Here is a 118562-nt window from a genome sequence, read left to right as displayed (position 1 = left end):
AAAATTTATACCTAATTTCATTCTTGGAAAACTTTTAGCTTGTTTAGCTTGTTACAAAAGTATACTTTTTCAGTTGTAAATTTTATGAAACTAAATATTGATCAAATATTTCCAACAAAAATTTAGCACATGTTCAATACAAATCGAGATAATGCTGTAATTGTAAACTATGTACCAGAGTTCAAATACTTTATGAAAAAATAATGTAAAGTATGTCATTAATATTTTTATATTCATTACATGGGTAAATTATAATATTCTGGGCATACTAGGGTATACAAAATATAGAAACACTGATTTCACCTGTTCCTTTTTACATTTTTTGCATGTATGATTATTAGAAAACACAGAATCAAATATATGGCTTTCCTTTTATTTCTGTTGGACACCATGAATCCATACATTGGTGTGAGTGTCACTCAGCAGGTAGATGGGGTGCTGAAGACACAGGTTACTTCTGAATACTGGAGCCTCTAAGCCTACAGACCTAGGCCAATGCTTCCTGCTTATTCCTCTGCCAGCTCTAAACCCCACACAAAGAAGTTTAGGAGGGCTCTACAACATATGTGAGAGCTGAAGTCCCAAGTTTAGTGTTTTAGGAACCAGGCAGGTGGCCTACCAGGAAAAGGGCCAAAGGTAAAGTTACTTCATCCAAGAATGAAGAGTTTGGAGCCAGGAGGTGAGAGCTGTGTTAATTAGCACTAGAGACAGGGCTGAGTGCTAAGTCTCCTAACACCACCCCCCCAACACTCCAGCCCTTGACTTTGGGTGCTGGCAAATACATGCCAAGCAGGTGTGATTTAAGAAAAGAAGGATCCATCCTCCAGAGATGGGGCAGCCTGCCACCTATCTATGAGACTTCCAAGCATCGATTTCCAGGCACTGGGAGCCCATTCTAAGGAATTCGAGTGGGGGCCAGAAGGCATTCCGTCCCAGCATAGAAACCCCTGTGACTTCAATGCACAATTCCAGAAGACCTGAAACTCCTAAAATAATTCATTCCAGGGTAGGGAGGAACAGGAAATAAAGATGCCTTGGGCTGGTATGAAGAGCAAGGAAGAGACTTGGACTCCAGGAGAGGAAGATGCTCTCAGCAGCCCTATCCTGAGCCAAGGAAGCAAGGAAAGCCAAGGCACCAACCAGGAGGGTGGGACACAATGGAAGAGGGAGGAGGTAGAAGGCCCCACTCTGAAGGCTCACTCCTAACAGAATGGGAAGTGAACCTCCCTAATTTACCACTCTGAACCCAGACAGTTTTCATTCTGGAAGCACAATCTACAAAACGCTTCCTTCCAACCAGCCCCCGTCACTATAATTTGACCAAATAAAACCATTCATGCCCATATCCAAATTTATCAATTTGAGCAAAATACAGTTAATAACGAAGAAAGGTAATTTTCATATTTTATTATACAATATTGTTTACAATAGAAAAAGCTTTCATATCTTTTAATTAAATACAAAAGCAAAGCATTAGTGTTGCCAAAGAGATTGTTTGCCTGCCCTTAAAAAAATTAACAACACCTGCTTGCAAACAAAAGTATTACTAGCACTGAGTCAAATCCTTTATTCTCTTCCCAGGCCCCAGCCCACTAATCTCTTTCTTATACAGAGTCTAACACGTAGTAGGGGGTAAATAAATATTCACTGACTGAATGGTGTATTCTTTAATCCCCATTGTTTATTTCCTGACCCTAAACTGGATCTTGATTCATGGGGTAAAATCCTCTCCCCTTATTCATAGGGTAGCCCAGGGTCTTTTCATTGCTTTTGATACATAACACTGGTTTAAAGCTGCCTGAGGGGAAGGACGGGGGTGTTCACGGAGTAAAGGAAACCCTCAAAGGCAGGCACAGTGACTCTGCAGGGTCGGGAAGATGCTAAGACGGAGAGTAACAGGGAGACAGATTCAGGGATGCAGAGGCTGCACGAAATGGTGGCAGCAAAATGAAGACAGAGAGACTGAAAACTCACACAGTTCCAGTTAAAAATATTGGGCACGAGCGTTCATCTTGAAGTTTCTTTTCCATTTTGATGTTTTATGATGGAAATAATAGCAGAGAGAGAGGAAGACGAGGCAAGGGTGGGAAGGCAGAGTCAAAGGAAGACAAAGGAGAGGGGTGGACAGCCAGGCACGGCTGACCTTGAACCCTGGTCCTCCCCTCCCATCACACCCACTAGGCAGCTCCTTAATACCTCAGCACCCATGCTCACTTCTGGCTTCTACTGTAAGTCCAGCCACCATCCCCTTCTGGCCTCACCCAAAGATGGCTGAACCACCCCTTACTGTCCCTACTGTCTCTCCAGCATCCTCCATGAAGCCTTCTCACTGCTCCAGCCCACACTATGCTGCCTCCCCTCTCAGCTCCTAAAACACGTCTGTTCATCCCATGCCCACATGTCCTAACCACAGGGCACTGCCCTTTTGGCGTTGACCCTCAGCCCGTGGGTGCATCTTGACTCCCAAAAGAGACTGCATGTTTGTCAAGCTCCAAGCCCCATCTCCTCTACCCCAGGATTCCCCGTGATACCCACTCCGATGCTGGGTGTCACGAAGCGCTCAGTGAATCCCAGTGGACTGGCCAGTCCGCAAGGCGTGCCAACAGAGCAGTCTCCCAGTCCACTGGTCAAGGAGTTTCCCGGAGGCCAGGCAAGCCTGACCATCCGCTGGGCTCCTGCGCCCCCTGCCGGCCAGGATGGGACCTGTTCGCAGGACCAAGCGGGTCGCAATTGTGGAGGAGGCGGGCAAGGAACAGCACCCGGGCTTCGCGGTGGCCCCAGGCACTGTCGCAGGGTTCTGATGAGATGGAAGGGCAGGACCAGGAGCACCTGCTGCATTCTTCCTCAATGTCAGCCCCCTCCCCCCGGGGCCCAGAGTGCTGCAGACTGCGGCCCGCCCCGCCGCCTGGGAGCGCTCAGAGCTTCTCGTCCAGCTCCAGGCCCTGGTTCTCCTGGGCGCCCCCGCGGACGGGCGCCGGGCTACCGCTGTGCGTCCCGCTCAGGTAGTTCTGGATGGCCGAGGCGCAGTCCAGCCGCTCCATGACGGTCATGAGGTAGTGCAGCTCCTGCAGGCTGCCGTTCTGTTCCTCGAATAGCTCCAGGATGGCTGCGGCGGGGCTGCGCTGGCAGGACAGGAATCTGGCCGGGATACAGGCTTGGTGGGCACGCTGTGGCCGGATCTACCCCATCCCCCTGCTCCGGCCCTTGTCCTGCTCTTAACCTGCCTTCAGGGGACTGGGGTGGTGGATGGGGCCGGGGCATGGAGACCTGAGATTATGCTGGCTCAAAGCCTACTTCTCTCTCTAGACCCCGGTTTCTTCCTCCTTCACCCAGTGCTTGGGCAAGAGGGCCTCTAGGGTTGCTTCCATCTCCCATGATCTTAACTGCTTTCTCCACGTCCCCCACCCCAGACACACTCTCGCCTCCTCCTTCTCCCCCAGGCCACCACATCATGCCCACCCGTGAGGAAACAGTTGTTCTAAACCATGGCTTCGCCAGGACCCTTCCCTCTTCAAAAACATTCCAGAGTCTCTTTCCAGTACTAGCCAAGCCCATATTCCAGACCCTCAACTTATCTACAACTTGGTGTTGCTGTTTTTTCCTGACCTTTTCTCCCAATCCCAATCCCAATCCCAAACCTTCCTGCTCTGAGCCTATTCCTTTCCCACTTTGCACACCACACCCACAACCGGGTGTGCTACTCCCTCCCAGCTCCCCCCTTCCCTACCACCTCCTCCCTAAAGCCCTAATTCCCACCTCCTAGGTGGAGACCACCTGCACCCTCCAGTTCAGACTTTTGGTCTGAGTGGGGTCGCTCAGACCCCACATCTTCGTGCTTCTTGCTTTAGCTGTTGTGTCTCTGTTCTCAACTTGCTATGCAGCAGTGGATATATACAATACACAAATATGTACAAGAAACCCTGCCTTTATTGTTTAGGCTCTCTGTACCTCTTACTAAGGTGTGAGTTCCTGGATGCTGGAACCAGGTCTCATTCACCTTGTATTCCAATGCTGAGCATAGTTTTCTAGGACACTTGATAAATGTGGGTACTTGATAAATGTTTAGCAAACAGGTGATTTTTAAATCCACTCTGCTTTCAGCTGGGTCCAGCTTTAGTCCCATCTCCTGGGTGAAGTCCTTCCTGACCACTGCACTCATAGTCTGGGTTCCGGAGCTTAGTTCAGAATTGTTCTCCTACTGATTGCTGTTGACAGAGACCATGGTTCTACTGCCTGCATTATTACTAACATTTACTGAATTAACATAGGCCAGGCACTCAACTACATGCTTTGTATACATTATCTTATAGTCTGCGTTCTACCCTTCAGGGCACAGCATGCCAAGCACTTAGTATGTACCCAATGACTTATAAGTTAATTGATTCATTTTTTAAATATTTATTGAGCACCTACTCATGAGCCAGGCATCATTCTAGATACTGAGAAAATGGTAATAAACAAAAAGAGCTGCTCTATTGTGGGAAACAAGATAGGGAATAGCCATTCTCTGACTGACTGTGCTGCAGTCCTCAAGGTGTCCCGGGAGCCCACCACCCCAGTCCACCCCCTCTCCCAACTGCAGACCTCGTCCCTCTTACCGGATTTTCATGCCACAGAGCCCCAGGTGGGAGGCCAGCCGACGCCAGTCATTGCCCGTGATGCTGTTCGGTTCCAACAACATCTGCAGTTGCTCAAAGAGTTCTGGGGGCAGCCTGGGGTGGGAAAAGTTGGGTTCTCAGAGGATCAGAGAAACCCAGTCTGTTCCACACAAATCCCAAATGGTGTACATGCCCTGCAGGAGCCGGGGATAGGGGAGAGAATCCCAAACATCCTGCCACCAGTAGCCCAAGCAACCCCACCTCACCTGTTGCACGGGGGTGGTTGAGAGACAGGGGGTGGAGCCGCCCAGGACTCTTCCTCTGATGCCTGGAATCTGAGGATTTCCATGTACTTGGTCTCCAAGCCCTAAGCCAGCAGAGGATCAGGAACACACTTAGGGATCGTGAGACTTCCCCTGAGCAAGAAACTGGGGAACCTGCCTCCATTCCTCAGATCCTCAGCCTGTCACCCAGAGCTACTCTACCAAGAGCTACTCTACCAGAAGATACAACTGCCCCACCTAGCGTCGCTTCCCCTCTGCTCCTCTGACCCCAGAACTTCCAGCTTTAAGTTTGTCTATTGAGCTCTTTGAGATATGAAGCCAAAGAGGGCACAGCCTAAGAGATCAGAAGTCTTGGTGAGGTCACAGGGCAGGGAAAAGTCAATCAAAGGTCGGGACACTGAACTCAGGCATGTGCCTCCTTCCCTCCATCCCTTGGTCCCCCCTTGCAGGTGACAACCTGAACGGTACTGGCCTACTCTCCACTGAGGCGCCACCACGGCTCCCCAAAGACTCTCAACACTGATGTCTTCAACTCTTCCCCCTCGGGAGAGTGGGGGGGGACTCTCATCCCACCTACTCAAGCTCCCCCCTCCCCAGTCGCTCTCCACACTGAAGATACACAATATCATCTCTCAGGTGCAGACAGTCAGCCTAGAAAGAAACCACTTTTCTCTGATGCTCAAGTTCCTCTGGGCTAAGAAGTGGGCTTAATCGAGGGTTTGGTTCTTTTACCCTCCTACTGGATTCATCCGTGGATAGACAAGAGAGAGTCAGGGATGGAGGGCAACTTGGAGGCCAGGTGGTCTCAGCCCCTAAAAGAATGCCATCCACCTGCTTGATTATGTGATTAAGGCCAGACTTACTGGGCACCAGACTCCTCAACCACTTTGCCCAGGGCTCCCCCAAACCTTGCCCTTGCTTTGCCCCTCAGCTCCAACTCACATCCTGGAAAGTGTGCATGGTGACGATGATCTCACTGGTAAGTGTGGAGCAGTCATCATTCTCATTGGCTACAGAGGAGAGGACATGGCAGGTCAGCAAGGGCAAAGCCTGACATAGGGAGCAGGAGAAGTGAAAGGGACTCCACAGACAGGCTTTCAAAATCTGAAGGCACTGAGCAAGATGCTCTGTCTTGCTCTCTACAAAGATCAGTTCTGGCTCCTCGCCTTTTAGAGAAGGTGTGCATGCATGGCTGACCAAATGAGGAGCTACAGGGGGTGGGGGGGAGGTGGAGGCTTGGGAAGAAGGAGAGGGGAGGAGGTGGACCGGGTCTTCTGGACTACCTGCTTTTCTCCGGAAGCAGAAGGAACGGAAGGGGCACTTTCCATGCCAGATGTGGAGATGGGGAACCAGCTGGCAACTGCTCTCATCCACATTCTCCCAACCTGGAGAGGAGGCAGAGTGGAGGGCCTCAGAAAGTGGGGTCTTCCACGAGTGTTTGAGGACATCTACTCTGCGGCAGGTGCCATGCAGGGGTAGTGGGGAGGCATGAGGTGGGAGCAAAAGCACGAAGGTGTCTCGAGTGGATTTGAATCCTCGGGGCCTGGACAGGGACTCTGTGAGCAGCCTTCTCTTACTACCACACATCTCCCACACACACAGCACACAGGCCTCCCACCTCCCATGCACAACCCGCAGAAGCAGCCATGCATCTGAGCTCTGTCCGTGAACCACACAGATGTCCTCGGACCTGTGCGCAAGTGCAGCAGCCTGTGCCACAAAGGAAGGGGGGAGCAGAGAAGACTGGGAGCCCTCCTCAGAACTAGCCCCAGCCAGGGGAGGCAATAAAAGCCTCCCCTCCCCTTGCCCCTGCATCATCCTGTCCTCCCACGGAGGGGCCAGGACCAAATGGACCACAGAGGAAGGAAGTGGACAGAGCCTGGGGCTCCCGCAGGCAGCCACAGAAGCCAGAGATCCCCTTGGAACCCCTTCTTTTGGAAGCCAAAAGAAACTTGAGGTTCCCAGATTTCTACCCAGGGGAAGCCCAGACCCCCTCCCTCTAGTGGGGCCCCTGCAACCCAGGCCCCCATCTCACTCACCCTCAGAGATGTACGTGAGCTTCAGGCACTGGTCCCCGCGGGCCCCTGTGAAGTCGAAGAGCTGGCAGGGCCCACGCAGGCGCCCCCCATGGGGCTGCTCATTGGTCACGGCCCACTGCAGGGCGCAGGGTGTGTTGTTGAGAAAGTAGATGCGCAGCTGCAGGTGGGACTGCCCTGGTGCCAGCGGTGAGCAGAAGATAGCCAGCTGCAGCCATTTGCGGGCGTCCCGGCCCGCAGGCACCTCCAGCACACAGGTGTAGAGACTGCAGGGAAAGATGGGGACCGGGGAGCTGGGAGCCCCATGCACCTGCCAGCTGGCTCCTAAAGCACTAGGAGCCAAGGAGCGCAGTCAAGGGGGGAAGTGAGGGGCAGTCAGGCAGGTAGGGGGACGAAATGTGAGTCACGTTGAAGTGACCATCACAGAGTGGAGGAAGGGCCAGCAAGACTCCTCCATTGTGGGAGGGAGGAAAGGTGGGCTCAGGGCCACTGTGATTCAGCGGGGTCCTACACACGGCTGGCCCTGTTGTGCTCAGGGGGAAAGAGAGACAGAAGTACCTAAGATCCTGGAAAGACAGAGCTAAGGGCAGACATGAGATGGGAGGGGGTCTTTGAGAACTGGAGGGGACAGTCTGCCCTAGCCCTAGACGGTCCTGAACAGGGGCACAGGGTAGACACAGACAAGTTTAGAGAGACAAAGGTAGGGATGGGACAGACCCTTCTAGATGGAGGACTGGGGTGGTAGGTGTAGACGGGCAGAGAGCCTGGCACAGGGGACACAGTCCTAGACAGGGCTGGAGTGGGACAAGCTGTCCTACACACTAGGACAGAGGGAACAGGAAGGGCCACGGAGAGTGAAGGGATTTGCAGGCCGTCTGGGAGAGATCAAGGGGCAGTTCCATACAGAAAGTGGAGGATGAGGCCAACCGAGACAACGGGCAGGAAGACTGGGCCGATGGGCCTACCTGAAGTGGGAGAGCTGGATACGACACTCGTCCCTGGAGGTGTGGGCCCCAGGCCGCCCCAGGGGTCTCCAGGCCTTGGCATCGAGCAGAGTTGTGTTGCTGCTGTAGGTACGAGCATGGCTGGGCTCCTGGGCACAGTGCTTGAATGTGAGGGTGCAGGGCTTCAGGAAGGAGGCCCCATGGGGGCCACACGCCACCACAGGGCTCACCAGCCCCTGGGCTCGGGACAGTGATGGGGCATCCAGCAAGTCCCACACCAGGATCAGGGACACCCTCTCCTGGCGGCCCACAGCCACAGCTCCTGGGGAGAACAAGAGTTGAGATGGGCCAGACGGGCAGGCTCACCCAACCCCACAGAGGCCAGGCCACAGTGGGAGGGGAGGTGGGACAGGAGCCCAGAAGAGAGATTGCCTAGCAGGGCACATGGGGAGGCAGTGTGCAGGGAGAGAAAGACTGAGCTGGCTTGTGGCGTAATCCTGAGCAGGTCACCCCCCCTTCACTCCTGGGCCACCACTAGCCCTTATGGGACTAGTGGGAATTTGCAAGAGGTGCTCTTGCTCCAGACACTTTCCATAACTGAGAATTGTCATAACACACTGTTCATTTCCACCTGGCACTTGATTTCCTGTCAGGGAGTTGTCATAAAAATATGCAATCTATCCATCTTTGGAGTCAATGAAGTCATAAAAATATACATACTTTTCAAGATTATGGAGGTGTCTACAAATGATGCTCCCTGAGGCACGACACCCTTGTACAACACACAAGGAACAACTCCAGGCTGAGAAGGGAGAAGGTGCTGTTACCTGGTGGGATGAGCAGAGAGATGCCCATATCCTGGAGCATCAGGCAGCCACCACGGTGATCCACCTCTCGAGCTGAGAACACCAACAACTTGTGCATCAGCTGACGGATGATGGTCTGGCCTTGAGTGGGTGTGTGCAGTTCCTGGTAGAAGGCGGCCATCTCCGGCAGTGTGGCCGGTGCACACTGCCTTGAGGACTCATTTTCCGGTAGGGGAGTGGGATGGGCTACTGGCTCCTCTTGGCTATCCAGCTTCCAGCAGGCCCCCAGCAGCCAGCGAGGACAGTGCCATCGAAGGCACTGGACCAGAAGGAGGGCACTCGCCACCGGGACACCCACCAGCAGTAGGAAGTGGGCCGGTTGGAAGGCACTCTCATCAGAGCACATCCGCGTGGTCCCTTGATGCTGCCAGTTCCCCTGCACCCCTGGGCCAGCCAAGGCCAAGGACCTGGAGGAGGAAAGAGGCCGTGCCAGGTAAGCCTTTTCAATGTCCTGGAGGCCAAGACTTAGCTTCCAGCCGGCTGCACTGAAGGAGCCAATTGTCTTCATTCCAGTGCATCCTCGATTAATACCTTTAACAAAACTTCCCCTATCTTTGTCTGACTCAAGAACCTGCCATGGCTCCCCATGGCCTAGTATATCACATTTAACTCCCGTGAGGAGGATGTAAATTCAAGTGCCACCTTGGCCACTGGCTGAGAAAATGTGTCCTATTGCTTACTGTCCCTCAGTTTCTGCATCTGTCGGAATACCACTCTTGATCTTCACAGAAAAATCTTTAAGTGGAATAGCAAGTTACAGAGAACTAGACATCCTCCAACCCCATTAATGTAAATAGCAGAACTGTAGACAAGTATAGATACATATTTACAGGTGTATACATGCCAACCACAGAGAAAGTTCTGGAACAGTACTATGCCGTAAAAATATAATGTAAGTTGGGGTGCCCAGGTGGCTCAATCAGTTAAGCATCCAGCTTATGATTTTGGATCAGGTCATGATCTCATGGGCCACAAAATCGAGCCCTGGGTTGGCTCCATGCTCAATAGAGAGTCTGCTTGGGATTCTCTGCCTCTCTCTCTGCTCCTTCCCCCATCACTCTTTCTCTAAAATAAATAAAACATTTACATATATATATGTATACAGACACATATATATATATATAACCTTCCATATATAAATCTTTAAATATATATGTTTATATGTAATATATATTTTATACATATGTAAATATATATTTATTATATATAACATATATAAAATGTAAGCCACAAATGCAATTTTAAAATTCTAGTGGCCATAATAAAAAGGTCAAAAGAAATAGGAGGAATTAATTTTAATAATATATTTTATGTACCTAACCCAATATATTCAAAATTTCACTTGGGAGGAAATCAATGTAAAATTACTGAGATATTTTACATTCTGTTTTCCCACTAAGCCTTTGAAGTCCGTGTGTATTTTACACTCACAGCGCATGGCAGTTGGGACCTACTAGTGATTCCTGTCTGGAGCAATGCAGGTCTGAGAGGACTCACCCCATGCTATTCCCACCAGTCACTACTGAAACAGACAGGAAATTGAGAGGGTGGAAGGTGTGAACTAGGACTTTCAATTTTCTTAAACTCTTTTTCCTGAATTTGAATTTTTTCAGCCCAGGCACGTATTTTATATTAACTTTGTAATTCTTTTAAAACGCTACCAAAAGTTAAACAATAATTACCGCTCAAGGTGATTGTGAGGATGGCATGAGATCATGGGGAAAGCATTTGCAGATGATAAAGCCCTGTTTCTTTAGGCCCCACCTATTGCCAGAAAGGTCAGAAGGTAGCTCACAGGAACCTGTGAACTAGAAAGAGTAACACACTTAAACATGGAAGCAAAATGAGAAAGAAAACCAAAGTTTTCTCCAGTGAGGCTGGGCAAAAGCAGGTGTCCACTGCCTGCCTACCTGGTTACCAGCGGGGTCCTCAGACTGGAACCTCGCTCTTCCAGCAGCTTTCCCATATGGTTGCCAGACCTTCCTGCGGCCCTCTAGAGCCTACCACCCTCATCCTCCCTGAATCTCCAACACCCTCACTCGGGCCAAGCTGGGGTCCTCACACCCGCCTAATTCCAGCCGCTGGCCTTTGCTCCAGCTGTTCTCCCCATCTGCTTTACCTACCCACCTGGACCCCCTCCCGCTCTACAGCGCCTCCCTGTGGTTCACCAGCCCTTCACACGCTCACCCCTCCCAAGTTTCTCTCCATGGCCATCCCACCTTGCAGAAGGACCCTTGACTCTATACTGTCACATTTCCTGAGCACCAGCTGTGTACCTCGAACTGTGGGATAAAGATGATGTCTCAGGAAGCACCTGAGAGAATATGATTCATTTGCTCTGTAACCGAGTTCTGGGTGGCATCATAGCCTCTTTCAAAATCCTGGAGATCCCCATGGTTAATTCACTGGGATCTGCACTAGAGAGAGGCTTCTGGCATCCGTTCCTCCCCACTCCCTTCGCTCACACCCCAACCGGGAGCTGAGGCCTCTCCTCAAGCTTCCAGGTCCTTCCATGCCCACCTTTTTCCTTCCTTCCTTCCTTCCTTAGGGCCCACGAAACCCAAGCCCCTTTCCTTGGGTCTTCCTAGAAAGGGGCAGAAACTCCTCTGTAGCATCAGGATTAAGGACTGTGGCAGGATCTATTCCCCCCACCCTTACCCTGTCCCCACTGAAAATAGAGACAGGAAGGAAGTTTTGACATTGCTCCCTTTGCCTTTCAGTGCAGCCCTGCAGACACACTGTAGCAGCCTGCTTCAGCCAAAGCCCCTTGCAGGGCACATGAGTGAAGTGGGTGAGTTGGCAAGGCCCCACATCTGGTGGAAAAGGGGGCTGGAGCAGCCAGTTCCCCTTCACGCTGTAGCCATTCCAAAAGGTCCTCCAACATGAAAAATAATTGGAATTATAACTGCAGTAATACTGGTTATCATTCATGGAGCTCTACCCCATGCCACTGTGTTGGAGCACTCTATGTGGCCCATCTCATTTGATTCTCATAGTAGCCTTGTGAGCTGGGTGTTAATTTTACCTCCGTTTCCCAGATAAGGAAGCCAAGTTTTCTCCCCACCATGGAGGCGTATGGGAGATTATTAAGCTACAACTGAAGGCAGAGGGAAGGATGAACAGAGATGATGACTGTGTTTCAGAAACACTACCTTTCTCTCCCTGCCCCCTGTTCCCCCCTGGGTCTTTCTTCCTTTCCACTTCTAGAGGAAGTGAAGTTGGAAGAGAAAGAAACAAAAATAAAGTAAAAATAAATGGAAAGACCCAAAAGGGTCTTGGTTCCATGGTGCAGGACGACCCCCTCCCCTTGCCCACAAAGGCACTGGTGGCTAGTTAACATGAAAGAAAGGAGGGACTCCGCTGTTTCTGGAGCAACAACCTTCCTGGGGCCTCCAAAGACCAGAGTCCAAATCTCCTCCACCCCATTGGATGGCGCAGCAGAGTCTGCCTGCCCAGCCTCCCAACCTGAAACAGTTGGCATATTACTCCCCAAGGCCCCAAGGGGCCTCTCATGGGCAGCCCATTCATTAACTCTCCCCCAGCTCGGCCCCCTTTCTCCCAGGCTGAGAGATCTCCAAGCTGCTTGGCCCTCACTCCATCCTCCCCTTAACTCTAGGAGGAGGAAGGGTCCTGAATCTACAGCAGGCCAACCAGATAACTGTAGCCTAGACCTTCTCAAACCCATGCCTGCCTCCTTACTACCCATGGCTCCAGTCTGCCTTGCCCATGACCCCAGACTATCACGGGTAGCAGGTCCCCAAGACAACAGTGCTTTAGAATGCTGACATCACTTGTCCCTCAGAAGTTGCCTCCTCCAGCACAAAGATCTGGATTCCTGCTGTAACACTCTGCTCATGTCCTTTGAGGTAGCTCTCAACCCTTGTCCCCCATCACTGGTTCTTACCATGCCTACTCAAACCCTGCTAGCTCATTACTGAAACACAGAAAAAGTACCAGACGGATGAGTCCAAGCCTGCCGTGGGCAGCGTTCATCAGCATAGTCCACATTTCCATAGTGCATACAACAGGCTCCCAGATCCTCACGCCCACTGAGCACTTGCCCCTGCTCTCTTCTCCTCTAGCAGAGGCTCGCCACACTCTGGCTAAGCTGGCCTTATTGAGCCCCAGGTAGCCCCATTGCAATGCCCACCCTGCCCCCGGCTGCCCCGGGGGGGGGCTCACCTTACCGTGTAGGTGCTCTCAGAGGCTGTTGGCTTGCCCAGGAACAGTAATTCCTTCTCTGGGAAATCAGCCAGACCAGGTCACCAGGCCAGCAGACAAGGAGAGGTGGGCGGGGAATCCGGGCAGGAGTGGCCCAGAGCTTCCCGGCAATGACTTGCCTCCCAGAGCCCTAAAGAGGGGTGAGGGAGTCTGTCCCTATCTATTGGCAAAGTCCAGCTGAGCTCCTGGAGGAGTAGCTGAGGATCCCAGAAGTCAGTCTGAGTCTGCAAGGGAGGGGACAAAGAAAGAGAAAACCCCCCTCCCTACAGTGCCCTCTGCTGGTGAGTGGCTGCTCCCACCAGAGGCTAGGGTAAGGGCAGAAGGTAAGAGGAGGGAACCCTGACAGGAGCTTCTCAACAGCAGCATGCACACAAAACACACGAGGGACAGGGTGAAAAGGGGGGTTCTGATCCCACATATGTCTGAGCTGGGGCCTGAAATTCTGCATCTCTAAGAAGCTCCCAGCTGATGCCAGTGCAGCTGGTCCAGGAGCTTAGACCATGTCTAGTTGCACCCTTTCCTGCACAGACATGAGAGGAGGCACTGAGAGGGTTAATGACTCACAAGGTGCTGGCAGCCTTGGGGTGTTCCCCTATCAGCTTCCTGCCCATGTGCAGTGTGCAGCAGCGTTGGCAGGAGCCCTGAACTTGGGGGAGAGCAGACTTTGGGCTGTTTGCCAGCCCGAGTCCTTTCATAGAAATTCTGCCTCAGAAAGATAGTGCCAGTGGAATGAAAGATCCCCGTGAAGATGGATTTTCCCAGCTGTTTGCTACTGTACTCTTAGCTCCTGATACAGCCTGGTCCATAGCAGGTATTGAATAAAGACTTGTTGAATGAATGCGTGGACCCACTCAGAGAAAAGAGGATGTGTTCTGGCCCCAGACTACGGACACTGAACACACGCGACTCATCTATTGGCTGCGTACGCTTAGGCAAGTTACTCGACCCCTCTGAGCCTCCCTTCCCTTGTCTGACAAATGCAGATAATATGATCTACTGCATGAGGGCTAAGCATGGTCATTATTGAGCTAATAACTGTAAAATGCTCGCCACAAAGTAGATGCCCAGTTAAGTGGTAACTGTTGTCACGGCGGGCCCCGTGGGCTGGCCTCCTGCTGTCGAGGACCAAGGTGAACTCCCCAGACCCCCAGGTATCAATCATCTCGTAGAACATAAGTAAAGCCCCTGCTTTAATCTCAGTTAATGATTGCTCAGCCTCTTGTCCCTGACTGCAACCTCCTCTCCTCTGCTGCCTTCCCCAGGGTAGAAGCCAAAGGATGGGATAAACACCTCCCAGGGCTAGCTAAGTCCCAGAAGTGGAGAGATGGGGCAAAGGAATGATGGAGAGCCATCAGCCTGGGAAGGGGACCTCAAGAGTAAAGGACGAGCAAGGGAGAGATCTTCAGAAGTTTGTTGGGTTTTTTAAAGATTTTAGACATTTTTCTTAAGATTTAAGAGAGAAAAGAGAGATCACAAGTAGGCAGAGCAGCAGGCAGAGAGAGAGGAGGAAGCAGGCTCCCTGCTGAGCAGAGAGCCCAATGCGGGACTCAATCCCAGGACCCTGAGTTCATGGCCTGAGCAGAAGGCAGAGGCTCAACCCACTGAGCCACCCAGGTGCCCCTGTTCAGAACTTTTATAGGGACAGAAAAGGCGGGTGTTAGTCTTTGCTGGACAAGGCTCTGTATGAGTCACACAGGAGGCTGCTTTCTCCTCTGAGTCATGAAGTTATAGGGGTTTGTGAAAATCTGTCAAGCTCGAGTGCCAAGCCGGGAAGGAGCATGCCAACTGGGCTATAACAAGAGGCTGCGTCCATGTATCATGAACTCATTTCCAAGCTGCTGGCACTTGCTTCACGTGGGAGGTAACCCCTGTTACAGGAAGATCCTGGGGAAATCTGAGGGTCCCCACCACCCCCGTGGACAAAAGCCAGTTCACGGGATGTGGAGGCCACCAGCTTCGGTAGGCTTGTGGCCTGGGGCTGAGCCAGCCCAGGGGATCAGGCTCCCACAGTGCCGAAGTCCTCCAGAGGCCAGGACCAACAAACCAGGGGACCTCTCCTAAAAGGAACCCTTCATGGCCATGGAGACATGCCAGTGCCACCCCCTTGTCATTGGAGAAAGACAGGCCAGATGGGAGCCTCACTCCGCCCTTCTCCTGGTCCCCCACCCTCTTCTGCTTTGCACAAAACGGATATCGTCGGGGAGTCGGGGATTCGTCCTGGGAGGTATGCTGCTTGAGGTAAGGGGAACGCAGGCCTGGGAATAAGGAGGCAACAGCAAGAGTGTGGAAAACAGGAGAAAATAGGGTGTGGGTGCGGGAGGAGCCTACAACACTGGGCATAAAAACAGAAAGAGGGACAAGAAGGCAGGAGATGAGCGAATGGCCAGTGAGAGGCAGAGAAGTAGAGAGACACAAGGACAGGCAGGCCAGGGAGCCCTGTCCGTGGAACCTCCAGGACGTGGACAGGGGCCCTGGACAGGAAAAGATGAAGCAGACAGTCACTCCAGGACACTGAGAATCACCACCTCTGTCTTCCTTGCAGTCCCGGCAGTCATGGGAGGGGGCTGAAGTACCATGTGCAAATGAGAATGATACCATGTGGGGGGTGGGGAGCCTTGGCTGGAGGGGGGTCTGTGTCTTGTTCCACATGCAAATGGATGTGGCAGCTTCTTAATCAAAGACCAGGCAGTTGCTTCCTTGAGAAGTCAGGCCACAAGAAAACTGAGCACTTGTGTCATGGGCTCAGTCCCTCTGGAAGTGGAGAGGTGGAAGAGGGACCTCGCCAGCCCCTGAGGGACAGGTGAGACCTAATGTTTCAGAGAAAGGAACCCAGTGTCATTCAGCTAAGTTCAAATAGGGCAGCAGCTCAGGCTGCTGTGGGCCTCTTGGGTCTGCCAGTCTGGTGTATGGAGATAAGCCTGGGGGCCCGTGGGCTGCCCCATTTCTGACTAGAAAAGACCCTCAGAGAATCTCTGGATCCTGCCTCTCTAGTCCTTCCAGGCAGGTTATATCAGCTTGGCTGAGTTCAGCATAAGGCAGCGTCCCTGTCAAGAGCCTGCTATGTACCTGCCAGCCACTATGGGAGGCAGAAAAGACCGTCATACCTGGACCTGAACTCTAGGAGTCAGATACACATGAGAGGGAAGGAGCCTTGCACTCAGAAGTAGTTATCAATACCGGACAGTATCTTCTGAGTGCCAGAGAAAGAGCAAGGCAGTATGGGCTGGCTAGCGCAGGATGGGAGCTGGGCCAAGGTGGGGAGAATGGCATCTCTTACCAGACCTCCCAGGAGGGGCTCAGGCCACAGTACAGTGTCGGGTAGCAGGTGGAGACAGGCGTGGGGAAAGGACTAGGAGGGAGGCCCACCAGCAACATGTTGTCTGCCTTCCTAGATTTTGCCTCTGTGAGGGGAATGCAGCCTCACGGTGCCATCTTTTTGGCCCTTCCCCACCTGGGGCCTGTCCTGCTCTGGCTGCTCACCCGTCATCAGACGTCTGGTTGGGACGGTAGCCCAAAGAAACCGCCCTGGTGCCCGCCTCACAGAGTCTTGCTGGCAGGGTGGATAACCATCTACTTTGTCATGGGGTGAGCACCCATTTCTCCTGCCTTGGCCCTGATACCTGGGAGGATGCGAACGAGGCCCTGCACCCCTGAACTACTACTGCATTCTGGCCTTCACAGGGACGGATGCCATCCTGCCTCTTGGGGGGCGGGGGGTCCCCTCTGTGCCAGCCTAGGACTCCAGACTCCAGACAGCCTAGTTCCTCCCCCTCTCCGAGTTTCCCCATGGCCTCCCCCACCTCACCTTGCTTGCCCCCGGCTCCTCCCACCACCTCCTGCCCGCCCTCAAGGGATGCTTAGACATGCCTGCTCCCACTTCAGCCCACAGGGCTTCCTTTTGGTAACCAAGAGTCCTCCCTCCTTCTGAGTGTTCTGCCACCATCTCTCCACAGCTATGCCTCCTACCTGGTGTGGAAGGACCTGGGAGGGGGCTTTGGGCGGCCCCTGGCCCTGCCTCTCGGCCTCTATGCTGTGAAGCTCGCTGTTAGCTGGGCTGCCCTGATTCTCTTTTTCGGAGCCCACACCCATGGTCTGGTAAGGAATGCAGTGGAAGTAGTATAGGAACAGGTGAGAACACCCGTGGCCCCCAGAGCAGATAACACAGTAGACCAATTGAGTGCAAGCAGGTTAACGGGTGGGCAGACTTCTCTGAGCTCTGGTTGAGTGCCCAGACCTCAGCAACTTGGCTCACTGGGTCCACCGTGCTGGAGAAAGGCGGAGGGCTCAGTGCTCAGAGCGACCTACCTGACTGCCCTGCATCCCGACCCCTCCCCCATCCAGGCCCTGCTGCACCTGCTGCTGCTCTATGGACTGGCGGTGAGTACAGCGCTGATCTGGCACCCCATCAACAAGCTGGCCGCCCTGCTCCTGCTGCCTTACCTGGCCTGGCTCACTGTGACTGCTTCCATCGCCTACCGCCTGTGGAGGGACAGCCTCTGTCCAGACCATCAGCCTCAGCCCATGGGGGAAAAGAACGACTGAGGCACCAGGGACAGGAGTGGAGGGAGGATGGCTAGGTAGGGTAGAAGAGAACGCAGGCAGGGTTGTGGGGCTATTTGAAGGAGGAAGGGAGGGAAGGGGGGGTCAGGATTGTTTAATCCCTGAAGATGACTCAGCCTAGGGTGGTCACTGTCCTGGGTCCCCTGGTGTCAATTTCCTTTCCATTTCAGAAACGGGAGAGGGGAAACTTATTTTATACTTAATATAAATTAACTAATTCTGTATTAATAAGGTAATTTAGAAATACCCATTAATAAAATCCTTTACAAAATTGGAGGGTATGCTGCGAAGTGCGTATCTGGGAAGATGAAGTCGAGAGCAGCGTTGCAGGGGTAGACGCGTCTGCGCATGTGTGGGAGTCCGTGTAGGTCAATGCTCGCAGGAAGGCAAGTGCACAGTAAGGGGAGGGTGGGCGAACCTTCTCCGCTCCACTTCCACGCCCTCCCGATAGGGCCGAGATATTTAGGACTCAGATTTCAGTTACCTGGAACACAAAGTCATTTTGAAAAGTGGTATAAAAGCAAAACACAAAAGTAGATAAGGTTAAAAAAAAAGATGCAAATTACATGTCAGGTTTATATAATATTTTATTTTAGAGTAGTTTAATGTTATCTCATTGATTTTAATTAATATATATTAGTAACAATAATATAATGTGTATAATATACACCATAATATATTATAGTTATAATAATATTATACTATGGTTATACAATATATTATTCTCATGTACTTTCTATATGTCATATTAAGACCTTATGAGATTATCACTGATAAAGAGGATTATAGCCCATTTTTAATTTTTGTTTTCATATTCTTTTTTATTATTAATTATTTTAAATCCATTAAGGACTATTACAATAAGAGAAAACATTGAGAAAAGGAGATGAACACCTCAGTGCTAAGTGATTTCAGACTTCTCTCTTTCTACATCTTCTCATTGGCTTCTTTATTTCAGTTTCTTCTCTCCTATTGTTTTCTTCTCCTCTTGTTTCAAGGCCCTGGTGATAGCAAGGGTAGCAGTGACTGCCCCTGGGGCTGCCCACCCCCAGATCCCAAACAAGGTCCGCTAGAAGGCCCAGACACCCTGCCTAGGAGCTTTTAAAAATATTGACCACTCTCTAGGGATGGAGTTGGGCATCAGTGTTCTTACAACCCCCCAGGGCCTCCAGCAGGTCAGCTGGGAACCACTGCCAACAGAGTCACTGGGGAGCTTATTACAAACGCATGTTCCTTAGACCCCACCTGTGACCTAAGAATCAGAACTTTTGGGGTGGACTCCAGGCATCTTTGGATTGAACAAGCTCCCAGCACTTGTGTGAGCTCTCACTAAAATTTGAGAGCTCCAGGTATGGCTGGTCTTTCGGGGCTCTTTTCACTTCCACAACCTGTACTTCTTGTGAGCTGAGTTCTGGCTGAAAAACCAGCTCTGACCTCTCAGGTGGGGGCCAAGGACCAGACAGGGGAGAAGCCAGAAGGAGATCATCATTCAAGGAGACTGGTTCTTTCTGGAGCTCACCAAAGGAGGACAAGAAAGAAGGACTCTGGGGGTGCCTGGGTGGCTCAGTGGGTTAAAGCCTCTGCCTTCAGCTCGGGTCATGGTCCCAGGGTTCTGGGATTGAGACCCACATCGGGCTCTCTGTTTGGCGGGGAGCCTGCTTCCTCCTCTCTCTCTCTCTCTCTCTGCCTGCCTCTCTGCCTACTTGTGATCTCTGTCTGTCAAATAAATAAATAAAATATAAAAAAAAAAAAAAGAAAGAAAGAAAGAAAGAAGGACTCTGCATCTTTCCTGACTCTAAAAGGATACTCTGCCCAGCCAGGCAGGTCAGGGACCCCCACCTCCACATCCCACAGCACAGAGCAGGCCTTCAGGTATCTTTATGGGCAGGAAAAAATTAACACTTGGTCCCATTAAAAGAAAATGCTGACCACTACCCCACCAACACCTACAGACAAGTCTGGAGCCATTGAAAAAGCCTGTGTTTGTTCTTGAAACTTCTTGAAACTTGTCAGGTGGTTCTAATGTTCAGCCTGGTTGAGACAGCTACCAGTCTGGTTCTCAAAGTGCAGCCCAGTAACCTCCTGGGGCAGTTGTCAAAGGCCTGGACTCCAGCCCTGCTCCAGACCCAGATCATCTGCCTCTATGAGATGGAATCAGATCATCTTGAGGAAGAAAGGCCATACAGTACAGTCAGTGGTTTGCACTTCTGGCTCTGGAGAAGAGCCAGCCTGGGCTTGGTACAGACTGTCATTTACTACCAGGGAACCCAGTGCAACTGACTTCACTGCCTGTGCTTCATTTTTCTCATCTGTGCCATGGGCCGCCCCCATCCCCTAGAATTGTTGGGAAGAGATGAGATAATGAATAAAATGAGGTCTGGCACAGAGGAAGTGCTTAATACCTGTTAGCTGTTCTAGGAGGAGAACCCAGAGGCCCCTTGTTGGAGACCCACCTTGCTCCAAGACCCCAAGCTATATCTCCCTCCCTTCCTAAGAGCCAGGAGAGTGAGTGACCTCCTCCCCAGGTCTGGTGGCCAGCCTGATCAGTGTCACATGCAGAAAATGACTCGCTTTTTATGTTGCAAATTCAGGTGGATTTTGTCTTCACCTCAATCAGATTTTCTAAAACTGCTTTCGGTTGAATTTATAACTTCATTTATATGTGTAGCTGTTTAAACGTAGAAGCATAATCCATAAATACCGTTCGAGGGTGGGCTTGGAGCCACCGCACTGCACAGGTTCTCCTCCCTGCTCCACTATTACTGGGTGACCTTAGACAAGTCAACACCCCAGAGTTATTTGTCATTGTTGTTGTCGTCATCATCTCATAGAGGCAGTATAAATAGCCGCTCCGAATTTTATTGGTGTCTCCAGCTAATTCTAGAAGTTTAAATGATGCTCTAAGAAGAAGAGAGTCTGCCCAAGCCCACTGCATGACTTTGCCCTCCCCAGTGCAAGCTGATCCACAGACCCAGGCATCCAGATACCTCTAGTTCTGGACACTTGGCCCTAGAACAAAACTTGATTTGGGCAGTTTCCCAAGCCCCAAAATAACAAGACTACCTGATAGGGATAAGCCAAACCAAGGGGCTTCCTGGCTTTGACCAGAAACAGCCAGAAAGGGCAGGATTCCAACCACAAACTCTCACCCTCTTTCCCCAGAGTCATCCTTAAAATTCCCTTCTGTAGGGGTGCCTGGTGGTTCGGTCGGTTAAATGCCTGACTCTTAATTTCAGCTCAGTTCATGATCTCAAGGTCATGAGACTGAGCCCCAAGTTGGCCTCTGTGATCAGTGAAGAGTCTGCTTGTCTCTATCCCTCTGCCCCTCCCCCCATCACACACTCTAGCCTGGGAACATTTTCCCTCTCTCTCCCTCTCTTTCTCAAATGGATGAATAAATAAAATATTTAAAAAAAAAAAAAGAAGAAGAAGAAGAAGAAAAGAAAAACTCCCTTTTGCACTGCTCTTTGGTTCCTGGGTGGGAGCCTTTAATCCCCCAGTCTCCAAATCTGCCTGAAGCCCCTGTCCTTACCCCCCCACCAGTTCTTAACCACACCTGGAACACACACTGCCCTGGGACCCTCCTAGGTATCTGGAGTTACCTAGAGCTGTGCCCGAGTGGAGTCAGAGCTGCCTCCTATCTTTGCGACATGCGTCCTGGGATCCCACCACCGCAGTCATGTGTGTGTGCTTCTCTGTCTTTCTGTGGTAGTTTTCCATTTGCCTCTGAGCGAGCACATGGCATGTGAATATGATTCACTGGGTGGAGAGTGGCAGGGAGGGGGAGATGAGCTCCTCAAAGGCTGTGCAGTGCCCCCTACACCAATGTGTGCAGAGGTTGGGAGCTGCAGCAGATAACATAGCACCCCCAGTAGGTGGTATGTCTCTTTCTGCTGGATCTTAGTCCCTCCTTCCCTCCCTGGAACCCTGCATCCTTCCTCCCTTTGCCAAGTCTGCAGAGTAGAGCCACACAGGGGCGAGGTGAGGTGGAGAGACTGAGAGTGGACAAAGTTTTGGTCCACTGGGCTGGGAGGGAGCAGAGTGCAGGCATCCCCAGCCCCTTCTCCCCATGGGCAGGTAGAGATGATGCCCTGGTGGAAGGAAGTTGAAGCCCCCCAGAGTATTGCCCGGCCTGCGCCGGGGCTCCAAAGTCTTCCTTTGTGGCAGCCATATCCATCCAATTCCCTGGAATTCTCTGGCACCCCAAGCTGAGTTGCAGAGTCCTCCACCTTCTTGTAGTTCTGGAAAACAAGGACAAGTCCTCTTGTTTTAAGGACTGATTGCTGATCCCCTTTAGTGGCAGGCAAGTTACTGACACACACAAAGACTGGCTCTGGTCGGGACACCCTCAGATCCGGAACTCCCTCTCTTTTTTTTTTTTTAAGATTTTTATTTATTTATTTGACAGAGATCACAAGTAGGTAGAGAGGCAGGCAGAGAGAAAATGGGGGGAAGCAGGCTCCCTGCTGAGCAGAGAACCCAATGTGGGACTCGATCCCAGGACTCTGGGATCATGACCGGAGCCTAAGGCAGAGGTTTAACCCACTGAGCCACCCAGGCACCCCCCAGACCTCCCTCTTTCATGCTCAGTAGAGTTCCTCAAAGCCCCTTCTCTCCCCGAAAGCTCTCAAGGACCCTCACCCACTGAGGCACATTCTGCTAGTGTGCAAACCAGCACAGGCTCTCTGTCATAACAGTTGCCTCAGTACTATCTTTTCAGCCTCTTCCGTCCCTCTACCGTCTATACCTCCAAGATCCCCCAGCCCACACAGAAATTATCTGCCCACAGGAGCACCCAGGAAACCCCTGTCCTCTCCACCTGCACCTGTTCCACACACTAACTGTTCTAAGAGCTGGAATTCTTTCAAAAGCTGATTCAGTTTATCTCTTTCTCCTAGTAGGTTCTTTGGCCCTGCAAACACCCCTTTCAAAGAACACTATTAGTCACCTTCTTGTGCTTGATTCTTATCAGCTCACTTTCTTCAAAGACTCAAAACGCTCGCCGCAGGAGGGAGCCGGGCAGTGCCTGGAGTGGTTGCTGGAATGGAGGACCGCAGTGACTAAGTTACCGTGTCACTATTTTCCCCCAGGGACAGCACATTCTGCCTGGCAACCCGAGCGTTGTGTTCCGCACAGGAGGATATTGAAAACCTTGGCCCAAGCTGTGAGCTTAGTGCCTTCCCTGATCTCAGCCTTAGACCTCTGGGAGACCCTGGGTCCCCTCCCCCACCCCCTGCCTGGCCAAAGCTCTGGACACCCTGTGTTTATGTCAACAGAGCAGTTGCTGGAGGGCACAGGCTTCTGTCCGCCAGGGGGTTGTCTGGTGCCTGCAGCCCGTTGTTTGTGTACCTCGTCTCAGTAGTGACCGAGGGACAGGCACGCCCTGGCTGGGTCTCTGGAGCAACGCGCTGTTGGGGTCCCAGCTGTCCCAGCACATAAAGCACCCACTCCATCAGCGTGCTCCCGAGGTGTCTTCTTTCACAAAGTGAGAATTTAAACCTTCCCCTGGTGAGGCTTCTATTTTCCACTAGGCTCCTCCTGGCCTCTACTTCCTTCCCAGTGAGGGCAACACGGGATCAGGCTGGGACCCAAGGAACAGCTGTGCCTGACCCTGTTGCCTACTCCTCGGCCATCTCCAGAACATCCGAATGTTTTCTGAAACGGCCCTGGAAAATGGGACTGGGAGAGGCAGGTTGCAGCTTCTCTTGGGCCTAATACAGCTCCTTCCAGCCCCTGGCATCCCAGAAAGAATGAGGCTGGGGCCTGCGGGGACAGATTGGGAGCATTCCTTTTTCAGTTTCCATCCCTACTCCCCAGCTGCTTTGTCTCTATCCCTGTGCCCTCCACACATATACACCACACGTACATACATGCCTCTGCACATGCACTCCTCACAAACTGATTGCTTCTAGAGCCAAGGTCCCTGAAGAACGCCTTCCTCCCCTAGAGCCCTTCTTGTCCCTCCTTCCTCAGAGCCCAGCCTCGGGGGTCCTGATAGCAGTAGGAGCCGGATGGTGAAGGGGCAATAGCATGACTCTGGCAGGCCGCAGCTCTGCTCTCACTAACTGCATGACCTTGGCCAAGTCACTTAAGCTCTCTGGTCTCAAATTCCTCACTAATAAAATGAGAGTAATTACTATTAATTAATACCTACCCCAACATCCTCGTGAGGAGTAAATGGACTAATTGACATGACCTGCTGAGACCAGTGTCAGGCCCCCACGAAGGGCTGTGTTAATGTCAGTGCTCCCTGTTAATGAATTCCAGGCAGCATAACACAGTTGGAAAAGCCTAGAACTTGAAGGCTGACAGACTTGGGTTCAAATTCCAGCAACCCACAGACTCCTGCTGTGACCTTGAACTAGATGCCTTATTTCTGTGTCTCCTCCTCTGCAGGAGGGGCAAAGGGATAGAAACTTACCCAAGTGTTAACAGGGGGGTTGGGGAATGCCTGCCCTAAAGAGTAGAGTGGCAGCTGCAGAAGGCTGAGCCAAGCTCCCGGCACCTGATCCCCAGATTAGCTGTTGCGCTCTGGGGCCAGCAGGGGAAACTGGTAGGACTTGGAAAGGAGAACCAGGGACCAGCCAGGAACCAGGCCCCCAGGAGGTGCCATAAATAGCCAGAGCTAGCTCAGAGGGCCTCCAGGGATGGAGGGCAGAGGTGAGGGCTGGAGAGGAGCCGTGGAAAAGGAAGCTGTCAGTTATCAGTCCAAGGGAGGACCCAGAGTGCTCTCCCAAGTATCAAAGGAAAAAGGGTATGTGGGTGTGGTGGGAGCGAGGGGTCACCTCTTCAGAAAGGACCAGCTGGGTCCACCTCTGTCCCACCTCCCACCAACACTCAGAGTCAGGAAATTTTCATGACATTGTTCATCTTCACCCTCACAGGAGACTGTCTTGTCTCCTCTTCTCATTTCCATCCCTTTGACCGTCTTGGACAATAACTCGGAAGGAAGCACAAAGGCCCAGATACGCTTAGTGATTTGGCCAAGATCACACAGTGAATCAAGGCCGAGATGGGCTCATGAGCATGGATTTATCCCCCCCCCCCAAACCAATCCTGAGTTATACAGGACAGCCAAAATATCTGTGCCGTGTTTCCCGTCTTCAGGGTGCCTGGGTGGCTCAGTCAGTTGAGTGTCCTACTCTAGAGTGTCCTACCCTTGATTCTGTCCCAGCTCATGATCTCAGGGCTGCAGGATCCAGCCCTACAACAGGCCCCATGCTCAGCAGGGAGTCTACCCCCCTCCCTTATTTTCCCTCTGCTCCTCTCCCCAGCTTGCTCGCTCTCTCCCTCTCTCTAATAAATAAATCTTGGGGCACCTGGGTGGCTCAATCAGTTAAGCATCTGCTTTTGGCTGGGGTCATGATTCCAGGGTCCTGGAATCGGGCCCCACATCATGCTCCCTGCTCAGCAGGAAGCCTGCTTCTCCCTCTCCCTCTGCCATTCCCCCTGGTTGTGCTCTTTCACTCTCTCTCTCTCGAATAAATAAATAAAATCTTAAATAAATAAATTTAAAAAAAAGAAAAGAAGAAAACCTGTCCTCAAGGAGGAAATCCTTCCCACAGGGTGAATAAGGCCCTGAAAGGATCCCTCCTGGTCACTTGCCTCCCCGCAGACCTTTTGCTCTGCCTTGGTTGTTCCAAGCCCCCACTGCAGCTGTGACCCAGAAGGAGGAGAGGGACACCCACCTTCACAGCTTTACACAGGCTTTCATCAGAGCTGGCTGGGTGGCGCCCTGGAGATAAGAACTATTTTCCGAGAACCTGGACTTACATCCTTGTGTGATCTTTACACCTGACTTCACCTTCCTGAGCCACAGGAAGGTAACTGTAACTGCAAACCAAGGCCAGTGATCCCTGCTGGCGTGACAACTGAATGCACAGTGCGTGCCCAAGGCCCCGGTGAAGTTGAAGACAGGACGCCCCGGCCAGACTGCACCTCATGCTTCTCTGTGTTCTTGCCATTTCCCACCGCGCCTGGCACACAGGAGCCCTTGATTAAGTGTTGATCAAATAAAAGAAGGAAGTGACCTCTTGGCATGGAACTGTTATGTGTTTGTGGGATGACAATGAATAATGTGGGTCCGCCATGTATCAGCGATCACCGCCTTTTCTTTGTGGACACAGGCACTACTCCTACCACTCCGTGCTTAACACCCAGGAAAAAACACCTGAAAAAAATAATCTCAGAGTAAATGCTTTCAGTAGCAAACCTATGAAGTAGGAGAACCAGCTAGTTTATGGTGGCTATCAGAGTGCTCTGGAGAATGCAAGGGGCACCAGTAGTAATAATTCCTGGACAACAGGTAGAAACCATGACCATCCAGGATGACCTAAATGTTTGGCCTCTTACTCATGGGGCCCTGTGTGGCTCAGAATTCCCTGGGGAGAGAGCCCCAAAGCCTCAGATACTCCAAACTGACCTGACTTCTATTCTCTGGGCAGACCATGGAAGGTTACCCTCCCTTTCCATCAACGCCACCCAACCCACTTGGTGCTGGGTTCCAGCAGTTCCTGAAGTTTCCAGGTTCCTCACTTTCAACCTCTAGGTGACCCTGACCCCAGCCTTCCACTGCCCTGAGAATGGTCTAGAATTTTCATGCTGCCCCAAACATAAACACCTGTGGCCTCTGCTAAGCATCCAAGATGGGAACTGAGAAAGTGATCCATATGGAATGTGATCCATAGATCTTCCAATGCTGGTTTAGCTCACAGGCTTGTAACTGGTCCCTCTGCTTCTCGTCTTTCCCACCTTTGCCCTCTTCTCAACCAATCAGCCTGGGTGATCCTGTAAAAATATAAATCAAACCATGCGTTTCATCTGTTCAAAGACAATGGCTTCCCATCTCATTCAGAGAAAAAGTCAAGGTCCTTGACAAGTCCATAAGGCCATATCTATCTAGCCCTTACTTATCTCTGGCCTTATATCCTAGGACTCTCCAGCCGCACAGGTATCTCCTTGCTCCTCAAAAACACAAGGAATGATCCCACCTCAGGGCCTTTGCACCTGTTCTTTCTCCCCTTGGACCACTTTCTCTTTACAAAGCATATTTCCCTCATAACCTTCAGATCTTTTCTCAGTTGTCTGCTTTTCAAAGTCCTTCCCTGGCCACTCTATAAAAATACCACACAACCCCTTGACACTTCTGTCCCTCTAACCTGCCTTCTCTCCTTAGCACTTAACACCAGCAAACAGACAAGAGAGATAGAGGGATAGACAGATAGATAGATCACTTATCTTGTATATTGTCCAACACTCTCAAGTGAGGGCAAGGGCACAGAGGGCACTCTCTGTGAGGGCAAGAATTTTCATTTGTTTCGTTCTGGGCCATATTCCAGTACCCGAAACAGCACCTGGCATATAGTAAATGCTGAACAAATATTTGTTAAATGAATAAAGGACCGACTTAGAGGAAACACAGTTTGGAGGTCAAATGTCCAGGCTTCAAATCCTGGTAAAAAAGCCTGGATTTGAATCCTGGCTTTCCCACTCATGGGCTGTATGAGCTCAGGCAAGGCCCTTAACCATCATTTCTGTGAGTCCCAGTTCCCGTACATGAAACAAGGGATGATACACACTGCCTTCCGGGGCTGTTGAGAGCAGTAAGTCTGATTTTACACATAAGCCATGTCCTCTTTCAAAGCCTCTGAGCTTAGGCGCCTGGGTGGTTCAGTTGTTAAGCATCTGCCTTTGGCTTGGGTCATGATCCCAGGGTCCTGGGATGGAGCCTCACATGGGGCTCCCTGCTCCCCCTGCTTGTATTCCCCTCTCTCACTGTGTCTCCCTCTGTCATAATCTTAAATAAATAAATAAACAAATAACCTCTAAGCTTGTAAATAGCAGTATTGTTACTACTGGAGATTGAGAACCAACATAGCATTATGGGGCCATAACTGGCAAATTAGCATCTGTTCCCTTTCTTTCCATGGTTTCTTTCCACATTGCAAGTTCTTATCCTATCCCATCTCAGGGCCCTCCTTTCCTGAACCAATGTCTCTGCAGGCGAATGGGGCAGGGTTTCTCTGCAGGCACCCTTGGTCAACACAAACCTCACCCTGCTTGCACTTCTGAGAGCATCTCTCCTAAATCTCAGGATGCCCAACCTCTATCCCATTCTCCATCGCCCCAGACAGACCCCCGGGGCGCTAGAAGGGTTGCATGGGGAAACAGAGGGAAGGATATAAGGTGGAGGGAGAGAGTATGAATATATGTGTGAGCCAGTGGGGGAGGGGAGAGCAGGCCTTGCCATCCCCACCTGCCAGCTTCCTGTCTTTGCTTACTGATAAATAGGGGATACTAGTGGCCAGATTTTCCATTCCCCCCATCCCGGCACCCGCTGTCACTCAATTAAAAAAAGATAGAGGGCGAGGGCCTGGGGGAGGGGCTGAGGGCTCCTGTTATAAAGCCTGTGTGGCCAGGAGGTGACAACACTAAGCCTGGCTTGCCCGCTCCTCTTCCCGTTGTCCCCAGGCAGGTTTAGCTGCTGACAGCTGCTTGGGACTCTGCCGCCAGGCCCTGGCCTTGGGAACTCGCTGCCTCTCCCCTTTCTCAGTGCCTGCGGAGCCACCACCCCTCCATGGCTCAGAAAGAAGAGGCTGCTGGGGCCGCTGGGGCTGCTGCGGCCGCTGAGCCTGCCGCACCCACTTCCCAGAATGGTGAGGATGTGGAAAATCTGGATGACCCTGAGAAGCTGAAGGAGCTGATTGAACTGCCTCCCTTTGAGATTGTCACAGGGTGAGAGCTGGGTGTGGTCTGGTTGCCTCCTCCCCAGAAGAGTGTGGGCTGGGGGCAGGCTGGGGAAATTCAGGATGGGAACAGAAGAGGTCAGCGTCACAGTCCTGCTGCCAGGAGTCTACCGTGCATGGTGGGGGCTATGGGGGGTGGGGTGGGGGGGACCGCAGCAAATCTCTCTTGGCCTCTCAGGCAACACCTACGCCCAGGGGGAGGTAGGAGCAGCTCCCCGGAGACAAGGCCCCAGAGAATAAAACCACTGCTCAGGCCTCCTGGTAGCGGGCTATCAACCTGCCTCTCTGGGTACAGGCTGTCTAGTTCCAGGGAATTAGATAAGGACATGGGATGACCCAGACAAATTTAAATATGGTCCTGGTCAAAGTACCTTCTCCCTCAATTCTCCTCACTGCTGAGTGGGGGTCTCCTCTCTCTGTATGGCTCTCACTTTTCTCTAGAGCTTCTCTCTGGAATGGAAGATCCTAAGACAGGGAAAACAGATCCTCTCTTTCCTAAGGCTGAGTGAGAAGCTTTTTTTTCATATTGAATCAAGTCTGCCCAGGGGTTCTCCACATCTGCCCCAAGGGCAAGAGTAGTTACAGCGCAGGTCATCATCCAGGCCCAGGAGCTTCTGGCCAGAAGAGGTATACTGCCCTTGGCCAAGCACCAAGGAAGAAAAAGGACCCTAAACAAAGGGTCTCAGGGCCTACGTACAGGATCCCTCTGTCTTGTCCAGATTATGCCTTCTCCAGGAATAAAACCAAGTTGTCCTTCCTCCTTTTTCTTCTCTGTTCCTTTTGCAAAAAACCTGGCAAAGTTTGTAGGCCAAGAATAAGAAAGGACTACATTGCCTCCCTCAACCCCAAGGCTTCCTTGATGGAAATCGCCAACAATGCCCACAGGCAGAGTAAGGTCCACACTAGGAGAAATTTCAGGAAGAATGGAGGCATGGTGCCCCCAGGGGGCAGAGGAGCCCCGGGTGGTCCTCCAGACTTGCTGTTTTAAGCTTGACAATTGATTTTCCAGCCCTGGCCTCAGTTTGGTCATTTGTAACATAAGGAAGTTACACTAAGTTAATCCTTAAGGTCTCTTCCAGCTCAGACACTTTCTGATTTCTAAGAGAACCTGAGGGAAAAACGCACCGTAGTACCTGAGGGAAGAATTCAGGCAAGAGCCTGGAACTTGCGTTCACCCGTGCTCAACAAACGAATGTCTCCTCTTTGTCCTAGGATTAAAGAAACAGCAGAGCATGATTAATATAGACCTAGGGAAAGCCTAGGGCTACCAGGTCAGGAGAGTCCACAATCCCAGTGGTCCTCTATGGAAGGAGATCCTTTTCCTCACCCCTAAGTCTGCTGGTCCATGCTGCCCTTGGTTACACACAGGCATGGGCACACCCACCCTGCCAACAGTTGCGGTCTCCCCAGCACAGCGGCAGGATAGGTCTGGAACAAAACTAGACTATGTTCAATTGAACATGCTTTGGGTTCCCAGGGGAGTTGGTCATAATGGTCAAATCCTCTGATGCAAGTTATATCCACCCAGAGCTTTATGATCACTGCATGCTTGCACACGTGTGAGCCCATTCAACCTTCAGCACAATGCTGGGGATTACTGCCTCTCTACAGATGGGGAAACTGAGTCAGGGAGATTGCATGATTTGTTCAAGACCACAGAACCAGTAAGTAGCAGTTCTTCTTCTGACTCCAGCCAAGTGTTCTTTCCACAGGGCTCTTGTTCATTCCGGGTCCCAGATTTCCCAAACAGGGTTCCACCTGTCTCCATCTGTGAGGCAACGGGGCTCAGAGGCTTCTCTGACCCAAGGCTCAGAAAAAGAGATGCAGCAGGGCAGTTTTCTGGGTGCTCTGAGAGTAGTTCAGGAGGGAGGTGGAGCTCTGAGTGTTTCCTGGCCACAAGTAACAGCTGTGGAGATCTGTCTCCTGGGCCCCTCTGGGTAAACAGATGGCTTAAAATAGCCCAGAGGTGTGGCTGTGTCTGTGCAGAGACAGGATGAGGGAACAGCTTTCCCCTTCTTTCCTCTCCAGATGCCCTGGCATCAAGGGGGTCAGCAAAGTAGCTCCTCTCCTAGCCGAGACTCCCAGAGGGGATGAGTCTGTCTGTACGGCTTCTTAGATTTGGGCTGCAAGCTAGCAGAAGAGCAGACAGGTTTTGAGAAATAGTCAGGAGTGAGGCAGGTGTACTAGGTAGGAATAAGAAGATATGCCCCACTTGTCATGACTCTGGCTTGAATAGGGCACTTGGGATAGAAAGAAGACCTAAGAACATTAACAAAATTACATGGTAGAAAGTGCTAGAAAAAGGTCTAAAACTACAGTAGTGTACCAAAGCCAACTCACGATGACCGAGAATCAATTGTGCGCATCCCTTTCCAACTCTGTGTTCAGTGACTTCATGTTGGTTTCTTGAAATCTCCAGAGCAGGAGTGTTTACAAAGATCAGCAAACCTTAGAAATGAGTATTTTCTTTCCTCCCTCTCTCCCTCCCTTCCTCCTCTCTCTTTCTCCCTTCCTCCCTTCCTGTCACAGAGCTGGTTGTTAAACCAGCACACCCAGGAAAGAAAGAGCCCTCTAACTACAAGAAGAAAAGTAGAGAGGATTGTGCTTAAGATTCAGCTCTGAGGGGTAAGATTTGAGGCCCAGAGAAGCCACCACCCGACAGTACCAGCCTTAATTTCTGGAGTGTTGACCATTGTCCAGACTCTGAGGGGTGGGGTTACTCGACCTATCCTCCAGATGAGGAAACCAAGGCTCAGAGGTATGAGTAATTTGGCCAAAACTAATGGATGGAGTAGGGCATAAACCCCAAGACTGTCTGACTCCAAGTCACCACACTGCATCTAAAAAAAGCCGTAAATGGGAGGTTTCTTGTATTTGACACATATTTACTGAATAGGAATCATTTATGGCTGCCCGTTTTCCCCACGAGGATAGGGACTTTAAACTGCTTTATCTCCAGCACCACCAATAGTGCCTGGCTCCTAGTAGATACTTGTTAAATAAATAAATTAACTAATGAATGAACTCCTATCGTCTGGTAGTCTTTCTGCCAGCCATTAGGGTAAAGAACTAGCTGTGGGGAGGGTTTCTGGGAGGAGAGCAGGTCAAGATCTCTGAAGAGCCAGGCGCGCTCAGCATAGAAGAGAATTCCTCAGATCCGTGCCTCTCAGCTCCCGCATGCTTTAGGGAAGCTCTGGGGCACCAGAATTAGTTGTCTTCTCATCTTTCCACCCCAGTGATGAGCGACTATGGCTCTGCCCAGCAGGACCTCTGGCTGTGTGTTTGTCTTTGTTTGTTTCTAGTTGTGTTGTATCTGATTTGCATCACGCTCAACCTGCAAGCAGAGGGATTGGTATGGAAGAGAGATAAATGGCACAGACTGTGACTGTCCTTTCAGCTGCTTCTTTAGCTGCCAGTGGTTTACTCTGGTCACATGGAGAGGAAAGGCAGGGTTCGGAGGAGAAGGGACAGCAAGGAGTGGAGGCCTTTGACTTGGCCATTAATCCTGCAAGCCTCTCACACCTCACCCTGGGCTCCAAAGCATGCTGGGGAGGCTTGTTCCAGGGAAAACCAGAAGACAGCCACCGACTCTGGCCACCCTGGCCTCCACTGAGGGTGGGGGAAACTCAGAGCTCCAGTGTGAAGACAATGCCTCCCAGGGGAAAGGCAGGGGCTCAGGGCTTACCTTGGGCAGAATCCCATCCAGAATTACAACCCTAGAGCCAGCAGCCTGGCAAAACCCATCTGGGCTGTTAGAAGTCTGCTTCTTTCCTCCTTCTTCCTGGGCCCATTCCCTAGCATCCACTTTGCAAGTGGTCTGGAAAAGGGAGAAGGAGACGGAAACCAGCACGTCTGCCTCTTTTAAGTAGATCACGAGAGATCTGGTGAGAAAATCTGAACCAAGTCAACACTCAATGATCTGTAAGTAGATTTTTCCACTCCATGGATCATTTTGGAGCAAATGTTCCATCTCAGAGCTTCTACTATCGTCCAGGTTGCTCTCTTTTATGTATAGATTTATGCTTAGGGAGTGCAAATATTTTAAAATGTGAAAGAAATATTCACAACCCTTGTCCCTCCACCAAGTCAACCGTGATCTAAATGGTCTTTCCCAGAGATTAGGATTTTTGGTTTCCTGCTTAGAGAATTGCAAGACCCAGGAGGCTGGGTCTCAGCAGATGAAGTATGAGTGACATGTCTGCAGAAAGTATGAGGAAGGAGTGCTTGAAGAAGCAGGGGAGGGGGGAATAACCCTCTTGGTTTTTGTGCCTGATACTGTAACTGAATCCAGGTGAAGAAATCTGTTACTAGCATATTTTTCCCGACCACCACTCCAACACGCAGGCACACGCACACCCCATTTCAGCAGGAAAACACCCGCTGGGGGCAAGAATAAAGGCTATAAGTCACTACAGTACTCAGGCATCATGCTATTAGAAAAAAGAAGAAAAGACGTTTGCGATTATCTAAGAAATTAGTGTCACTGTTTTCCTTTCTTCCGCTAGCAGGCATAACAGTGTTGACTTATTTTGTGATTCTATAAAATCACCCGAGGTGGCCATGTTGTCTAGCTCCCTGGAGAGATTTCAGACCTTTTCCACCTCTGTTCTCTTGGGTCCTCTCCAGGGCCTGGCTGTTTCAGCCTGTGGGAGGCCCAAAAAACTTTATTTGACCTTTATGTTCCTTCTGGAAAAGCAAGAAGCCCACTGAGAAGCCAAGAAAGCCCAGTTTTTGAGCAAGCCCAAAAGAAAGACTGGGAGCCAAGACCCTCCCTGACTTCTCTTTTCTTCTTGAAAGTATTTCCCTTCCTTAGGCAGCTAGTCCAGAAGCCTCTGCTGAGGCATGGAGTAGACTATGGGGCTGCCTGCCAGAGGGGAGGGAAACCGGTATTTATAGAGGTGAACTTTCTTCCTCTCCCTTGGGTTTCAGGTTTCTCTGGGTCCTCTCCTCTTGCAAAGGGAAGAGGAGGAGGGGAAAACATCAGAGCTTAAGAGAAGCTGGGAAAAGCAGCAGCCTCAGACCAGCCAGCCAATTTGCAATGGCATACTGGGCCAAATTCACGGTCTTGGCTGGGCTATATTTGGCAAAGTTGGAGCAAAGCTTTTGGGAGCTCCAGAAGGAAACCCGGGGGGGGGGTCACACAGGCAACTTTGGGGACACCCCAATCAACCACATAGTCATGAATACTTCCAAGGGTTTCGCCTGAGAATCCATCATACACACAGCTCTGGACTAGGCTTGGGGGCAGGGGATGTCTGGCAGAAGGCCTTGAAGAGCACAAAGTGTTTGGGCAAGAAAGATAAGCTCTGTGCTTCTCAGGAGAAAAAATAAAAAGCCATTCCAGGAAGTGAAGGGACCATTTAGCAACTTGTAAAATCCAGGAGTGGTCTTATAGTGTGAGTTTAATTGGGGAGAGCTCAGTATGAGTGAACTCCCAATAGGGATTGAAACAGGAGAGGGGAATCATCAGGCCATCCATTCTTCCGAAATGTTAAGTAAATAATAAACACATCCAATCAGGGACAGAGGGGTTTAGAGAGCTAAATATAGTGCCTGAAGGAATCCTGGGGCCAGGTCCTCAAACATATCCATCTCCACAATGGAAACTTAACTTGACAGGAAGAGATATGGAAACTTGGGTGGAGACAATTTTATGGTGGGGGCAGGGAGTACTTCAGGGAAATAGCTCATGTTCACATAGCTCTTTGGCACCTGCTGCTTATCCCTAAGAAGCCAAGGCCCTGGGACACCCGGGAGCTCCCTGTAGTCCCACGAGTTAGAAAGGGAAGGCATGTAGAGAAGTAACAGTGGGGTTAATGGTTGCCACAAGATATCTTCTGGGGCAACCACAGAGATTACCTTTTTTAAAATTTTATTTGATTATTTATTTTAGAGCGAGTTCATGAGGGGAGGAGGGGCAGAGAGAGAGGGAGAGAGAGAATCTTAAGCAGGCTCTCCACTGAGCATGGAGCCCATCAGAACCACCCAGAGGACTCTACAAATGTCAATGCCTGGGCCCCATACAAACCCAATGAAATCAGGGTATCTGGAGGGGAGCCCAACGTGGGGCTTGATCATGACCTGAGCAGAAGCGAAGAGTTGGGAGCTTAACTGAAAGAACGACCCAGGTGTGCCCCCAGAGATTACATTTTTTAAAAAGAAAACACTCAGGAATGCCTGGGTGGCTCAGTGGGTTAAGCCTTTGCCTTTGGTTCAGTTCATGACCCCAGGGTCCTGGGATTGAGTCCCACATCAGGCTTCTTGCTTGGCAGAGAGCCTTCTTCCTCCGCTGCCTGCTGCTCCCTCTGCTTATGCTCCCTCGCTCTCTCTGATGAGTAAATTAATAAAAATCTTAAAAAAAAAAAAAAAAAGAAAAGAAAACATTCAGCCTGCCCAAGCCAGGACTCAATCCCCTCCTCTCCTGTGATATTTTCAGTCTCTCCTGTGAAAGTCTCCTTGTTCCCCTTGGCCTCCTAACCTGCAAAAGGCTTCCCTATTTTAGAGAGATGCAGACATACATAAAGATAGAAACAATCAATTCTGATGCCCTCTCTAACCCCTTTTGAAACCTGGATCTCCCCCTCCTTCTTACTACTGAACTTTCTCCTAAACCTGACCTTTTTCTGCAGGTTTCATTTCCTAATCAACCAGCCCACCCTCGAAGCCACTGGACATAGTCATCACCAAGTCTGACGTCCTAAGACACCAAGCAGGCTTGCTTCAGTTCAGGCTTTTTCCCAGCCTCACTCTATCTACCAGGTCATCTTCCATGGACATCACTTTCATTACGGCTTTCTTTATTCAGGAGCCTGTAACAGTTCTCTGTTGCCCTCTGAATCAAGGCTAAATGTTAGGGAACCTTCATCCCACATCCTCCATGCTCCCTATGCAATTTAAAAAATCAGCAGTTTTCGAATGCTCTTAGCTAGAGTCGAGCTGCTAGATTAGATGCATCTGGAGGGCAGAGGCCAAGTCTTTTATGATTTTGAAATGACTATACAAGCTATAGCATACCAAGGTACTCTCAAAGATAAAAAAAAAAAAAAAAAAAAAAAAATCTTGGACATTCATCGTGTGACAACCCCTTCACCTGCAGGAAAAGCCAGACTTGAGAAACAATTACTGGAAGGGCACTGAGTGGTGGGCCGAGCCATGCCTGAGATACAGTAGCAGTGAGTGGCAGGGAAGAGAAATGGAAGCAGGAAATGTTCTGCAAAATCTTCATCTTCTTCTAGCAGGAGAAATTTTATATGCTTGCTACCTTGTAAGATTACTATTAGAACACTGCTTTTCTAACCTGGCTGCCTATTAGAATCACCTGGAGAGTGGTTTTTTGTTTGTTTTGTTTTTAAATACTGGTGCCTGGGTCCCCTCTAGACATTCTGATTTCATTGTTTTGGTGTGGGGCCCAGGCTCTGACAAGTGCCGAGTCCTCTGGGTGGTTCTGATGTGTCGCCGGGTGAAGTAGTGACTCATTCAGAAATGTAGGAGTGTGCTGTGTGTTGGAGGGATGATGGAGGGTTTGGAAACCTTCCCTACTGTCTCCCTACTGGGGTGACTGGAACGTGCACCTCCAACTTCTCTCCTCTCCTCCAGATAAACCCTTCTGTATTCCCTCCTTTTTGTTGTTGTTGTTGTCCCTGTCGTCAGCCTGGGCAAGGCCTGTTTTGACAGAAAGGGCCCTCGTGCCCCGAGGCACCGAGTTTGGAGAGCCACCTGCTCCCCGCTGGTCCGAGGAACCGGAGCTCATCCCTCTCTCTTCTCCCGTCCCTCTGCCCCCTCGTCCCACAGGGAGAGGCTTCCCGTCAACTACTTCAAGTTCCAGTTCCGGAATGTGGAGTACAGCTCCGGGCGGAACAAGACCTTCCTGTGCTACGTGGTTGAAACGCAGGCCAAGGGAGGCCAGGTGCAGGCCACCCGGGGGTACCTGGAAGACGAGCACGCCACCAACCACGCCGAGGAGGCCTTCTTCAACACCATCCTGCCCTCCTTCGACCCGGCCCTGCGCTACAACGTCACCTGGTACGTGTCATCCAGCCCCTGCGCGGCCTGCGCCGACCGCATCCTGCGAACCCTCGGCAAGACCAAGAACCTGCGCCTCCTCATCCTGGTGGGGCGCCTCTTCATGTGGGAGGAGCCCGAAGTGCAGGCCGCCCTGAGGAAGCTAAAGGAGGCTGGCTGCCGGCTGCGCATCATGAAGCCCCAGGACTTCGAGTACGTCTGGCAGAATTTTGTGGAGCAGGAAGAGGGCGAATCCAAGGCCTTTGAGCCCTGGGGGGACATTCAGGAGAACTTCCTGTACTATGAGGAGAAGTTGGCGGACATCCTGAAGTAGGCCTCTGGGCCCAGCCTCACGTGAGTCATGGCGCCACGGCTGTGTCCCTAGCCCGTCACTAAGGTAGAAGGCTGGAGGGCAGGTGGGATGAGGGGTAGGTTTGGTTTGTCGCCCTACCCCGACGAACTGCATTTCTCTGCTTTCGGTTGGCTGTAAAAACATTTTAGGAGACCCCATTTCCTCTTCTCTTTCCTCAGGTTCTCTCCCTAAGCCCTTTTCGCTTCTACCCTTTTGTATCCAATGAAGTTTTCCCATACCTTGGAATACTCAAGGTGTTGACAGGAATCTGAAAGCTTTGGTGAAACAGAATGGCTTGCTGTGGTCAGATCTGGGTGGTGCAAGTACCTGTTACTGAACAGCAGAGAGGAGCCCTCACTCCATAAGCATGCCCCCATGGGCACGAGTCCAGACTTACTCTGGACACCTTCTGGACACCCTACCCTCACCCCTTTTTGCAAGTTTACCCTTCCGTGCCCTGTAATAGAGGTTTTTCATTTGTTTAGGGACATTTTTTTTTTTCTATCTTTGGTACTTTTGAAAGTCCCCAAATGGATTTGTATTCAGCTTATTTATTTATTGCCAGAGACGCTTTCATGTTTTCAAACAAATGGTTCCGCTTTGAAGGAGACCAATAATTTGTGTGAATGTATAATGCAAGAACATTTTTCTTACTTTGAGAAGACCTCAGCACAGCTGATAAAAAAAAATGTGGAATTCAGGAATGGGGCTATCACAGCAACATGTTTTTATGCAGAAATGATGAAAGAGTTAAAAAGAGGTTTATAAATTAGACAGCAGCTCAGACATAGCCTCCTACAGATATCAAGATGTGATCAGAGGACTGGAAGTTAAGATTAGCTATTTAAGCAAATAATTAGGACACAATTAAGGCCAATTTGGCCTCTTGCTGAGGGTAAATTAGACTCTCATACAAACAGGCCCATTACCCTCAGGAAAGAGGGTAAAAGATCCTTCGCTAACTTTTTTCGAGTTTGGTCTCATCTAGTTTGTTCCCGTAGAAATGCTAAAACCAAGTCCCCCCACAAGGCCCGAGTTATGATCAAAATCCTCTAGAAACAGAGAAAAGGGTCTTTTACCACCCTCTTCTCCAATTTTAATTCTGGAACAATTCACGTATTAATAAAACATAAAGCAGCATGCCTCCATGAAGCTATTCAATTTATTTCTGGTGTCTCTCACTCTCAATATTCTTAAGAGAAGAGGTGGTGTCATAGACACGTTTTGGGAAATATCAGTGTTCTGGAGTATGATGTTGGCAGGTGTCTGCTATTAGACATGCACACAGGGTGCCGGGTAATTCTTCACCTGAGCACTCACCAATCTGAGAAGACACAATTTTAAGCCATTTTTTACAAAAAGTACCTACCCAAAGTAATAGGTCAAGTAATACCATGTTGTGCTCTGCTCACATAAAATTAGATACCACTCTGAGTGGTGGTGAGGAGTCGTAAAAACAGATTTTTAATGGTGACCTCTGAAAATACAAAATAAACTTTTAAATTCCTTGAAGGTTTTATTAGTGTAGGTGTTATCACTGTAATTATAGAGCCTACATAGACTCTCCAGAATGATGACTGGTAGTTTAATCTTAACTATAGTATACTTTCTTCTTAAACACCTTTCAGAGCCACAGGCTACTTCTTCCAGCTGCCTAGCCAGCAAGTCCTGTGTGTGTGTGTGTGTGTGTGTGTACTGTTGTTTTTCCATTAAGTTGAGTAATTAGATAGCTAAGTCTGCTATAAAAATTAAGCATTTCAAGGATTAAAAGGAGCTTTTAATTTTAGATAATTGAGGGTTGTATCTTATGCTAATGTAAATGGAAATAAAATAGATTAATCTGTTTGAGGGAAAAGTCCACTTCCAAGTCAAATTATTTTTAAATAAATTATTGGACATGTTCCACACTATTAGCCTCCTTCCGTTATTGTACATAACCGTATTATCTGGATCCATTAACATGCTTCCCTGTATGCTGTTATTCATGTTCCTGAAGGGAAAGGTTAAAATGTACCAAGTTAAAAAAAAAAAATTGGCATGAAATCGAGTTGTAATCTCAAAGCCCAAAAGAACAATTCTGCTTAATTAAAATACTAAGAAATGGGCATTTGCTAAAGAAAATTTGCCTTTTCTTATTCCATCTTTAAAAGAAAAATGACAGAATAGGACTTAACCATATATTTAACTCTAGTTAAAGTAGGGATCTTCTGGGGCTTTCTCTGTATGAACCACACCAAAACATGAACACAACACACCTAATGCCGTGTAAAGTGGCAATCACAGGAGACTGTGGGGGAGAAATTCAAACTTGCTTGGAGGGCAGGCAGAAACCCTAGCTCAAAAGAAAATTCATTGTTTGGGGCCAGTGGGCTCTCAGTAACATGCTTTCTTTTCTCACTTAGGTCTGCCTGCTGCCACCAGGAGACAGCAGTGACATGTATGGCCATCTGGGACATGCCTGACTTCCCAATACCACTTGAGCTGGACAACATTGGACACCAACCAATCCTAATGCACAGGTCCTCCAAGGACTCCAAATACACTGTTCATGCTGTAAATCACTTAAGCCATGGCTCTCCCTAAGGCTGCTCTTGGGAAAGAGGAAAGTGAGTTGCAAAGAAAGAAACGGCAACCATATATGGGCATCAGGCATCTGAGGGGCAGAAGGGCCTACTTATTTCCCCAAATGGGCTGCTTGAGGCAAAGAACCTCAGACCCAAGGTCTGTGCAGATCTTTGAAATATGTCCAGAAATGCATTTTATGTGAAGTTGGATTTTTTTTTTAAGAAAGAAAAATAGCAACATTAATAAAAGTGGTGTGGTTTCTCTGTGAACAGGTTTTTTAAGGAACTCGGGCATTTAGAAGTTACTAGGAACAGTGAACTGTCCTAGGAATAGGGATGCTCCCAGGCTATGAGCCAAGCGATGACAATAGAAAGTGGAAGGGAGGCTTAACCCAGTGCTTGTCTAGGCAACACAGGATACTAACTCTCCCAGGCCGACTTCCGACCCATCTTGACCTTTGTCAAGTATTTTTTGAGGTTACTTGTAAATGAATGCCTCTTCCCTTCTCTGAAGACAAGGAATATGGCAGAGGGTGAAATGAAGGGCAGGGGAAATCTGTTTATAAGATACCCATGTTCTTATTGCTACTTAAGCAATTAACCACTTGATCAAGAAAATAAGTAGGATTTCAATGTTGAGACACACACCCTGTAGATTAGTTGGTATGTGGTACTTGATGGTGACAGCAGGATGGTGTCAAGTCTTCTTTCTTCCAAGGCTTGAGTCCTATATAGAAGCAAAACTTCACGTACAAATTTCTGGGTTTTGCCAAACTGTAACTGGGTTTCCAGGAATACTGTGCTCATTCTATCATGCCATGCCTCTTCTTCCAAGCCTCGTGTGTGATAAGTCATCAGAATTTGACCCCCAGACTATCGGCAAATGACAGAGCACTTTATCACATCTCCACTGAATCTCAGAATTCCACTTAACAGTCAGTCCTCCCAAGAGTAGTCTTTGTTTGAAGAATCTTAAAGGCTCATATTCCATGAAAAAAATTAATCCTAATCCCTTTAAATGTAGAAGCCTACAAAACCAATGTTTTGAGCCAAGAGGGAAGATTTATTTGCATAGTTAAACAAAATACTTTGATTCTAAGTTTCCTCTTACCATCCCACTCTCATTTTCTGTATTGTGTATTCATTCTCTTTTTTCCCCTTCAGTTTTACTGTATGTGGACAGAAGCAAAGCTTCAAAAACCTCAGTCTAAGTTCAACAATGAACTTGGCCCTGCACTACTCCTACCCCAACGATATGAACTTGTCTGTTCCAGAGATACAGAAAAAGTGAAATACTTTTTGAAACTGCTGCCTCCTATCATGCTACAGTGTGATAAGAACACAAGTCTAAAGTACAAAGATTATATTTAACTGGTGTTTTCCTAGTGTTTCAACAAGCCCCTTCTGAAATCCAGTTCTTTTTATGCTTGAGAAAGCAACAAGTCCTACAACATACCCAGAATTCACCCTAGTGAGAAAATCAATAGTAGGTCTGGTTAGTTTAACTTTTTATTTAAGTAGGCTCCATGCCTAATGTGGGGCCTGAACTCATGATCCCAACCTTAAGAGTTGCATGCTCTACCGACGGAGCTAGCCAGGCAGCCCTGTTTTAACTCTTACTACCATAGTAATGGTAAAAGAGAATTCCAGTAGTTTTCCCAATACCTTTGCTCCTGAATCCAGGAACCTATTCTCTCACTGTAAACACCGGAATGTATAAAGTGCTGCTCTCTTAGCTAAAGAAAAAGGGACTAATATATACTGTTCATCCCATTATGATTCCTGCACGATCACAATCCTCTGCAGCTTAATGACACCAAGAAACCTAGCCAATTCCCCCACCCCACCCCAAACTAGAATTTTTTAAGTGGGCCTTTTTCTTAAAAGAGTCATGAAGGATTTTGTTGAGAACCATCAATTTGTTGAGTCATTACTCACCCTAAGCAATTTAGCAGACATTTCATATACATTACTTTACTTGCTCCATGACTGAATTCAGACCCATTTAATCACATATGTTATGTGGTAGACAGAAGAGAGGACGAATTCACCACGAGGAAATTCTAAACACCTCCCTTCCCAGTAACGCTGACCCATAGTTCTTATCTGTTCTTATTTCTTCTCATCCTGCTACTCTTCCCACAGGATCCTTTGTCTGATTCTTCCCCAATTAGTTACAGGCAAATCCTCCATTACCACATCCAGAACAACAGCCATGTGCACAGAACTTCACTGGACCCCCTAAGAAAAAAATATTTATTTTTCCTTTTCTGTCACCACAAATTTCTTGTTAACAATGTTAAGACTCATTTTTGTAATTTAAACAAAACCAAACCCATAATTCTCTCCTAGGATGAATATGACATAAGGATAATACCAAGCAAGCTCACAAATGACAAAAAATGCAAAACTAATTGAAATGTTCATCCTTCCTGAAATTTTTCTTATTAACAGCAGAGAAGTAGAATCAATGCTGCCACCTAGTGGCAAGCTGAACAAGTCAGGTAAGTATCCTGGATCAAAACGGGTCAGAGGCCCAACATCTCTGATATCCTTGCCTAATATGGGGCATTCCACTCCTTACCTTCCTGAATGTGGAAAAAAAAATCACAGCAACATTTCCCAAGCAATCCCTCCTCCAGAATCCCAGTCCCATCATGAGAATACAGCAACCCAAGTCTGGCCTGTAACACAGACTACTTCACATGAAACTTTCTTCAGACCGTTTTCCGTCAGTTCGTCCAGCGCTACGGTTCAGTAGGGATGACAGGAGACCACGAACACATCCACAGCACACATCTGTTCACAGTGTGTACACAGTAATTCTGATATCTGTGGCTTCAAACACCTCTTCAATCATTGCAGATACATTTTCCCATTGCAGACGATCAAGACCACATCCAATTCTGAAAAAGACAAAACAGCTCCACAGATTGTGATGAAGGTACCTAGGAAATCATTTCTTCACCTTCCTTTGGGCTGCACCCATCCAAAGCATAAAGACAAATGATCTGGCCTCACAACTATGGTGGGAGTTTGGAAGTGAATTCCTGTAGTGAGTCACCTAAGGCTGTTCCTAGATAGCCCCAACATCCAACAGCTGTTGCTTCTCTTTTGCTAGTAAGATGCCACTTCTCAGTTGTTTGAGGCTACCTTGAGAAAGTACCTGCGGTGACATGGGAGACTATCATTCTTTAGCTATTAATAAAAACTAGCTGGGATTTTAAAAACACACTTATGATAATGAAATGCTAAGGAAGATAAAAAGAGAGACAAAGGACAGGATCTCTGCAAAAAAGAAATCAAAATGAAATGCTGGGAAATGCCAAGCTGATTGCAGTTCAGGTGAGAAACCTGAGTCAAGTCCACAAAACTCTCCTATCTGGCACCTTTCTTCTAAGATGTTACTCTACTGATCCTCAATATCCCTAGGGGTAAAAAGTTTAAAATGGCTAATTTCATACAGTCTGATAATTAAGTCCCTAAAAAAATTATGACAAAAACACACAAGAGTTTCTGATTCGGAAGACACGAATACATTAAAGCCCAGGGTAAATGAAGGATTTTGTAGCTACATTCATAAGTAACTTGGGGCTTGAAACAAATCTGCACACATGGTCAGCACTGACTCAAAATTAGACTGAAAGGAAGAGAAATGACCCAAAGCCTAGTTCCTAAAAATAAAGTAAATAAAGAGTATATTGCACCCCCAAAGCCATTCCCTTAAGCTCCCAATAGCAAGGATCTAAGACATTACATAAGGGACATATCCTCTGGCTACTACCCACACTGAACACAAGCATGCAGTGTAAAAGGCAGTGGTAATTTACAACCTTCTTTGCACCAGATTAACAAGCTTGGGACACATGAAGTGGCCCAGAAGAAAATCACAATTGCTCAGTCTTGGTTCTTAGGCCTTTACTGCTTCAAGAACAGAGCCTCAGTCTCCTCAGGCAGAAGACACCCAGAATTCAACAAAGGTGATTGACCAACAGGTCCTCCCTATGAAGTAATCTGAAGCAGGGGTGTTTTAATTATCCTGATTCATTCAACCCAGGCTAAGAAACGAATATAATGCAGCTTAAAGGCTAATCACTGGTTCACTGATTGTTAGAAGTTTTTCAATTCAGTTTTTCAATATAAGCCTATATTTTGAGTTAAGCTTTCAAGTTAGACGGCAAATTCCACCACACAATTAAAAGTCTTTATTCAGGGCCTGGGATTTCCTTGCCTGGGCATGGAGAGGTCGGTGACTCCATTCTTCAGACAGTGGGACTTCATGGCCTCTAAACTCTTCTGCAAATTTTCGTAAGTTGGCTTATGTGAAGCCCTTTTCTTGGTAATCTGAGTACAAAGAATGAATTCAAACTTCCATTAGTCCAAAATGACAGCCAAAGAAGAGCCATCACATTCTCCCAACATCCTGATAATTAAAATAAATATATTTCTACAGGAGAGTTTGGAGCAGGATGACAAATGTCATATATTGTCTTTCCCAGTAATGGGAGGCCCTCAGGAAAATCTACTAAAAAAAGCCCGAGAAACCCAGACACTGTCATGTGATAACCTTTCCTTTTCCGAAGAAGCCCAGATTAGCAGGCAGTGCCTATTGTCTATTGTTTTTAAGCAAGGTAGGTCAAAGTCTTTGTGCCACTTCCCCGAGATAAGCAATATATCTGCAACAAGGAAGAACCAATACCACCTAAAAACTTCCTGTTAGGTCTATTTAGAAACCACATATATGCTTTTTGTTTCTCTATAATGAACAAAGAGAAACTGGTAGTGTTCCAAACAAGACTGGAAGTCACACTGGCTTTAAGGAGAACATCCAAAGGCCTCAGGACATGTCCCCACTCCGTGTGCTGTCCAAATCACATATGTAGTGGGTTGGTTGCTCTAAGTAACCCAGCACTATCACCAAGAACCTGCACTCTGCACTCCTTCTGGGGCCTGAAGACCATTGACAGTGAAAGAAACCCACATTGAGGCAAAAGGCAGGAAAAGAGCTAAGTAATACCAGGCACTGCATTCAACAGAGGAGAGGGAGATAACTCCTTTGGGCAATATGTGTTTTGAGACATTACTGGTTCTATCTCATTATAATTAGGAAAGAATTAAAGTATGTGGGACATCCCTAACTTTTCCAAGTCTTAAAACAGAGGCTTTTGGTGGCTGTCACAGTACTCTCCACCACGGAGCTGGGATGCAGCCTTAGGTTCCTTTCTAACCCAGTGCTCCAACTTGATCTGAGTGAGCATAAGATCAAAAGCTTTTTGTCATCTTTGGTTGTCTAGAATCATGATCAACAAATACAGTACAGCCCATGTGTTCACCAGAGCTTATGACCTAGTGAGAATTGACATAGTGAGAAATGACCCCCATCTTACCAAGTAATATATATATCGCCCATCTCTCTTCAGAACAGCCACTTCTCCAGATTTCTTTTCTAAGAAAAAATTATTTAATAGTAGAAGGGTAAAAAAATAAAAAGATAAAAGCACCGATTTGCATTCTTCAATTAAAAAAAAAATCCTTACAGATCTGAGTTCACTTCAGAGCTAAAAATACTTTTCACTTCTGAAGAAACAGTCCCTGTAACACTTTCCTCCTTATCAGCCTTCCTTAACTTCCAGCTTTCTTTATTTTTTGCTCATTTTCCTCTTACCCCATCTTTTGTCCTGACCATATTTTCAAATACACCCATATTCGCTTTAAAAACTTTAATGATTTTTTTCACATACAAAGAGTTATTATGCTAAGCATTGTGGAGAACACAGATGTATAAAAGTTCCTAATTACTAATGAGTTTTCAATGAAGAGACAGTGTCACATTTATAAAGAACTACAATAAAAAACAGTAAGAAATTGTTTTAAATTAATCACCAGCAGAGACTGGCCCAATAAGCCTGGACTGTGATCTCAGCAATTGTTTCAGAAGCTCTACAGGTGGATCTAACACTTCTCTTGGTTTAAAATCTCTGGTAGAAAGTGATGGGAAGGGTCTGTGAGGAAGAGGTTTCTAAACTCCTCTTTGAGAAGTCTAAGTACAATATGGGTAAACAGAGGATCCTGAATGCTGAGTTAATACCTATAGAACCCAAGCTAAACACTTCGGTTAATAAGTGGAGTAGTATCAACAAACTTTTAGGACAGAGAGAGATTAGAAACCTTTATAAGAATTCAAGGTTGGTGTGATAAAGACCCAAACTAGAGGCTACTTCTGTAGAGAAAAACCTGAGTACTTACAAGTACTCAGTGGTTAGGAACCCCACTCTCTGCATGTGTACCTGTCTAATAACTAAAATATAACAGGAGATCAAGATGCTCTCGACAGGGCAGACTAATTCAGCGGTTTTTTAAAACTCACGTTGATTTAACAGTTCCTGCACCCCTCCAAATTTCTTCTTGAAGAGGACAGCTATCCCAGCACCCATTCGACAATCCTCACTGATACAGTGGGCTAAAGAGTCTGTTTTGGGGCATGCAAAAAGGTCTCCTTTCACATAAGTGATCTAAAATGTCAAAAGGGAAAGAAAAGGTTTTATTCGATACAGAAAAACACTAAGTTGTTTCTTTCATTTCCCTTTACTGAACCTCCCACCACTGTCCCTCCGTGATTTAAAACCCGACCTGCAGAACTTAAGGAACTACAACAAATTAAAGTGTTTGTAAAAGGAAAGTGATGCACGGTTTCTGCCTAGGACTGTATCAGCCCTTCTGAAGTAAATCGGCTGGAGCGGGGCGGGAAAGAAAGACAATTCAATTATTGCTTTAATTAAAAAGTGTTTATGCTTTTGACCTCAATTATTCTTAATTTCAGTTCACCAATAAGTTAATAGTTGTTACGCACTCTGCTTCCTTCTGAATCTTCATTAGGGCTGCCGGCCATGATATTGAGTTGCTATTTCCAGAACTTAAGTGTCTCTTCGGCTCTGAGAAGGAAAAAAGGAAGTAAACATGCTTAGGCGGCTGAATATATTCTATTCAAGCTGCTCTGGTTACCCACTTGGCAATTTCTTCCCCCACCATTTATCGCTGAATGTGAGCTCGTTCAGCCTCTAGGAAGTAATACAAAACTCCCCTGGGGCAAGGATGAGGAAGAATGGCTAGGTCCAGAGGCGGCCAGCCTCCGCTCGAATTTCGCGCTTTCCTGGAGCGCCCCGCTCGGCCGGCGAAGAGAAGGCGGTCTCCACGAGGCGCCTCCTCCTCTCTCCGCGCCCGAGCGAGGCGCATTGAGGACAGTCTCCTCTTCTCGGCCTGACCATAAAAGTATTTCCCCAGTGGGTGTGGCCCACAGGAAAAAGGGAGGGACTTGGCCACAGTCCCGAGAGCCGCAAACGAAGAGTGTCCGGACCAGGGGAGTGTACTGCCGAGCCGCCAGCTCTGAAGAGGGAAAGCAAGACTCTCAAGGAAGACTCGTCCCCACCGGCTCTTGGGGGAACAAGGGAAGGAGTCTAGAGAGGCCTCCCATTCTGTCTCCTACCCTAGGGCGGGTCAGCGAGGGCGTACAGCCTGTCCTGGGGTCCCGGGAAAAGGAGCAGAAAGGCTCGCTCAAAGCCTCAACGTACCGGGGTTACCCTTCACCTGGAAAAGAGTCGGCCGTTGCGAGGTCCCGCCCCGCGGTGACGGGCTCCAGATCCGGCCCTGGTAGGTGGGAAGCAGCAGACGAACCTAGACGCGGAGCCAATCCCGCCACAGCCCTTAGTGGCACGCACCTAAAATGGCCGCCCACCACCCAGGAGCGGGGCGGAAACAAGCCCCTCTAGCTAGCCCGCCGAACTCCCACTCTTTGGTAATGGCCGCCGGACTTCCGGCGGTAAAATCCGTGGAATGTCCCGCCGCCGTCCGGGCATGCGTAATGAGACAGCCCACCGCAAGTGGGGAAGAACGGCGCTTGCGCATGAGCCCCAGTGGTGTGTCTCCAGCGGCCGCAGAGAAAGGGGAGGGCACTTGGCAGAGGAGATAGTTAGCGCCTGCGTAGTACTATGTTTAGGGCGGTGTTTGAGTTCAAGGATCTGGCGCGTCTAGAAGGCGCCTGCGTATTCCTTTAGCCGGCGATGGTGTCAAATCAGGGAAGTGGGCGTGGCTTCAGGACACGCCTGCGCGGTGCTCCTTCAACTGGGGGTGGGGCAAGCCCGATGCTGGGGTTAGGGGGCGTGGTCTCAGAGGCGCCTGCGCGGAGGCGGTTGGAGGGAGGCCCGATTCCCCTTTGTTCGGGTTCGCCATTTTGCGAGGCAGCGGCAGTGGCGGCGGCAGCGGCGGCTGGAGCCTCTGATTGGGTTTCGGGGTCCGGTACTGGAGCCAATCAGCGCGGGCAGCGAACCGGGGGAGCGAGGCACGGTGAGTGTGAGGAGCCAATATCCAGCGGCCCAGAGCCGGCCCCAGCGCCCCGATTGGCGGGTCTCGCTGACCACTCAGGAGAGGCCCAGGCGCCCGTCGAGCCCCGGGAGCCTAGCTGAGCCTAGCCGAGCGGGGCGGCCGGCGGCCCTGGCCCCGGGCCTGTGAATGTCCCGGGCCATTCTCGGCCGGGGCCTGCAGGGGGCCGCCCCGCGCGAGGATGGCGCCCTCGGGAGCGAGCATCTCCGGGTTCACACTCTTGCAGGGTGCCTGTGCCAGTTGGGGATGCCTCCCCGTTCTCCCGATTCTTAAGCCCAGTTTGTCAGGCCCAGGCTCGGGGTTGGTGGCCTGCCTGCCACGAATGCCCCTACACTCAGGTTCACGCACGCCCGGGGCTTTGGCGGTCTTCTCCAGATCGTTCCAGTAAAAAAAAACTGAAACCCGCCCTTGCACTCTCCGTGCTCCAGCCCTCGGGACGGGAAGTCTCCCGCGGGGCCCGCGATCCCCAGTCTTCCGAGAGTCGGGTCCGCCTGTCTGCAGTACCCCTGGGTCGCGAGTGAGGCCTGGGGAAGGTACGCGCCGCGGCCACAGGGCCCGGAGTGCGGCGGGGAGAGGAAGCCAGCCCGTCCCCGCCTTGGCTCTCTGCGTGCCCGCCCCCGCTGTCTCCCGGGCCAGGGGAGGGGGATCCGTTAGTGCGCCCACTCCCCTACCCCGCCGCGCCCCTCCTCTCAGCACGCTCGTCCCGGGTCTCCGGCCCGGCGCCGTTACCACCCCCTTTTGGCTCGTCATTTCCTCTTCTCCCCGCCCCGCTCGCCCGGGCAGAACCGCACACCTCCGTCTTGGAGTCCGACCAAGCGGTCTCCCTTTCTTGTCCTGGCTGTACAGCCGCCAGTGCATTCAGTGCCTGGAACCTCACTTCTAGAAGATTGCCAGCCCTGCGCATTCCTTTTCCCGGAGGCTGCACAACTTGTTTCTCATATTATTAGTTTTCCCCGTTGCTCATCTTGCGAACTCTCCCTTCTTTGGGAATGTAGAATTCTTTTTTTTTTTTCTTTTTCCTTTCACTTTTCGGTGTCACTTTGCATGTGTCAGGCTTGACTCGTTAGTTCAGCCCACAGCCATCTCTTGATTTATTATTTTTGTTTTTTAAGCATACTTTCTAATTCCATGTTAACGTTTTCTACTCAGGTATTTGTAGAAACTTAACAGTTTTGTGGGGTTTCGTTAGGGTGAGAACTCTTTGACAGCCATGTCTCTAGCAATTAGTATGTACCAAGCATCACTTTATATGCTGGGGAGAAAGTAGGGAGAGGTCAGTTAAGGATCGTACTGCCTGGTGGAGATTAACAAGTGAACAACTAAATAATACTTAAAGTTTAGTGCTATAAGGAGGCCAAGTTCAATTCTGTGAAGTTACTGGTGTGTGAGAACTAACAACCTCGGTGTCAGACTCGATGTTGCCACACTTTTCATTGGCCTTAAATGACAATAGAATTTCTTCCGACAAGAAAGAATGGAAGGGCATTAGACACAGAGAAGAGCATGTGCAGAGACACCAAACTGCGCTGTGTTTGAGGGGAAAGGTGGGGGAAGTCACTGGACAGTACTCAGGAGAATTGAGGCTGGAAGGCCCAGGTGGTAAAAGGACTTGTATATCTTGATAAGGGATTTTCAGAAATAGTTGGGTTTTGGATGTTCAGATGGAAGAAATCCTGGGGTGTGTTTTTTTCTGGGGTCTGAAAAATGAATTTCTGAACTCTGGGCTTCTGCAGTACAACAGTAGCTGAATTTGGGGGAAGAAAGGAAGATTTTTCTCCCAGGACTTTAAAAGTTTTTATTCATGTGAATCATCTTCTAAGTCGTGGCAAGTGCACTGGGTCTTAAGTATATGGTGCCCATTTTTATGATCACATTAAAGGTCATGAAACTGACAAATTTCAGAAAACTCTTCCTGGTCCAGTGCTCTCTCCACTACTAAAGCTTCGAAGAGGGTTTTTTTGTTTTCAGTTTTTAGAATGCATTTGATGCGTTCAGATATGTTTTTTGGAACATATTTGTTTTCCAAACATTGTTTTAACCTTGGTATGTAAAAATGGATATATAGAGCCTCTTTAAAACCACTGGGCACTTTCACTAGACTTTTCTTAAAGGCAGTTACAAGTTAGAGTCTGGCTGCTCTTGTGCTAAACATCTCTAAAGCCTCCACCTGTCTGCAGAAGAACTTCTTTGCCTGGAATTTCAAGAAGTAGTATTCTGGCCTCTAGCTTTCTCTTGACATGGGTCCTTTTAGCCTGCTATTCATATCCTGAAATTTCTGTTCTTGTTTTTATGCTGGCTCTTCATGGAGAGTACTCCGCCCCTCCCACATCATCACATGTATAAATTCTGCTCACACTGTGGACCGGTCAGGTGCTACATTTTCCTAAAGCCTTCCTTGACTTAACCTATGCCCAGGTGGAAGAAATGCCTCTTCTCCCTGTTACTGATTTACCTTGTTTCTCACTTAGGGTTCCAGTATAGCTTTTTACTTCTTTACCAAACTTAAAGACTCTTTGAAGTTAAGATCTTTATCAGAGTTTTCTTCTTATTTCTGAAACCTTCAGGATGGTGTCTGGCAAATGATGCCTCATTAGTGGAGACAAGGAACAAATAAGGAACTCCAGTCTGGAAATCCCTTGGACAGTAGGGAAGCTGGACAGTCCTTAGTTCTCTGGTCTTTTATCAAACACAGATGAGGACCCATTTGTTGAGTTGTGAAGTCACTTTAGTGGGTGATGCTGCTATTTTTTTTTACAATACAGTAGGAAGTATCTGTGCATCTTATGTTACATAAAGATAAGCACTTGTGGACATTTTGTTGCAGTTACTTTTTTTCTGTTAGCTGTGCAGTGATTTGTGGGCAAGAAGATTGAAGGCATTGTTGCAATCTTTACCTGGTAGGGATTGTTAAATACAGTAATTCCAAAGGGCTTTCACATGCTTATGGTTGAGATTTGGAAGTTTTAGCTTTTTTTTTTTTTAAAGATTTATTTATTTGATAGAGAGAAATCACAAGTAGACAGAGAGGCAGCCAGAGAGAGAGAGAGAGAGAGGGAAGCAAGCTCCCCGCTGAGCAGAGAGCCTGATGTGGGACTCGATCCTAGGACCCTGAGATCATGACCTCAGCCGAAGGCAGCGGCTTAATCCACTGAGCCACCCAGGCAGCCCAGGAAGTTTTAGCTTTAAAATGTGTAGGGACACGTAGAATGGGTTACTGGTAGTTAGCTATGTTTAGGGTTCTGCACCTTAAAGTGGGGAGGAAGAGGATTTTCATGCTAGCAAGAATATACACACACTCTTTGAGAAAGAAACATCCAAAACTATGTTAGGATCGAGAGCTAGACTGAGTAAATCTGGCTGACTTAATTTTTTTCAAATGTTGGACAGAAAAGCAGTGGAGGATACACAATGTCATGTTGTATTGCAGTTTTGCTAACTGAAGCTCAAGGTAGTAGGAGCACATAGCTTCTGTGAAACCAGTTGTGTACATATTCACCATTATCAGTCTCAGTATCATGTTGCAGCCTGAATCCCTCATTCATCGGAAAGAAAAATGCTGTTAGATTGAGAACTGCTTCCTTTTTTACCCTTCAATGTACAGTGGATTGAAGTGTTTTTATTACTAGCATAAACTAGTTGGGAAAATCTGCATGATGTTCTGTTTTACTCATTCTCGTATCCTTCATAAAATAAATTTCTGGAAATTAGTGGTCATGGAAAAAAATATCATACAGGAAAGGGATTTGGGCAGGGGAGTAGATGGTGGAGTGTTGAAAGAAGACGTTCCTTCATGATCCCAATTTTTAAAATCAACTTTATTGAGATACAGTAAGACATAAAGTAATCATTTTTTTAAGTGTTCATTTTGAGGAGCTTAGGTTTATATACCTATGTGACGACTGCCATGATAAAAATATATAAAACATATTCATCACCCCAGAAAGTTTCAGGTGCTCTATCCTGATCAACTTCCCACCCCTATCCTGCCCTGCCTTTCCAGTCCCAGGGAACCACTGATCTGCTTTCTGTCTCTAGATTTCTGGGCACCTGGGTGGCTCAATGGGTTAAGCCTCTGCCTTCAGCTCAGGTCATGATCTCAGGGTCCTGGGATCGAGCCCTACTTTGGGCTCTCTGCTCAGCAGGGAGCCTGTTCCCCACCCCACCCCACCCCACCCTGACTGTTGCTCTGCCTACTTGTGATTTTTCTCTCTCTCTCTCTCTCTGTCAAATTTCTCCTGCATTTTGAGTTTCATGTAAATGGAATCACTTACACTCTTTTGTTACCAAGATCCTTAATTCTTTAATTTTATTAGTTTATAAACATAAATACATTGTAGTGAAGTTAGAGACAAGGTAGTTTAGGGAAGACCATTTACTTCCCTGGCAGAGCCATTTAGTGTTGCTGAAAACTTGATTTCTCTACTGTTCCAGAACCTCAGGAGCCGACTTAGTCAACTGGTTCCGAAGAGAACTGGTGTAAAAATCAAAGTCATTTTGTCAGTATACAATGAGAAATAACAAGTTCATTTGTGTTACTGATCATATTTGGTTTCTGTTGGCGTATCTGTATGTAAATCCAAATTATAGTTAGATAGTTGCTTGGTGAGCATTCCATCAGAGCAAGGGTAGTGAGTTAGAGAACCATATGGTCACAGAACAGCATGCAGTGATGGCACAGTCATCCTGTCACTTATTTATGGCTCTTACACTCTTACTCTGCATACCATTTTGGTGATGAGTAATAAGCTATACACGTATTTTAGTATAAAAATTTTCAGACATACAATAAAGTTGAAAGAATTTTACAATAAACCCCAGCATATACCCATCACCTAGCATCTCTTGTTAACACTGTACCATATTTGATTTATCAGGTATCTCCATCCATTCATATATCAATCCGTCTTATTTTTTGATGCATTTCAGGGTGAATTTTAGACCTAAATATACTTCTTCCTAAATACTTGCACATGCACTTGAATATATTTTTATTTCTCTCACACCATATTGAGACAGTTTACAAGTGATTAATCTCATCTACCATGTGTGATTTTATGGAGAGTAGTGCATTTCTTTGCCTACGTAATGTGCAGTTCATTTTAGCTCACATAACTTTATCATTCGAATTTTAGAATTTATGAAAGCCTGGAGAAAAATTGGGGGTGAAGATTTATCTACATTTTGATTATATATACATGTACCTTTCTCATACTTCCAAGGTGAATTACTCTTTGATGGTAATTGGTATAATTTTGGTAGTTGGTATAATTTTTAAATTTTTGAGTCAAATTTATCTAAGGTTCTCAAGTACCATTTCTATTTATCTAATTGCATCCTTATTTTTAAAAAGTCTTTAAGTGAGCAGGATTAATTTGACCAAGGCCTGAATATTTGATAATATTTAGGGACTTACTCCTTTTCTAATGTTTGAAATTATACTATAGAAACGATATTGTGACGTGATGGTAACGACAAAGGAAGAGTCCTTCCTCTTTAGAGATAAAGTTAGAATTTTGGAATAACAGGGGCGCCTGAGTGACTCAGTCGTTAAGTGTCTGCCTTCAACTCAGGTCAGGATCCCAGGGTCCTGGGATGGAGCCCCCTGTCTGGCTCCCTGCTTGGCAGGAAGCCTTCTTCTCCCTCTCCCACTCCCACTGCTTGTGTTCTCTCTCTCCCTGTGTTTCTCTCTGTCAAATAAATAAAATCTTTTTTTAAAAAAAGAATTTTAGAATACTACAGTGTCTGGTATTTACTTTAAAATAATTCAGGGGTGGGTAGAAAGTAGATGAGGTGTGTAAAACAGGATTGACCATGGGGTAAGAATTAGAGATGGCTGTGGGGGCTCATTAATGATGTTCTCAGTAGTCTCTCTCTCTCTCTCTTTTTTTTTTTTAAAGATTATTTATTTATTTAGAGAGCATGCATGTGCACGCATAATCAAAGGGAGGGACAGAGGGAGAGAATCTTCTTTAGATTTATTTAGAGAATGTGCACTAATGTGGGTAGGGGCAGAAGGAAAGGAAAAGAGAGAATCTTAAGCAGACTTCATGCTGTACATGAAGCCCAAAGCAGGGCTTGACTTCACGACCCCAAAATCACAACCTGAGCCAAAACCAAGAGTCTGACACTTAACTGACTGAGCCATCTCGGCCGCTCCGATAACTGTTCTTGCATAGGTTTGGAAATTGCCATTAAAAAAAAAATTAAAATTATATAATAAAGGGTAGAGTGGAATTAGGTCTATTAGGTTGGCATTTGAATGTAAGAGTGGGGGAAACTTAAGTTCTTTCTAGAGAAACTTGTAGCCTTAATATGTCATGTAAAATTTTTCCTTCTATTTATAAACATCATTTTTGCCATTAGTATAGCTTTTTATTTCTTGCTCTGGATTAAAATGCAAATTCCTAAACCTTCACTTGAGCTTTCTTAATACTACTTAATGGAGATTTTGATAAGCAAAATGGCTAACTTCACGTCTGGGTAATTTCCTTACTAAATAATAAGCCATGAAATTTTACATTGCAGACCATGTGTAGCGAACTAGAGTAACACATTTGGTATTTTATTGGCAGGCTGCAAGAATGTGCTACAAAATAAAGAAACTGTTTATCTTCTAAAATACGCGTGCAGACCTTAAAACCAGTGTTAAATAGGCCTTGTAAAAACGTGATATTGTGGTTTCATGAGTATTCCTAAATTTGAAATGTTCCCCCGGTAGTATTGAAGGTAAGGCTGCCAATCAGAAATGACTAAAAGCACTTTGAAGACATGTGAAATGGCATTATGGTATTGTTGGCCTGAGTGTGCCTTGTAATCCTAGTTACAAATGATGTCAAAAATGAACGTTTCCTGTTCTCTTACCCTGTTTACTTTCTAATAAAGCACAGCATTAAGTTATCAATGTTAATCATCTGGCAAGGCTTTTATTAACAATCTCAGTTTCTTTCCAACCCTTCTAATAGGAGTGCATTTCGCAGTCTTCTAGGATCTCCTGAGTGAAACTCACTGTGGACAGGATTCTAACTTGGAGGGATCATGGAGCAGTATACAGCAAACAGCAATAGTTCGACAGAGCAGATTGTTGTGCAGGCTGGACAGATTCAGCAGCAGGTATGGAAGTACAACTGCTTTAAACAGCACAGCTTTGGAGCACCACTCAAGTGGGGAATTTATTTAGAGGTCCCAGATCTTACAAATAATAGGTCTGGTGACTTGTGCCAGAATGCTTTTTGAAGATTGGTTGTGCTGGGATTTCTTTCATGAGCTCTGTGTTCAGTTCATGACAACATAAAATTCACTCTTCTCAGGAGTCTTGTGTAATACTGAATTGCCCATTTCATTTTGCTTAAAGTCAAAACCTGGTCTGTTCTCAGATGGAAATGTGGAGGGTTTTGTTTTTGTTTTTTCTGGATTCAGTTTTGTTGTTTCTCTTCTTGATTAAACTAGCTTTGTGATCTTTCAAGGCTGTGGCATAGTGATAAACCAAGATAGTCAGTATCCAAGAAACCCACTCTTCTTTGATTTGATCCATCAGGGTGCTTATTCTGAAAAGCTGTAGTTCAACATGAGGTTAATACTTAGCCCCTCTTACGAATAAGCACATACTAGAAAGGAATCCCCTGTTGGTTTATTCCTTAATAAGATAGATTGCTTTTTTAGATTTATACAGAGATTACATTTTCTGATGCTCTCTACTAGCTTTTTATTTTAGTAAAAGTTTGTGTTTCTCCCTAGAAGAAAAGATATTCATTATGCATCTATTTGACCTTAGGCCAAGATTGGGGAATGTTTTGTTTCCAAAGGTAACTTAGAGAATACAGAAAGGTAGATGATAGGGAGTGCAAAAGCTGTTTTGATGGTAACTTGTTCCTAGCTAATGATCAAAGGAAGCAACTTTTGATTAAAAGAAAGTAATTACTTAAAGGCCTTCGCTAGCTTTTCCTTCCACACGCAGCTGCTATGTCTCTGGCAGCCTCCTTCAGCTGCCTGCTTGGGGAAGGGGATTCCACAAAGGGCCTTCTATTCACAGAATAATCGCCCTGATGGATAAAGTCTTTTTCTGTCAGAATTTATCATTAAAGGATATAAAAATTAGGTTAAATCACTGAAAACATTGCTTCTAAGGTAATCCAATTGAGTAGAAGTTATCTTAGTTTTGGGCCATGAGAGAGCAGTGACCAGCATGAAGATGATTTTGGTTCACAGTGATTGCTTCATTCTTCCTATCTGGTCATTACATTTAAGTCCCAGAAATTCTTCACTGTAGCTTCAAAGCTGTAAAAACCCGATAACTTTGTTGTTGTGAACTCATTTGAGGAAATAAAAAGCATTAAGATAACTCAAAGCAGAAGGATCAAATGCTTATTTCTGGAGGGAAGGAGTTCATTTAAAAAAATTGTGTTAATGATGGACAACTATTGTTTTTGAGTCATGGAAATGTGTTTTGAGTTTCACTCTGGGGATAGAGGGCTAATATCTTTGATCCTGCTGCCATGACAAAACAGCTTCAGTATAGGGAGTCTCTACAGTTTTGAAAGTCTTTTTGGGTGGGACTGTTGAAAGAAGATTCCCTCCCTCTCCCACAAGAGGTAAGGTGATCTCATATCTTGAACTCTCCATTTCCTTCCTGACACATTTCAAGCTCTTCCTGTTCCTGTTCTCAGCAGCAGGGTGGTGTCACTGCTGTCCAGTTGCAGACTGAGGCCCAGGTGGCATCCGCCTCAGGCCAGCAAGTCCAGACCCTCCAGGTAGTGGTGCCCTCTCTGATTCTCTGTAAGCCCTGCATGAACTTCTTCTGTCCTCATGTCTGGTGCTGTTTGTGGTAGGATCTCAAGGAGGAATGGCAAAGCCAGTTGCATGTTTTTGATGCTGTTAACTTGTGTTTGAGGCTTTTAAGATTCCAGTTTCCCCAATGTTTCGTGCCTAGTTGTGTAGCGACCCCAGTATCAATTTTCTAAAATTGAATTTGGCGGTTGTGTTTCTTTGGGAATACCTGGGAAGGAAATGGTATAAGCGACGATAAGAAATTCTTACAAGTGACATTAAAATCTATTTAAATCTCAAGCTCTATGATCAGAATGCACGGTAAAATTCCTATTTGTATTTATCATAGTGGAATAAAAAATAACTAGGGTTAGATTATGTTTTATTTTTATTAAAAGGGCAACTCAGCTGCAGAATAATCCTTTTACTTTGCAAGGTTTATCTGATCAGTGAATCTTGTTAATCTCTTAGCTGCTGCCTTTTCACTACCTTTCCTGAGGAAACCATGTCCAGTTTTATTACTACATTTGCAAAGATTACCGTGTATCTCTTCCTCAGAAAGAGGTGGAATATGCTTTCTATAAGTCTTAGGTGTTACAGCCTATAAGAATTCTTAACTAGAGCAGTTCCCTAACATTATGTATTGCCAAGCTAAATATCCTAAATTGGGGTTAGATTTTGGCCAGTGCCTATGTAAAAATGAGAGTAAAGCCCAAGTTTTTTTTCTGTCTGTGGGTTACTTTGATGAAAATGACTCTGTTTTGAGAAATTGACAAAATTTGAGTGCCCTTCCTTTTTTCCTCCATTGAATGGAAATGATTCAAAGTAGGACTTAGAATGTAGAACTGGCATCTTACTTCAGTGCTTTGAAGCACCTGGCAGTTACCTGCCCCTCATCGTAATCGTTTCAGCCCTACCACATGTAGTAACTGATGGTAATATGCAGTTAGTTCTGGACATAAATTAGACTGAAAAAATGCTGAGCTTATAGGTACTCCTAAATATGTTCAAATCTCAGAGTTCAACAGCTTGTTCTTCATGTTTTCATGCTTGCTTCATCTTATTGATACATAAAACAGTATTGTCATTAACCCCTTGTGGAATGGGAATGTAACATGCTCTTAACTGTATGGCTTCTTGTCTGATGCATGTGTCCTTGTAATCATTCATATGTTGTAAACACAGTGGGCTCCTTGGAGTCTCAAATGGTTTATCATGTATACATTTAGCATGTCAGTGAGGGGAGAAATTCAAGATGATGGGTAGTCAGAAACTTATGAACAGTTGGGCCTTAAAATTTATGTTTCTTACTTATGTAGATTTTATTTAAAAGAAATGGAAAGACTTTATGTAAATGATGAAAACCTTTCCTCTGGGGGTCTCATTATTTTGGAGAATTTTTAATACTTCTTGCAGTTACTCATTTAATAAATATTCAGAACAATCCTTTCTGATGGAGTATATGCAAACATTGGTGTAGCAAAGGGAATTTAATTTGATAAGGAAGGGAGAAAGCATGAGAGAATCAGATTGTAAAGTCCTTTGAAAAGTAAAGGGGAATTTCTCAATGAACAGTTTATGAAACTTAGGGTTTAAATGTTCCTAAAGATTCTGATGCATTTGGTGGTGGTGGTGGTGATGAGGAAGAGGGCACCTTAATAGCTAATCTATTCATCTAGGGAAGACTGACCTTTTAACCAATTACTGTTATTTGAACACACTTTTCAAGGGAATTAAGAATTAGAATTCATATTTTAGTCATATGAATATTCTTGTGTTCTGTTACAAATAATTCCTCAAATTATTCCTCAAGGACAGAATCTGAAAATGAAAATTTTGGACTTGTAGCTATTCTTTTGGACGTTCCATTTCATTTCTAACATGGCTTGTTTTTTTGGCTTTCGGAATGCAGTCAGTTAGCTAGGTGTTTTTTATATTGGGATTTAAGATGTTACAGAGCACGTATATAATGCCCTGGCTTGTAAAGTACTGTTTACTCATAGGAGCTTGAAAGTTGGGAGTTTTTTGGTACACTTGAGTGTATTAATTCCCATATTTATCACTGTTTCTTTTAAAACTAAAACAACTATGCAGATATTGGAGGGTCCAGTGTGAGGAATTCACCAAAGAGCTTGAAAACTGATCAGAAAATATTTCTAGGCCTTCCCTAGTGGGCTCTTGAAACAACCATAGGACTAGAATTCCCAGAGTGATACAGAGAATAAAAGTTGTATATTTCATTTATGCTTGAGAGACTATAGGGAGAAAGGGTCTTCTGCATAAGGTTCCAGAGCTGCTTGCTACCCATCCTTCTGGAGTCATTACTATGTGGTTTGATTTATTCCTTCCAGGTTATGTAGAATTTGCACTCACACCATCACCACCATCAGCCTTCCCTCTCATTGCCTCCTCTCCAGCCTTTACTAGAAACTATACCTGAATGATAGTCTCAAAAGGCACATAGTCTGGATGTTTTGATTAAGTGCTTCTCATGGATTTAGCCTGTATTTGATGACAAATGCCTTATGTCTGTTGAGACTTCCTCAAGACCCTGGATATACTTCATTATATCTGACCTTAAAGTGTTCAATTTGGCGTTTAGTCAAAGATAGAGCATTTTTAAAGAAGATAACTTAAAGACAGAGACTTGAGACTTACTTTCTTAGTGTCTCTTCTACCTTTTCCCCCCTCTACCAAGGCAACAGAATAGTTCCAGTGATTATCTTTGGTAAAAACCATTTTGTGTCTTAGGTTATTTCATTGTTCTTATCTTATTTCCTTCTAGGTTCAGGGGCAGCCATTAATGGTACAGGTCAGTGGAGGCCAATTAATCACATCAACTGGCCAGCCCATCATGGTCCAAGCTGTCCCTGGTGGACAAGGTCAAACCATCATGCAAGTACCTGTGTCTGGGACTCAGGGTTTGCAGCAGGTGAGCGTTGCAAAAAAATGTTCAGACAGAATATCAGAGTAACAGAGTAGAGGTTTTAAAGAAGAGCTTGTTAGAAACTGTTTGACTGTTGATTTGGCATTTAATCATTTGCCACCCTACATTCACAAAATTAGTTAATTTTCTGCTTTTGTACCACAAGTGACAAAAGAATTAAAGAAATTGGAATGTCTCTGGTAAGGACTAAAATGTTAGGTATGATCTTGAATCAGTATATAAAGAATACAAAAAGATGAGAGTCCAGTTTATTAGAAGTAATTCATTGGTTTGATCTTCTTTGGAACTTCTGGCAACTGAAAGAATTTATAGTGTGCCTCAGAAATTAACTGTTCTTGGTCAGGAAGGTTATTTTTTCATCACTTGCTAGATAATCCAAATTATAAATTACTTGGAAAAAAATGAAAGAAAATCTGAAAATGAAAATTTTGGACTTGTAGCTATTCTTTTGGATATTCCATTTCATTTCTAACATGGCTTTTTTGGCTTTCAGAATGCAGTCAGTTAGCTCGGTGTTTTTATATTGGGATTTAAGATGTTACAGAGCACGTATAATGCCCTGGCTTCTGAAGTAGTCTGTTTACTCATAGGAGCTTGAAAGTTGGGAGTTTTTTGGTACACTTGAGTGTATTAAAAAAATAGCTACAAGTCCAAAATTTTCATTTTCAGATTTCATTTCATTTTTGATATGATATTTTGATATGATATTCATTTCATTTTGATAATATGGATTATCTAGCAAGTGATGAAAAAAAAATGCTTCAGTCCAAACCCATCACACACACCTAAAGCTGTACTTAGAGCAAAATGTGTAACCCTTAAATACTTCTTTTATTCTAAGATTTTATTTATTTATTTGCCAACAGAGCACAAGCAAGGGGATCAGCAGGCTGAGGGAGTGGGAGAAGCAGACTCCCTGCTGAGAAGGGAGCCTGACATGTGGCTCAGTCCCTGACCCTGGGATTATGACCTGAACCGAAGGCAGACACCTAACTGACTGAGCCATGCAGGCATCCCAATACTTTTATTGTAAAAGAACTGAAAAATGAATGGTATTTCCCTTTCAAAGTTAGAGAAAGAACAAAGAAGAAAGAACAAAATGAGCAAAAAAGCAAGTTAAAATTAATGAAGTAGAAAATTAACAAAAACGTAGAAAGGGTGAATAAAGGCAGATTCTGTAAACAGACCAGTAAAGTACTTAGGTAAATCCACTGGAAAGACCGATTTAGAAACAGAAAACAAAGATAAAATAAGACCTGCAGCTCGGTAGCATCAGATTTGTAAAAACTAGAGGGATTTTTTAATTGAGTTGGTAAAAATTAAAAAGAGTTTATGTCCAATGCTATAATAGATGTAGAGAAAACGAAACATTATTGTTTATAATTTCAAATTCTGAAGGCATCTCACTATTAAATATATAAATATAAACCTTTGCTCTTTCTGCCCCACTTCTGAGAATCTGTTGTGTAAGAAGAAAAGCACCCACGTACAGGGAAAAATGTGCAAAAACATTGCAGCATTGTACTAGGAAAAAAAAAATGTAACCCATATGTCCATTCCATCAATAAGGATAAAGAAATTGCTGAATACATCATACTCTGTATGTTCATATATGGAGCATTTTGTCCTTATTAAAAAGGATGAGGGGGGCGCCTGGATGGCTCAGTGGGTTAAAGCCTCTGCCTTTGGCTCAGGTCATGATCCCAGGGTCCTGGGATCCAGCCCCAAGTTGGGCTCTCTGCTCAGCAGGGAGCCTGCTCCCCCCTTTCTCTGCCTGCCCCCTCTGCCTACTTGTGATCTCTGTCAAATAAATAAACAAAATCTTTAAAAAATAAATAAATAAAAATTAAAAAACTTAAAAAGGATGAGGGGTAATAGATATTGAAGTATTTTTTTTTTTTTATAATAAGATTTTATTTATTTATTTGACACAGAGAGATCACAAGTAGGGAGAGAGGCAGGCAGAGAGAGAGAGGAGGAAGCAGGCTCCCTGCTGAGCAGAGAGCCCGATGCGGGACTCGATCCCAGGACCCTGAGATCATGACCTGAGCTGAAGGCAGCGGCTTAACCCACTGAGCCACCCAGGCACCCTAGATATTGAAGTATTTTTAGTGAAAAATAATTTGCAGAGAATTATATATACTATGTGATTTCTGTAATGAATAGCTAAACACTCATGGGTTATGTGCATAGAGGCAGGGGCAAGGGAGAACTATTAACTTTCTAGTGTATCTGTATTTTGTTTTAACAGTTAAAATGATTCCAATGGTTTAGGTATTCTGGGGGAATTTAATAGAAGTTGAAAAACCCAGCCATGATCACACTACTTTATAAATCTAAATTAATTTTTATATAAACCCTTGTAATTGTATGTATACTTTCCTTGCAAAGTGTATTCTGGGATTTTTTGTTTGTTTTGCTGTATTTTTGTTTTTTGTTTCTATAGGTAAGATCACTATAAATGTATTTGAGTGTGATTGCTTTATTTTCCAGTTGAATTCTTAGAGTAATTTCTTTGGAGTGGAGGGATTGCTTGAGCAAAGGGTAAGATCATTTTTAAGGCTGTTGGCATATTTTTGCCAAGATAGAGTTGTAGTTAGGATTAAAAATAGCTTCCACATTGCTCTATGCATAAATGTATGAGGCTTTAAATATATTTTTTGTGTGTGTTTGCCGCAGTGTTGTACTGCTATTTCATTTCTGTCCTTCCCATTGCCTCCTCTCCAACCCCCGCCTTGCCACACCTTCCTCTCCACTGTTGAGTGGAAATGATGTAATGCTAGGAACTGTGTACTGTGAATGCAGTGACCTGACTTCATTCGCAGGTCTGCCATTAAACAGGATTTCTAATCCTGGCCAAGTCATTTGATTGTCAGTGTTCTCTTCCAGAAATGCATTTTATATCAGGTGATGTTTAGGATTCATTCCAGCTCTGAATTCTCTGATTTTATGGGGAATATTTTGGCCTTTAAGAGACTTTGAAAGGGTTATTTATTTCATTCCCTTCCCTCCTAGTAGGACTCTAAGTAATCAAACCACCCTGGAGAAATTCTTTTCTGTTAACATGTATAAAGCTCTAGGTATGATTCCTTAGCCTCCCTTAAAATGCTTAAGGTTTCAATCCCTTTTTATTAGAGATTGCTTCTCATTAGTGTTTTTTGAATAACCATATCTTTTAGAACAGTACTCCTTTTTTTTGAATTGCATGCTCTATTTTAGAATTCCATTGAAACTTGTATCCCCTTAGAAAAGGTACAGATGTTCAGATACATGCTAAATGTGTGTTTAATTTTAAATTAAGATCCCTGGCTTTTAATAAGGATATTGGAGCCAAAGTAGAGAGTGAAGAAATAAATGCAGGAATATGGGAAGTTAATGTATAATTAAAAATAGTATAAAATACCAGTGAAGAAGTAGTATAAGAATGACCTAGAAAAAGAAAACACGGTATCTCATACTATATACTTGGTAGATTTACAGTATAAATATAAACAAACATACTTGGAAACTTTGAGATTTTATTTACAGGAGAATTTTCTTTATGTTGTGGAGTAGAGAAGGATTTTTTAAAGAAATAACAATTTATGTGACTACTTCAAAATAAAAATGTATATACATCAAAATATAAATAAAAGACATGGTACAGATAAGCAGGGGATACTTTCAACACACATAATTTGGTTTGTGTCCAAAATCCATAAAGAATGTTTATGTACTGCTACAAAATAACAATGAACAGAGAATATGAATAGATGGAAAAGGAAATCCAGATGACTAATAGCAGGTATCCCTGGCTGTTTGAAACTCAGGAAATAGATTCAGATAACTAAATAAATTTGTTTACTTCTTTATGTATTTGCCACTACTTTCTCAGTGCCAACTATGACCTAAGTATTCGGAAAAAGTCATTAAGAAGACCTAGACAGAGGATTCTGGGAAGGTGGTGGAGCAGGACATTCCAGGAATCTTTCCGCCAACCCTACACAATAATCGCACTGGCAGTGTCTATCTGATACAAACCATTTTGGAACTCTTGAAAGCTTTTTACTTATAGGGGGAGACATAGACTTACAGTGAAGATAATTTCAGTAAGTTTGAGTTCTTAGCACAGTAGCAGCTACCAGCAGCCTAGCAGGTAGCTGTACACAGGTCTTAAACCTCTGGGCAGCTTATAGGAGCCAAGGTGAACAAAATAGATGCCATCCTTTAAAATCAGGGATCACTCATTGCTACTTCTGATCAGAGGTGCAGACGAAGGAGGAGGCAGCCTAAGTCATCCCACCTTACACCTCTGTTGTATAAGTCCCTCTCCCTCTAGCTGAAGTGACTGCTAGGGAATTTTTTATTTTTATTTTTTTTTAATTTTATTTATTTATTTGACAGAGAGGTTGAGATCATAAGTATGCAGAGAGGCAGGCAGAGAGAGGAGGGGAAGCAGGCTCACCGCTGAGCAGAGAGCCTGATGCAGGGCTCGATCCCAGGACCCTGAGATGATGACCTGAGCCAAAGGCAGAGGCTTAACCCACTGAGCCACCCAGGCGCTGCTAGGGAATTTTTTAAAAGCCAGCACCCTTTCCTGCCCCCTTCATTTTGTCTTTTTCCCCTTTTTGAGAGCTTAACTTTAGACTCTAGGACACTCAAAAGAAGTTGAATATTTGGAAAAATTAGAAAAGGACTACACATACTCGGAAGGACTACATTGGCTCAGAAAAGGCCTTGGGTTTATGCCTTAGGCTGATTTTTTGGCACAGAGACTGCCTATAGCAATCAAAACAATAACAGCAAATCCCAGGGAAGGGAAAGAATTTGATTTCCACAGCTACTACATTATTTGACTTAATATGCAGTTTCCAGCAAAAATCATAAGGCCTACAAAGACACAGGAAAGTATGGCCCATTCAGAGGAAGAAACTAATCTAGAAACTGTCCTTTTAAAAAATAGATCTACTATAAGACAAACATTTTAAAAATAACTGCCCTAAAGGTGTCCAAAGAACTACAAGAAGATGTTGGAAAAGTCAGGAAAGCAATGTATAAACAAAATGGAAAAACCTATAAAGAGATAGAAAACCTGAAAAGAAATTGTGGCACTGATAAGTACGATAATGAAAATGAAAAATTGACTAGAAAGGTTCAGATCAAATTTGAACAGATAGAAGAAAGAATTGATGAAGGTAAGGCAGCGGAAGTGGTTGGATCTTGGGAACAGAAGAAGAAAACATTGGAAAGAAGTGAACTGTGAGTCTGCTATCGAGTGTGCCAGCAGATACATTGTGGGAGTCTCAGAAGAGAAAAGTTCAGAGAGAATATTTGAAGAAATGGCTGAAAATTTCCCAACTCTGTTGAAAGACATGAAGGTGAACTCAGAGACCCACAGCAAGACACATAACCATTAAACTTTTGGAAGCCACAAATAGAGAATCTTGAAAGCACCAAGAGAAAAGTGATTTACAGGGGATCCTGAGTAAGATTGTTAGCAGATTTCTCATCAGAAATTCTGGAGGCCAGAAAGCAGTGACTGATACATTCAGAGTGCTAATAGAAAATAAACCTGGGGCACTTGGGCAACTCAGTCTGTTAAGCATCCAACTCTTGATCTCAGCTCAGGTCTTGATCTCAGGGTTGTGAGTTGAAGCTACACTGGGCTCCATGATGGTTGTGGGGCCTGCTTTAAAAAAAAAAAAAAAAAAATCAATCAATGGGGCACCTGGGTGGATTAGTCGGTTAAGTGTCTGTCTTCAGCTCATCGATGCAAGAGTTCCCCCCTCCTTAAAATACTGGCAAACCCAAATCCAGAGCATATTAAAAATTACACAACATGATCAAATGGGATATATTCCTAGAGTTCAAAGATGCTTCCACATAGTAAAATTGATCAATGTAATACATTACAGTAACAGAATAAAGGGGGGAAAAAACTCTAGTCTGTTGAAATAACACTCAGATCAAACTTGCAAAAAGATAGAATGTATTATTTATGGGAAACTTATAAACTAAAACCTATAGATAGGTTTTTATGGGTAGACATGTAAAATGCTCTGTGAGGATGATCACATTTTAATACAGTGAATAATTTTTAGATGGGAAGGGAATGTTAAATGAAACAAATATGGCAGTTAATTTGTGAAATCTGAGTGGTGATTGCATGGGTTTCTAATATGACAGTCTCAATTTTTCTGTATGTTTAAAGCTTTTGTATATACATATTTATAGAATAACATTTTTTTCAAGATTTTATTATAGAGAGCGTTAAATAGACAAAAACAAAGAGAATGGTATGATGAATTCCTACCACCCAGCTTCAACATTTATCAAAACATAATCAGTCTTCTAGTTGCATCTGTGTTCCCTTACTCTCTCAGGAATTATTTTGAATATATATATAATATTCTTTTATCTATGAAAAATACTTCACAATGTTTTTAATGAATATGCTTTAAAAATATATATAACCGTGCAGGCATGGTTATATATCATCTTTTTAAAAACTGACTTTGATTCCTTAAAATCATCTTACATCTAGACAACAGCCAAAGTTCCCCCATTGTTTCATGAATAGAAAACAACTTATATCTAATTTATAATAAAGAACAGAACAAGATTTTTTTTTTTCCTCTTCAGAGCCTTTCTTGCTTTCTAGAGGAACTTGGGTACCTAATACTCCAGGACCGAAAGAAACCAGTGCCAGCAGGATACTAACCTTTCTCTGTGTTCTCTTGCACAGATACAGTTAGTCCCACCTGGACAGATTCAGATCCAGGGTGGGCAGGCTGTGCAGGTGCAGGGCCAGCAGGGCCAGACCCAGCAGATCATCATTCAGCAGCCCCAGACAGCAGTCACTGCTGGCCAGACCCAGGTAATTCCCATGATCTATCTCTCTTAACCCAAGAGCATAACTGATTGGGAAGGGTCAGACAGCTGAGCCAAATATTTCACGGGTGTAGAAGTGGGGAAGAAAACCATAGAAAATGTTATTTTCTTTTCTTAAAAAGAATGGTCCTTTGTGGTAGCTTTGGAATCTATTATAAATTGTCATGATTTCTGTCCTTCAGACCCAGCAGCAGATTGCTGTCCAGGGACAGCAAGTGGCACAGACTGCCGAAGGGCAAACCATTGTCTATCAGCCAGTGAATGCAGATGGCACCATTCTACAGCAAGGTAAGTGTGCCTGTGCATTTCTGTAGGTCTTTGGGGGGCATCTTTTTTTATTCTTTGAGTAAATAACTGCTCCACAAATTCTGTGGTGATCTCCACACCACATACTTTTTTTTTCTTTAAGATTTTATTTATTTGACAGAGAGATCACAAGTAGGCAGAGAGGCAAGCAGAGGTGGGGGGCGAGGGAGGCAGGCTCCCTGCTGAGCAGGACCCTGGGATCATGACCTGAGCCTAAGACAGAGGCTTTAACCTACTGAGCCACCTAGAGGCCCCACACACAACATAGGTTTGAATAACAAGATTTTTTCTAAATCTCCATTGATTGTTGTTTTCTTGTCATTCATACAAGTGTTGGTAACATTTGTAGGCGATCTTACAGTGGTTGTTAAAAGACTGTCCCTAGGAATTATAGAAGCTTGAACCTCTTTGGGGGGAAAAATGTTTCTAAATAGAAGATTGGAAATACAGTTTCGTTATTGGTAATGGAAGAAACAGATCAGAAGTTAAGTTGGCATTTAGTGTTGTTGCTACTTAACAGGGTTTTTTGTTTTTTTGTTTTTTCTTTTCTTTTTTCTGGTCTACTTTATTATTAGTTTTTTCCCAAAAGACTTATTATGTGCCCACTATGTATGCAGCACTTCACTAAGAAAGAATTTTCTTTTTTTTTTTTTTAAGATTTATTTATTTTATTTATTTGATAGACAGAGATCACAAGTAGGCAGAAAGGCAGGCAGAGAGAGAGAGAGAGAGGAAGGGAAGCAGGCTCCCTGGTGAGCAGAGAGCCTGATGCAGGCGGGACTCTATCCCAGGACCCTGGGATCATGACCCGAGCCGAAGGCAGAGGCTTTAACCCACTGAGCCACCCAGGCGCCCCAAGAAAGAATTTTCTTCTTAGAGAACCTCTAATCTATTAAGGGAGACACATATGTGACCAAATAAATGCAGTGCCGAGGCTTTATAGAAATATGTTCTAGGAAAAGATTGTACATAAACATAGGAGCAATGAAATCTGTTTGACTTGGGAGGAGAAGGGACTTCAGAGAAGAGGAGATGGCTCAAACTGAACTTGAGCTTTTGGAAGCCTCTGTCAGATAATTAAATCTGGAAAAGACATCTGAGTCTGTGAGCAGAAGTTTGACTTGTGAGGGGGTACCTGGGTGGATCAAATCAAGTCAGTTAAGCCTCCTTGATTTCAGCTCAGCTCATGATCTCAAGGTTGTGAGATCAAGCTCCAAGCTGGGCTCCATGCTAGTCATGGAGACTGCTTAGGATTCTCTCTTTCCCTCTCCTTCTGCCTGCCCCCACTCACCCCCATGCATGCTGTCTCCAAAAAAAATAAAATAAAATAAAATAAAAAATTTTAAAAATTAAAAATTAAAAAAAAAACAAATAAAAAACAAAAAACCTTTTACTTGTGATTAAAATTTAGCAGTATACAAGCTCCAGTGAGTGCAGTAGGTCTGCTCTCTTGACACTCAGGAGAAAGCCTGAACAACATTGAGCCCAGGGCTCAAACAGAAAATGGTGAACAAATCCATAAGTGGTACTGGTGATAGTTTGGGGCATGGAGTGCTTGGTTTAGCAGGTTGAGTCATTGTCAGTTTAGAATAAACAAATTATAAATTTGTAAAATCTCCATCCTAAACAGATTATCCATATGTACAAAAACAGTGGTATAGCTGAAGTCAGACCTCTAGAAGACGAGGTCCCAAACTTTCTCACCAGCTATTGAACTGGAATACCTAGGGAGGTATCCACTAGAAGGATAATTTTATCAGAACTGGAATCCAGACAGTGACTAGAATATCAAAGGTAGTGATCACTTGGCTTATATGTAGCAAACCACACAGAGAGTAGGAGAGTGCTTCTCCCTTTGTACTGTTTTTCCAGGTAAATAAGCGTGTGCCAGATAGAAGAGGGACTAACTGTGTTCCCTTCTTTCTGTGTACCTGTTTTTTGTTTGTTTTATGTTTTATTTTCTTAAAGTTACAGTCCCTGTTTCAGGCATGATCACCATCCCAGCAGCCAGCTTGGCAGGAGCACAGATCGTTCAGACAGGAGCCAACACCAACACAACCAGCAGTGGGCAAGGGACTGTCACTGTGACACTACCAGTGGCAGGCAATGTGGTCAATTCAGGAGGGATGGTCATGGTAAGAAAACGGATTCTTCACCTCACCGTTTCTGTCATTTATCTTTCCATATATCCCTTTGTCCGTTTTTTTGGACATGTAATTTGAGGGGCGGCTCATTGGTCTACTGGGATGATTCTCGCTTTGGACATATAATTTGATGTCTTTAATAAAGCTTGTTGATAATGTTGGCCCCTTGGGGTTGAATTGATCCTTAAGGCATTTACAGAGATCTACTTCTATAAGAAACATTACAATGCATTATAATTCATTCTGAGCCCCTGTTATGTGTTGGGGACTATTCTAGCTGCTAGATAGAGATAGAGCAGAGAATAAACAGTAGAAATGTCTGCTTTTGAGTAATCTTACTCAGTATTCAAATAATGTAGGCACAGGCTACTAATCTTTGGGAAGTCGGCAATATATTGCCCACAGCCAGTGAAATAAAAAGTAAGCTCAAATTCAGATTGTAGTCAGTAAAGAAACCAAAACATGTATGCTATGAATACATTGAGAAGATAGGGAGGGAGAGGTGAGTAGTGGGGTAAGTGGAGGCTAAGGTCTCCTGTCCAAAATGGATGGCAGGACACAATACTTAAAATGGGTAAATTAAGAACTAATAGTAGAAGCCTGCACACACAGGTGGAGGAAGCTACAAGAAGAAACAACACATCCAATTCAAAGTTGTTTTAGTTGGGAAGGAAAGTTGGGAATGGAAACCTGTTACTGGTTTCATCATATACTTAGTAGAGTTTTTAGTTTAGTGTGCTTAGAAAAATTAGGTTTAAATTATTTAATAAGTTAAGTAGCTAATTATGTAACTGTAGACATTTTGGTCAACCTACCTTTGTACTATTTGTCTATGATTACTGTTCCTGACCATTAGATGGCAGCAGATTTTTCTAGAAATGGAGTCATAGGTGGACATTGTAACTCCTGGGTTCCCTATGACAATCCTCTGGAATTTTGATTTAAAATGCAGACTGTGAGTATAAATGTTCTCCAGGAATCTGTATTTAACTATGTGCTCTATAAAAGCTACTCTTTGTAGCATTTAGAAAAAATAATGTAACAGGACTGAGAAGCAGTTCCCTGTGTCCATACTGCTATTTAATAAGCTGTGGTTTTCTTTTCGTGTAGATGGTGCCCGGTGCTGGCTCAGTACCTGCTATCCAAAGAATCCCTCTCCCTGGGGCAGAGATGCTCGAAGAAGAGCCTCTCTATGTGAACGCCAAACAGTACCACCGTATATTAAAGAGGAGGCAAGCCCGGGCTAAACTAGAGGCAGAAGGAAAAATCCCAAAGGAAAGAAGGGTGTGTATAACATTGAAAGAAGGAAGAGAAAGGGCAGGGTTCTACTTTTGAAATTACCTTTTATATGGTTTGTTTCCTTGAGCACCTGCCAAACAATTGAAAGTAAGTAGCTATTAGCTTTATACAAGTTTGCATTTGTCATTGCTCTGTGTGGCTGCAGCTACCATAACAAAACAGTAACAGGGGCTTAAAAGAGTTTATTTTTTCCCTTACACAAGAGAAATCCAGAGAGAAATTGTCCTGGGCTGGTAGCCCATTTCCACAGTCCTCATGATGCTTTCTCCAGTCTCACTGTTCTGATACTTTAGTGTGCCAGTCATAGTCCAGGGTGAGTGCTTGGGCTCCAGCTTAGGTAGAAAGGGAACAAGAAAGGCACTCTTTCTCAAGGAAACTTTGAAGAAGCTCCATACATCTCATTAGCTGTAACTTAATTACATGGCCAACTTAAGCCTGCAAACAAGGCAGGGAAATGCAGGGTTTTGATTTTTGTGTGTTTTTTACTGAGCAGTCATCTGCTTAACTAAAATTTGGCCTGTTAATGAGGTGAAGGAGAGGATGTGTATGGGAAAGGGTAGATAGAGATTGTTGCTACACCTTTGGGAAATCTTTTTTATTTATTATTCGTTTAGCTTTCATGTCTTTATGAGAGTTAATATATGGTCAGCTGCTACCAGTGTTTCCTCCGAAGCTCTCTCTGTAATAATGTAATTCATAATTGCCACTGGCAGCTCTGATGACACCTCTCCTGAACTTCAGAAAATAGAATCTGTGCATGAGTTAACTGTGCTGCTTCCGACTAGTACCTTTATTTCTCTGGTTTTAGAAATACCTGCACGAGTCTCGGCACCGTCACGCCATGGCTCGGAAGCGGGGTGAAGGTGGACGGTTTTTCTCTCCAAAAGAAAAGGATAGTCCCCATATGCAGGTAAGTAGAGGATACATTTCATTCTTCTTTTTGCCTTGTATTTTCTTGGGAAGAGCATTCAGAGTCCTCTTTTTACTTTCACACCAGAGACTAACTACATTCTCTAAGTTGAATGCATTGTTGTCTCTCTCAGATTCCTTTTTGCCTTAAAGTACTAAAGGTGTTCAGTCAAGTGCCCTTTCTTCCTTCTCATCTTTGCCAGTTATTCCTAGTAATTCCTTCTTATAATTCTCATTTTTCTTGATTTTAAAAGAAAAAGTTTATTGTCTCCTAGTGTAATAGCACAATCATCAGCAGGTTAACACTTAACTGCTGCGTGCCAGCCATTACATGAAGCATTTTTGTAAGAACTTTTTTTTCATTGACCCTGTATAGCAGCCTCAAGCCCCATGAGGTAAGAATTCTAACTTCCATTTTACAGTTGAATCTGAGGTTTAGAGAGGTTAAGTAGTTTGCCCAAGGTAAAATACTTAATAAAATGGTGTACCTGAAATTCAAACCTGGTGCAATTCCAGAACTTACTGTAACTGCTGTACTTTACTGGTTCTTACCTCTGATTCCACTGATTGTACTTATCAGCATTTCTGAGTTAGTATATCCAAAAGAGAACTCTTGATTTCTGTTCTATTTTTTATCCCTAAACCAGTCATTCAGTAAATGACCTGTCCATCCACCCAGTTGCTGAAGCTTAAATTGTCCAGTTCTTGAAAAAGTCCTCTTGCTTTTACCTTTAAAATAATAATCCGAAGTAGTTAACAGCATTTTTTTTCCCTTCCAGCTGGCATCAGCCTGAAGAAATCCTTGATTTGCTTCAATTCATGTAATAGCTGCCTACTGGTGTCCTTTCTTCCATTCTTGTGCTTCTCTAGTCCATTCTTCCTTCACATCTTTGTGTGGTCTTCTTAAAATGTGTGTCATCTCACATCACTGTCCTGCTTAAACCCTTCCACTCCTGCCATTTCCCACTTGCCCTTAGACTAAAATCCAGAGTGCTTATCATGGCCAAAAAGGCACGTGTGCAATCGAGCTCCTGCCTACATCTGGCTTCATTTCCTCCTGTTCATGGTCTTTATGCTCTTGCTGTACAGTTCATTGATCTGTCTCCTGCCATAGGACCTTTGTCTTGAAAATAGCTAATTTATAAAGCATAACTGTCTTTTATCTTTTAGGTCTTGGTTTAAGTCTGAGGCTGGAGCCCAAGTAGGTCTCTTCAATCTCATTATTTTTTCACATCTTCCTCTTCTTTTGAGCATCATAATAATCAACTTGTTTTATTTGTGTCATTGTTCAGTCAACGTCTCCTTCACTAGACTGTAAGCTGTGTAGAGAGTAGAGGATTGTTTTGTTCTCCATTGTATTGATTGGACTTAGCATAATACCCAGTCCAGAACAAGCACTCGGTAAATGTGTGTTGAGTTCATGGTTCCTCCCATTTCCTGCTACTTTATTCTGTGTGACATTGCATCCCACCTATCCTACCACCAAATCGGTCTTTAGAAGGTAGTGCTTTTTTAACCATGTTGGTCCCCTGCTCAAGGATGCATGCTGGTTTTTATTTTTTACTGCATCTGATCCCACACTGTTTCTGTATGACATCTAAGCAGCTTGGCCTCCTCATCTCTTTCAGTGTCCAACTGGGAATCATCAGTATTTCCACACAGGAGCACAGACTCCTCTTTCAGTGCTGTTAATTCCTTCCTGTAGTCTGGGAGCCCCTCCTTTCTCATTGTTCATGCAGTGTGTGGCTACAGAGTGCCATCTGTGGGCATTATGCCAGGAACTCCTGATTCTGTGTGCTAGCAGGATCTTCGTCAAGTTACTCAGGTTCCTTTGGCCTGAGTTCTTTCACCTATAAAGTAGGCTGCTATTGATACTTCATAGGACCATTGTGGGGATTTCATACAGTAAGCCATATTGGACACCAGCTTGGCACATTATCTGGTGCATGGTGAGGGCTAAGTTAATGCTGGTTATTATTCTCATTCATTGTTCCCGGACCCCGCTGCAGTCCTGCCACCTCCAGAAATCTTTTAGCTTTTTCTTAGATCACGTCAGTTGATGCTTCAGAGCTTTGGTGTGGAGGAACTGAAGGCGGTTATTGTGGAGTGTTACAAAAAGCTTCCAAGGACTGATCCCTGTCTTAACACTGCAGGTTTTCAGTGAGAGGGGGCAGGCAAAATTTAGTGAAAAGAAAAGGGAAATAGTTAAGAAATAGTGAAATGAGAGCCAGGAGATTTGGGCATTGGTTCTTGCTGGGCTGCTGACTAACTTTCTTACTGTAGTCCAGGCAAATCACTTTATCCATCCATTCTTCAGGCTTATCTACCAAATGAGTGCATTAACACAAATGTCAATGTCCTTTCCAGCCCTGCTAAGTGCTTAGTATTTAAATATGATGATCAGAAAATCATGGCACAAAAATACAACATGACATAGTTTCTATTGGCCACTTAAAAGACCCTTAAACTTGAAAGGTAAAACACAACACAGGTTCTCATAGGAAAGAGATACAGTGTCAACTCTGGAGTGTTTGGAAGTGGAATGCCAGGCCAGACTTAACAGTCGTTTTACACAGAGGTTTGTTAATCTCTTCTTTCCTTACGAAGCTGCATTTTAATCCACGTCGGTCAACTTAGATGCATTCGTGGCCTTTGGCTTACTTAGCGAAATTCTGTGTATTCCCCTTGGTGATGAAAAGTGAGAGCCTTGAGTTCCGTATTACTTTCACAAAGGATTTTAATCACTATTACTCTTTGTCTCTAGGATCCAAACCAAGCAGATGAAGAAGCAATGACACAGATCATCCGAGTGTCCTAACCCCAGGCCCTATGATGGAGCAGATCAAGGTCATGTTCCTGGCCGTTGTTTCCCACTGTTCCTGGAAATTGATCACCTCTTCCAATGGGACACTGACGATTCCGTGCTGCCCTTTTCTACAGGACAAACCACTTAGTTTTTAATAAGTGGCTCAGTATTATAATTGCAGCAATGTCTGGCAAATTGAAGTCGCAAGCCTTTGTCTCGCCCTTTCAGACAGGACCTATTTCAGACTGTTGATGACATTGACATTTCGTGGATTAGGATGATGCAAGGGACCTGTGCACATAAGTGCACACACAGCACTTACTTTGGCTTCTGAAGCCAGCCAGCCATCTTAGCAAGGGAGAACAACCTTCTCAACCAAGACTGAAATCAGGGAAGCCGATGCCCACTCCTTCCCATGGAATCTAAGCAGCATCCATCCCTCTGATGTGGGATCTCATGCTGACTCACTGGACACTTTGTATTCAGAGGTGGCTTCCAGGCAAGGAAGTTCCATCTCATGACACGGAAACAATAAATTGTCTGAGATATATTCATTATCTGTGGTAATAATAGGAATCTCTGTCTACCAGATGATAAGTTGGTATTTGGACTCCAACCAAGAAAAGCTAACTCTGGGGATAGAATAACCAGTCTCAAGCACTGAAAGTATAAATTCCTGAATCTTTTCTTTTTTTTTTTTTTTTTTAAGCTTTGGCAAGTTGTGGTCTTTTGTCTGTCTGCTGATAGATCATCTGGACCATAGTTTTTGCTTCTGCTACTTATAAGACAATTTAGAGGGTATTGGACCTTGAAACTGCCTTTCCTAAGTAGAGAACAAAAACCATACAACTTCTGTGCTGAAGTGCTGAGGACATTTGTAGTAACTCCTAAATGGAGAGCCAAACAAGATTTTTTTTTTTTAAAGTAGACTCCACACACCCAGCATGGAGTCCAGTGCAGGGCTTGAACTCCCATCCCTGAGATCAAGACCTGAACTGAGATCAAGAGTTGGGTGCTCAAATGACTGAGTCACCCGGGTGCCCCTAGAGATGTTCAGTCATAGGCTTTGTGACAGCATTAGGGGAAGAAAAGTGTTCACACGTATTGTAGTCCAACAGAAGAGAAAGTAGTATATATACCCATGTGTTGCCACATAGCATGATTCTCCAGTGGATGGATGCCAGGGATGGATCACTAAGGTGAAAAGAGTAATTCACATTTATATATACTATAACTTTTTAACAAGCATGGAAAGGAAGAGGTCTGAGAACTGCTCTTTGACAGTTTCTATCTGGAAAGCATTGTTCAATCACACTCTCCTGGATATATTCCAGCTTACCTTGTCGAATTTAAGGTGAATGTTGGCTTCACTCCTGCAGCACTTTGTTTTGTGTTGGCCCCAGAGAGTGAACTTTCTCTTTTCTTCCTCTGGCAGCTGATTCTTTGGTGCCAGTTTCCATGTTTCCCCTTTTCTACACAGGCCTTGTATAGCAGAAAGGTTTTTACATTGCATCCACCTTCTGGGGATAAGCTGGCGACTGGTAGTGGTGATGCTGGCAGGGTCAAGAATTGGGCTATAGTTCCCAGAAGGACTGTGCCTCAGAAATTTTCTATTCTACTTCTAATTTTATTTCTAGATGTTGAACCTGGGGAAAACTATGATGATACTTGAGAAAAGAGTTGCCTTCTCTAGAAACAAGGAAAACCTAGTTCTTTTACAGATCATCTGGTTTTGATTTAAATACCAAGAGTAAGAATTGACTCTTTAATTTTATTACTCTTATTGTATTAAGAGGGAAAATAAACCCTCTGAAGAAAACATCACGAAGGGAAATAATTGGAATGATGGAAAAAGAGGAACAGAGCTATGCAAAGAAAGCAGGAAGTAAAATCTCTCTCTAGTCCCTGGTATCTATAGCCCTCTATCCTGGCTTTCAGATGACAGGAAAGACCAAATCCTTTGATAGGCTCACCAGAAACTTCTGGCTCTTGACTTAAGTTTCAGATGTTGATTTTTATTCAGTAAGCCCCAAGATTTTCAGATGATAGTTCATGAAAAACAATGAGGAGTTTCTACCCTTGGTTTGTTTAGGAGTCTTTAAGATATAGAGATCAGAAAGTAAGATACAGAGATCAGAAAGAAAGTCCTCAGATCTAAGCCAACAGCAGTTCTAAAATGCTATTTATTTGTGTCTGTAAGTTTGTACATAGTAGTATCAACCTCATATTGTTGCAGAATTTTTTCCCCCCCGCAAGTTTGAGTTGTGTTTTGTTGAAAGAAATGCTTCAGTTGTCATTTTGTCACTACATTTCAGATAGCTCCTGACCCTTTTGTTGTGGCCATTTTAACACATCATAATCCACAAAGTGGGGGTTTGAGGTTTGGTTTTTTTTTGTTACTAGTTCTTTTATTTGTCCTTGTGACTGTAGTGATGACTTCATAGACGCAGAGAGTGAATGGATGAGTGAATAATTGGTTTAATGCATAATTACTTCACTTCTTGAGTGCTCTTTTTGGCAAGATAATTGTAAATGTATATATTTTAATTGCACTGGTACATTGAACATATGTCGGTGTCTATACCACTGGACCAACAGAGCTTTTTCTGGCTGTTGGGTGCCTGATAATAATGTCTTGATTTTCCTTTGGGACTCAACAATATAGGTTTTTCTCCTAGCAGTAGGGGGAATACAGATGATCGATCATTGATGTCATTGCAATTGTTATTTTTTAAAATAAATTTGTAAAAATACTAAAAAGGGATTTTTGAATTTTCACATTTCTTAGGTTCTAGGTTGTGTTTATAATGTCGAAATTGTGATCTTTGTAGACACGTGGGAGCTCCATAGACAGTGTCAAATTTGCAGTGTCCAGGCCTCTTACTTGTGTGTCTTTTCCTTACTCTTTTCTTCCCTTTTGGCCCTCCCTCCTGCTAAGGAAGTGTTCTCTGCACCTGTGCACTGATTGTATATTTCGTCTTACTACTGTAAGTGTTAACCAAAATTTGATGAAGTAATTCCACAAGCAAAATAAGCCTTTCAGTTATTGATGGGGAGAACAAAGGTAAAAGAAATACAGAAAAAGAAAATTAAATTTCCTTACAACTCACAGTCCATTGACCAGTACTTGAAAAGGCAGAGTGACCTTCCTCTAGGAACTCAGCTGCCTACATGTTAATACCTTGCTAAGAGCAAAAGGCAACCTTAGCTTGACATTAGCCTATCCTCCAGGACTTTCTTTAACATTAAAAAAAAAAAAAAATCGTCTGGAAGCTTTCTTTATGTCTACTCCCCAAAATATATGTTGGCAATCATCCTCCAAGCATATGGCCCACTGATAAAACATCTGAAGGGTTTCATGACTAAGATTTTAGTAGAGGGTAATAAATGGCCCCTCAAGATCCTGGAAACTTTGCTCCTAAATTCTTTACACTATCCCTAACGCCCTCCCAACTTGCAAGGATATAATCAGCCACTGCTCACTCCCTAGGGTCTTGTCCCTGTGCTTTAATAAAAGCTTTTGCACGGAAGATGCTTCAAGAATTCTTTCTTGGCTGTTTGCTCCCAAACCCCAACATTTTCACATCAGTTATCACCGAAACAGCACTGATTGGGTCTTGTAGAACTAAAGATAGTGAAGCTGTAATTTTTAGATTTTTTTTTTTTAATTTCTGCAGAAAAAACACGGATGCTTTCCTGATTGTTAAAAATCGACAACATACTCATCCTGTTACTAATGTGAATTCTCCCAAGAATCTGAGCGACTGACGGGCAACCTCAGATAGGCCTTTACCACACACGGAACCAGGAGCTGGATCTAGAGCAAAGTAACCCCAGGAGCACTCTCAGGAGACACCCTATAGACCTGTCCTGGCAGATAAGAGAAACAGAAGAAATTCTCTAACAGTTAAGGCAGTGACTATTACATAGCCTTAATCTAAGAGTGTGAAATTTAAAGACCATACTGAGGTTGCTTTAGTCAGATGCTAAATGGAACACTGCCCTTAGAAATTCAAAGATGAGCCAGCATTCCACTCTGATGACAGAAGACCCCTCTATTGACACTGAGATCATCTGTCTTACTGCAGAAGCATGCTCACGGTTCAAGATTCTTAAACGTCATCTCAAGCCTCTCTGGAACGCACTGCCCCTCTCCAAGTCCGCTGCTTATCTACCTCGTAGAGGTCTCAAGCAGGGCACGGGGGTGAAGGGGCCGGAGGTCCGGCCGCGCCGGATTGGCACCGCCCCCAAGAAGGCCCTCACTGATTGGTTGGTTCAAGTGACCCGCCAAGGCCGTCGTTGCGGATTGGCTGCTACCCGGAGAAACCCCGTTTCCGGTAGCTTGGCGGCTAGCCCCGCCGCCGCCATGGCGACCGGCGAGCGGGTGGCTGCGCTGCCGCCTCTCTGGCCTGTAGAGGCCCGGTTGGCGGCGCTGCTTCCCGACCTTCTGGTGTTCAGGAAGCCCCGGGGATCGGAACCCGAGCTCGCCACGGCCCAGGGCGTCCTCCTTGGCGTCCACGTGACGGGTGAGGGGAGGCGCGTCGCTCTCCCGCCCTCCCCGAGGGGCGGCAGTTGGGGCCCGGCTCCGAGAGGCGTCGGCGGTTACGGGCCTGGCGCTGAGGCAAGCAAAGGCGCGGCTTAACTGCTCGCCGCCGCCTCCTCGAGAAATCTGGAGGGTCAGTTTCAGAGCTGGAGGACTCCTGGAATGGTCTGCGTAGTCCTAGAGTTCACTTCAGACATGAAAGGAAACTCAGAAACGGGAAAGGACTTTTGCGGGACCACTCGGCAGGCTTTGAACCCAAGTTTTCTCCCAATACGCATACCGCCTCAGCCAGTTCTTTCTTCCGCTCACTTAATTCCTTTTTGGGTCCCTAAGTGTGTGCCCGCCACCGCTCTAGGAATTAGAGATCCAGCAGCTACTTCGAGAGTCGCTCACTTAACAAATACTGTAGAGTTTGTGGCATGGATCTGAAGATGAGTGATCTGAAGGTGCCTGACCTCGAGGAGCTCACCATCTGAGTTGTCCATAAAGTTTTAATCCATCCCCCCCGTCTTTGGTCTCTCCGTCCCTCACGTGGGGGAGAAATCCTATTTCTCTTTGTCCAGAGAGCTTAAAGAGGACATGGCAGAAACGGGGTAACAGGCTAGAGATGAAAGGGGGTGCTTGTGGGTGAATCTTGATCTGCAGCTCCTGGAAACGAAGGGGGTGTGGCTCCCTGGATTCTCAGAGGCGGCAGCTACCAGCCAGGTCCCGAATATGAACACTTGTTAAAAGGTCATGCAATTACTTAACTGGAGGAGATCTGCTTCTTTACACTGGCCTGATACGAGCAGGGAATAGAGCCTAAAAGTTCAGGATTTGCAGCTAACGTAATTTTTGTTTTGTCGGCTAGGGTTTACAGCATTAATGGATAGGTTCAGCCTGACCTGCAAGTCGGAAAATGACATGGACAAACTGGCCCACATCTTCAGTTATTACATTAGTGACATCGTGGAGCGTGAGTGACTTTTGTAGGGAAGTCAGGAGGTGTGGTGCTGGGTTCCTGAGGGTTTGTAACAGGAGGGGGTTTGGGCTACTTGAAAAAATACTAAAGGGTTATTCATTTAGTGTTAATCATCGTTCATTCATTCATTCATTCATTCCTTTTTCATGTTTTGGGTTGTTTTTTTTTTTAAGATTTTTGTTTATTTGAGAGAGAGAGAGACAGAGATAGGGAAAGAGAGCATGAGCTGGGAGGAGAGGGAGAAGCAGGCTTTTATTTTATTTCTTTTTTGCAACTAACAAGCTAGATTTTTGCCTGTATCTTCCATTCTACCTACTTTCACATCCTGTTGACTCAATGTTCAGAAAGGGGGGAAACTAATTTTAATTTTCACTTTGAATGTTTAAATCTTATTTCAAAACAAAGTATTCCTCAGGTTGCCTCTTCTAACAATAATGTAATGTGCCACATGTGTTTATATCCAATATAATTTACAAAACACTTTCTCATTTTCTTACTGCATTTTGATCCTATGAAGTAGGACTGAGTGTTTTCTTCATCTTCTGCCATATATTAAGCTCGTGGAAATTAGCCTAATCTGGGGAAGAAAAAATAAATAGCTCCTTATATGTGCCGTAAATGTTTTGAGTATATATTCTTTTTTTTAAATTTAATTTAATTTTTTAAATATTTTATTTATTCATTTGAGAGAAAGAAGAGAAGCAGGGGGTGCAGCAGAGGGAGAAGCAGATTCCCAGCTGAGCAGAGAGCCTGGGATCGGATCTGAACTGAAGGCAGATGTTTAACCAGCTGAGCCACCCCAGTGCCCTTTAGTGCCATTCTCTGATATGCACTGTAAAAGGTGCAGGGTGTGCAAAACCTCCTCTAGTTAGACCTACCCCCAGCAATTATTTTGGTCCTGAAACCTTTGGTACTTATATAACATTGCCTTCTTTCATTGACAATGTCCATACAGTCATGTGCATAATTCTGAGATTCACCAGAATTCTTACTTTGTGGAATCTCCTTTAGGAACTTGTTTATTTGACTTGCCTCTTACCCCTGAGGAACACTTGTGAAAGGCCTTTGGATTTTTCTCATCAAGTTTAGATGAAAGGGAGAGATGGAAATTATATTATAACACCAGGAATTACTGGATAATAGAAGTACAAGGGAAAATAAAATGTAATAGTTGCCCTCTTGAAGTTTCCATGTTTGTGGGAGAGATAACAAGATAATTATAGATTATACATTTCGCAAAGGAAATAAATAGGGTGTAGTGGTAAAAAAGAATTGTAGAGTGAGAGATCTTCTCTGTTAGGTAAGATGGTCATAGGAGGCTCCTCTGAAGCTGAAACACAAAGGACGAGAGAAACACCTTGTGAAGAGTGAGGAGTAAAGTATTTCAGGCAGAAGGATGCCAAGTGCGAAGCTTCTAAAATGAGAGGAAGCTTGCTGTGTTCTAGGAACTAAGAAGACCAGTGTGGCTAACACATAACTAGCAGGGAGAAGAGTGGCTTGAGGTGAGATTGGAGATCATTGAACTCTGTAGGCCACAAGGAGTTTGGATTATATATTTTTGTATAAAGGGAAACTGTTAAAAGGTTCTGGCAAGGGGGTAATGTGATCCGATTTACACTTTTATAGCTCGTTTTAACTGCCTCATGGAGACTGCATTATAGGGAGCTTATAGAGGGCAAGTGGTAAGAATGGAAGCTAGAGGAGGAAGTTGTAGCAGCTGTGGAGAGATGATGCTGATTTGGTCTAGGGTAGTGGTTCTCAACCTTCGCAGCACATTAAATAACCACTCGGGGAGCTTTTTAAAAACCTTAGTGTCTAGGCTTTACCCCAGACCAACTAAATCAGGATACCTTTGGGTAAGCCCAGAAATAAGGATTTTTTTTTTAAGTTTCACAGGCTATTCCAATGTTGAAGCCAAGGTTACAGGCAAGGTGGAAACCCCTGGTCTAGGGATAAGGGAGTGGAGCCATAAGGAGACGAATTGATCTGCAATGTGTTTTGCAGGTTTAGCAGACAAGATTTGCTGGTATATTGCTATCAGTGGGAAATAGTGAGGAAAGTGACTCTGAAGATTTTTTTGGCTTTCATAACTGAATGATGGTGGTGTCACTTACCGAATTGAACAAGACTGGACTTTGAGAAAGAAAATCAAGTGTTCTGTTTTGAATATACGGAGTTGAGATGTCAATAAGTCATTCAAATGGAAAAATGAAGTCAGTAGCTATGATGGAACCTGGAGCTCAGAGAACAGATCTTTGTTAGAGACAAAAAGTGAGTTGATGGCATAAAGATGTTAGAGTTAGGAACTGATTGAGTCCACATGAAGAGAGTGTAAATAAAGAGAAAGAGCCTTAGACTGAGGCTTGAGGGACTCCAGGACAGACTATGATTAGAGAGAAAGAACTTTAAAAAGAAATTATAAAACAGCCAGGTAGTATATTGTGGTGTTGCTGAAGCCAAAGTAGAAGTAGTGTCTCTAAGAGAAGAGGGCTGGGGCTGGCTGAGTTGAAAATGAAAGGTATAAAGTACAGTGCTGTGAGAAAATACTGAATTTAGCAAGGTGAATGCCATTGATGATCTTGATAAATTTTACTGAAGTGGAGAAGAGAATGGTAGAGAAAAAGTTTAAGAGTGACTAGGATACAAGGAGCAAATTGTATACGGCCAACACTTTTGAGAAATTTTTTGCTGGAGATGAAGCAGAAAAATGGAGCTAATAGCAAGAAAAGGTAGAATCAAGAATAGGTGGATAAACTTTCTTGTGTTTTGTTTTCATTTTTAAAGATATTAATGGAAATGATCTAGTGGAGAGGAGATAAGGGAGGGAGTAGAAGGGGCTAGGATCCAGAGTCCAGGGGGGTGACCTTGAAGAGAACAGCAGTATTTCTTTCATTTTCAAGAAGATGGATATAGGTACAGACAGATTTGGGGAGAAGCTAAGGGAAAGGAAAGGGTCCCTTGGAGAGAACAAATAGACCAGATAAGATACGAGGAAAAATTCAGTAGACCATTCTTCTAATCATATATAATTCTGCTATGATCTAGTATATCTGGTTTTGATGCATTATCTTCTCTCATTTACTTGATTTCAGATGTTCTTTGTTTTGGAGGAGATATCCTAAATATCACAGGTATTTTTCAGTTTTTCTGAATATTTAAAGGACCGTGAGTGAGGAAGACTTCATTTAGGTGGAATTTGGCATATTTGTTTATTCAGCATTGTTTTATTATTTAATATGTACTCAGCCCTGGGGAAACAAAATGAAGAAGGCACAGTCACTGGCTCAAAGATTCTCTCAGTCTAATAGAAAAACCTTGCCCATATTAAGTTCAAAGATGCTTTACATTTTGCTTAATTGAATGACAGACAAATAAATGCCTATAAAGCACTTAGTTGCATGAGAAAACTAATGAGAAACTTAGTCCTGAGAGCAAAAGCTATGTGTAAGATAAGGAGGAGGCAAAATCTCCAATTTGGAGAACTCTCAGGATCATTGATAGCCATATGCTTGGCCTCTTTTTTTAAACTTAATTAAGCCAACCTTGAAATTAAATTTGAACATGAACTTATATTTTATGAACCTCTTAGTTAGTGCCCCTCCCATTCTGTTAGTATACTGGTGGAGGGAAGATTATCAAAAATAAACTATAGGAATGTTTCAGCTTCTGCCTTGTCTTGTTTTTTATACGATGAGTGGTTTTGAGGCTTTAAGGCAGTATTTTAACCAAGCATAATGTATAGGGCCAAAGAACCTTGCCTGACACCTTGCATGATATTTTCTGCCTTATTGGGGGCTTTACCCAGATCAGGAGAATACAGATATTTGATCCTTGTCATCCTGTCTTGTGTGTCTGCAGGGAATGTGCTCCTGGCACTCTGGACAGTGAAACAGAATCAACTCAGTGACATCATTACCCTGGTGGCAAAATGCAGTCTGGAGATACAGGAGAAATTTGGAATCTACCATACGAGAGAAGGCCAGGACCTAAAGCTAAAGATAGGTAGTAGCTATTAAAAGAGTGATAAATTAAAAAAAAAAAATCTATAAAAATTCAAAATATAAATGACAACCTGAAAAAAAAATCTGCAGCTTATATCATATACACAAAGGGTAAATATTAGAAATAGAACACGTAGAAATCAACAAAAGACTAACATTTTAAGAGATGGGAAAGATGAGAAAGGACATGAATAAATAGTACATAGACAAAGAAATACATCTCTTTTAACATGTGAAAAAATACTCAATTTCATAATAAGAAAAATGCCAGTTGAAAGTACATTGAGATTATTTCTCACCTATAGATACTAAAAATTCAAATCCTGAACACACTGTTGATGAGGCAATGAGGAATAAACACTCTCATACACACTGCTAGTGGGAGTCAACGGCGGTACAACTGCTATGAAGAATAATTTTGGTAATCTGTGTTGAGATTCCAAATGCATTTATTCTCAACCTAGCAATCCCACTTCTAAATATTTATCCTATAGGTATACCTGAGTATGTGTGCAATGTTATAGGTACATGACTTTTTATTGCAATATGGTTTTTAATAAAACTATCTAAAGGAGACTGTTTAAATAAACAATATGTCTACTCAATGAGATTTTCTGCAACTTTAAAAAGGTATTCTGATATAGCTTCAAAATATAGTTGAGAAAAAGCAAGATGCAAAGCCCTGTGGTATGCTACCTTGTATATAAAGACGAAAAATAAGAATTTTTTTGTTTGTTCCTATTTGTATAAAGAAACACTAGAAAGATATATAAGAAACTAATAAAAGTTACCTATTGGAGGAAAAACTGTTATATTAGCTTCAGGTGTACAATATAGTGATTCAGCAATTTCTTACATCACCCAGTGCTCATCACAAGTGCCCTCCTTCATTCCCACCACCTATTTCACCCATCCCCCCCACCCCATCCCCCCACTCCGTAACCATCAGTTTGTTTTCTATAGTTAAGAATCTATTTCTTGGTTTGCCTTTCTTCCCCCCCCTTTTGTTCATTTGTTTCTTAAATTCCACATAGGTATGAAATCATATGATATTTGTCTTTCTCTGACTTATTTCCTTTAACATTGTACTCTTAGCTCCATCCATGTTGTTTCAAATGGCAAGGTTTCATTTTTTATGGCTGAATAATATTCCATTGTGTATGCATGTGTGCATGTGTGTTTGTGTGTGTGAGATACCTTCTTTTTTAAATATTTACTTATTTGACAGAGAGCACAAGCAGAGGAGCAAAAGGCAGATGGAGAGGGAGAAGTAACAAGAGTGCTTATTATCAGTGGGACTTAAAGCCTGGAACTTTAAAAAACAGTGGGCTTGATTCTGAGAGAGCTCAGCTAGTGATAGGAAGCTGAGCCTCTGCCCTAAAGGAAGCTGAGCCTCTGCCCTAAAATAGACAGCACAGAAAATGGTGTACAGAGATACAGCTTGGAAGCAGAAGTTTGAAAGGCGCCTGTGGCTTATGGGAAGGAGAGTTGGTTACTAATCTCAGAGTTCTCTGAGGGACTTCTCCAGGAACCAAGGAGCTGCCATGTGCTATTTTCCTCCCCTGCCCCTCATCATAAACACACCGCTGCCTATGGGTTTGATCATACTGTGCCCTGTCCCCTCCAGCCAGACCTGCCTCAGTCCTGGTGCTGTGGATCCTCTCCCCGAGAAGACCCAGACAATCCCTGCCAACACTGTATCTCCTGACCTCCCATGGGGGATGCACACACATTGTTAAAATTAAACACCCTACCCTTGCCTGCTGTCCAAAGTGCCCAAGTCCTCTGGCCTCTGAATCAGCTACACATGCCCTGTGGAGGAGGATCAGTGCCACTAATTAAAAGTGCACATCCTGCCCACTACCTGCAAGAGCAAAAGATGTAGCTGGCTTTCCTAACACACAGGAACAGACACAGAGTGTTAGGCAGAATGAGGGGACAGAAGAATGTGTCACAAAGGGAATCTGCTTTCATCTTTATCCTTATTTTTATATAATGTCTTTTCCCCCTCTGGCTGCTGTTAGGGTTTTTTCTTTATCATTGGTTTTGGATAAATCTGATATGATGTCCCTTGGTATAGTTTTCTTCACTTGTGCTTGCAGCTCATTGAAATTCTGAATCTATAGAGTTTGGGTTTTATCAAATTTAGAAAATGTTCTGCCATTATTTTTCTAAGTAATTTTTTTCTCTCTTCCACCTCCTCTGTCCAATTATACACATATTAGGCTGCTTGAAATTGTCCTACAAGTCATTGATATTATTTCTTTTTTCCTCCTTGTGTTTCATTTTGGATAGTTTCTATTTCAGTGTTTTCAACTGTACAGAGACCTTTTTTTTATATATATAATCTCTACTTAGTCATTTTCTAGGTTCTTGAATATAGTTATAACTTTTAATCTTTTCTTATTTACTAATTCTGTCATCTGCGTTATTCTGGGTTGGGCTTGATTAATTGATTTTTCTCCTCATTGTGATTGATTTTTCTCCTCATTGTGGATCATATTTTCCTTCTTTGCATGCCTGGTTATTTTGGGGTGGGTGCCAGACACTGTGAATTTAACCTTGTTGGATGCTGGATTTCTTTTATACTTCTATAAATATTCTTGTATATACTTCTGAGGTGTGGTTAGCTTAATTTTTTTCAGGTTTTGCTTTTAAACTTTGCTGGGACCACAGCAGTGTTTAGTCTAGGGCTGGTTTTGCCCCCATTCTGGAGGCAAACCCCTTCTAAGTACTGTGTACCTAATGTCCTGTGAATTATTAAGTTTGGCACTCTGGCTAGTGGGAATAGGAACTATTGCCAGCCCTGTGTGATATTGGGGATTGTTCCTTCTAAACTTTTCAGGTGATTCTTTCCCTGGTTTCAGGTAATTTGCTGACATTGATGTACTTATTAGTTCTCAGTACTCAGCTAAAGACTTGTAGGGGATCTGGTACAATTCTCTGGAATTCTGTTTCTCTACACTTCTCTCCAGTACTCACATGCCCTGCAAACTCTAGCCAGCTTGGCCTCCTCAGGTCTTAGCTCTGTTTCCTCACCTTGAGGTGTCCTCTGGGCTATACCTGGGCTTCTCTTCCTTGAGAAGTCCTAGAAACTCTTCCATGCAGTAAACCAGGGTACCAAAGGGTTCATCTTGTTTGTTTCCCATCTCTCAGCTATCATTATCCTTTGTTACCTGATGTCCAATATCTTGAAAACTGTTACTCTGTGTGTTTTTTCTAGTTTCTTCATTTGTTCTGGGAATTATGGTAAATATACCACCTGTTAATCCATCTTGGCCAAAAGTATGTGTCTGCAATTCTTTAGAAAGTATTTTCCCTTTGTTTTTAGTTTGGATTGGGTAACTTAACTAAGGGCAGGCTTAACAGATATAGTCCTTTTTTCCTTGGCAAGCAAACCAGTTTTTTAGCAATATTAGCAGTAAGAAATGCCTCAGGATAAGAAAAACAGGAGATAGAATAAAAGTATATGGCAAAGCCCAAGCCTGGTAAAATGCCGATTGGTATTTTATCTGGTAAAATCACTTAGCCTTCATTATACGCTGAGGAGGTGGTATAGTCACTGTGGCAGGAGTTTCTTAGCATAACCATTAGGTCTCTACCATCACAACCTGGTTGTTTATTAGAAGAACAATTTTAAAGAGAGAAATCTTAGAGGCCTAGGATCTCTTGATTCTTCTTCCATACAACCCAAGTTTGTTTGAATGTCTCTGGGTATGCTTATGACAGGAGGAAATCCAGGGCAAAGTAATATTTTTGAAGGTAAGCTCACCTAATATTTTTGCAATAACAAGATTGGCCTGATACATAGAGCAATGTGAGGATTCCAGACCCCACCCTTTGCATAGTTTTCCAGTTGAGTTTGACTATTCACCACTTGTCTCCTTTTTTCTGGATAGGTCTATCTGCAGGTCGGATTTTCCAGGTTATTGTTGGAGATGAGCAGCGACAGTACCTCTTGGTGATCGGGCGGGATGTGGATGATGTCCAGGTAGCACAGCGTTTGGCTCAGGCAAATGAGATTGTCTTGTCCTGGAACTGCTGGAAGCTCTGTGAGCAGTACATGTTTGAAGTGGAAATCATGAGGGAGGATGAAGCTGTGAAGGTAGGAGGCTGGTCCCATCCACTGCACGTCCTGAAAAGGCCTTCCTACTGCACAGGGCAGTGCTCTGGTGGTGGTTGCATATGGCTTGACCAAACCAACAACCACTGGAACTCTATTTTGGAGGGAGGTGGGGGATATCCTCCCAGGAAGTTAGATGAGGCAGAACAGTGAGGCTGGAAAGATACATGATCAACAAGGGAAATGACATCCTCAGCCCCTCTGTTAAGGGACCAACAGTAATGCAGTTGGTGGGTGGGCATACAATTGAGCGGTTTCCTTTCTTTAGTTAAGAGATATGCGGATCATTGACCCATTTGATTTTGATGAGCATTTTGACAAGTGCCTTGATTACCTGCCACATTACCGGACAAGTGCTGGTAAGTTACTTGGTCCTTTCTTCCCAAGCCCAAAATTTCAAAGATAAATTTTGCATATGGCTGGAGACAATTTGTTTGTTTTCCTTTTCTCAGATACTCTAAGAACTGCCCTGGAGTTGGATCCAGACTCTGCGCTTGAACAAACCCTGCGAAAGCACATAACGAAAAACCTTTTGAAGAAGGTTATTTCCTAGTTCTTGAGTCATCATGTAAACTGTGTGTGTGTTTATGTTGACAGGTCTACAAAAGATCTTTTGTCATTTACAAAAGATCATATGATCTTTTCCTATTAATCCAGTTCATCTTCATCTCCTGCTCTCCGTTGTAATGCCAGCAGGTTTCCCCATCTGTACCAGTTCCTGTGATGACATGTCATAATTTTAGATTTCTCAGTTCTAGCAAGTGGGAGACATATCTGTTTTTCAGTTTTCCTTCAAGAAACTAGTACACTGTAAACAGGGTAGAGAGTATATGCTTGGTAAATATGTGTTGATTGATTGTGTATATATGAATCTATATGAATCCCTTAGTAAGTGATATAATGACTAATAGAATGGGCATATCAAACTAACTCATAAAGAGAAAACATCAAAGTGTGGCAAATTTCATCAGTGAATTAGGTTTAAAGTCAAACAGTTTTTTAAATTCCAAGTGTACTGGTTTGTACATCTATACTTCTCAAACCTGAATTTTAAGTTTTGTGTCTGACATTTGTAAGTTATTTTCTCATATTCATCATGGAATATAGAATTCAGATGCTTATACATGATACTGAGAGTTGAAGATACAGGCAAGATAACTCACTGTGTCTTTGTAGATTGATGAAGGGCAACCTATGGAGTACATATCCGAATTCCGTACTGTGACTATGGTTTTGGTCAGCCTAGAGTTCAACAAGACAGCATGGATGTTGCATTTATGTCATCTTATCCAGGAGGCTGCCCTGTATATCTCCACAGTCATAGAGAAAGGAGGTGGCCAGCTAAGCCAGATCTTTATGTTTGAGAAAGTAAGTACAAGAAAACTTGACGCATCAGCATTAAAGGTGAGTGAGGGATAATAGTCTTGTTCCCCACATAACATATAACACATGTGTGAGGCAAATTCCCTGCTGTGTATTTTGTGACAAGCTATAGGACATCGAAAGTTCAACTAGTAATAGTTACGGAATGGGATGTTCTGGTTAATTTAATTTTCAGGGTAACTAAAGATTACTCTCATGTCCTTTTTTTTTTTTAATTTAAATTCTTGTTGAGAAATCATTATCAGAGCAAAAGCATATTTTTCTGGTTCTTTTAGTCAAGTGAGTATAATCAGATATTTCTGACCATTGAGAAGTTTGAAAAAGAGCAGTATCACAATACATGACATTATAGGTGAATAAAAATGTGAGTAGATAGCTCAAGTTATATACTAGAAATGGAATTTTTGAAAAGTTCTTGAAATCAGTTTATCTTGTGTTTTAAATTTCAGTTCTTTGTAGAATTAGTTAAATCAAGATTTTATTATTTCTTCTTCTTTTTTTAAATCTCCATGTTGATATGTCCCAGTGTCCTTTTCATGAATCCTACTCAATATTCCCAACAGAAAACCAGTGGGGAAGTGCTCTGGCTTCATTCAGGGGAGTTGGTCCAGTTGAGGCAAGCATAGTCTTTCACCAGGTAAACTTCTCTTTTCCTTCTTTGTCATCTGTCCCAGGGCTGCATGTTCTTCTGTGTTTTTGGCCTTCCAGGGGATAAGAAGCCAGATGAGTGTGCACATGCCCTGGAGAGCTCCTTCAGCATCTTCAGCTTCTGCTGGGAGAATCTTGCTGAGACCAAGTGAGAAGGAAGGTGGGGAAGAGAGGAGCTTCTCAGGCCCCAGGGGGCTCTTCAGGCAGGGTAGGAGGCAGTAACAAGTAGCTGGGGTTGAGAGTGTCCAGAATCTGCTTACAGGGGAGGGAACATGCTAAGGGAAATCAGAAAATAAGCTCTATTAAGGAATCAGTAGGTACAGAATTAGGTAGTAGCAGTACTCAGGGAAAATGAAGATAAGTTTCTACCTAATGGAGTGGAAGAGGGAGGAGCCAAATACCCATAACAAGATTTAAGAACATTGCAAAGGAACAAGCAAATGTGTAAATTAATATAATACAAATAACATATCTGTATGTCGTGGGAAGGTAGAACAAAGGCTGCCTATCTACAGGGAGGGGAGATGTGGGAAGAGAAGTTGTAGGGCAATTACCAAGATAGGAAGGAACCACCACTGGTTAATACTCTCCTTCCCTTTCAGTCTTAGTGTTTCCTATCCCTTGATTTTTTCTGGAATTCTCACTGATCTCCCTCCTCCTTATCTACCCCACCCTCCCACCTTCTACAAAAGCCTTGTCCTAATAAAGGCATAGAAAATTCCATGTTCCCACTAGTTGCACTATAACAGTGTGGGCTAAAATTTTTCAGATGACTTTTTTTTCCCCACTAGAAAGCCCTGAGGAAGGTATATACATAAATAAATTTGAAAAGTTATTTTTAACATTAACATCAAGTCAGAGATTTGTTTGCCATACTTATCCAAAATGAATAAAAATTACATAGCACTTCAACTTAGATAGGATATTTTGTATATGCTACAAGTGTGAATGTTTTTATCCCTCTTTTCCATGTGAGGAAACTAAGGCCACAGAAGAGGAGTTTCTAGCATACAGCAGAGCTGATAATGAAACCCAGACCTTCTGTCCTCAAATCCTGTATCATTTTCATTACCTAACAGCTGCCTCTTATAAAATGTAAATACTCTCCAAAAGGGAAAACCTATATTACTAATGTGATACTATTGTAGAGGCATTTTAATATCTATAATTTTCTTATATTATATATCTTATGTTATCTAATATTCTTATAGAGTATTAGTACTGAAAAGGAACTTAGAAATGATCTGACCCAACTTTTTATTTTACAGATAGGAAAGATGTTTCAGATGCTTCATAGATAATCAAACTCTTAGCCCAAGGCACATATGTATTGGCACTTCTTTTAAACCTGATGGGATCTGCAGGTACTCCTACAGCCCACTTCCCACTTCTCTCTCTCTAATATAGTATCAAATCCTGTATCATTTTCATTACCTAACAGCTGCCTCTTATAAAATGTGCTGGGCCATCTCTTCCAGTGCTGGTCTCTTCTGCTCTTGAATTTTACATGGACATGTCGCCTTCGAGAGTCCTGCCTTTTACTCCTGAATGAGATATTCATTTCTCAGATCATAGTTTTGTGCTTTTGGTCTTTTTTATTTTAGAATACAGTAGATTTTTAAGAGCTAGATATAATCTTCGAGTTCCTCTAATCTGTCCTCCTTTTTTTTAATCTGACCTTCTGAACTAAGATCTAGAAACCAAGATCCAGAGATTATATCGGTAAGCTGCATAGCTTGACAATGTCAAAGCCTGAAAGCTAGTTTCCAGGTCAGTGTTTTTTTCCTTGAAGATAATAACTAATTGAGTAATTTCCCGAAGTGTAGTTGGTAGAACATTGGCTCCTTAATAAATCATGAAAAAAAGATTCTCATAGCCAAATGTGTTTGGAAAGTGATGCAAACTATATTTCCTTCTTGGAGGTTCACAATATACATTAGTATCAAAAAGTTCTGAGGAGTCTTACAATAAAGAAACTTGTTTCATCAACATTTGAATCAACATTTCAAATTTACTTGATCACCAAACACTTTTCTCCAGAAAGACCTAAAAACATCCAGAAGAATGACTGTTCTGAGGAGCATATTTTGGGAAATTCTGTACTAGCAGGTGCTAAGTTTGCCTTCTTCACCCATAATCCAAGTGTAGAGATGTAACCGAAGAGTTGCTTTGTGACATCAGTAGCTGGGACTACAACTCAGGCCTCTGCATGATGTCAGCCTTGCCCAGACCCCAAACCACATTCCAGGTCTCCTTTCTCAGTGACCCTATTCACTTTGGATCATTTTATAAATTCTTCTTTCTAATCTAGGAAGTACTTTCAGTTTTCAGTTCATTTACAGAAAAAGATGATTTTCTGAGTTTTATGATTAATCAGGCTTTTCTGGTTGGTGACTGTTTCTCCAGAATATTTTTGAGACTCAGCAAATGTAGTCTCAGAATCTCTTCATTATAATTCTTTGGCACCAGAAACACTTTCTGTATATTTACTTATGTTAAAGAATATAGTTTTTTCATCAGTGAAGAACATCTCTTAAAAAAAAAAAAAGAAGAAGAAGAAGAAGGAACACAGACTACCAGGAAGAGCAAGGGGGAATTCTAAAGTCCAGTAGAAAGAAAGAGAGAATAGAGTAGAAAGAAAGAGTGGAAAGAAATGAGAATAGTATGGTTTGTTCATTCTCATAGCCTTGTTAGTGGCTGAGTTTATTGCATGTGTGAATGCACCCACTCGGCAAGCATTCACAAGCCAGGCACATGCTAGGTGTGATGAATGTAAAGAGAAATAAAATACTGCCTCCTCCACTAGGTAAACAACTAATTTTAATGCCATGAAATGTAAGTGTAGGAATAAAATGCTAGAGGAGCTGCAGCAAATTGCTATGGGAAGACAGAGCCATTCTTCCAGGGGTCACAGAGGAGTCTTGACTATAAAGACAACATTTGAACCAGGTTGAGAAAGGAAGTTCAACATTTGGGGAAAGCGAGAAAGGGTGTTTTAGAAGAAGGAAGCATGGTGAAACATCCAAAGATGTTTAGTCTTATTGTGTGGCAGCAAAACCAACTGTCTGGTTCAGGTCTTGGTTTTCTCTTACTCACTCTGAACAATGGGCCCAAGAAAAAGTCCTCAATCCTGGCCTTAGAGGAAAGCAAGAGAGTTTTGATGGCATAGAAACAATAGTGTTAGCATTGCCACTTTTCATGCTCTCTGTAAATAACTAAAAATGGTTTATTTGTAGATTTAACTTGAAAGTAATTTGTGCCTCATTGTACCCTCTCTCTCCATCCACATATCATATCTGTCACGTGAAATTTTCACATCAAGTAAATTTTAACTCAAGTAAATCTAATTATTCCCTGTTATGTAAGAACTTGCCACCTTTGAGCCTTGGCTTCACCTGGAATGGTGTATGCCCCCTTTTTAAATAATTCCTATTTCTTTTTTTTTTTAAAGATTTATTTTTTATTTATTTGCTAGAGAGAGAGATCACAAGTAGGCAGAGAGGCAAGCAGAGAGAGAGAGAGAGAGAGGCAGAAGCAGGCTCCCTGCCAAGCAGAAAGCCTGATGCAGGGCTCGATCCCAGGACCCTGAGATCATGACCTGAGCCGAAGGCAGAGGCTTAACCCGCTGAGCCACCCAGGCACCCCAAATAATTCCTATTTCTAATGCTTTCCCATTCCTGGCCTAAGTAGAACCACATCTCCCCTCACTTGTCCCTACTGCACACACCATTAGTGCTGTAGCCATCTTGAACTGCTTTAGTTTTGCACAAATACAGCAGGCTTTTCAGAGTTTCTGCCTTTTCCCACTGGACAGAAGCTGTTGCTCCGCTTTTGCAGCCCTTCATCCTGCACAGTCCAATCATACAGCCTCTCCTTTCTGAGTGCTTTTTCTGACTAGTATGAGTTAGTATGTCCATTCTGTTTGCTCTGTTAATTGGCTGTACTGATTTCTAATACATTGTATTTGTCTTGCTGACTTATAAATATGTCTCTTCATCTCCCTCAATTTCTACTACCTTCCCACTGCCTGAGACTGAATTTCTCCAGAGCAAGATAATCTTTTTTTTCAGAGCAAGATATTTTAAACACCTTGCCCAGGACTTGGTACTGTACATACTTCTCAGTGTTTGTTAAGTGACTGAACCTGTGCACAAATTAATGAATTTTTTAAAAATTACTCATTTTTAAAATGTATTCCAAAGACTAATTTGCTGTAGGAAGGCTTCCATCAACAGCCTGACCCTCTGATTATTCCTATACTCTGACATTCTAGCATTATTTGATCAGTTAACCATGTATTGGTAACTGTTGATATATTTTTCATTTTGGGGTTTTATCTGAGGCAGCATGGTATAGTGGAAGTAACAATAGGCTAGGAGTCAGGGGACTGGATTCTCATTCTGACTGTTCTGTTGATTTCTGTTGTGTAACTCTGGGAAAGTTAATTAGCTCCTTCAGTTGTGGGTTTTTGTTTTTTATTTTGTTTGTCAAGCGGGATTAAAATATTTGCTCTACATATCTCACATATTTGTTGTTAATTATCCCTCAAAACATCAGATGAAGTAATCAATTTGAAAGTACTTCAAAAAAAACATATAAACCAACAGATAAAAGGTAATTTTTTTTAGTCCTTCTGCTGCTAATAGCTCCCCAACTAAAACTCCATGAATATGGGGACTGTTTTTCCCTTTTTAACTTTATACACATCATGTGATATAGACAGACAGCAGTCTCTGGCCTTTTCTATTCTGAGCTCTAAAACTAGATGTCTAGATCTAAGGAGTGACAGCTTTAGTGCCTGACTTGGAAGCTTCTGACGGTATTTACCCACTGTTGCTTTTCCGATCCCCAGGCTTGTTTCTGTCAGTATCACCAATGGACCAGTATTCTGTGGCGTGATTGGGGCAGTTGCAAGACATGAATATACAGGTAGAATAGGATATTGGATTATTAGCTCTGTGACTTAAGGGGTCAAAGTGGAGGAAATGGTTCAAAAATTCCCTATCCTTTTCTTTCTGTCTCTCTGACACAGTTATTGGCCCAAAGGTGAGCCTTGTGGCCAGGATGATAACTGCTTATCCAGGTTTGGTGTCCTGTGATGAGGTAACATATCTAAGATCCATGCTGCCTGCTTACAACTTCAAGAAACTCCCAGAGAAAATGATGAAAAATATCTCCAACCCAGGGAAGATGTATGAATACCTTGGCCATAGAAGATGTATGTGAGTGTCATTAATAGTTTATTCCCATCTCTTTTACAGAATCAGGATATAGAATTATCAGTGTTTGAGTGTATGAAACTAGAAAGAAAGATGTTTCTAGTCCTGACCTACAGGAATAAGAGACATAAGAAGAGGGTTTATTGTCGGAGATCTTTAGCTTTTCTGTTTAACTCTTAGCTAATTCCTCAGTGAACTTCTTGCTATCCAACAGGAAGAGAATCCAGTAGATCATGAATCTGGGTGTTCTTTTTTACTTTATTTACCTCACAATTAATTTAATTCTCTGGACCTAGAACAATCAGTATTCTCCCCTTCCTGATCCCAAAGATTTTTAATTTTTTAAAACTCTTTTATATAGAACTCTGGACCTTTTCAATTATCTGAAAGTACTTGCTGATGAGACAATTTGTCTTCTAGCTATTTAGAGATATACATTCTGTCTATCCCAATCTGTTACTAGACACGTTTCCCTTTGTCTTTTTTCCCAGAATGTTTGGGAAGAGACATTTGGCCAGAGATAGAAATAAAAATCACCCTTTGTTAGGTGAGTTTTCTACCTTAAATCATATATTTTTTTCAGCTATAGATGGTTAAATGTGATTTTTTAAAAATGCAAGACTAAGTGCTTCTAAGCATTATATTAAAAAATAGCAGCCTTCTTACTGAATTTATGTTAATTTTGAAGAGGCCTTGCCATTTCTTTTCCGTGTTGAATGTTTTCACTTCAGGTAGAGTCTTCTCACTTTGCTTGAGTAGTACCAACATTTAGTAAGAATCTTTGTAAGTCAGAGTTCAGCTTTTGAGGTCTGCTTATTTTCTTGTGGGTCATCTCTAGAGGAAAATTTTTCATCACGAGACAGCTGGGAGAGGACCAAGACTATTACTACACACACTGTATATTCTCTATATTTATCTTAATTTATATCTATTAGTCTATTATCTTTATGTCGCATTGACTGACTTTGAAGACTAAATTGTTATAATGGAAATTGTTACGAAAAGCTAAGAGGATATAGTAGCTTCCATGTCTGTGTGGTCCCTAATTATTCTTAATGTTATTTCTTGGGCTCAGGGGCAAACTGCCAAGTCCAACACACATTTCTGTATAGTCCAGAGTTGATTTTATGCAAAGGGATGTGAAGCCTCATCAAAGACTGGGATTCTGCCTAGGACTCTAAGGGGAAAAATCATTATGAGAGTTACCTTTGCAAAATAAATGGAGTGTCTACTAAAATATGCAAGAGTATTACGTGCTCCCTGTCTCTCTACAGACCGGGAGAAAGAACTAGAAGCCTTCCAAATGGCACAGCAGGAATGTTTGCGCCAAAAGAAGGGACAAGCAGTTTTGTATGAAGGTGGAAAAGGCTATGGAAAAAGTCAGCTGTTGGCTGAAATAAATTTCATGGCCCAAAAGGAGGGGCATAGGTAAAGACTCCTGCTTTCTGGCTCACCATCTACTTCTCTTGAGGCTCCCTTCCCTTGCTCGTGAGACTGTTTTATCATTAGATTCAGCATCCTTGGGCTGGTGAAGTGAGTAACCTCTCTGTAGGTCAAGGGACTCCCAGTGACCATATTACATTCACCAGGGTGTTACCATTGAAGCTGAAGGAAGCAGATTTCAAGCAGTGCTTCTATGCCATCCAGACCCTCATGGCCATCTTCTTTGACATTGATACGTGTCCAGCCTATTACCGGCAAGAGTGCCTACACAAACAGCTCCGTGGGATAGTAGAGGAACCTCTTCACTGCCTTTTTAATGACCTCTTCTTTGTGAAGGTAATGAAGGCGGTGGCTTTCTGAATTGGATTACTATTGTTAATTTTGATGGATAGTTGGACCCAGGACTGTTTTCTAATCTAATGCCCTTAGGCCATATGTGTATAGCCTAAGAATGCACCATTAACAATGACAAGGTTGAGATTTGAAATCCCTTTGACACCAAAACTCAGGCTTTCTCTTTGTTGAGGAGAGTAGTTCTAGGACTGACTAACACTTGCTCGTGGAATGTCATGGCACAAATCACTTTGTCTGAGCCTACATTTTTTTTTCACCTGTGAAATGAAGATTATAGTACTTAATGGGATCAGTGCATATATTTTGAAGGAGGTGGTATTTAAGAGATCATAGTATAAATGTGAGTGCTTAATCTGTCAAGCTAGCACTGACCAGTTGAGTTTTCCCAGCAATTGTATCCATGTGTTCTCAAGTCAGTTGAAATGTTTTATTCTTTAACCCTAGCCATTAGTTTGTCACTTGGACCAGCAACTGAATCTCAAAAGCTTCTAGTGGTCTAGGGTTTATGCGGTACCCAAGAGTGAGCAGACTAAGAATTCCCTAATCCACAATTCCATTTATTCATCCTCCATCACTTCTCCTAATCTACCAAACCTGCAGGGCATTGTATCTAATGGAAAATAGATAAAAGGAAAATCTCCAATCCCTCAGCATAGCCCTGTTTTAAGACAGGCCTTGCCTGGGGCTCTGGCTCTTGCCAAAGTGCTGTAGGAAAAACCTCACTTTGACTCTTGGGTCTGGGGTAACTCACATGCCATGGCCTAGCACAATGTTAGGAGATGCCTGTTGTGATTCTTTCTGACAATTTCATGCACTCATTCATTCTGGCATACTTGGAATAACTGGGGTACTGGAGCTGTCCAAAGTGATATTGCTAAGTCCAACCTGTCACTTTACTTCTTAGTCATGACCCTTTAAGGGTTTGCCAGAGTCTAGGTATGAAAAGGACCCCCCCCCCCGCCTCTCTCTCTCTCACCTCCAGTTGACTTTCCATCTCACTCACTGAACTCTAATTGTTGTTGGAGTGGCATTTGTGACCCTATGCCCAGTCCTATAGAAGAAACCCATTCTCACTCAAAATAGAATCATTGTTCACTTTGGAGAACCTGTGTATTTTTTTTTAGATTGTCATTATGAATGCTAATACATGAATAATTTTCCTGGTTAGTTTCCCTTGTCCTTCAAAGTTTCGCACATGGATGACCTGACCAGACAAAAGAAGGTTAAGGCATGTTTTTTTCAAGTGCTTCAAGAGGTGGGTATTTTTGCTACATACCATTAACTCTTAATATGTGGAGGTGGTTTGTGGTTATTTTAATCTATCCATAGTACACCTTGACTTAGGCCTATTTGTGACATCTTCATTGCTTCTATCTATCTTTAACCTTGAATCAATCCCATTACACAGAATACAAGAAAAATTCTTTGCTCTTCCCTGATCCTTGGTTGTTCTTCTTTTTTTTTTTTTTTTTATGTTTGGGTAGCCACTGTATGGTACATCATTAGTCTTTGATGTAGTGTTCAGTGATTCATTATGTATATATGTACACATAATGTTATGTTATGTTATGTTATGTTATGTTATGTTATGTATAACATCGACTGCACATCACAATACGTACCCTCCTTAATACCCATCACTCTATTATCCCCTCCTCCCACCCTCTCCTTTCTGAGACCCTCAGTTTGTTTCCCAGGTCCATAGTATCTCATGGTCATCTCCCTCTCTGATTTCTCCCCCTTCAAATTTCCCTCCCTTTCCTTGTATTCCTCTGCTATTGCTTATGTTCCACGTATGAGTGAAATCATATGATAATTGCCTTTCCCTGCTTGACTTACTTCACTCAGCATAATCCCCTCCAGTTCCATCCATGTCAATGCAAATGGTGGGTATTCATCCTTTCTGATGGCTGAGTATTATTTCATTGTATATATGGACCACATCTTCTATATCCATTCATCAGTTGAAGGGCATCTTGGCTCCTTGCACACTTGCACAGTTCGGTTATTGTGGACATTGCCATTACAAACGTTGGGATGCATGTGCCCTTTTTTTCACTATATCTGTATCTTTGGGGTAAGTACCTAGTAGTGCAATTGCTGGGTCATAAGGTAGCTCTATTTGACCCTTGATTCTTAATGAAATTTTAGTAACTTAATTTAAAACAGTGTTTTCTGAATGCAAGCAGATAGCTGTTTTACTTCTTATTTATTACAAATATACTCAAGCCTTAACCCAGATTACAGAGTCAAAAATATCTATGAGCAGAAACTGATGTAGTCATTCTGGAAAGAAATCTAGAAGTTACTAGTCAAATTTTAATAAACTGCATCTTCTAGACCTAGCAATTCCACTCCTGGACCTATGTCTCGGGTAATCTATTTACTGCAGTGTTTGTGGAGGTGAGGGAGGCATTGGCATGAACTCATGGATGAACACTATGCAGGATAATGCAGAAGTTTAGAAGTAAGGGAATAGATGAAAACATTGCAATACTGAGTGGTCTTAATTCTGAATAAAAAGAGAAACAATGAGATTTACACAGTAGCATTAACATAGAAAATTTACTTAACTAAACAAGGATGCCCATTTTATAAGAACACAATACAAACAAAAGCATTACAGTGAACACCTTAGAAAGGTTACCTGCTGCAGCAAGGGAGTGGGGAATGTAAATAAAAATGAGTATTTTTTTTTTTTAAGTTTACATGAGTGGGGCCTGGTAATTGGTAGTTTTAGGAAGTACTCAGTTAATTCTGATGTGCAGCCTGGTTTGAAAGTTACTGATATAAAGTATTATGAATTCCCACAGTTTGAAGCTTTGGCCAAAATGAAATGTTTGAAAGCTTCAAGTTTGATTTGGAGAATATTTTGATGTTCATTTTATTTTTCAGTTAGATTATTTTCTTGTCCAAAGAAAGTATATTTCTTTAGAAATTAGGTATACTTGGCTATATTTTATATTTATGAAATAAAATATTACCTGGACCTAGGATACACTTTGCTCAAAAATCCTAAACTGTTTTGATATTGTATTTAAATTGCTGTTGGGAAATTCATGGTACATTTGAAAATCAGGTTACTTCATTTCTAATCAAAGGTTGTCACTGTTTCTTTGCTGTTATTTTCAGGCAGTGAGGGAAACACCACTGATTTTCCTCATTGATGAAGCCCAATATATGGATGCGGCTTCCTGGGAGTTTTTGGAAACATTACTCTCCACTGTGCCCATCGTCATGGTGATGACATTGACCCCTATCTTCACCCTGTGTGGCTGTGCCCAACACTTCCTGCAGAGCTCTCAGGCTGTCCTTGTGCCCATTTTGAAGTTGGCAACAACCTCACTGTTGAGAATGGCATGTTGGGAACTGGGGGTGGTGAGCATCCCCCAAGAGCTGCAGATGTGAGTGGCTAGGACAAGCTGGGCACTTCATTAAGGGCAGAGCCAGTGCCATAATATAAGTGAGAAGACACAGGTCTCACTTACCCATGTTGGGGGAAAAGAATGGCCTTAGTAACCATGATAAGACCCAAGATCAGATTTAAGGATAGATAGTCTCCTAGTAAACCACTAAAGGGCTACCTCTCTAGGCCATCATCTAGGTTTTCACAGGACAGTTCGGACTAGGAGATGGCTTGCTTCTGGTGTCAGTTATATGTGGTCAGGCCACTTTCTAGGGCTCTTTGTAGGAGAAAATAGTTCTTTTTAATAGCAATAAAAACAAAATAGTTAAAAAAGAGAAGTTACTACTAAAATACATTTCAAACTAATTAGAAAAAAATTTATTTTTACATTTCTGTGTTGCTGCTTGCCTCCATTAGTGTATATCATCAAAAGCTGACTTTACCAAAAGAAGAAATATTCCTCAGTATGAAATATCCCTGTACTTGGCTCTCTTCAAGTGGCCATCTTAGTCAGCAATCCCCTACTTACCTTTCTACAGCTACCTTCTCCACAGGTGCTTTGGAAACCCCCTCTACTGTGAGGTCTTATGCCAGGACCTTCTCTCCAAAGATATGTTGCTCTTTCACGACCTCCAAAAGGAGGAGGAGAAGAGCAAATGGGAGACCCTCTCAGGTAAGCTTAGCTTCCAAGGTTCTACTATTGTCCTGCTTCTGGGGTTCATCCTTTTTTATGGCATCACCTGATCCTTATGAGGCATGTGCCCTTTCCCTACTAACATTATAAGCAAGAGTAAGCCTTCCTGGCCTGCTTCAGAGACCTTAATCGAGCCAGTCAATCTATTACAGTTCCTTTTTGAGCAGCCGAGGAGGTAGGGATAGGAAAAGAGGATTTATAAACCTAAGAGTTCAATAGAGTATTGCACATTAATTACTGATGAGAAGGATGACATGATGATTTAGATGGGGTGGGAGAAGGGAGGAGAGTGGGAGGAGAAAAGGGCAGAGGTACGTGTAAATCTGGAAAGGCATCCTAGGGTTGTGAGGGACTGTGACATAATAGAAGAGGGAGCTGCTGGAAAATAAACAGGAAGAGTATAAATACTGGATACCACATGGTAGAGAAAATATTGTTAGTTTCTAAGAGAAAATTAGACAGGAGGGTGGAGAAGCCACTTTAAACATATGCTCCATCTTCATCCCGTTAGTTTCTTGACTAACTTTTTGTAATACTGTGCCTTTAAAACTATTGTCACTGAGCATGGTGTTTTCTCAGTCATAGTCTTCTTTCCCTATAGCCAATGCCATGAAATCCACAATGTATGGTATTCTTGCTGCTGGCTGTGAAGAAGACCAAGAACTTTATATCTGCACAGTCAAGGATAATGTGAACTTGGATACAGTGCTTCTTCCACCATTATTAAAAGGCAAGTCCCTTGAAAACCTCAAGTGAAACAATTACAGATGTCATTGCACTAGTAATTTGGTGATTGATTGAATATAAGTCTCTCATTATCATGCTAGCTCCATTTTCTTCTAAAAATAAATTGCCTTCTAGAAATAAGTTCTGGCACTGCCCAAAGAGTCTTTAAGAGATTTGTAATGCTACTTGAGTAATGTTTCACTTAAGTGAGCCCCTTATTCTCTAGGGCTGACTAATGATTGAAGAGTTTTCTAGTCATTTGATAAAAATTGGGTCCTGTGTTTCCCTTTTTGCATATTCCCGTGCTGGAGGAGGCAGGAAGGAAGGAAGGTAATGTTGCTGAGATTTAAAAAAACCTATCTGTGGTGCTTGTAAAGAGACAGTGTTATACACATAGCAGGAGTTAAATAGAAAGAGGGTGAAATAAGCTTATAATGATGCAATAAAGAACAGAGAAACCATCAGAATTGAGTAGGCATCATCAGATAGGGGATGTTCTTTTTAGAAATGAGAAAGGTTTTGGTGATGATGGAGAGAATAGTTTCAGTGGTGTGGTGAAAACCTCATGGTTGCTGTTGGTTGAACAATGAATGGGGAATGAGGACAAATGAGGACTTGGAGAAAAGGCTCTCTTGAGAGGTTAGGGTGAGTGGAGAAGGAGAGGACCAAAAGCAAGCCTTTTATTTTATTTTTTTTTAAGTGAAGAGATTATCAACATAATGTATTCTATGTTTATAGAAAGCTTGTTCACTTCTCCCTTCCTGTCCAGAAATAGCAGTAAACCAGTTGGATCAGTTGAGCCTAGAGGAGCAGTTACTGGTTAAGTGTGCTGCAGTCATTGGTCACTCCTTCCACATAGATCTGCTGCAGCACCTCCTGCCTGCCTGGAATAAAAACAAGCTACTTCAGGTGCTGAGGGCTCTTGTGGATATGCATGTGCTCCGCTGGTTCAACAGGAATCAGGAGCTTCCTGCTGAGTCAATATTAGTGCCTTCCTCTATCAAAATTATTGAACAGACCAAAGAGGAGAAGAAGAAAAAGCCAGGTAAGGAAGAGCTGCTTCCTTGTTCTTACCTGAACAGGGAGCCTTGGCTGGGGATAACTGTGTTCAAAAAGAACATCAGTATCCTTTATCATGGGCCACAATTCCCTGAAACTATGGCTAAGAAATGGGGAAAGTGATTATTTTAATCACAAAGGAGCCGTGATTATAGTGAATGAATAACCTGTATTTTTCAGAATTGTCTTAATTCTGAGAATTTTAGCTCCTTGTGTTAAGTATCTGTATCTTGATTTTTGGTTCAGAAAATATTCTCATAATCTTTTATTGGTTTCCAGATAGAAATAATAGGAAAGGAATAAACCGTTCCTAATTTTGAACTTTACAAGGAGGATAAACACATCTGGAATTGAAACAGACATGAGCAGAGAAAGATATACATTAAATAGTTTGCAATCTCAAATTCTCCACATGTTAAAATTGTGGCATAGATTACCAAAGCACTTATATTCCACAGATAATTTCCTTTTGACTTTGACATATTTTGGGGCCTTACATTTGAACAGAGCATTTTTTTTCTTTCTTTCTTTCTTTTCTTAAGATTTTATTTATTTGAGAGAGAGAGAGACAGAACATGAGCAGGGGGAAGGAGGCAGAGGCAGGAGAAGCACACTCCCTCCCTGCACAACTCGATTCTAGGACCCTGAAACCATGGCGTGAGCCAAACGCAGATGTTTAACCGACTGAGCCACCCAGACACTCCTGAACAGAGCATTTATGATGAGTTGATGTTTACAGTAACTTGTAGTTAAAAAAAAACTCAATTTAGGACAAGCATCTAAGAAATCTATTCAGTGTACTTCTGTACCACTGACCATTTCTTCTCTGTGGTACATTGTACAAGATATGGTCAATATCATTCTCAGATTTGTGTAATACGCTTTATACAGAGGAAATGTAAACAAAATTTTCTTATAAACTAGCAGCATGTGATTGGGAGTTTGCTATTGATAGCATAAAAAGCCTTTAAGGGAGATTCTCACATAGATTTTCCTATATTTCAGATGCTGACTCTCCTCTCAGTCTGCAAGAGGAATTATCCCTACCTCAAACAGAGCTGCTAGCATTTGGAGTGCCACTGTTACGAGAAGCTGCTTGGGAGCTGTGGCCCAAGGCACAGCAGATAGCCCTGCACCTTGAATGTGCATGCTTTCTCCAAGATTTGGCCTGCCGCTGTGGGAGCTGTCAGGGGGGAGACTTTGTCCCCTTCCACCGTTTTGCTGTCTGTTCTGCCAAGAGCTGCAGTGGGACCTCCCGGTTCTGTAGTTACAAAGATACTGGCTCAGTACTAACACAAGTGATCACAGACAGGTTGCAGCTGCCTTCTCCCCAAGGTAAATCCAGGGAGCAGAAAGAGGACACATGGGCAGCACTTCTCCGTGTTCATGTACTTGGAGTTCTTTATCCAAAAGGTAGAATCAAATTAAGGTAGAAAAATAGGCAGAAGAAGCCATTTATCCCTGAATCACCAGAAAGAAGAAAAATATAATCTCAGAGCTAGAAAGAACTTCAGAAATTGTGCTTGTTTTGGCTGGCAATCTTGGGCAAGTTACCTAACCTCAATTAATTGAGGAAAATAACGATCCCAATTTCATAGTGTTCCTGTGAGAATTGAATGAGTTATAATATATAGTATGCTCTGGATAGTGCCAGGCACGTGGTTAGTGCTCAGTACATTTTAGCTACTGTTCTTCTTCTTCTTCCTCTTCCTCTTCTTCTTCTTCTTATTATTATTACTATTATTATTATTAAACTCTGTACACATATATGATACACATGTGTGTATCAGATGCTGCAACTAGGTATTAAGAATAAAAAATGAGTAAGCACGGGTCCCTGAAATTATAAGTTTTGGGGGTTGATACAGACATGCAAATAGAAAATTCCAGTACGACATGGTAAAGGCAATGAAAATGCATACCCAGGCATTGGGGTACCTACAGAAGGGGCCATTGGCTTGGCCTGAGAAATGAGTAGGAGAAGCTCTCCCTTGAAGGAGATAATGCCAGAAGTGAGAATTCAGGAATAAATATGAGTTGGTCGCTTGAAGAAGTTGCATTAATGGATGGATGCTCCCCAAAGCTGGTTGCCCTTCTACCACATCCCAAATGAGAGTTCACCTTCTTTGTTTTTCCAGTTATTGAACAGCCCATTTCATTGTCAATAGCTGTAACGAAGCTTCTTTCATCAAGGTGAAGTCTACCTTCTTGCAACTTCACCAGCTTTCCAGAGTTGTGCCCTTTTTTAAAAATTCCAGTTTACATACAGTGTAATAGTTTCAGGTATACAACACAGTGATTCAGCACTTCCATACATCACCCGGTGCTCATCATAAGTGCCCTCTTTATTGCCTATTACCTATTCAGCCCGTCCCCCAACCCCTTCCCTCTAGTAACCATCAGTTTGTTCTCTGTAGTTAAGAGGCTATTTCTTGGTTTGCCTGTCTTTTTTCCCCTTTGCTCATTTGTTTTGTTTCTTAAATTCCATATATAAGTGAAATCATATGGTTTATATCTTTCTCTGATTGACTGTTTTGCTTAGCATTATACTCTCTGACTCTATCCATGTCATGACAAATGGCAAGATTTCATTCTTTTTTATGGCTAAGTAATATTCCATAGATAGATAGATAGATGGATAGATAGATAAATAGATAAATGGACACATAGATACCACATCTTCTTTGTCCATTCATCAATTGATAAACACTCGGGCTGCTTCCATACTTTGGCTATTGTAGATAATGCTGTTATAAATATCAGGGTGCATGTATCCCTTTGAATAAGTGTTTTTGTACTTTTTGGATAAATAATTAGTAGTGTGATTGCTAGATCATAGGGTAGTTCTATTTTTTTACTTTTTGAGGAACCTCCATACTGTTTTCCATAGTGGCTACACCAGTTTGCATTCCCACCTATAGATGATTCCCCTTTCTCTACAACCTCACCAAGACCTATTGTTTCTAATGTTGTTGATTTTAGTCATTCTGACAGGTACGGGGTAATCTCTCATTGTAGTTTTGATTTGTATTTCCCTGATGATAAGTGAAAACAACAGAAAGAAATAGACATTCCATGCTTATGGATTGGAAGAACAAATATTATTAAAATGTTTATACTAGCCAAAGCAATCTACCTTTAATGCTGTCCCTATCCAAATACCAACAGCATTTTTTCGCAGAGCTAAAACAAATAATCCTTAAATTTGTATGGAATAACAACAAAAGATCCTGAATTGCCAAAGCAACCTTGAAAAAGAAAAACAAAGCTGGAGACATCACAATTCTGGACTTCAAGTTATATTATAAAACTATAGTGATCAAGGCAGTATGGTACCTCAGAGTCCACAGTCTCTCCTGCGGACTCTGAAAAACAATCAGGGTTTTGGAGGGGTGGGTGGTGGGAGATTGGGTGAGCCTAATGGTGGGTATTATAGAGGGCACGTACTGCATGGAGCAATGAATTCTGGAACACAATTCAGCTAGGTAAAGCTGAAACCCCCTGCTGACCACAGTAACTTTCGTGGACTATGGCATCTCGTGCCCCCATGATTTTCTTCACAGGTCTAACTTTGTGGTCCACTCTCATCTTGTCATAAATTCAATCCATATATATTCAGGGATTTCTTCTATTAGAAGTAGCTATCAAACTGGGTGGAAAAGAAATTTAAAAAAATAAAAAAAATTTTAAAAGACAGTATGGTACTGGCACATAGATCAATGGAACAGAATAGAAAACCCAGAAATGAACCTATACTTATATGGTCAATTAATCTTGGACAAATCAGGAAAGAATATTCATTGGGAAAAAGAAAATCTCTACAGCAAACCCTGTTGGGAAAACTAGACAGTGACAGCAACATGCAAAAGTATGAAATTGGACCACTTTCTTATACCATACAAAAAATAAATTCAAAATGGACTAAAGATCTAAATGTGAGACCTGAAACCACAAACATCCTAGAAGAGAGCACAGGAATGACCTTTTTGTAAAGCACTTTATTTTTTTTTTAAGATTTTATTTCTTAAAAAAAAAAAAAAAAAAGATTTTATTTCTTTACTTGACAGACAGAGATCATAAGTAGGCAGAAAGAGGCGGAGAAGCAGGCTCCCTGCTGAGCAGAGAGCCTGAGCCCGATACAGAATTCAATCCCAGGACCCTGTGAGCCAAAGGCAGAGGCTTCAACCCACTGAGCCACCCAGGTGCCCAGAATGACCTTTTTGACATCAGCCGTAGCAACTTCTCTCTAGATATGTCTCCTGAGGCAAGGGAAAATAAACTATTGGGACTACATCAAAATAAAAAGCTTTAGCCTTGCAAAGGAAACAACAAAACTAAAAGGCAATGTACAGAATCGGAGAAGATATTTGCAAATGACCTATCTGATAAAAGGTTAGTATCCAAAATATATGAAGATCTTATAAAACCCAGTATCCAAAAAATGAAAAATCCAATTTAAAAAATGAGCAGAAGACAAAAATAGACATTTGTCCAAAGAAGACATGCAGATGGCCAACAGACACATGAAAAAATGCTTAGTATCACTGATCATCAGGGAAATGCAAATCAGAGTAGCCCTTTCTTCAATATTTGAAGACAGCTGTTAAGACCCAACCAAATCTCTTTTTCTGCTTTGATAGTAGTAGGTGGTGTTGGCAGAGGAGAGGGATAAGGGAGAGATCGTGAATTTTTTATGGTAATGGACCAGAATCAAGAAGTTAATCTATTAATGTCTGCTCTTGCTGTAACATTCTGATGACTCTGTGATGGTAGACCAATGACTTGGAAAAATTAGTCATTGACTGATGAACTCTTTAGGCATTTGCACTATTGTACTTTCCAAGGAGAAAGAGGAAAGTAACAGTGAATGTCCTGGTCTAGGAAAAAATTACCCTATCATTCATATTTCCTGTATGACTTTTTCCTTTTGAGAGGTCAGTGTCAGCTTGAGATTACACAGCCTCATCAGTCTGTATGAGAGAGGCTCAAGACCTTCCTGGTACAACCAAACCCTGAGGATACTTCCCAGATTCAGGGCCTCTGTGCATGGCCATGCACAACAGGTACTGCACAAATCTAGAGGGCCCTAGTCACACAAGCTATGATGTGAGGGTGCCCCTGGAAACTGCGTTGCAGTAGTGCTGCCAAACTCCAGGTTCTTTAGTTACCTTTGTCTCAATTTACCCTACCTTATTTGACATGGTTCAGTATTCAGAGAGCTGGTTCTTTTATTTAGCACAAGTCCCCCCTATAACAGTTCTCTGGGACCCCCTTTGAATCCCATGACCTGTGCTTCTGAGCCCTAATGGTAACATCTCCCCAACATTCACCCCTTTTTGATGTGTGAGAAGGTAAATGCAGAGGAAGAGTCAGAGTTGAGGGATAAAGGCTGTTGAAGGCCAGTTAGGTAAAGCCGAAACCCCTTGCTGACCACAGTGACTCTCATGGACCAGATGGCATCTGGTACCCTCATGATTTTCCTCACTAGGTCTAACTTTGTGGTCTACTCTCATCTTGTCATAAATTCAATCAAGATATATTCAGGGATTCCTCTATTAGAAGTAGCCATCAAACTGGGTGGACATATTCTTTATTCATTTCTCTAGCAAATAAAATTAGGGGCTGGTTTGGGAGGTTTCAGGGGAGTTACTATTTGAATCATTAAATAGTTGGCATTAAGGAATTTGTAATCTACCATTCTATTTTTTGTGTAGGCTAATATTAAACTTAAACTTACCATTTTAACAATGGGATAAGCAGTTAGGTCATGAACTAAGCTTCAGAGGAGAGGTAGGCAGGAATTGGAAATGTTCTCAGTTAATACAAAGATAGATAATGAAAGATAATCTTTTTCTCCCTACAGATAGTTTTCAGTTCCAGACAAAACCATTCAGAAGTCAAGAGACCTTTACAAGTGAACGCTGCAGGTAAATGGAGATGGTGAGAGGAGGTACTGGGTGGGGGGGAATGGGAAATGAGACACAGGTGACCATTAAACTGGGCCACTCACCTCACCTGCAGACCAGGAAAGCATCTGACCACCCTGGAGTAATGACACTTGTACTCAGTCCAGAGTTCAAGTTAACAGAGAATTGGAAAGGGAATTTTTGATTCTTTGTAGGGAAATTATTTCTTAGTGTTTAGGAAAAGCTTCATTTAAGAGCTCTCAAATGAACTGTACACATAGCAGATTTTTTTCTGCTATAAATTTGCCTTCTCAATTATGTTTGTCTCCAGGTGATATTAAAAGGAATTTACATACCCCTGGGGATAAAAATATATGTTTATAAAAAATTTAAAAAAAAAAGGAATTTACATTTCCCAATCATGTGCCTCCTGGCTTTCTAATGCCTAGTCTATTGATTTTAAATGTCCCTACCTTGAGTTTACCAGCCACTCTAGAGTTCCCAGTCCTGCTTATCCAACCTGATTTCTTATGGTTTTCAAAGAAAAATCTGTACTCTACAGAAATCATCCTCACACTCACCTGTATATCTGTACTCACACAGTTCCCTCTTTTTGAAATACTAAGTGACCTCCACATCCTTCTACTAATCAGAGTATTCCCCATTCTTCAAAGCCCTCCTCAGTTTCCATCTTTTTCAGTCATTCTGTCTCAGAGAGATCTAACCTCTTTTGAACTCATGGTGTTTGTGGGAAGTGCACTGGACTAGTAGTCAGAGAAGTGAGCTCTAGGTTTGGTTCTATTTAGTAGCTGTGAGGTCATTTAAGTCACTTAAGCTTTCTAAGCCTTAATTTCCTCAATGGTAAAAGGAACATAGTTTCTGCCTACCTGAAAGACAGTGTTGTTATAGGATGAGATGGTGCTGTATAAAATCAGGTTCAAATGTGTTATGACAAAGTTCAAATATGCCAATAGAGAAATGTATTTATTACTTATTGCCTTGTATCATGTTCATGTTTTTATTTCACATGCTGTTAGTTTACTCTTCAGGTGTAGTTGTTTCTCCATTTAATCTGTGAGGTACTTAGATTGGCTTTGGGTTTTTAAAAAATTCTTAATAGGGTATTGACAGTATAGATCAGGTCCCTGACTTTCAAAACTTATGGAGTGATGGAGGAGAAGGCTAAACACAGAACCGATGAGTCATAAAGGAAAGCTTCCCAGAAACAGTGGCTTGGAGACCTGGGAATGCCCGAGAGGAGTGGTTGCTTTGTGACCACTCTCCACTCATCTTCTCTGCACAAAGAACAGAGGAAGAGTTCCTGGATCAGGTGAACAGGAAGCTGGCTCAGAGCACCCCCGACAAAGACATGCTGACCAGAAAGCCCTGTCACTGTGAGGAAATCCTGCAGTTCGTGCTCTCACCCCTCACCCGGCACTGCCTGGTCATCGGAGAGACCACATGTGCATTTTATTACCTGCTGGAGGCCGCTGCTGCCTCCTTGGACCTGTCAGAGAATTATATGGTGAGCAAGCTCTGCTCCCAGCCCTTGAGCTGAGCCCTTTCACTTGGGGAATTTGATGGGGATTTCTTACTGTCAGTCAGTTTGGGTGAAAAATGGAGCAAGATAGAGAAAGGTGCTAGAAGGGGTTGAGCAGGAAACACCAAGTGGGAATGTGCTAGTCTGAGAGCACAAACTACTGCCCGCCCTGCCCCTGACTTGCACGTGCCATCCACCTCCCCATTTCTTACTGTGAGCTCACCCCAATTCCAATCCCAGTCTTGACCTCATCATAACCTTACTGCATCCTTCAACGTCATTACACCACTAGGGTCTTCCAAATCCTAATCCTATTTCTCCATCCCTTGTCTTGTTCGGAGGCCTTCTTTTATTTGAGGAAGGCAAGCAGTCTTCTGGGCCAGCCCTCAGCATTCTCATTTTTGAAAAAGCACAAGGTGAAGATCTGTCAGTTTGAGGAGGCCACTTTCTGCTGTCTTCGGTCAGAGGTAAAGTCAGGGCAGGGCCCTGAAGTTCGGGTTATTTCTCCTTGAGAGTTACCTTATTATTTCTTTTAAAAATCTTGGTTTTTTGTATGCAGTTGTAAATGTGATAATGCAAGGAAACGTTCTACAAATTCAAAAGATTGCAATATACAATATGGAGAAAATATTAACTATCCCCAGCATAGTTAATATTGTGCAAATTCCACCAGATCCACACACATAGGCATATCATTATTATTTTGTTATTTTTAAAATAGAATCATATTCTATATTCTCATTCTTCTGTAGCTGACCTTTATTCTTAACAGTACAGATGGAACATTTTTGCATATTCGTGTACATACAATCAGTTACAGCTGCCAAGTACTCCATTGTATGCTTATATCAAAGTTTGATCAGTCCCTTCTTCACATGCATTTAAGTTGTCTCTAATTTGAGATTATTTTAAGCCTTCTAAGCCTTAATTTCTATGGGGACAGAATGATTGTAAGTCTATTAGTTGTTTACCCTTATGATCACATGGCTGACAGGGAGGGCACTCACTGCTGCTGCCCAGCATCATGAGAGAGTATCATACCATACATATATTGCTACCCTAGGAAAAGAGCAAAATTCAGAATACAGTTTCTACTGAATGCATATCAATTTCACACTATTGTGTGAAAGCTAAACATTGTTAAGTCAAACCATTTTAAGTCAGGAACCATCTGTGTTTCAATTTGAATTTTTCCCGTTTCTTCACATCCTTACATCAGATATTATCAGTCTGTTTTAAACTTTCTAATCTATAGGTGAAAGTTATATTATACTGAAATGTGTATTTCTTAATAAGGTACATTATTTTTGTATGTTTACTGGTCATTTATTTTTCTGTGAATTGCTTATTCATGTCCTTTGTTAAGTGGACTACATATAAACTAACTTCAGAACAGCTGGGGAGTGGACATAAAGGTGAAGGTGACCATAAGTTACAAACTTCCAGTTATAAGATAAATAAGTCCTAGGGATATAATCTGCAGCATAGTGACTATACTGAACAATGCTGTATTATGTATTTGAAAGTTGCTAAAAGAATAGATCTTAAAAGTTCTCATAAAAATTTTATGTTGGACACCTAAAATTAACACGTTATATATGTCAGTTACAATATCTCAATAAAAAACCATCATGTCATACATCTTAAACTTACACAATGCTTTGTGTCAAATACATCTCAATAAAACGGGGGGGGGGGGAGAACATACATATGAAAGTCTCCCTATACCCAACCCCGTCACTCAGCTACTATGTCCCCTCCCTGATGTTATAAATCTTTATGTATTCTACCAGAGGGGTTTGGCATACATAAATGTATATGGTCTCCCCTTTCGTTTGTTATATACAAATAGGAGCTCTCTATATTCCATTCTACATTTTGCTTTAAAAAAATATGTGCCTCATAGATTATTCTGTATCAAAGCAATTTCCTTAGGGAATGAGATTTATATAACAGGTAGAAGCTCTGGGGGAACGCATGCCATGAGACACTCTATTTACAAAAGACATATTGAAGTAAATTTATTTATTGCATAAGAATAACTCAGGACAGCTCAGCAACTTTTCCCCAGCCTCACTACTATTAAATCTACAGAACAAAATGTGTTGGGATAATTATCAATTTATACATAATTACTCCATAAAACCATGGGGGATGTTAGAGAGCCAAGCTTTAAAATTTTAAAAAATTAAAAACTAATTTCAATGTAAACTTTAAGATAATCTGGCTAAGGGAGTAAACCTAATGTATATAATGCCTTTGAATGCTTTGAATGCCAAAGAGAATATTAAGAGTTTTCCATGGTATTATATTATCTGTGTTTCAATCTGAGGTCTTTGAGCAATCCAGAGGTTAAATAATTATTTCTTTCCCTTTATAAGAAGAAGTTGTTGTGCAATCTTCCCAAGATTGTTCTGGAATCACCACAGACTATCACTTTCTTGGAGGATTTAGTCTTAAAACGTGAAGAATATGATAACCTCAAGGTAGTTCTTCAGCTCCCACCCCCACATACACTGTGGCAGCATGACCTGACAGATAAGGGATTTGGTGACATTTCAGATCCTTTCAGTGACATCTGAAACATCTGAGTCTCTGCTGCATGACAGTCCCATTTCAGTCCAGCAGCATCACTTTCCAAACCACAGCCTTCTCAGTGACAAACATGAGGGAGATGAGAAAAGAGGGTGCTTTCTCCACAGTCCTATTTTCTCACTCCTTTACCTGCCTGTGGCCCTACTGGTGCTCATTAGTGTGGTCAGGCCCTGCTGCAGTTCTCTCTTTCTAGCGCCTCAGCAGCCCAAGTACTAACGCCAAATGACCAGAGCCTCATCCTAGTACTCTTCCCACATTTACATTACTGTTTCTCATTTTCCCATCTCTAGGTCTGTTTCAAGATGGGACAGATCACATTAGCCAAAAAATTGGCCAGGCAAGCCCTTCGACTGCTGAAAAGGAGTTTCCCTTGGACCTGGTTTGGTGTCTTTTTCCACACATTCCTGGAAAAATATTGGCGTTCCTGTTCGCTAAGCCAATCTCCCAACAACCCTAGTGAGAAGTGAGGAGTCTAGCCAAGTCATCCCTGTCCCTTTAGGACCAGAGAACTAAACTAGGATGGGGCCTGGAGTGTTGCCTCTATTGACCTAAGACTCCTCTTTCAAGCCTGTAACACTTCCAGTTCTTCTACCTTACTCTCTGAGCCAGTGAAATGTAGTAGAGTGAATCCTTCTTTTGTTTTTGAGCATAGTATTACTCTGTGTTTTTCAAATAAAGATACATATTACCCTGTCTCTTTCAAATCAAGATACATATATGTATGTGTATATACATGTATACATATATATACATTTATATAACAATATTATTTCTGATATGCATACAAAATATTTCATTGCTATCCAGTTATTGAGCTATAACTTGTAGGAAATATATTCAAAATAGCAATTCAAAGAACAACCCTTTTAAAAACACTTCTTTGAATTTTTTCAATCAAGAGGGATGTTTTGGGGCACCTGACTGACTCAGTAAGAGCACAGGACTCAATCTCAGGGACATGAGTTCAAGTCCCATGCTGGGTCGACTTTAAAAAGAAAAAGAGGGATGGTTTAAAAAGTCTTATGGGGATCCCAGGAACATGTCTGAGTTTGAAAGTCTGTAGATAGCCCCCGATGAATAGATTTGGATTTTTATGGGGAGGGACAGCGGGCACTTGTGCGGACTATGGACAAACTAAGTGCTCTGTGCTTCACAGCAGTAAGAAGAAGCTGGCAGTCCTGCAGCAGCAGGTCCGCTGCCTCTCCTTGCTCTGGCAGCTCTATAACCTGGACACCACAGCCAGCAGCCGCAGGTTTGCCTGCCTTGCCACTCTCATGCAGAAGAATTCTGCTGAGGAATTTGCAGATGAAGCCCAGGTAAGCAAGTCCTTGCTTTACCCCTAGACATCACTCAGAAACTTAAAATGCTAGGGAGAGAGATTCTGAGTTTAGCATGGCTCCACAATAACCAGACTCTATAGGACATACTGATTGTATGTTTGAGCAGCATTTCCCACATTGCAGATGAGTTCTTTTAGATGAATTTTAGATGGGTTTCCAGGCATGGCTGTCTGTGTGTTCCCTGAACTGAATGTCAGCTTTGGTGTGTATGTTCAAAAGAACACTTGACGAGTGGAGGGAGGTAGCTAACAGATCACAGCTTCCATTGGATTCTCAAAGGAGTCCACGATCTAAAGAAGGATTTGAACTGCTGACTTAGGAAAAAAGAAGGAGGGGAAATATCTTCCTAACTTTAGTGTCCATCTGTCTGTCTTAACTTTTTTATCCATCTATTCAATAAATATTTGATGAATATGCATTATGTGCCAGGCACTGATCTTGGTTCCAGGGAAACGCACAACAAATCAGTGAAATATATGGAATGTTAGTTGATAATAAATGCAGTGGAGAAAAATTAAATGGAGGCAAGGGGCCATGGGGTTCTGGGAGAGCTGGACAATGGGGTGCAGTTTTAAACAAGATGGTAGGGAAAGCCTCAATAAGCAGGTGACATCTGGACAAATATCTGAAGGAGGTGAGAAAGTAAGCCATATGGCTTCAGGGAGAAGAGTGCACCGGCAGAAGGCACAGTGGTGCACGAGGCATGCTGGCCATGTTTGAGGAACAGTGAGGAAGGGAGGAGACAGAAGCAGGAGGTGAGTCAGAGAGCCAGGAGAGGATGGATGGCAGATGGTGTAGCCTTGTGGGCCACTATATGGGTTTAGATTTTTACACTACAGAAGATGGGAAGTAAGTGGCAGGTTCTGAGAAGAGAAGTGACAGTCTATTTATATTTTAATAGGGTCATTTTGTCTCCTGTATTGAGAATCAACTGAAGGAGGCAAGAGAGGAAGCAGGGAGGCAAGTTAGGAGACTATCCCAGCAATACAGGCAAGAGATAGTTGGCTTGGATTGTTGTGGTGGCAGAGGAAGTAGGAGGAGTGATCTTCAGTCAAGAGAGAACCAACAGGACTCACCAAGTGGATCATTTCTGGGATGGGAGAGAAAAAGGAGTCAAGGATAATCCCAAGATTTGCAATCTGGACTTCTAGAGGAATAGAGATGCTCTTAATTGGGATGGGACAGTCTGCACAAGGAACAGATTTGGGGAAATACTGAAGCCAGGTATTAGACATGTTTAATTTGAGGTGTCTATTAGACATCTAGATGGGAGATGTTAAGTAGGCAGTTGAACATATGAATGTGGGGTACATGGGAGGGGTCTGGACTGGAAATAGAAATTCAGGTATCATTGATATTTAAAGCCATGAAACTAGGTGAGCTCTCCGAGGGAATGAGAAAAGGTCCAAGGACTGAGTTAACAGCTCCATTGTTAAGAGGTCAGGGTCATAAGGAGAAATCAGTAAAAGAAACTGAGCAGTTGCCAAAAGAATATGATGTCCTCAAAACCTAGTGAAGACAGTGTTTCAAGAAGAAAGTCTTTAATGATGTCAAATGTGCAAATACTTAGAATAGACATCTAGGCAGTAGTTCTGAAGAGTTCTAAGGAACACGTATCAGAGGACTTCATTAGAGAAAACATTGAAGTATGGTTTGTCCAGTGTCTTGAAGGGGAAGTCTGGGATCAGAGAACAAGAAGAGGGGCAGGTAGAGAAAGTGGTTTGTTTAAAGATCAGGCAGTGGGAATGATCAAATTAGAAGTGTGGGAGCAACAAGGAGTGTGTTTTCTTAGCAGGAGTTGGGGAGAGTGATAGGGATGCCAGTAGTCCCTGATCAGGTGGGCAGCAAGGCACCATAGTGGGCTCTTAGCAAAAAAAAAAAAAAAGGGACAAGATGGAAGTATAAGATGAATGTACAGTCAGAATATTTTGCCCCATCCCATGTTTGTTGTCCCACAGGTTGTCTCTACCTATGTGGCCCTATCCCAGTTCTCCCAGTATATGGGTGACAGAGACAAGTGGCTACAGTGTGAGCAGATGGCCATTCAGAAAAGCAGCCTATGTTGGTTCTCCAGGGAGGGATTATTGGCCACAGCCCGGCTCATGCAGGCCTTAGCCTACACCAAGCTCTGCCTTGGCCATCTTGACTTCTCCATCAAGCTGGGTAATGGGGCTTGGAGCTGGTGGGGCTAGGGCTTTTAGAGAAGCCAAGTTCACCACTAGGCCTCATACAATGCTCTTTGACTTCCTTAGGTTTTCAAGCTCATGAGATATGCAGACACCTCAAGAAACCAGCTCTGGAGAATCTGGTTCTCTCAGTTCTCTTCAGATCTGCATTTCTAAAGAAGAAGTATTAAGATCATTTTCTGCCATTTGCATTTGTTGTCTAAGAGGGGAGGGCATGGTCTCCCGAGGAAGTTTGAAATGGAGAGGGAGATGTTTCTTATATCCAGGACTGTCTCTTCTCTAATCATTCCAGGAAGCATTGTCTTTAAGTGTGGGGTTTAAGAGTGGAAATGCATCTTCCTCCTTCTCCTCCCCCTCTCTTCTGCCTCCCCTTTCCCTCCCTCTTCTCCTTCATTTCTCCGCAGGGGGTAGGTAATTGCAGTAGCTCAAGAAAGAACCTAGAAACTGGCTCAGGCATTTTCCTACTTCCTTTGCTTAGAGGCAGGTCTGATTTCAGGCACAGACAACTTCTGTATAAATAGAGATAAGGCGAGAAGATCTCTAGGGGATGTTAGGCTACTTTGGAGATAGAAGATCCCCTCCTCTCCTCTACCATCCTCCCCACTTTCTAGCTGGTCCATGTGGCTCTGTCTCTTGGCAGATTTGATCTATGTGTCTGTGTGCTGGAGAGTCAGTGGGCACTCATTTCCCAGAGTCATGATATCCTTGGCCTGGCCTGCTTCTATTCTGCTTGCTTAGATCTACTGCTCTATGGAAAAGGTAAATCTTGTGCAGGGCTCTGCTGTACTCCTGAAGGATTCAGACCTAAATTAGGGCCCTGTGTTTGGAACACAGGTAGTCATGAGCCTGTCCCTTTGTCATGTCCATGATCCTAGCCCCTGGTTTCTTAAAGTCTAGGAACCACATTGTTACTCAGGGTGTATGTGTTTCAGATGTTATCTGTTCTCCTGTACCACACACCTTCTATACCAGTTCCTACACTGATAACTGCTCCTAGCCTGGTTACCTTTTCTGTCCACAGGATTGCTATGCCGGTCCTTTGGCGAGTGTCTGCATTTCATTCAACACTGTGAGCACAGCTGCATCCTAAACTCTCAGAGTAATGTCATGCTGGGGATCCACTCATCTCTGGCCATGTGGTAATGTGGGGTACCAGAGTCTTACTTGATGGGAAAGGGCAGCAATAGAAACTTAAGGATACCATGGGGTCATTTAAGCTACTGCCTTTTACAAACCCTCTCGGCAGGGCTATTCTGCCTCTGTGCCTTTCTAAAGACCTTTACCTCCCATCCCTCCCATCTTATTAGAAGGGTTCTTTATGTCCCTGAGCAGGTTTGGGCATAGGTTGAAGGTTAAGTTTAAGGTTACAGTGAAGTGCTGGATGGTCTCCATTTAAGTCTCCTTCATGTGAGTTAGTAGCATTGGCCACTGGCCATCATCACAGTTCTGACTGTCCAGGAGGACTTAGAGCCTTAAAGCTATGACGGCTCTATGAGAGAGCCACGGTCAGTCAGCAGGGGATGGAGATGAGATTCTTCCCTCCAGGTTTGCCCAGGACTCGCAGTGGAATCTGGTTGAGTACCACATCTCCAAGGCTCGCCATTTGGTGAAAAGAACCAATGCCTCACTATTTGGTTCACATGGATTTGTCCGATTCCTGGAATGCCATGTGCTAATGTTACAAAAAATGCCAGAGGGTGTCTTCATGCATACTCCCCCAGAGACCCGCAGCCAAACCCTCAAGGTACCTGCTTCTCTCCTGTCCTTCACCTGACACCTAAGTTCTAGTTTGATCTGTTTGCCACCTGCATCTCTCCCTTACTCTTCCTTCTCCTTGCTGCCTCTGTCTCGCTTATCCCAACTCAACCTTTTTCCTCAACTTAGAAACTCTTTCCACTTACCTCATGTACCCTCCCAGGTATTCTTGCATGGGCCAGGACTAGATTCCCCAACTTTCTTTTGCACAGCTACTACCCAAGACCATTAAAATGTTAACACTTAATCCTTCTCAGTGCCCTCTGGCTGAGTTTGACACCTGTCCCTACAGCCCTGCCTTCTGCGTCTAAGGCATTCCAGTTCCCCTGTAGCTCAAAACCAATTCTCTGGGCCTGCTTGCCATGAGTCACTCTTCCCTGCCCCTTGAGCCCTGAGTGAGTATGCTGAGTGGGCACTGTCCTAAGTCCTGGTAGAGTGGAGTGGAGGAAGAAGGTATTCATCCTTGAGCTCACGGACTTCCCTCTCCTTTCAGTACTGTAAGGAGTTCTTCTCTCGATGTGTGACCTGCCCAGTCTATCACCAGTGGGTCTCAGAGCTTAAAACCTCCGTAATGAGATACGGACAGAGAGAATCCATGTCCTCGACTAATATTGCCAGACCTTTTGACACCTGCTTGACCACGATTTGGATAGAGGGAGAATTCCTGGAGGAAAACAACTTCTTTGGAAGAAATTTAGGAATGCAGAGTAAGCATTCATTCCTGGAACCTTTGTCTCAGAGATGTTGCAAACAGGCTCGGATTCTTACAGACAGTCAAAGGCCCCTCCAAAGAAGGGAGAGACACTGAGCTATAAGGACTTAGTCCTTGCTCTGCAGATAATTATCAGCCTCTCACTAGCTCTGGACCCAGCCCAGACAGACAGTGGCCTTTTATCATTAAACAGTATGACCCCTTCTCTCAGCCCTTTGTTCCAACATCTGTGACCCGTGGGCATAGAAAGTTCCTCCTTGGTCCCAGCTTAAACAGATAGATTGTTTCCATGGAGTATCTGGATGGACACTAAGGGAGAAAGAAGGCCTTAGCATCCACAATGAATATCTATGAAGGTTAATGGTAAAATGTGGGCA

General features: G+C 43.7%; 5 protein-coding genes across 20 annotated transcripts; 3 read left to right on the top strand and 2 right to left on the bottom strand.

Annotated features, from left to right (window-relative positions):
- Positions 1-1379: 1379 nt before the first annotated feature.
- Positions 1380-13183, bottom strand: UNC5CL (unc-5 family C-terminal like). Of its 5 annotated transcripts, none has more exons than XM_059400525.1 (10): positions 12916-13183; positions 10411-10536; positions 8690-9135; positions 7884-8184; positions 6922-7184; positions 6166-6267; positions 5825-5892; positions 4865-4965; positions 4599-4712; positions 1380-3138 (listed from the first exon to the last, which is right to left on the bottom strand). In XM_059400525.1, the coding sequence occupies exons 2-10, from the start codon at positions 10443-10445 to the stop codon at positions 2916-2918; spliced, it is 1653 nt and encodes a 550-aa protein (XP_059256508.1). In that variant the 5' UTR covers positions 10446-10536; positions 12916-13183; the 3' UTR covers positions 1380-2915. The 5 variants fall into 5 exon arrangements, with proteins under 5 accessions (XP_059256508.1, XP_059256507.1, XP_059256511.1 ...); XM_059400524.1 differs by lacking the exon at positions 12916-13183 and adding an exon at positions 12683-12809; XM_059400528.1 differs by lacking the exon at positions 10411-10536 and having other exon boundaries at positions 12911-13183.
- A 1766-nt stretch (positions 13184-14949) lies between these two features.
- Positions 14950-17783, top strand: TSPO2 (translocator protein 2). Of its 2 annotated transcripts, none has more exons than XM_059400530.1 (4): positions 14950-15173; positions 16342-16534; positions 16903-17044; positions 17291-17783. In XM_059400530.1, exons 1-4 carry the CDS (start codon positions 15023-15025, stop codon positions 17489-17491), a joined length of 687 nt encoding a protein of 228 aa, XP_059256513.1. In that variant the 5' UTR covers positions 14950-15022; the 3' UTR covers positions 17492-17783. The 2 variants fall into 2 exon arrangements, with proteins under 2 accessions (XP_059256513.1, XP_059256514.1); XM_059400531.1 differs by having other exon boundaries at positions 15085-15187.
- A 10178-nt stretch (positions 17784-27961) lies between these two features.
- On the top strand, positions 27962-39441 carry APOBEC2 (apolipoprotein B mRNA editing enzyme catalytic subunit 2). The gene is made up of 3 exons (XM_059400518.1): positions 27962-28243; positions 36046-36609; positions 39010-39441. Exons 1-2 carry the CDS (start codon positions 28086-28088, stop codon positions 36587-36589), a joined length of 702 nt encoding a protein of 233 aa, XP_059256501.1. The 5' UTR covers positions 27962-28085; the 3' UTR covers positions 36590-36609; positions 39010-39441.
- A 1972-nt stretch (positions 39442-41413) lies between these two features.
- Positions 41414-47125, bottom strand: OARD1 (O-acyl-ADP-ribose deacylase 1). Of its 4 annotated transcripts, none has more exons than XM_059400521.1 (6): positions 46756-47125; positions 46022-46103; positions 45539-45683; positions 44559-44617; positions 43403-43515; positions 41414-42077 (listed from the first exon to the last, which is right to left on the bottom strand). In XM_059400521.1, the coding sequence occupies exons 2-6, from the start codon at positions 46058-46060 to the stop codon at positions 41975-41977; spliced, it is 459 nt and encodes a 152-aa protein (XP_059256504.1). In that variant the 5' UTR covers positions 46061-46103; positions 46756-47125; the 3' UTR covers positions 41414-41974. The 4 variants fall into 4 exon arrangements, with proteins under 4 accessions (XP_059256504.1, XP_059256503.1, XP_059256506.1 ...); XM_059400520.1 differs by having other exon boundaries at positions 46740-47123; XM_059400523.1 differs by lacking the exon at positions 46756-47125 and adding an exon at positions 46655-46744.
- A 197-nt stretch (positions 47126-47322) lies between these two features.
- On the top strand, positions 47323-76355 carry NFYA (nuclear transcription factor Y subunit alpha). Of its 8 annotated transcripts, none has more exons than XM_059400513.1 (10): positions 47323-47511; positions 54525-54657; positions 56211-56294; positions 59096-59242; positions 65982-66113; positions 66310-66415; positions 68402-68568; positions 69688-69861; positions 70685-70786; positions 73550-76355. In XM_059400513.1, exons 2-10 carry the CDS (start codon positions 54583-54585, stop codon positions 73601-73603), a joined length of 1041 nt encoding a protein of 346 aa, XP_059256496.1. In that variant the 5' UTR covers positions 47323-47511; positions 54525-54582; the 3' UTR covers positions 73604-76355. The 8 variants fall into 8 exon arrangements, with proteins under 8 accessions (XP_059256496.1, XP_059256497.1, XP_059256494.1 ...); XM_059400514.1 differs by having other exon boundaries at positions 56211-56297; positions 68420-68568; XM_059400511.1 differs by having other exon boundaries at positions 54510-54657; positions 56211-56297.
- The last annotated feature ends 42207 nt before the right edge of the window (positions 76356-118562 follow it).

Source organism: Mustela nigripes, chromosome 5 (assembly GCF_022355385.1).
Source record: "Mustela nigripes isolate SB6536 chromosome 5, MUSNIG.SB6536, whole genome shotgun sequence".
Taxonomy (NCBI): domain Eukaryota; kingdom Metazoa; phylum Chordata; class Mammalia; order Carnivora; family Mustelidae; genus Mustela; species Mustela nigripes.
The sequence above is the reverse complement of the archived record's forward strand: the minus strand, read 5'-3'. Positions and strand labels throughout refer to the sequence as shown.

What these genes read in the sequence shown, in the direction of transcription:
- OARD1 (XM_059400521.1), bottom strand. Translation starts at nt 46,060, where the DNA reads ATGGCCGGCAGCCCTAATGAAGATTCAGAAGGAAGCAGA. An exon ending in GGCGATATATATATTACTTG is followed by an intron (nt 43,516 to 44,558) that starts GTAAGATGGGGG and finishes CTTTGTACTCAG; the next exon opens with ATTACCAAGAAAAGGGCTTC. An exon ending in ACCGACCTCTCCATGCCCAG is followed by an intron (nt 42,078 to 43,402) that starts GCAAGGAAATCC and finishes TGTCTTTTTCAG; the next exon opens with AATTGGATGTGGTCTTGATC.
- NFYA (XM_059400511.1), top strand. Translation starts at nt 54,583, where the DNA reads ATGGAGCAGTATACAGCAAACAGCAATAGTTCGACAGAGCAGATTGTT. An exon ending in GGACTCAGGGTTTGCAGCAG is followed by an intron (nt 59,243 to 65,981) that starts GTGAGCGTTGCA and finishes TCTCTTGCACAG; the next exon opens with ATACAGTTAGTCCCACCTGG. An exon ending in ATTCAGGAGGGATGGTCATG is followed by an intron (nt 68,569 to 69,687) that starts GTAAGAAAACGG and finishes CTTTTCGTGTAG; the next exon opens with ATGGTGCCCGGTGCTGGCTC.
- APOBEC2 (XM_059400518.1), top strand. Translation starts at nt 28,086, where the DNA reads ATGGCTCAGAAAGAAGAGGCTGCTGGGGCCGCTGGGGCTGCTGCGGCC. An exon ending in CCCTTTGAGATTGTCACAGG is followed by an intron (nt 28,244 to 36,045) that starts GTGAGAGCTGGG and finishes CTCGTCCCACAG; the next exon opens with GGAGAGGCTTCCCGTCAACT.
- TSPO2 (XM_059400530.1), top strand. Translation starts at nt 15,023, where the DNA reads ATGGCCATGGAGACATGCCAGTGCCACCCCCTTGTCATTGGAGAAAGA. An exon ending in TCGGGGATTCGTCCTGGGAG is followed by an intron (nt 15,174 to 16,341) that starts GTATGCTGCTTG and finishes CTGCCTTCCTAG; the next exon opens with ATTTTGCCTCTGTGAGGGGA. An exon ending in ACCATCTACTTTGTCATGGG is followed by an intron (nt 16,535 to 16,902) that starts GTGAGCACCCAT and finishes ATCTCTCCACAG; the next exon opens with CTATGCCTCCTACCTGGTGT.
- UNC5CL (XM_059400525.1), bottom strand. Translation starts at nt 10,445, where the DNA reads ATGATCTCATGCCATCCTCACAATCACCTTGAGCG. An exon ending in CTCTCTGCTCATCCCACCAG is followed by an intron (nt 8,185 to 8,689) that starts GTAACAGCACCT and finishes TGTTCTCCCCAG; the next exon opens with GAGCTGTGGCTGTGGGCCGC. An exon ending in CTCTGTGGCATGAAAATCCG is followed by an intron (nt 3,139 to 4,598) that starts GTAAGAGGGACG and finishes TATCCCGGCCAG; the next exon opens with ATTCCTGTCCTGCCAGCGCA.